General features: G+C 39.2%; 2 protein-coding genes across 4 annotated transcripts in view; both read left to right on the top strand.

Annotated features, from left to right (window-relative positions):
• SPART (spartin) overlaps positions 1 to 33,945 on the top strand; it is a 42,166-nt gene extending 8,221 nt beyond the window's left edge. For both annotated transcript variants that reach the window (XM_081214727.1, XM_081214726.1), the window contains exons 2-9: positions 2,449 to 3,260; positions 6,683 to 6,880; positions 9,110 to 9,265; positions 11,738 to 11,861; positions 18,952 to 19,146; positions 20,409 to 20,567; positions 20,645 to 20,735; positions 33,355 to 33,945. In XM_081214727.1, coding sequence (XP_081070853.1) covers positions 2,451 to 3,260; positions 6,683 to 6,880; positions 9,110 to 9,265; positions 11,738 to 11,861; positions 18,952 to 19,146; positions 20,409 to 20,567; positions 20,645 to 20,735; positions 33,355 to 33,628 — 2,007 coding nt within the window. In that variant the 5' untranslated portion in view covers positions 2,449 to 2,450 and the 3' untranslated portion in view covers positions 33,629 to 33,945. The remainder of the gene's footprint in view (positions 1 to 2,448; positions 3,261 to 6,682; positions 6,881 to 9,109; positions 9,266 to 11,737; positions 11,862 to 18,951; positions 19,147 to 20,408; positions 20,568 to 20,644; positions 20,736 to 33,354) is intronic.
• Positions 33,946 to 55,047: 21,102 nt separating this feature from the next.
• LOC308605065 (spermatogenesis- and oogenesis-specific basic helix-loop-helix-containing protein 2-like) lies at positions 55,048 to 132,769 on the top strand (the record flags this gene model as incomplete). Of its 2 annotated transcripts, XM_081214729.1 has the most annotated exons (14): positions 55,048 to 55,152; positions 55,235 to 55,275; positions 68,609 to 68,707; positions 68,928 to 68,981; positions 101,635 to 101,849; positions 109,498 to 109,559; positions 109,640 to 109,744; positions 111,303 to 111,402; positions 112,972 to 113,082; positions 124,611 to 124,758; positions 124,933 to 125,024; positions 126,008 to 126,129; positions 130,045 to 130,301; positions 131,753 to 132,769. In XM_081214729.1, 14 exons carry the CDS (start codon positions 55,125 to 55,127, stop codon positions 131,771 to 131,773), a joined length of 1,455 nt encoding a protein of 484 aa, XP_081070855.1. In that variant the 3' UTR covers positions 131,774 to 132,769. The 2 variants fall into 2 exon arrangements, with proteins under 2 accessions (XP_081070855.1, XP_081070854.1); XM_081214728.1 differs by lacking the exons at positions 55,048 to 55,152; positions 55,235 to 55,275; positions 68,609 to 68,707; positions 68,928 to 68,981 and adding an exon at positions 91,834 to 91,881.
• Positions 132,770 to 144,179: the final 11,410 nt, after the last annotated feature.

Genomic DNA, 144,179 nt, shown 5'->3' with positions numbered 1-144,179 from the left:
AGAAAAGATTGAAGGTGTCAGTATTCAGTATCTAATTTTTCATCGTCCTGCTTTTGATATTTACCCTTAATCATGTCTGATAGTTCCCTGTCCTGAGACATTTTATTTTATGCTCTTTTGAATTAAAATATCCAATCTTCTTTCAGGGCTGGAGAGCAATAGTGTTTTGGGGTGCTTGGTATAGGCGAGATCTAAAGGTCTACTTTGTAAATTAGCTTTGAATCAGTCCTTTTTTCAGCTCTACCTCTACTACCTCTTCCAGAGGAAGATTGAATCCCATCAGTTCCTGTGCCTTTCGGAGGTTCTGTGATGAGATATAAATGGGGCTGTTTCTCTGGTTTCCCGATTGACAGTGTAGGCATCAGCTTTCTCAAATCTGTTTTGTGAGTTACTACTTGTCTTCCTCCTTTTTCAGAAACAAAGCCCTGTTGACTCTTCATCCTCCCTCTTTGTGAGTTACGGCTTTGTTATTTGTTTTATTAAAGGATATAATAAGGTGCAATATAGTGCACTAATCTTAGATTTACAGATTTTTTTAATGTATGTATACACCCATGTAATCACCACTCAGATCAAAATAGAGAGCATTTTCATATGCTGTAAGGTCCCCTCGTGTCCCTTCCGAGTCTATACCAACACCTGTAATCATTATTTTTGTTTCTATCATAATAGACTAGTTTTGCTTGTTCCTCAACTTTACCTGTAAAATCATATAGTATAGTGTAGTAGTCTCAATATGAAGTCTTTTGTATGTGGCTTCTTTTGTGCAATTGGTGAGATTCATCAGTGTTACAGGCATCAATTTTTAAAAAAAAAATTCCTGCGTATTACTGCATAATATAAATATGCCACTATTTATCCCTTCTCCTGTGGGTGGGCATTTGGGTTGTTTCGATTTTTTGGCTTTTGTGAATAAAGCTGCTATGAATATGATTGTACATGTTTTTGGTGTGTGTATTCATTCATTTCTCTTGGTTATATACCTCTAAATGGAATTGCTGGGTCATAGAGTGGGTGAATGTAGCTTTGGTAGAAATGCCAAATTTCCATACTGGCTGTAGCATTTTTCACTTCCACCGGCAAAGTATATGAGAGTTCCAGTTGCCATCTTCTCTAACGCTCGTCAGCCTTCAGTTTCAGCTTCCTGACAAGTATATATAGCTGACCCTTGAACAACAGGGGATAAGGGGCGCCAGTCCCCACACGATCAGAGGTGCCTCTGCTGCTGTCTCTGCCTCAAACACAAAGGAATCGATACATGATTCATCCAAGGGCAGGAAGCCGAAACAATTTGGATAGAATCAGGATGCAGACCCCAGTTCTTTTGATTCCACGTAATGTGATCTCCAATCAAACACACTTTCCCCCATACTTAGTTAATTTAAAGAGCTGTAAAATGAAAATACAGTACCGTATTTACTGAAAAAAATCCTTGTATAAGTGGATCCCCTACTGTTCAAGGGTCAGCTGTAGTCATATTATGGATTTTAGTTTCATTTCCCTGAGGGAATCATGTGTTGAACACCTTTTCACATGTCATTTAAATATCCTGTTTTGTGAAGTACCTGTTCATGCCTTTTTCTCATTGAAAAGAATGGTTATGCTTTTTTAATAATCTTGTAAGCCATTTTAATGGAGTTTTGGGAGGGAGAAGGGCTAACTGCATGTGAGTAACCTGCTAACTTTAAGTGGAAGTTGGGTACTTTAAAGCTTCACTCAGATCATTTTTTTTCTCATTTCTGTCCTCTCCAATGCACGATTCAACCTCATTTTTAATTAGCTACTATAATCTGGAATTATAATGAATTTTAGAGTGAGACTTTTTTGTTCCGACCTTAAAGGTACAGGAAACTTTTATTTCTTGTAAGAAACTGGAACAAGAAAATTATTCAACAGATGTGTTCCGGCTTATTCTCTTATGTTTTTTAATTAAAAAGTTATTCATCAGAAACTAACACACCATTGTAAAGCAATTATACTCCAATAAAGATGTTAAAAAAAAGATATTTAGGACCAAGAGTATTATTTATTTATCCATTCAACAAATACATATTGAGGGCTTCCCTGGTGGCGCAGTGGTTGGGAGTCCACCTGCCGATGCAGGGGACACGGGTTCGTGCCCCAGTCTGGGAGGATCCCACATGCCGCAGAGCGGCTGGGCCCGTGAGCCATGACCACTGAGTCTGCGCATCCGGAGCCTGTGCTCCGCAGCGGGAGAGGCCGCAACAGTGAGAGGCCCGTGTACCGCAAAAAGAAAAAAAAAAAAAATACATATTGAGTGCTTTCTCTATGTCAGATCTAATAATAGGCTTAGGGAATACATCAGTGAACAGGACGGACAAGCAAGGCTCCAATCCTCTGAAATATATTCAGCTAGGAGAAACTGATAATAAATAAGTAAACAAAAAGCTAAATAAGGTAATTAAAAATATATTTCCTGTTTTGCAGAAATGGAACAAGAGCCACAAGATGGAGAACCTGCTGAAATTAAGATCATCAAGGAAGCATACAAGAAGGCCTTTTTATTTGTTAATAAAGGACTGAATACAGATGAATTAGGTCAGAAAGAAGAAGCAAAGAACTACTATAAGCAAGGAATAGGGCACTTGCTCAGAGGAATCAGCATTTCGTCAGCAGATCCCGAACACATAGGTCCTGGGTGGGAATCTGCTAGACAGATGCAACAGAAAATGAAAGAAACACTACAGAACGTACGTACCAGGTTGGAAATTCTAGAGAAGGGTCTTGCCACTTCTCTACAGAATGATCTTCAGGAGGTGCCCAAGTTACATCCAGAATTTCCACCTAAAGATATGTCCGAAAAGTCACTGGAGCCTGAGTCCTTTAATTCACTTCCTCAGCACAATGAAGTAAATGGAAACACTCCAACTACAAGTACAGAACCAGTTTCTACACCTAGTACTTTCTCCTTACCATCTCAAAGTCATCCATCAGAAGCACCTCCTGCTTATACTCCTCAGGCTGCTGAGGGTCACTACACTGTATCCTATGGAACAGAATCTGGAGAGTTCTCATCAGTTGGGGAAAACTTTTATAGGAATCATTCTCAGCCACCTCCTCTTGAGACCTTAGGGCTAGATGCAGATGAGTTGATTTTGATACCAAATGGAGTACAGATTTTTTTTGTAAATCCTGCAGGGGAGGTTAGTGCACCTTCATATCCTGGGTACCTTCGAATCGTGAGGTTCTTGGATAATTCTCTTGATACAGTTCTAAACCGTCCTCCTGGGTTTCTTCAGGTAAGCCAAAGAAAAATGTAAACATAATTTGAAATATGTGTAGAATATATTATTTTTATTTGTAAATATTTATAATGTGTCCAAGACAGTAAGTGCAAGAAGATTATTATAAATTCTAGTTCCTTTTTAAATATATTTCATGAAATTTATGAGCCATGAGCCTCTATGTGTTTGATAGCCTTTCTTTTTCCTTTTCTTTAGATGTAAACTCTTGTTTTAGTACTAAATTTGTGAATACAGGACCTGAGGGAAATCAGAATATTCATCCTTAACTTGTAATTTTTTATCTGAAGAAGAAACGTAATAACTTTGATTTCAAAAGGGATTTATGTAACTCGTGTGAATGTATAACTGTAAGCCTCAGCTGAGGGGCTGAACTGGGCTAGATCCAGTGTCTGGAATAGTGGTTCTCAACTAGTAGGAATACCCCCCACCCCCAGTCTCCCCACTGTGGGATATTTTGGCAGTAGTTGGGGACATTTTTGGTCGTCACAACTGGCACTGGGGATTGTGCTACTGCTACTGGCATATATGGTGGGTAGGGGCCAGGTGTACTGCTAAACATCTGAACAGGATAGCTCTCATCAATAAAAAAATTAACTGAAAATTTCAGTCATGCCAAGGTTGAGAAACCCTGGTCTACAAGTAGAGACTGTGACAATCATCTAAGATGCAGTTCTAACTTTCCAAGCACATAAATTTACCAGGATGCCCTTGGTCCAAGAACAAAGACTGGTGCTAAATAAAGGTTGTTAGGAAACTGTTGTGGAATTTGTAAGGTATTCTGAAGGTGATGGTCGAATATCAATCTGTTTTTAAAAGAGTGGACATTGGTACAGGGAGATGGGGTTGTAGAAGTACAGATTCAGTATACATCGGGTATAACAAAAGGGTTTGCATGTAAGGGAGATGACTATTTGAGCGAGGCAGGTGCTTTTATCCAGAGTCCAGATGATGTGGTTTAGTTACAGTACTAGTTATCCAGATTTATTTTCTCTCTTGGTATATTCTATTTTCAGTTCTTATGCAGCTTGTACATGGAGTCAACTTGAAGGTTGTTTAAAGATAGTTGGAGACTTACTAGGGATGTATGAAGGAGATATTTGGGGGCATTGTTGAAAGGAAAACTTCATTAATGGACAGGAAGAATAGTGTGGATCCCATAAGTTACTTTTAAAAAGAAACCTTGAGGTTAAAAAGAGTAGGCTTTTTGATTGGGATTGGGAGGGGGCTGATAAAAGATATAATACTTTCTGCTGATCTGGTAATAGAGTAAAAGTGGAATTTAAAAAACCTTTGGGGCCTGGGCTACTGGAGGTGCGGGGAATGAACATCAGAAACATTCTACTACATGTAGAATGAGCTCATGAGCTCAACCATTAAAATGACTTGTTCTCTAGTAAAAATTTGTTCTGTCTTAGTTCTTTTAATTTTGTGCTTAACCTTTCCAACATCTCCTATTTTGAGTCCTAAATAAAAAGTAAAATTGTACCCAAAGTTTGAGTCTTTTTAAGGGGCTCTCACTTACATGTATTCGGATATTTGTAGCAGTGTCCTTAAAGAGAGTTAGGTGTTTACTGAATTTTTTTGTTCTAAAAAACAAACATTGAAACAACTAAGTATTAGAAGTTAGATGTAATTTTTTTTACGCTGCAAAAAAATCACTATTGCTTTATTTAGGAAATTAGAAATTAATTTGGTTTTAAATAGGCAGACTAGAATTCTGTGGCTTCTAAAAACGATTTTTCTCTTGACTTTAGTTTTAATATACTTTTTAAACCTGTTAAATTTATAGTCAGTTCATAGGGAACTTGGACATGAGATTGCCCTCTGAAAGTGAAACTGGGAGAAGTCAGCCTATGGTGGATGAGCTCACCAATCTGTAATAATCTAGCCTGAGAAAGGTCTATAAAGTTTTATTTGAGAAGATTTGAGGATACTCCATTTCAGTCAAGGTGAACAGAATGTAGTTAATCTTAGAGAAATCATGGCAAAGTAAAAGAAACCCTTCCCAATCTTTAGTCATTTAAGTATAACCATTATGATTTTTTTTGTTAAATCCAACACTTGTTACTCATATTTTTATTTAAATGTCTCATTTGTTAATTTTTTCCTAAACAATAACGACTGTGAAATTGAGGGAAAGATACCGTATTTTTCCCTAATACATGTTAAAATATGTTGCTACTCCAGTTTGTATATTACTTGAAGTCATTTCATATACCACAGATGGTTATATATCATACTTTGGAAAATACAGTAATCAGTTTTATTGTAACTTGCCTGAAATTTGACTTTTATAAAAGTTGGAGAGTGGCTTTTGAGATGACTAAAAAAAGAGAGAATCCATTAAAAAAAAGAATTTGAAAATGTTTGTTAAGCACTTTCTAGGAAAGAGTCAGACTTGAGTGCTTGATCCCTGCACATTCGTATTCTGTTGGTCAGAGATGATGCTAGTATACCAGGGTTTTCCATCATTTATATGAAATATTTAATCCCATTGACTCATGTTTATCGCACAGTATTTTGATAATCTATTCTCCCAAGTTTCTTAATATTACGAAGAGAGTGTCCTGGGTGAGGGGTGAAGTTATATTCTGGTCACTCAAAGAATAGTGGAAATGAATAATTTGGGTATCCTGATTTAAACTTAGTTTCTTCTGAATTTAGATCTCTAGGAGGTGAGCTTAATTAAGTCTTACTGTGATAATCTGACGTCGCCAGATGACGTTGCAGGGCAGCTTTGTGTCGTTTTGATTTAACTTCACAATAGATAGTGAACCCGTAAATGTAACTTAATCTTCTTGCTCTGTCAGATCAGGTTGGGTTTAGTTAAAAGAAAATTCAACATTTTGAATGCTGGGTTTCTAATTAAAATAATTGTTTAGTTTCTCCAGTGGCAGATAGCATGTGCTTAAACCCTAGCCCCACTTTTTGGTTGTTGACTCTGAGCAACTTAACCCCTCTGTGCCTCAGTTTTCTTGTAGTTAAAATGACAACACCAACCAAGAGGATTAAATCAGTAAATACATTTGGAGTACTTGGAAACAGTTTGATTTCATTGTTTTCCACAAAGGGATGTCTAATTTGAATAATAAAGAAAACCTTAATTTACTTTGACCATTTATTTAAAGCTAGACTCATTATTGGTTAACAGTGGGCTGTTTAAGGGCACCAGTTTTAAGACTATATAATTAGTGGAGCAATAACATTTTTAGCACAGTTCCTGTGAGTGTTTTGCAGGGAGATCAGACTAGCAAATGGCTGATTTTTATTGGGGGTTTGTCGATGCTGATGGTTCTAGAAAGCCTTGTAAAATGCATTTCAAACTTTAAAATGTGTGTTTGCTAGTATAACAATATTTAAAACCTCGGTGAAAACCTAGTTCTATTAATTGATTTGTTTTAAATTAACCTTTTCAGGTTTGTGACTGGCTGTATCCTCTAGTTCCTGATAGATCTCCAGTTCTTAAATGTACTGTAGGAGCCTACATGTTTCCTGATACAATGTTACAAGCATCAGGATGCTTTGTGGGGGTCGTCTTGTCTTCTGAATTACCAGAAGATGATAGAGAACTCTTTGAGGATCTATTAAGACAAATGTCTGACCTTCGGCTCCAGGTAACTTGTGCGATCACCTTCAGGATGCAAACCTACTGTAACATAAGCACTTCTGCTTTTAAAGAAACTGTAATAAGCTCTAATGTGATCAGAGTTAGGAAACTGAGAGTATATAATTTGCTTGCGTATTCACAAATACAAGTTGGGAATTGGCTGTAAATAGTGATTAAGATTGTGGTCTCTGGAGTCAGATTACCTCTGTTTGAATTTGAACTCCTCTGCTTAATGCCTTTTAACTCAAGCTGTTGATCTTCTCTATAGTTTAGTTTCTTTATCATAAAGTCAGGATAATGATAACATCCACTTCATTGTGCTGTGATGAAGATTAAAAGTTAATACATTAAGACACTTAAATCAGTGCTAGCAAGTAGTAATGTTCTTTGAATATTTGCTTTTGTTATGACCACTGTCTTACTTCTCAGTTGGGAAAGTGGGCCAATGGGACTAAATGGTGAAGTGACGGTAATTTCAGCATTAGCATCTGGATAATATTGGACATTTTAGGGGTATGACTTGAGGAACAGGTTTTGTTTGAGGGAATTGTCTTTGTTCTCATGATGAACAAAAGCAAAATAAAATGTGATTTAAAATACGGTTGGTCATCCTGTGAACTTGCCTTATTTAGCCCAGTTCCTCTGCCCACATGCTGATCTGTTATAGGGAGTTGAAATAGAGTATAATGGAGATATTTTCTTTAAGTGTTCTTGCCCATCCTAACGTAGGACAAGAGGGGGAAAATATGTTTGATTGTGAATACTGACAGTTATCTGAGGTTGAAGGAGATTGACAGCATGGTAGTGTAATCTTTTATTTTCTCTTTCAGTCAGCAGATACTTAGAATTCATTATTTAACCTGGTTCTATGTTAAATGATGGGGTGGGAAGAAAGAACAGAGGAGGCTATAAAGATACATATATAACAGCTCCCATTCTTGAGCACCTTACAGTCTGTTGAATAACCACAGTACAGTATGATAGGTGATGGAAAAAAAAGTGAAAGGAGGTCTGGAAGGATTTCACAAAATGGTTTCCTTTGAGTTCAGTCATGAAAGATTTGTTCCTTTTTTCTGAGGAGCTAGAATACACTGTTAATCCATACCTGTATTAAAAAGTTAAGATCAAAGGTGGTGGGAGGAGATCACCAGCTAAGTGAAAGGTCGGAGGGTCATCTCAGCATTACGTTGTAAGAACTGTGTGTGAGAGTGACCTGGTGATCAACATGTTCTTAAATACTAGATATTTAAGCTGTGTTAACAAAACCCATGACCCCCATACAGAAGTGTGTGCAGCCTCGATGTGCTTAGGAGAGGAGTTTACAAAGGCAGCAACATCGTCAGATGGATATGGGTTTAAGTCTAATAAGCTTTGCTGTTTACTAGCTGAATGAAGTGACATTCCTTAAGTATCCCAGACCTTTTATGGAGCTGTTTCTCCCTTTACCCCTACATTCATTTGGCCTATATTACTGGGCTCTAGGAAGGAAATTAAACTGACCTTTAGGTTATATGTTTACTTCCTCTGTTTAGTTTTATTTTTTTGGTTGAATGTTATTTTTAGTTTTCTGTATTGTCCTAGAACTCCAACAGGAAACAAAAGCTAGTTACTAGCTATACTTTTGATTTGCCTTTACTCTTAAGCATTCATTCAGCAAAGTGTATGCAAGCAGATTACCTTTAGTGTTGAGTGCAAAAATGGAAAAACAAAATCAGCCTTCCAACAATGCAGAGTAGTTAAACTGGACATGAGGTTTGTTAATTGCCTTTATTTATTTATTTATTTTTGAAAATTTGAATTGAATTTATTTTTTTATACAGCAGGTTCTTATTAGTTATCCATTTTATACATGTTAGTATATATATATGTCAATCCCAGTCTCCCAGTTGTTAATTGCCTTTAAATTCATTTAGTCTTGTATGTGTTTCCTAAAACTTATAATTTATTATTTAACTAAATTCAAATGTAGCTGCATCTGATTTAACGATCACTTGTACCAACTACTGCTATAAGTTTATCTCTTATACTTTGTTTTTCTGAAATTTGCTTTAGGCCATGTCCTGTGAGCCAAAGAACTCAAAGGTTTGAGGTTTGGTGATGAGATAAAAGTATAGAGAAAGACCAGTAAAAGTAGTTGTACAACACTGTCATTTGAATAGGTATATTATTGGAGCATGGTGTACCATAGCTTAGAGGAAATGTGAATTTGAGCTGAGCTTAGGCCTTTACTCCCTAGGCCAACTGGGACCGGGCAGAAGGAGTAAATGAATTCCAAATCCCTGGAAGACCAAGATGCCCCTCTAACCAACTGAAGGAAGCCAGTGGCACTGATGGGAGACAGTTGGACCCAGGCAGTAAGGATGTGCGTCATAAGGGGAAACGGGGGAAAAAGGTTAGTAGAGGAAGTGCAAGATGAGCAAGGTATGCGTGTGTGTTCTGTTCTAATGGTGCCTTTCACCAGTTTAAATTATGTGTAAGATCCCCATTTACTGAAGCAGAGCACCTTGCAGATGTACCAAGTGGTCACTGGTAAAATGATGATAAGCAGCTGTAATATCTCCCTTTCCAAGTAGTTGTCATTTAAACTGTTTTAAAAGATAATCTATGTTTGGGGGGATAGTTTTTTGCAACTATTTGAAAGATTTTTATCATTATGTTAATGATGTGTATGTTTTTTTGTTTTGTGTTACTCTCCACCTTCCTATATACACCAAGATCTTGGGGCTAGGTGTGCTTTTCCTTACACTACCATTTTTATTCAGTTCCTTATTTCTTCATGAATAGTCAGCAGAACAGAGAAAATGGGCTTTTAAAAAATACATTTAGTCGTTCTTTCATTTCTCAGATTTTGTGATATGTTCCAAATGGTAAATTTGGATTAGAGTTTAGGAAATAGTTATTGAGTGCTAGAAAGATGAGCATAGTGGGAAAAATGTTTAATTTCTCATCTCAAAATATTTCCCATCTAGTGGGGAGGACAGATTAGCAAAGAGATAATTTCTACCCAATGTGATCATTAGATGAAAGTACATAAGTTGTATAGAACGCTAGGTTGTACCTTCCACATAGATGAGTGGTGTGGAAGCAGTTAAGGAGGCTCCTCCTGGAAGGCACTATGGCTAAGATGAGTCCCGAAGGTGAACTAAGCAAACCTGTGGTGAAAGAAAGTAACATTGTGTGAGTATTGAATTATAAACAGTTTCCTACTGTTCTTTGTTGTATTCCATATTATAAGTGCTCAGTAATTGTCTTTGGAATTAATGAATATCACATGAATATTCTACTTTTACTTGCCAACTGTCACTGTGGGTTATGTTGAGCATATTAGACCAGCTTTATGAGGACACTGGGAGTCCAAAATGGAAGTTAGAACTTCATTTTTAAAAATTTAATTCCTTGGTTTAAAAAAATCTAATTATATTAAAATATATATATATATCTTTGGAAAGCTTTACTCCCACCTTTGTCCCTGTCTACACCATTCCTCCTGCCACTGTCGGTAATTACTTTTATTAGGATCTTGTGTTTCTTTCCTGGGTTTTTTGAGACAGATAAAAGCAAACAAAATCTGTAATTATTTCACTTCCTTTCTTATACATAAGGGAACATATAGAGTGTCCTATATATATATTTTTTTTTTTTGATAATAAAGTCTGGGGTAAATAAAGAACTTCCTCAGTCTTTTTTACCTTATATTTCATTGTATGAACATATCATAGTTTCTTTAATCAGTCTCTTATTGAGGGGTGTTTGGTGTGATTGTTTGGTATTACAAGCAGTGCTTCAATGAATGACTTGGTAGAGCCATTGATTCATACATCTGCAGGTAATTCATCAAATAAATTCTTAGAGATGGGGTTACTGTGTCAACAGGTAAATGCATTTGTAATTTTGATAGATTTTGCTACATTGCCCTCCCTAAGGAGTATACTGTTCAGCACTGCACCAGTAGTTGTTGGAGCATACCTATCTCCCCACAGCCTGCTCAACAGAGTGGGTGGTCTATTTTTTGGCAATCCGATGATGAGAGAAATATATTGGAATATATTAATTTGCATCGATTTTATTATGAGTGAAGTTGAGCAAATGCATAGGGGTAACTTGAATTTTGTTTTCTGTGTGATGTCTAGTTATGTCCTTTGTCCATTTTTATTACTGGGTTGTTAGTCCTTTTCTTCACAATTTCTAGGAGCTCTTCATATATTAGAGACATTGGCACATTGTCAAAGATAGAAGTTGCAAATTATAATGAGGTCTGAGTTAGCCTACTCCTAAGTTTTTAGAATGAAAACAAATTTAGCTTTGAGATTTTGAATGTTGGCCCTAGCTGTTAAATTAGCAAAGTACAAGTATTTCTGTGTTTCCCATTTCCATTCGAATGGAATGGTAGATTCTGTGTTTATATACTTTTATTTGCTTTTACTTCATTTCTGTCAAAACCAGTTTATTTGGATACATTCTTCCTTACTGACTGAGTCATTTAACAGAAATCTTTTAACCTTACTGAGTACTGTATGCATACATACCAATATCTAGGGGGTGATAGCTCTATGAAGGAACTCAGAGTGGTCAAAGAAAGAAAAAAATTAATCAATTTAAATATAATTTGATAAATGCTGTATTGGAGGTATGTTGGTATTTAAATCTTACTTACCAATGGTACCTAACGTAAGACAAGAACAGTTTTCACCTTCACGGTGGTTATGGTATTGCACTTTATGTAATAAAATGTACTTATAACTAGGTTGCCTGGAAATATTTTCATTAATTAGTATTTGTTGGCTTAATATTTTATTATAGAATACTTACGATTTTTCCTCCTCTTAGTATTTATTTCACATTTTGAAATATTTTTACTGTTTAGACCAAAGGTACTTCAAGTGAAGAAGTTAATCTGAGTCACATTGTACCTTATGAGCCAGTTTCAGAAGAAAAAGCAAAGGAAATACCTGAATGGAGTGAGAAAGTGGCTCAAAACATTTTGTCAGGTATTATAGTAATGTTAACTTTTTTGCCTGCATAATGTGAAACCTTTGAATCCCATTAGAGAATACTTGGAAAGATACTATTTTATGTTTTGGTTTTAAATGATCAGTTTATAAATATTTAAAAATAGAAGGAACTAGTCTCTTTGAATGTCACATATTGTCATATTGATATAAGTTCTTCTTGGTCTTTTATTCTCTGTTTTACTCTTGGGAAAATTGATAGTGAAAAGCTTCAAGAATCTCCAAAGTTTCAGAATAGCTCTGGACATAAAATTATTTTCCTTTCCCCTTTGAAATTCCCCCTTAATCTTTTTTTCTCCCCTCTCCTTCCTCCTTCTCCACCAAAAAAATGACATTCATCCGTCTTTGGAAGCAAAGTAGCACTCCCCTAACCTTATGGCAATACAGGCATGAGGAGACCTGAGAATTATAGCCAAGCTGTTTGGGAAGTAGACCCTACTATTTAATTATGGTTAGAAAGGGCTTCAGATCATTTATTTTAAAAACAAAATAATCATTACTGACACATGTGTTTATACTTTAATTGGTTAACAATTTAACTACAGTAGCTCTCAGATTGAGACCTTATATTTTTTTTTTTTTTTTTTTTTTTTTTTTTTTTAAGTTTATTTATTCATTTTTTTAATTAGTTTCTGCTTTATAACAAAGTGAATCAGTCATACATATACATCTGTTCCCACATCCCTTCCCTCATGCATCTCCCTCCCTCCCACCCTCCCCATCCCACCCCTCCAGGCGGTCACAAAGCACCGAGCTGATCTCCCTGTGCTCTGCGGCTGCTTCCCACTATCTATCTACCTGACGTTTGGTAGTGTATACACGTCCATGCCTCTCTTTCGCCTTGTCACAGCCCACCCTTCCCCCTCCCCATATCCTCAAGTCCATTCTCAAGTAGGTCTGCGTCTTCATTCCCGTTTTGCCCCTAGGTTCTTCATGACATTTTTTTTTTAAATTCCGTATATATGTGTTAGCATACGGTATTTGTCTTTCTCTTTCTGACTAACTTCACTCTGTATGACAGACTCTAGGTCTATCCACCTCATTACAAATAGCTCAGTTTCGTTTCTTTTTATGGCTGAGTAATATTCCATTGTATATATGTGCCACATCTTCTTTATCCATTCATCCGATGATGGACACTTAGGTTGTTTCCAGCTCCGGGCTATTGTGAATAGAGCTGCAATGAACATTTTGGTACATGTCTCTTTTGGAATTATGGTTTTCTCAGGGTATATGCCCAGTAGTGGGATTGCTGGGTCATATGGTAGTTCTATTTGTAGTTTTTTAAGGAACCTCCATACCGTTCTCCATAGTGGCTGTACCAATTCACATTCCCACCAGCAGTGCAAGAGTGTTCCCTTTTCTCCACACCCTCTCCAGCATTTATTGTTTCTAGATTTCTCTTTTTTTTTTTTTTTAATTAGTTTCTGCTTTATAACAAAGTGAATCAGTCATACATATACATCTGTTCCCACATCCCTTCCCTCATGCATCTCCCTCCCTCCCACCCTTCCCATCCCACCCCTCCAGGCGGTCACAAAGCACCGAGCTGATCTCCCTGTGCTCTGCGGCTGCTTCCCACTATCTATCTACCTTACGTTTGGTAGTGTATATATGTCCATGCCTCTCTTTTGCTTTGTCACAGCTTACCCTTCCCCCTCCCCATATCCTCAAGTCCATTCTCAAGTAGGTCTGTGTCTTTATTCTCGTTTTGCCCCTAGGTTCTTCATGACATTTTTTTTTTAAATTCCGTATATATGTGTTAGCATACGGTATTTGTCTTTCTCTTTCTGACTAACTTCACTCTGTATGACAGACTCTAGGTCTATCCACCTCATTACAAATAGCTCAGTTTCGTTTCTTTTTATGGCTGAGTAATATTCCATTGTATATATGTGCCACATCTTCTTTATCCATTCATCCGATGATGGACACTTAGGTTGTTTCCAGCTCCGGGCTATTGTGAATAGAGCTGCAATGAACATTTTGGTACATGTCTCTTTTGGAATTATGGTTTTCTCAGGGTATATGCCCAGTAGTGGGATTGCTGGGTCATATGGTAGTTCTATTTGTAGTTTTTTAAGGAACCTCCATACCGTTCTCCATAGTGGCTGTACCAATTCACATTCCCACCAGCAGTGCAAGAGTGTTCCCTTTTCTCCACACCCTCTCCAGCATTTATTGTTTCTAGATTCCTTGATGATGGCCATTCTGACTGGTGTGAGATGATATCTCATTGTAGTTTTGATTTGCATTTCTCTAATGATTAATGATGTTGAACATTCTTTCATGTGTTTGTTGGCAGTCTGTATATCTTCTTTGGAGAAATGCCTATTTAAGTCTTCTGCCCATTTTTGGATTGGGTTGTCTGTTTTTTTGCTATTGAGCTGCATGAGCTGTTTATAAATTTTGGAGATTAATCCTTTGTCAGTTGCTTCATTTGCAAATATTTTCTCCCATTCTGAGGGTTGTCTTTTGGTCTTCTTTATGGTTTCCTTTGCTGTGCAAAAGCTTTGAAGTTTCATTAGGTCCCATTTGTTTATCTTTGTTTTTATTTCCATTTCTCTAGGAGGTGGGTCCAAAAGGATCTTGCTGTGATTTATGTCATAGAGTGTTCTACCTATGTTTTCCTCTAAGAGTTTGATAGTTTCTGGCCTTACATTTAAGTCTTTAATCCATTTTGAGCTTATTTTTGTGTATGGTGCTAGGGAATGATCTAATCTCAAACTTTTACATGTCCCTGTCCAGTTTTCCCAGCACCACTTATTGAAGAGGCTGTCCTTTCTCCACTGTACATTCCTGCCTCCTTTATCAAAGATAAGTTGGCCATATGTGCGTGGGTTTATCTCTGGGCTTTCTATCCTGATCCACTGATCTATCTTTCTGTTTTTATGCCAGTACCAGACTGTCTTAATTACTGTAGCTTTGTAGTATAGTCTGAAGTCAGGGAGCCTGATTCCTCCAGCTCCGTTTTTCGTTCTCAAGATTGCTTTAGCTATTCGGGGCCTTTTGTTTTTCCAAACATTATATTTTGTTTTTTAAAAAACATTGCCAGTCATTATTATTCAGTAAGTCAAATTCATGACCCAGTAAGGGGATCTTGACTAGTTATTTAATAGACTATCAATAAAGGTTTCCATCTCTGGTTTATAGGTTTAAACTCATTAAAATAATGGAGGTGTCTAAAGCAGAGGAAGTCTTTAACATGAAAAACGAACAAACTAAAATAAGTGAAAAATGATTAAGTAGCTAGGAGCAAACAAAATATTTTGCCCAGTGTCAAAGAGCTGCTTGAGACAAGAAGAAAAGATAAAGCCAAATTTTCAAATATATGTGTAACAGTTAAAATTTGTCCTTGAAAGAGATTTTTATAGAAGTTGTAAAGGGACTTCCCTGGTGGTCCAGTGGTTAAGACTTTGCCTTCCAATGCAGGGGGTGCAGGTTCAGTCCCTGGTTGGAGAGCTAAGATCCCACATGCCTCCCGGCCAAAAAATGTAAAACAGAAGCAATATTGTAACAAATTCAATAAAGACTTTAAAAATGGTGCACATCCAAAAAAAAAAAGTTGTAAAGAAAAACCTTCACTCTTACTACCTTGCAGCCTAACTTTACAGGCTGCTAAGTTGTTTATTAGGTCAGTGTTCAGAAAATTAGCCCTTATCCACACACATGTAGGTAACTAAATTCAAAGGTAATTAAGTTTTTGAGTGTATACTGCTATAAGACTGTATAGTATCCATGTGTAACAAACCATCCCAAACTTAATGATGTGAAACAACAATTTATTTACGCTTAGGAATTCTGTGGGCCAGGTATTCCAAAAGGTCATATCAGGGATGGCTTCCATCTGCTTCATGATGTCAGGGCCTCAGCTAGGAAGACTCAAAGGCCGACTAGTGACTCAGTAGCTGGGAGCTGGAATCATCTGAAGGCTCCTTCAGTCACACTGAAGTTGGCATCTGGGTTAGGAGAGCTCAAGATCTAGGACTGCCTACACATGACCTCTCCATGCCTCTTGACTTCCTCACAGCATAGCAGCCTTAAGCTCATCTGGCATCTGCATAGTAGCTCAGGGTTCAAGTGTGAATGGTCCACCAAACAGGCAGAAGCTGCACTACCATTTTTGACATACTCTTGGAAATTTCCAGCATCATTAGTTATAAGCAAGTAACAAGCCTGCCCAGATTCAAGGGAATGCGACATAGACCCCACTTCTCAATGGGAAGAATGTCAAGGTCATGTTGAAAGAATATGTGGAATAGGAGATACTGTTTTTGACCATCTTTGGAAAATACCACGGGCCACAAAATCTTAGGACTCCTAGATACCATACAGATTCCACACACTGGTTCTATTTGAAGAAGTAGATCATCCGGAGAGCCAGCTAACGCTGAGGAGAGATCTCTTCAGAGATCTCAAAAGAACTGTTAGCAGTGCATCATTTGAAAATGAGCCAAAACTACCTTCTGGTAACACTTAGAGACCTTCTTTACTACTGGGACCTTAGTGTCTTCAGGCTTGCAACTCTCTTCCTTTTCATCCTGTATCCTCAGGGCTAGAGTTCTAGCAATAGCCCTAATAGTAACATTAAAACTATTTAACTGCCAATCAGAATACCTGTCTCCTTATATGCTTTTTAATAGGTAGCATGAAAAACAACTAGCTCACTGCATACTTAAGGTACAAGCTATGTAGAGAAAGGTGTAAGAAATATCCAAGATGTACTGCAGAAAAAATTATCTGATCTGTCAAGAAACTATTTCTACCTGACTCATGTAGGTTCTGTACAAAGATGAGTAACCAGGGATCTAAATTGAGCTCATTCACCTTAGCCCAATGATGAGTAAAGATCAGTAAAAGCTATAGTCTTATACTTTATGAATGTAAGAGGTGAAAAAAAAAACTGCTTAAAATTTACACATGTAGAAAATTGGTTTGAGAAGCTTAGACTTACACTTTTAAGAAGGCAGCTGTAGGGCCTCCCTGGTGGCGCAGTGGTTGAGAGTCCGCCCGCCGATGCAGGGGACGCGGGTTCGTGCCCCGGTCTGGGAGGATCCCATATGCCGCGGAGCAGCTGGGCCCGTGAGCCATGGCCGCTGGGCCTGCGCATCCGGAGCCTGTGCTCCGCAACGGGAGAGGCCACAACAGTGAGAGGCCCGCATACCGCAAAAAGAAAAAAAAAAAAAAAAAGAAGGCAGCTGCCACACATTGTAGATGGAGTGGAGTCTAATGAGCTAATTTGGGAGGAGGTACAAGATTGGTGGCAGTGGACTGAATAGCGCCCCCACTGGGTTAGGTTTGAATTAGGTCATTTTATGTCATCTGCCAACCTCGTATTTATTCAGCATTCATTCACTGCCTGCTGTATCTCAGCATTAACTGGATGTGTAGGACGCAGACATGGATAGAATAAATCTATATCTGGCATTACACATGCCGTTTAAAAGATCTTAATAGCTACCAATGAAATACTGTATTTCCATATCTTCTATTACAGCCTCTACAGTTTTAATTATCTCTTCCATGGTGATATCTTGTTTTTAATTAACATCTAGTTTTTCTCTTTATTAGTCCTGTGACTTTTCATTTATCTCACTTCCACTTATTTTTCTGAAAGTCATCGATGGACTCCATCCCCCTTGTTTGATATAGTTTCTTTGTAAGATTATAGTCTACTTGAGCTCTCCTTTGTTCATTGTCATTTATTTTATGATTAGTTTTCCTTAACTTCAAGTTCAGCTGTTTTTCACCTAACACTTTTCAATCTATCAGTTAACTCTAAAAACACATAATTTTTTTCTTGACTAGACATCTTCAGTCCCTTTATTGTTATGTGAACTCCTGGCTGGAACCTGTTTGCCTGGGTTTGAGCCCTGATCCTCCGCCAAGGGTAGGACAGTGGGGATAGGGTTGGAGCCGGAAGTGGACATGTTGTCTGAAACAGGAAGAGAAACACATCAATTTTTCCAATCAGTTACTACTAGGTACTTTTCATTCGCATTTTTAAATAAATGGGTATGGTTTTCACATCACTGGATGCCTGCTTACTAATGGGCTGAAGTAATTATAGAAAAACCATGGCACAGATCTTGGAAAACATACTTAAGTATTTTTAAAAGCTCATTGTTTCAGGGTATAGCCAAAAAGGAGGAGATATTTAAAATTGTAACTCTCCCCAGGAGAGGGTAACACTTTCCTCCCCCTCTTAGGGAAAACTGTTCTCCTTGTGTTTGTTTTCTTGGTTCTCCCATCTCCTTCCCACTTCTCCTTTTCCCACATGCTGTCTCTGGCTCAAGGCCTTTTCTTTTCACTAGAGAGGTCTCTGTCACCCTGCTTTCTCTCTGACAATCTCTGCTTCTTTCATTCTTGGTGCAAGAAGCATGAGCAAAGCAAAAAGCTAGGGCCTAGTCTCATGAGAAATAGCTAGAAATAGCTCTCAATCTTCTTTTCTTTTAGAGTTTTTCTTCTCCTGAACTTTTTGGGAGTTCTCATGTTCAGGTTTAAAGTGCAAATTAAAAGGTGCTGAGATCAAGGGATTTGGGATTGAGGAAGGAGCAGAACCCCCTGCCTTATGTCTTTAGCCCCAAGGAAACAAGCAAAAGTTCTGCCTTGGTGTTTGAGATACAGGTTGTTGGTGTATCTGTCAGCTTCAAGGCTTTGTGGGGGAAAAGTGGTGCCTGGACTAAGGCAGAAAGAACAAGGATACTGGGTCTTCTAGCCAAATACCATCGTAATGGCACCAAAACCCAAAATTAGTCCCTAACGGTAGTATACTGTGGTAAGTAATATATAGAGATGCCTACAAGTTGTAGTGACAGCATAGAGTAATACAGAACTGTTGTTGAGTGATATATGACCTAAGTATTGAAAGACAAATTTACTTAGAAAAGGTACGTATTACAGGCAGAACACTACAAGTACAAAGTTGGCTTGAAAATTTATGGCATGTTTGGGATTTGAATATTGAACTCCTTGGGTTTTTTTTTTCCTGTTGATCAGTTATTTGTTAAAGGGCTTAAAGGTACAATCAGTCCTAATTTTGTGCAATTCAAAATTTTCCTTTAAAAAGGTGCTTCCTGGGTGAGTTGGGGTTTGGTTAAAGGTGCTGAGTTTACTGGCAAAGCCATCCAGAAAGGCGCTTCTAAACTGCGAGAACGGATTCAACCAGAAGAAAAACCAGTAGAAGTTAGTCCAGCTGTGACCAAGGGACTTCATATAGCAAAGCAGGCTACCGGAGGAGCAGCGAAAGTCAGTCAGTTCCTGGGTAAAGTAACTTTAGATTCCTTTACTTTTTTTCAGTTAAATAAAAATAATCTCTTAGTCCAGGTTAATCTAAATCTCATTTAAATGTTTTAAATTTAAGAGTAAAGAATTAGGACAAAGCAGTTTTGCCTTTCTACTCATGGTAGAATCAGTAATCCAGCAACATCAACCTGAGAGCCTTAGAAATATTTCAGGCACTTGACACACCTACTGATTCAATATCTCCATTTTTATAAGATCTCTAGGTGATTCTTATTTGCATATTAAAGTCTGAGAAACACTGGTTAAGGGTTGTTTTGTTGTGTTGGAGAGGGGAGTGTCTGTGCATTTGAAAAGGAATGTATTTGCTATCCTTGAATATGACACATTGTTTTAAGGACAACTCACTGCATAAGCAGTTGAGAGTCAAGAGTGAGGGATGTATTGTCTTGAATAAAGCTGACTTAGTGATTCTGGTGTCAGCCTTCCCTAGTAATATGCCTCTAAACCCCTCTCCTTTGAGGATAACAGCTCTAAAGTTTGGTATTTTAAGATGGATAGATAGCTCCTTAGAGGATTGTCATAAAATTTAGTAAGACTATCTTTTTGGTATTTGATATTCTTTGGAGTCCGATTTTTGGTTTGTTTACTTTTACATAGACGTAAATACTTTATTACTATTTCAGTGAGTATTTGCTGATAGGGAGAAAAAGTATGAATACGGTTAGCTGGAAAACATGATAGTTGGACCTACCGGTCTTGCATTGCAGATAGAAAAGGTGGATGGTTCTCTTCTAAGCAAATTGCCAAAAAGAACATTATATTTAAGAGTCAATAATCTCTGCAAACACATCCTTAAACTAAGCAATGACCTTTGTTTAAAAAGTAACCAGCCCGGGCTTCCCTGGTGGCGCAGTGGTTGAGAGTCCGCCTGCCGATGCAGGGGACACGGGTTCGTGCCCCCGTCTGGGAAGATCCCACATGCCGCGGAGTGGCTGGGTCCGTGAGCCATGGCCGCTGAGCCTGCGCGTCTGGAGCCTGTGCTCAGCAACGGGAGAGGCCACAACAGTGAGAGGCCCGCGTACCGCAAAAAAAAAAAAAAAAAAAAAAAAAAAAGTAAACAGCCCTGTTTTCATTCTTTTTTAAATAGGAATGGTAACATTATACAGTAAAACAACTTTAGATGCTCATGGAAGAATTTTGCTAAGTGAGAGTGGTAAAATTAAGGGAAAAATACATTTTTTGCTAAGTGTTTTTGTTTTTGTTTTTTTATGGTTATATTAGTTGACGGAGTTTGTACTGTAGCAAATTGTGTTGGAAAGGAATTAGCTCCACATGTCAAGAAGCATGGAAGCAAACTTGTTCCAGAATCTCTTAAAAAAGACAAAAATGGGAAGTCTCCCCTGGATGGTGCTATGGTTGTAGCAGCAAGCAGTGTTCAAGGTAACATAAAGGTCTAAAACTTTAGGAAGATCTTTTTGCTGAGGGCTGGTTTTACTTACTTTTAAATGTATTTGCAGGATTTTCAACTGTCTGGCAAGGATTGGAATGTGCAGCTAAATGCATTGTTAATAATGTTTCAGTAGAAACTGTACAAACTGTCAGATACAAGTAAGTTGAATTTTATCATTTTAATGATGAAATCTCTTGTAGCATTTGTAAAACTCTAGGACAGTTAAAATGATTGTGTAGTTATTTTTATTAAGTATCTGATAAAAGTTTTTTTCACTTGCTGTTTTTGAGTAGGGAGAAGAATAAAGTTTTAGCAAATTAATAGTATTACTGTGACTTTGCCTTATATTACTGTTATAAATACTTGTTCATCATTAATGGAAAGAATAGGTTTAAGTTTTTTTTTTTAATGCCTGGAATTTCTGTATGCCTTATTAACTGCATGTTCTTGATGGGTGATGTTTGCCTATAGTTTGACGGGGAAAACTTGAATTATAATTAAACTATTGTACTTTGTTAATACTAGCCCCTTCTATATACAAAGAATGTTAAATTTTCACACCTTATGAATCTACCACTGTGCATCTGTATTGGAATAGACAGATGGTATGAGAAGACATACCATTAAGAAATAGACAAACATAGAAATGAATGATTTATTCAAGCTTATCTGATAAGTGGTATTAAAGATAAGACTTGAGAACAGGATTTTCTGATTTTAGCTCTTTATTCTGTCTTTATAAGTACTAGAGGGCTAAACTTAAATTTAGTATGAAGGACCTGAGTTGCTTTCTTAGCTTTGAATTAGTTTAGATCTTAATATTTAATTTTATTTAGAAGAAAAAAAATAATGGTGTTCTCAACTCTTGGTTATTTGTATTAATTATTTACTCACTGACAGCATTTGAGTTCATACTTATATAAGACACTGTGTTCAGTGCTTTCCATGTGTATTATTTAATCTTTAACACTATTATCTCCATTTTACAGATGAAGAAACCAAAAGCATAGAGCCTTAAATACTTGTTAAGAATTGTACCCCTAGTAAGTGGTAGAGCTGGGATGTAAGCCAGGTCCCTCTGTCATGCAGTGTCAGAGAACAGTGCTGGGCCAACACTGCCCTTAATGGGATATCTGTGCAAGTTTAGTATCTAGAGTTATTTTCTAACACTACCTAGCATGTGTTTAGACTCCCTCCCACCACAATAAATTACCTTTGGTTTAGGAAATACTAACTTAATTTCCAGCCTGAGTTGATTTTATCTGCTCAGTCTGGGGCATGCATACCTTAGAATCAAAGCAACACAGCCATATCATCTTGGAGTGCCGATTTTACCAAAGGATTTGGAAAAGAAAATGCAGAGTAGATCTGAAATTTTGGTGGAGATGTAAAACTCAAGTCTCCCAGCTCACTTCCTGCTACTTGTGGCATTGACCTCTAACACTCTTTTTGTTATGCCTTTCAGGTTACATTGATGGATGAGTCCTAATTAGGAAAATAGTTTCTTCTTTTGTTGCAGGAGAAAGTCAGAAGTGTCTTTTAGACCAAAAGTGGGTTATTTGCAGATTATCATATGTTAGCACAGATAAATAGGCAGTCATATGATTAAGTAGGAAGGGCTTTATTGGGTTTGTCCATTTCCTACTTTAATGAAAAGAAAAAATGCTTACCTAAGTACAGTTAAGTGGAGCCCTGTTAAAAGGTTTGAGTTTCACATAATGAGGAAGTACAGGTTTTGGTGCAGATTTTGTATTTCTTGTCCTTAGTGAGGAGAACTTAATATGATAAATAGGGTATTTTAACAGTGGTTCTGAGCTAATTGATTTCTGTTATGGTGTACATTGCTAGTTTTATCCTTTCCTCCAAAGATTCATGGAGTGAAAAAAAGCAGGTGAGAATTTAGTTAAGTAGGTTTGTATTTCCAGTTATAAGGGTACTTTAGTCTTATCAGTAACTTAATTAGAAAACTTGGAAAGATGGGAGGGACAGTGGGGAATAACAGGTTTTGTCCAAGTAATACTGTTTTCTCACTTATGAATAATCTGGCTCAGAAGTAGAAATTGCTTTTTTAGGGGAAGAAACTGCAAGTATTAAACCAGTAATAATCAGTGATATTTATTACTCAAGAATTGGAAAAGCTAGTTGTTCTTTCATTTAATTTAGTTCTAAATAATTTACATAAATTTATATTTATTTACATTTATGAATTTACATTTATTTACACTGTGAAAATTACTTGATAGAGTGAGCATTTGTGTTTTTCTGCTCTCATCCAACTGATGGTTGTATAGTAAAGAAAACATTATTTTTGGAAAATGTGTATTCTTATTGTCTGTGAGAAATTATTCCCCCAAGTAGTCATGTAACATTTTATGGAAAAACTCAAACGAACTTTTTGGCCAACCCAATATTATATAAACTTCTTTATCTGATTTCTGGTAGTATAAGCCAATACAGAGGATTATTTTTTTAATCTAGGCTATTTAAAGGCAGTTTGTATTAGAGAAGTATATTCTCCATGCCTTTTATGGTTTTGATTATGATTCAGGACTGTGTTCATTGATTATGAATGATTTACCTAAAGATCTATATAATTAATTACTCTCCTAAATTTTTAAGGTAAATGTATAAGAAATATTTATTAAGACTTTAATTTTTTTGTTACATTAATACTTTTGTCCTATTTTAGATTCAGGAACATGAAGACCTACAGGAACAATGAAAAGCAATTAAGTAACTTTAAACCTGCTATATTTAATTGCAGTATAGTATCTATTAAATAATTCATCACTCTTCTACATAGCTTCTAAAGTTCACCTTTAAGCTCCTTTTTTTCCACTTTAAATTGTTTAGAGGAAAATAATATAATGTCAGTAAGTTAGGTGCGTTTTTCTTTTCCCCTCAGTAATATTTTATCTTAGAACACATTTGTGAAGAATAAGCTTAGTAAAAATATTTTCCTATAAGAATTTACTCTTATAAGGTATAGTATTTTATTGGTTTATTTAATGAATTTTAATTAAAATTCCCCTTAAATTTGCACTGGGTGAAGCGGCAAATTCAAATCCATTTGAGGGTATCTCCTTTGGCAGATGTCACGTTACCCAAAATGAATTCTATATAACATCTACTCAGGAGTTATATAGGATCAGTCTTCTCTTTTCAATATGGTAACTATACAAATACTTGAACACAATCATTATATCTTCGCTTATTTTTTCTTCTCTACTAAATACTCCCAGTTTAACAATTCCATATATAGTTTGAATTCCAGATCCTTCCTTCATCAGTGTTGTTCTCAAAATATGGAACCCAGAATTGAATCTAATATTCCAAAGGTCTTGTGACCAGATTAAATACAGTAGGGTTGCCTCTCTTGTTTTGGTCATATTTAGCATATGATAAACGTGGCACGAAGACAAAGAGTATATCTTTATAGTAGCTGTTACTTTATTGGCCCATATCAAACTTGGGTTTTTTTTTTCTTTTTTTTTTTTTTACTTTTATTTATTTTTATACAGCAGGTTCTTATTAGTTATCCATTTTATACATATTAGTATATACATGTCAATCCCAATCGCCTAATTCATCACACCACCACCACCACCACCCGTGGCTTGCCCCCCTTGGTGTCCATATGTTTGTTCTCTACATCTGTATCTCAATTTCTGTCCTGCAAACCGGTTCACCTGTACCATTTTTCTAGGTTCCACATATATGCGTTAATATATGATATTTGTTTTTCTCTTTCTGGCTTACTTCACTCTGTATGACAGTCTCTAGATCCATCCATGTCTCAAAGAATGACCCTATTTCGTTCCTTTTTGTGGCTGAGTAATATTCCATTGTATATATGTACCACATCTTCTTTATCCATTCATCTGTCTATGGGCATTTAGGTTGCTTCCATGACCTGGCTATTGTAAATAGTGCTGCAGTGAACATTGGGGTACATGTGTCTTTTTGAATTATGGTTTTCTCTGGGTATATTCCCAGTAGTGGGATTTCTGGGTCATATGGTAATTCTATTTTTAGTTTTCTAAGGAACCTCCATACTGTTCTCCATAGTGGCTGTATCAATTTACATTCCCACCAACAGTGCAAGAGGGTTCCCTTTTCTCCACACCCTCTCCAACATTTGTTGTTTGTAGATTTTCTGATGATGCCCATTCTGACTTGTGTGAGGTGATACCTCATTGTAGTTTTGATTTGCATTTCTCTAATAATTAGTGATGTTGAGCAGCTTTTCATGTGCTTCTTGGCCATCTGTATGTCTTCTTTGCAGAAATGTCTATTTAGGTCTTCTGCCCATTTTTGGATTGGGTTGTTTGTTTGTTTTTTACTGTTGAGCTGCATGAGCTGTTTATATATTTTGGAGATTAATCCTTTGTCCATTGATTCGTTTGCAAATATTTTCTCCCATTCTGAGGGTTGTCTTTTCGTGTTGTTTATGGTTTCCTTTGCTGTGAAAAGGCTTTGAAGTTTCATTAGGTCCCATTTGTTTATTTTTGGTTTTATTCCATTACTCTAGGAGGTGGATCAAAAAAGATCTTGCTGTGATTTATGTCAAAGAGTGTTCTTCCTATGTTTTCCTCTAAGAGTTTTATAGTGTCTGGTCTTATATTTAGTCCTTTAATCCATTTTGAGTTTATTTTTGTGTATGGTGTTAGGGAGTGTTCTAATTTCATTCTTTTACATGTAGCTATCCAGTTTTCCCAGCACCACTTAGTGAAGAGACTGTCTTTTCTCCATTTTATATCCTTGCCTCCTTTGTCATAGATTAGTTGACCATAGGTGCATGGGTTTATCTCTGGGCTTTCTATCCTATTCCATTGATCTGTATTTCTGTTTTTGTGCCAGTACCATATTGTCTTGATTTCTGTAGCTTTGTAGTATAGTCTGAAGTCAGGTAGTCTGATTCCTCCAGCTCCGTTTTTTTCCCTCAAAACTGCTTTGTGTATTCGGGGTCTTTTGTGTCTCCATGCAAATTTAAAGATTTTTTGTTCTAGTTTTGTGAAAAATGCCAGTGGTAATTTGATAGGGATTGCATTGAATCTGTAGATTGCTTTGGGTAGTCCAGTCATTTTCACAATATTGATTCTTCGAATCCAAGAACATGGTATGTCTCTCCCTCTGTTTTTACCATCTTTAATTTCATTCATCAGTGTCTTACAGTTTTCTGCATACAGGTCTTTTGTCTCCTTAGGTAGGTTTATTCCTAGGTATTTTATTCTTTTTGTTGCAGTGGTAAATGGGAGTGTTTCCTTAATTTCTCTTTCAGATTTTTCATCATTAGTGCATAGGAATGCAAGAGATTTCTGTGCATTAATTTTGTATCCTGCAACTTTACCAGATTCATTGATTAGCTCTAGTAGTTTTCTGGTGGCATCTTTAGGATTCTCTATGTATAGTATCATGTCATTTGCAAACAGTGACAGTTTTACTTCTTCTTTTCCAATCTGTATTCCTTTTATTTCTTTTTCTTCTCTGATTGCTGTGGCTAGGTCTTCCAAAACTATGTTGAATAATAGTGGTGAGAGTAGGCATCCTTGTCTTGTTCCTGATCTTAGAAGAAATGCTTTCAGTTTTTCACCATTGAGAATGATGTTTGCTGTGGGTTTGTCGTATATGGCCCTTGTTATGGTGAGGTAGGTTCCCTCTATGCCCACTTTCTGCAGAGTTTTTATCATAAATGGGTGTTGAATTTTGTCAGAAGTTTTTTCTGCATCTATTGAGAAGATGATATGGTTTTTATTCTTCAATTTGTTAATATGGTGTATCACATTGATTGATGTGCATATATTGAAGAATCCTTGCATCCCTGGGATACATCCCACTTGATCATGGTGTATGATCCTTTTAATGTGTTGTTGGATTCTGTTTGCTAGTATTTTGTTGAGGATTTTTGCATCTATATTCATCAGTGATATTGGTCTGTAATTTTCTTTTTTTGTAGTATCTTTGTCTGGTTTTTGTATCAGGGTGATGGTGGCCTCATAGAATGAGTTTGGGAGTGTTCCTTCCTCTGCAATTTTTTGGAAGAGTTTGAGAAGGATAGGTGTTAGCTCTTCTCTAAATGTTTGATAGAATTCACCTGTGAAGCCATCTGGTCCTGGACTTTTGTTTGTTGGAAGATTTTTAATCACAGTTTCCATTTCATTACTTGTGATTGGTCTGTTCATATTTTCTATTTCTTCCTGGTTCAGTTTTAGAAGGTTATACCTTCCTAAGAATTTGTCCATTCTTCCAGGTTGTCCATTTTATTGGCATAGAGTTGCTTGTAGTAGTCTCTTAGGATGCTTTGTATTTCTGTGGTGTCTGTTGTATCCTCTCCTTTTTCATTTCTAATTTTATTGATTTGAGTCCTCTCTTGATGAGTCTGGCTAATGGTTTGTCAGTTTTGTTTATCTTCTCAAAGAACCAGCTTTTAGTTTATTTGATCTTTGCTATTGTTTTCTTTGTTTCTATTTCATTTATTTCTGCTCTGATCTTTATGATTTCTTTCCTTCTGCTATCATTGGGTTTTGTTTGTTATTCTTCCTCTAGTTCCTTTAGGTTGTTTATTTGAGATTTTTCTTGTTTCTTGAGGTAGGCTTGTATAGCTATAAACTTCTCTCTTAGAAGTGCTTTTGCTGCATCCTGTAGGTTTTGGGTCATCGTGTTTTCATTGTCATTTGTCTCTAGGTATTTTTTGACTTCCTCTTTGATTTCTTAAATGATCTCTTGGTTATTTAGTAACGTATTGTTTAGCCTCCATGTGTTTGTGTTTTTTATGGTTTTTTCCCTGTAATTCATTTCTAATCTCATAGCGTTGTGGTCAGAAACGATGCTTGATATAATTTCAATTTTCTTAAATTTACTGAGACTTGATTTGTGACCCGAGATGTGATCTATCCTGGAGAATATTCACCGTGCGCACTTGAGAAGAAAGTGTAATCTGCTGTTTTTGTATGGAATGTCCTGTAAATGCCAATTAAATCTATCTGGTCTATTGTGTCATTTAAAGCTTCTGTTTCCTTATTTATTTTCATTTTGGATTATCTGTCCATTGGTGTAAGTGAGGTGTTAAAGTCCCCCGCTATTATTGTGTCACTGTCAATTTCCTCTTTTATAGCTGTTAACAGTTGCCTTATGTATTGAGGTGCTCTGTGTTGGGTGCATATATATTTATAATTGTTATATCTTCTTGGATTGATCCCTTGATCATTATGTAGTGTCCCTCCTTGTCTTTTGTAACATTCTTTATTTTAAAGTCTATTTCATCTGATATGAGTATTGCTGCTCCAGCTTTCTTTTGATTTCCATTTGCATGGAGTATCTTTTTCCATCTCCTCACTTTCAGTCTGTATGTGTCCCTATGTCTGAAGTGGGTCTCTTGTAGACAGCATATATATGGGTCTTGTTTTTGTATTCATTCAGCAAGCCTGTGTCTTTTGGTTGGCGCGTTTAATCCATTCATGTTTAAGGTAATTATCGATATGTATGTTCCTATGACCAGTTTCTTAATTGTTTGGGGTTTGTTTTTGTAGGTCCTTTTCTTCTCTTGTGTTTCCCACTTAGAGAAGTTCCTTTAGCATTTGTTGTAGAGCTGGTTTGGTGGTGCTGAATTCTCTTAGCTTTTCTTTTCTGTAAAGCTTTTGATTTCTCCATCAAATCTGAATGAGATCCTTGCCGAGTAGAGTAATCTTGGTTGTAGCTTCTTCCCTTTCATCACTTTAAGTATATCATGCCACTCCCTTCTGGCTTGTACAGCTTGTACAGTTTCTGCTGAGAAATCAGCTGTTAACCTTATGGGAGTTCCCTTGTATATTATTTGTCATTTTTCTCTTGCTGCTTTCAATAATTTTTTTTTTAATTTTTGCCAATTTGATTACTATGTGTCTCGGCGTGTTTCTCCTTAGGTTTATCCTGTATGGGACTCTCTGTGCTTCCTAGACTTTCCTTTCCCATGTTAGGGAAGTTTTTGACCATAATCTCTTCAAATATTTTCTCAGGTCCTTTCTCTCTTCTTCTGGGACCCCTATAATGCGAATGTTGTTGTGTTTAATGTTGACCCAGAGGTCTCTTAGGCTGTTTTCATTTCTTTTCATTTTTTTTTCTTTATTCTGTTCCACGGCAGTGAATCCACCATTCTGTCTTCCAGGTCACTTATCCGTTCTTCTGCCTCAGTTATTCTGCTATTGATTCCTTCTAGTCTAGTTTTCGTTTCAGTTATTGTATTGTTCATCTCTGTTTGTTTGTTCTTTAATTCTTCTAGGTCTTTGTTAAACATTTCTTACATCTTCTCAATCTTTGCCTCCATTCTTTTTCCGAGGTCCTGGATCATCTTCACTATCATTATTCTGAATTATTTTTCTGGAAGGTTGCCTATCTCCACTTCATTTAGTTGTTTTTCTGGGGTTTTATCATGTTCCTTCATCTGGTACATAGCCCTCTGCCGTTTCATCTTGTGTATCTTTCTGTGAATGTGTTTTTTGTTCCACAGGCTGCAGGATTGTAGTTCTTCTTGCTTCTGCTGTCTGCCCTCTGGTGGATGAGGCTATCTTAGAGGCTTGTGCAAGTTTCCTGATGGGAGGGACTGGTGGTGGGTAGAGCTGACAGTTTCTCTGGTGGGCAGAGCTCAGTAAAACTTTAATCCGATTGACTGCTGATGGGTGGGGCTGGGTTCCCTCCCTGTTGGTTGTTTGGCCTGAGGCAACCCAGCGCTGGAACCTACCTGGGCTCTTTGGTGAGGCTAATGGCAGACTCTGGGAGGGTTCATGCCAAGGAATACTTCCCAGAACTTCTGCTGCCAGTATCCTTGTCCCCACGGTGAAACAGAGCCAGCCCCCGCCTCTGCAGGAGACCCTCCAACACTAGCAGGTGGGTCTGGTTCAGTCTCCCCTGGGGTCACTGTTCCTTCCCCTGGGTCCCGATGTGCACAGTACTTTGTGTGTGCCCTCCAAGAGTGGAGTCTCTGTTTCCCCCAGTCCGGTGGAAGCCCTGCAATCAAATCCCACTAGCCTTTGAAGTCTGATTCTCTAGGAATTCCTCCTCCCTTTGCTGGACTCCCAGGTTGGGAAGCCTGATGTGAGGCTCAGAACCTTCACTCCAGTGGGTGGACTTCTGTGGTATAATTGTTCTCCAGTCTGTGAGTCACCCACCCAGCAGTTATGGGATTTGATTTTACTGTGATTGCGCTTCTCCTACCATCTCACTGTGGCTTCTCCTTTGTCTTTGGATGTGGGGTATCTTTTTTGGTGAGTTCCAGTGTCTTCCTGTTGCTGATTGTCCAGCAGCTAGTTGTGATTCTGGTGTTCTTACGAGAGGGAGTGAGAGCATGTCCTTCTATTCCACCATCTTGGTTCAGGACCTCTGTCCAAACTTGGATTTTTTTAAAATGAACCTTTTATTTAAAATCTGGACCTTTGTCTTATTTTTGGACAATTGATATTTGTACCTAAATAAAAAGTTTACATTTATTCTTAATTGCACTTTGTTGATTTTGACCCATCATTATAATTTTGGCTTCAGATTTTTTTTTTTTTTTTTTTTTTGTGGTACACGGGCCTCTCACTGTTGTGGCCTCTCCCGTTGCGGAGCACAGGCTCCAGACGCGCAGGCTCAGCGGCCATGGCTCACGGGCCCAGCCGCTCCGCGGCATGTGGGATCCTCCCAGACCGGGGCGCGAACCCGTGTCCCCTGCATCGGCAGGCGGACTCTCAACCACTGCGCCACCAGGGAAGCCCTTGGCTTCAGATTTTGATGTGTGTCATATTAGCTTTCCATTTTGTGTTACCTGTAGATTTGAAAGACATGTCTTCTTTACATCTTAGATATTTTCCACAATTTTTTGTGGATAAAATCTGTTCACATGCTTACTGTAGCCTTTCCTCCTGACTCATCTTTCTCCAAGACCTAATGCTTAGTGAGATTGGTGGGTCAGCTGTCTACAAATCTCCTAACAGTATTGTCATTTCTCATCTTTCAGTTTTGTCTTATTAGATACTTCTTAACGTGGTTGTCTTCCACCCCCATTCATTAAATATTGCTTCTGTCTAAGGTTTTACTCTGTCCTCCCTTTTCTGCTCTTTGTGGATTTCATCTATATCTGTGGCTACAATTACCACCTGTATTTCAGCAACTCTCAAATCTATGTTTCCTCTTAACTTTTAATCTTCAGGCTCATACATCCCAACTACATACCACTATAGCCATTCAGTCCCTGAGTCTTGTTGTTTTTTATATTCATCCCTTTCGCTTCAGCCTCATTAGCACTACCTTAGAATAGATTTTCATCGTTTTTCATCCAGTTCACAGTGCAACCTGTATTAGATCTTTCTAAAACATAAATTTGGTCATGCCATTCCCATTGATTTCAAGATAAAGTTTAAACTCCTCAGCTTCACCTACAAGGTCCTTCATAACCCATCTGCCTTTGATGGATAGACTAATAAGAAGCTATGTCTATTTTAAATATTTAAGGTTAATATTTCTAAGAATAGTTTTGAAGGTTGCATGTAAATTGAATTTTAGGCAGATTTATTAGAAAGTTGTGATTGAAATTTTGCTATAATTAGTGAAATCTGGAATCACTGCCAGTATGCTGTTTTGCTATACATTACTGAATGCACTGGAGAAATTTCAGAAAAGTCTCATTCAAATTGAAAATTGAATTCCATTGACTTATTTAGAGCATTCTTTATATTCGTTTTTTATCCTTAAATTGGTAGTGTTACTCAGTATATAAAATTTAATTTAATAAGCTGTAATTATAGTTAACTTTTGAAAAAATAAGAATAAAAAATAAGCTTTATTTTTTTAAATTTTTGCTAGAGATAGGCTTTCTAGGAGTCTTTAACTGTGTAGTTTGAATAAAGAAAGGAACTGAACAGTTATTTATCAAGCAGGAGAAGAGAGTAGGTACCTGCCAGGAATCCTGGTTTTAGGGCATATTGGGAAGCAGAGGTAATAAGTGAGGATATACTTAAAAAAATAAACACAACTGCTGAGAAACATAAGGTTTGACAGATTGTAGGCTCTGCTGTGCCCTGGCTCTGATTAACATTAGGCAAAGGACAGAATGAGATATCATTCAGAAGCATAATAAGATGATTTCATATTTCTACACTGAAGTTGAAAAAAAGGACAAGCATGAATAAGCCAATAGAATCACAAGCCACTGTTTTAGGCCAGGCTAATAGTAATAGAGTACTTGTTAATTCAGAGGACAGATCCAGTGTTAGAAAAGATGTCCAGATATTGGGTCTCAGTGCATCTAGGAAACTTCAATGTGTCCTGGAGAAAATTGTAAAATTTTGCCTCTTTGTTCTTGTATACATTGCTTAATCAATCCTCTACTTGGGGAAATGTATGGACAAGAAAAGCTTTAAAAGCCTGGTACTTGGGCTTCCCTGGTGGCGCAGTGGTTGAGAGTCCGCCTGCCGATGCAGGGGAGACGGGTTCGTGCCCCGGTCTGGGAGGATCCCAGATGCTGCGGAGCGGCTGGGCCCGTGAGCCATGGCCACTGAGCCTGCGCATCCGGAGCCTGTGCTCCGCAACGGGAGAGGCCACAACAGTGAGAGGCCCGCATACCGCAAAAAATAATAAATAAATAAATAAATAAATAAAAGCCTGGTACTTAAAAAAAGGTAAAGAGTAAAACAAGAAATAGGATAAGTTTTAGTGTCCTTGTATAAGACCTCAAGTTGTATTATTTTCTTATGGAAATGGTATTAAACACCATCAGTGGTATTGATTATGGTCAGGAATAGCTGCTTTTGTGTAATGCTTTGTAATTTCCCAAGCCCTTTGCTATACATATGAACTCAAGAAACTCTTAGATGGATAGGGCAGGACTTCCTCATTTAATTCATTCAACAAATATTAGATGTCGGGCACTGTTCTAAGTACTTAATATACATTAATGAACAAAGTAAAGAGATCTTTCTCTAATGGGGTTTATAACCTACAGTAAGGCAAACAAAAAATATTCTAGTGAGACGAACAGTAAGCAAAACAAAAACAATGGGTGTAAAAAAATTCTATAGTATGTAGCAGACTAAGTTATAGAAGAAAGAGAAGTTTAAGGGGGAGATTGATTGGCAGTGGTGTAGGGCATGTGAGATAAGGCAATTAAAATAGGTTAAATGCTGAGAGGATAATAGCTGACTTGAAGAAGGTGAAGCAGTTAGCCACATGCATATCTGGGGTGAGAGTAGTCTAGGCAGATACCAGCCAGTACGAAGTTCATAAGGCGGCGCATGTGTGCTTGGTGGATTCAAAGAACAGCAAGAAGGCCAGTGAGTCTGCAGTGGGGTGGAGTGGAGTGCGGAAGAGTGTTGTAGAATCGCTGCTTAGAGACAAACTCAGATTCCAGTAGTTTGAAAGACTTAACCAAAGTCTAGTTAAGGTAGAACTCAAAACCATTTATAGTGACCTACAGTTGTTTCAGTTAGAATTCTCTTATATTTCCAGAAGAAGATAAAAAAGGAAATATTGACTGATTAACAACCTTTATTATAATTTACATTTTATTCTTCAGCATAAACAGTCTTTATTACATTAATCTCAGCCTCACTTTATTTTCACAGTGTTTTTGCTAAAGGAGAAAATAACAGCCTTGGCACAGTGTGATTTTATTCTTTACTGTGTTTTAAGTTATTAATTAAATTGAAACCTAACTTTTGATTTTGCTTTTGGATAACATGCTAATCATGTCACCTATTTAATACTAATTCAGAAGATCTTAATTTATATTTGTAATTTCATTGTATTTCTCTAATCTTTCTTTTAAAGATATGGGCATACCGCAGGAGAAGCTACACACAATGCAGTAGATTCTGCCATCAACGTTGGTGTAACTGCCTATAATATTGACAACGTTGGCATCAAAGCAATGGTGAAGAAAACTGCAAAACAAACGGGACACACGCTGCTTGAGGACTATAAAATTGTTGATGATTCTAAGGGGGAAAATCAAGGAGGAGGAGCAAGTGTAAACATGAGAGGGGAGAAAGATGAACAGGGAGAGGCACTAGAGAAGGATAGGGCAAAGAAGAAAGATAAATGATAGAAGTGCTGTGAATTGTCTATACCAAAGCCTTACAGATGGATGCAATTTTGTTAAATGGCAAATGTGGAGTTCCCCACAGATTAACCAGGATTTTTTAAATGTATTCATTCCTACAGAGTGACTGTTCCATAAGCTTTATGGCATGTATTCTACTTCTAAGGAAAAGAATCAGTATTCTTGCATCTGGCCTTTAGAAATACAGTTACATTCTCTGTGAGTTGATTTTTTTCTAAATGTGGCTAAAATATTTTTGCAGTTAAAATAAGACTAATAATAGATGTGCTATAAATCTCATTAAACCTAACGTTAAACTATTTTTGTATTTGCTGTCTTTCAGAAAGCAAAGTAGGAAATTATATATTTATGTAAAATTTGGCATTTAGTAACCTTAGTTATGTTTGTACTGGGAAGGAATGCTTTAAACATTGTTTCCTCTTTTTGCACTAATTGTGGATTTTTTTTTTAGGTGCTTGTGAGAATTTTCAGTGTGTAAGCTAAACAAAAACTGTAACCCTAAATGAAAAGAATTCTTGTATAACATTTAAAAGATTTTTTTCAAAACAAGGAGTAGACTAATCATGAAAAATAAAATGAGGTTCTATAAAATCCTTTGGTAGCTTATCTCTTTGTTAGGAAATGGAATGGTCTTTTTGATTTTAAATGAATACAAATAGATTTTTTTTTTTTTTTGCATTACGCGGGCCTCTCACTGCTGTGGCCTCTCCCGTTGTGGAGCACAGGCTCCGGACGCGCAGGCTCAGCGGCCACGGCTCACGGGCCCAGCCGCTCCACAGCACGTGGGATCCTCCCGGACCAGGGCACGAACCTGTGTCCCCTGCATCGGCAGGCGAACTCCCAACCACTGCGCCACCAGGGAAGCCCACAAATAGATTTTTAAGTCTTCGAGATTTAGACTGTTATTGATTTGTTAGGAGCCTAGGAAATTTGGGGGTATGGTTGGTATTGTATCAAAATTCGAAGTGATTATTATCAGCTTAATTGGACAGAAATGTAATCACTTTTACCGTGTCTACTTCTGTAAGTTTTGCCAAAAGGCTGAAATTTAGTAAAAACTAAAATATAAACAGTTGAGTTTATGTATGATAAATAATTTTTATTTTGGGATTCAGTCATTGGAATTTTATCTATTAAAAAGCCAATAAATTATTAGAAAGGTTTTACTCATAATTAAGGTAAAGAATGTGAAGACTTTAGGTTTTAATCCATGGTGGCTAGGCATAACAGTGTCCACTTTGGCAGAAGACAGGATATTCACAGACCTATAAGCTACAAATATGTAAGTAAAATAGCTAATGGCATTTTATTTTATTTAATAATTTTAAAAGATTGGTATTGGTTTTCTTAGTATAGTCCATTTTAGCATTTCTGAAACTCCAATTGCTATTTAGTTTATTAGGCTTTATTTGAAACTATATAAAGAATGCACTTTGTGAATAAACTGTCTTTGATTTACTTGGCCTTATTCATGGGTTTGTATTTCAGGGACACAGAATTGGTGGAGCCTTTCCCTAGGGCCAAGGATAATGTACTCGTTAAAATGGAAATAAAATTGAATTGGTAAATAGCTTCCAGTCAGTCTCTGCCTTATTTAAGTTTAAGAAATGGAATGGCACATAGTGGAGCCTAAAGTTTAAAAATTACCTTAGAGCAGAGGTCAGCAAAATTGGACTTGTCCGGCTTCCCTGGTGGCGCAGTGGTTGAGAGTCTGCCTGCCGATGTAGGGGACATGGGTTCGTGCCCTGGTCCGGGAAGATCCCACATGCCGTGGAGCGGCTGGGCCCGTGAGCCATGGCCACTGAGCCTGCGCATTCGGAGCCTGTGCTCTGCAATGGGAGAGGCCACAACAGTGAGAGGCCCGTGTACTGCAAAAAAAAAAAAAAATTGGACTTGTCAGCGGGAACCTAGTTGTCCATTTCACTTCACTCTACTCTGTTCACTTGTTTGTGGGTTGCTTTTTCAGATCAATAGCTAGACAAAATTTTGGTAAGTATTGCTTCTGTATTCCAGTTCTCCAGAGAAACAGAACCAATATGTATTATAAGGAATTGGCTCGTGCAACTATGGAGGCTGAGAAGCCCCAGATCTGCAGTCAGTGAGCTGGGTACCCAGGAGAGTTGATGTGCTGTATCAGTCCAAGTCTGAAATCCTGAGAATCGGGAGCACCAATGGTGTATATTCCAGTCTGAAAGCTGGTAGGCAGGCCTGAGACCCTAAAGTGCTCATGTTTTAGTCTGAGTCTGAAGGCCAGAAAAGACCAATATACTAATGAAAGCAGTCAAACAGGAAGAGTTGCCTCTTTTTCAGCCCTTTTGTTCTATTCAGGTCTTCAACTGATTGGGTGATGTCCACCCATCTTTTAAGGAGGGCAATCTGCTTTACTCAGTCTACCGATTGAAATGTTAATCTCACCCAGAAACACCCTCACAGACACACCCCGAATGATATTTGGCCAAATGTCTGGACACCCCGTTGCCCAGTTAAGCTGACAATAAAATTAACCATCACAGCTTCTTAGCCTGGTTTTCATTTTCTAGAGGTCTTTCTCCTAGGTTTTCTTGGCTTTTTGAGATGCAACAGATCTAGTGTCTGACAAACAGTTCTCAGTATCTACTGCTACCAGGGTTCTTCCTCACTTTGCCTCTACAGACTCATTCCCCCATGCTGTACTGGGTAGTTTTCTGGCATTGCCTCTAGGAATCTACTAGCTATAAAAATAATGATAGCTAATGTTTAGGTAGTGTTAAAATGTTGTAAGTGCTGTTACAGAGACTAACTCATTTTAACCTCACAATATTCTTATGAGGTGTATACCATTACAACCTTCATTTTACAGAATAGGACACTGAGGTATAGAGAGGTGAAGTAACCTTCCCAAGATGTAAGGGAACAGTATGAAAGAAGAGGTCACACACATGCTTCAAAAAGGAGGGCCTGTTAGGCCAGGCATCTTGTCTTTCTTAAACAGAGGTAGATGGGGAAAGACAAATGGTCTTATTTCCTCTGATTCCAGCTGCTTATCAAATTAATTTTTTTATTATAATTCCATTGGCTTAATAGTTGGTAGAAAATTTCTTGAGATACTAGCAAAATAGATCATCAGCCCTAGATTAGCAAAATAGATCATCACTACCTAGCTGATAGTGTGAGTTTTGTCTTTTTTCTCTGTCTTCATAGGTATTTTAGGGTAAGCTAAGAAAAACCAGACTTACCAGTTAAGTCTATAATGCTGTGCTCAAACAGAAATTGGTTCTCTGGTCTGTTCTTGCCAGAATCAAGACTAGGTGTTTTTAAACAGACTTCCTAATGGATTTTGCTATTTTGTGTTTACTTTAGCAACAGAATTGCTTAAAAGAGAATGAATATTTTGTTGATTTCTGAATAGCTTTTCTTCAAAAACATTTTTTCTATTTACAGTATATTTTAAAGATCCAGGAAGATGAATAAAACATTTTTTTAAGAACACAGGTCAGATGAAAAATAGAAACCCGAAATAATGTCTTTAAATGTATTCTATGCAAAAAGTTGTCATATGTGAAGAAACAGTTTGATCAACCTGGAGGCTGTTCATTGGAGGAAAAAATGACTAGTGGGGGAAAGTGTTCTCTCTCCAACCCACATCCCACCCAATCTGTTCTGTTCAAATTTACTTAGCCAGCTGAAAAGCAACTTGCTAGAGTGCTACCAAGAAGCAAGATTACTGAGATAAGGGATAGGATCCCAGCATTTGCATGTTCAAGAAGCCCCACAGGGGCTTCTCTGGTGGCGCAATGGTTGAGAGTCCACCTGCCGATGCAGGGGAAGCGGTTCGTGCCCCAGTCCGGGAAGATCCCACATGCCGTGGAGCGGCTGGGCCCGTGAGCCATGGCCGCTGAGCCTGCACGTCTGGAGCCTGTGCTCCGCGACGGGAGAGGCCACAACAGTGAGAGGCCCGCGTACCGCAAAAAAAAAAAAAAAAAAAAAAAAGCCCCACAGATAACGTCTCTAGTTAAAACATTGCTATTTAGGGAGTAACAGCTGGGAGCAGAAAAAGACGCTTTGGTATATACAGCAGTTTTAAATTTTAAGGCTTTTGAACTAAAGCCACACTGATGACAGGGTTCAGCATATCGCTCTGGACGTGGAGTGGAAATAAAGTGATGAGAGGTGCAAACTGAAGGGCGAGGTTGTAGACAAGACCTATGGTGGAAAAACTACTTTTTTTGTCCAAGTCAGTAGACAGGTTGTGACTATTAAGTCTCTGGGTGAAGCAAGGAGAAGTAGATGGTGTCACACCCAGATGGCATAAGGAGTGAGTATTTACTGGAGGACGTAAGAGTAGAGATCCTGGAAGCAGCATTAGAGGTGGAGAGGATTCCTGACCCTCCTGACCCAAAGGAGCAGGGGTTCTACAGAGAAACTAGAGAACAAAACCATCAGTTGTTAGCTTTTGATATTTCAAAAGCTATGGTTTAGGTGTGAACCAGAAAGATTTGGGAGAATATGAAATGCATGACTATCTCTCTGCCATGCAGGTCCCTCTCATCCCCACCTCCCCAGTCAGAGAATTAGGAACGCTGGCTGAGGACGAAGGAAGGGAGCCACCAAGACAGAATAGACACCGGTGAGTGTCTAAGGGGAGACCAGCACCTTGCTCCCCACAGCTTGCCTCAGGCTGGGCACAAAAGTTGGGAGTACAAGATTTGCCACACCACGTGACTACTGACGTACTGACAAGAGATCTCCTTCACTTTTCAGTTAAACCGTAGGTTCTTTGAAAGCAGTGAACATACTTAGCATCTCTTACACATCACTCTGTACCCTCGATTGCTATTAATTGAACTTATTCCTTAAAATGCTTCACATCATCTCTTGCCCACAAATTTGGCTGGTTCTTTTGGACATTAGTCTGTCGGTGTAACGTGATACTACATTACTTTCTAGTTAATTCAATTCCAAACTTCCTAGCACAGAGCCCTCTTCCTGTGTGAGCGGCCCTGGGCGGCCCAGCCTGGCCCCGACCCCGGGCGCCGCCCTGTGGCGTCACCGGAAGGCGCCAGGCCGCGACCGTAAGGCAGTTAGCCCCGACTATGGTTGACGGTGCCTACCCACTCCCGGCTGCTGGTAGTCCCCTCAGGTCTCGTGTTCTAAGCCGTGTGAGGGAAGGGCGTGGGTGCCCTCTGATCTGACACGGTGGAGGAAGGAAGAGGCGACACCTTCGACGGTCTGAGCACCGACCGCCTTAAACTGGAGTTACTGGAAAAAGGCACCTGAAGTGAGTCGGAGGGCGGCGCGCGCCCCGCCGGGTGTGGGGTTCACGTCGGCGCCGCCACGCCGAGGGCCTGCGCCTGTGGGAGCCCCGCGGCTGAAAGCCGAAGCCCCTGAGGCCGAGGTGACTCCTGCAGTGTCATTAATCCCCGGGCAGAACTGGTGACATCTGAAAACAGTGTTTTCTAGGAGAGATTCATTTAGCTCTTGCGTTTGGTATTATAAATAGGCAGGTTTTGAGGTTCTGCCTTCAGGAGCGAGTCCGGTGGAGTGTACTGTGTGCACAGACTATAATGCTGAAACGTGTTTGCTTGTGATGTTCCACTAAGCTCAGGGTTTCTGTTTCAAATTCCAAAGGTTTCGTTTAGTTATGCTTCTCTTTCATCCCTTTAGAAGAGCTTAAGAATTGGTGACACTGGTAAAAATGAAACCCCTACTATATATACTTCTTAAAGTACTTAATATCAGTACTTGTTACTAAGTCTTTGGAACATTTTAATTATCTTTTTAGATACACTGCCCCCACCCCCACCCGCAGGCCACAGGAGGGCTAGACTCTCCTGGGTGTCCCTGTAGCTTCCTGTGCTTTCCTCTGTCGTAGCTCCAACCACACTCTTTTAATTGCTCAGTTATTTCTTGGTCTGGTACTAAGCTGTAAGCACTCTGAGGACAGGTTCTGTATTTCCTGAAGCAGTAGAGTGGAGGAGCCAGTCCTTTAGAGGAATCCTGCACAAATTCAAATCCCAGCTCATCACTTACTCAGCAAGTACATGATCCTGGGCAAGTTAATGAACCTCTGAAGCCTCAGTTTTCTCAAGTCTAAGACTGGCGTAGAAATCCATATCTCACACATCATGTGGTTGGTACCAGGACTGAATGAAATGTATGTAAAGCACTTAGCGTTGGCTTGTAATAAACATTCAGTGGAAGTTAGCTGCTGCAGTTGCTGTTCTGTTCACTTACCGTAGTATCTTCAGCACTTAGCACAATGCCTTTAACATAATAGGCATTCAGAAATATAAATGATTCTGTCATCGTATTTTGATAACTACTATGCCACTTGCTGATGTCCTAAATAGATAATCTCTGGAATGCTATGTGTGTGTGTGTGTATTTTTTTTTATTAGTGTTTCTTTTTTTTCCTTTTTATTTCATGTTGTCAGTTGTTACCTGTTGCCCTAGCTGTTCCTTTCTATAGTAATTTGCAGCTCCTTTGCTGGACTTTGAGAAACCAGGTAACCAAAATTGTCAGACTTCTTGAGGCCAACTTTAAGAAAAAAGGGTTTTAAGTGGTTACATGGGGAGCTTTGAGCTTTAGTGCATTTTATTGTCCTTCTGGACCCAGGTAATCCGAAGCCTGCATTTGCCTGCTTACTAATTCTCAACCAGGCCTTCAATAAGTGATGTTTCATAATAGGTTGTTCCTGAAGTAGTGGTAGGTTACTGTGTATTATTTTTCTCATGTTATTTTTAATTAAATCATAATTAACGCAATGTGTTTAATAATAGGGATATAGTGCAACTCTCAGTGCTTGAAATAAGACACAAGATAGCGGAACTGGAAGCCAAACTCAATACTGACGATGAAGGTATATAAGTAAATATTTTTATTTATGACTCCTGTATAGCTATTGTTCATTTTACCAAGATACCTATAGTACATTAAATTACATATTTGGAATAATAATGTCAAGATTTCCATATTGCTTTTTGGCAGCATTAATAGTAATTTAATATAGAGGCTTTAAAAACATATTTCAGAGTGTCAAACCTGTTACTTTATAATTATTTGTCTACTTACGAGTTCAAAATGTTCATTCTTCAATTAGCAAAACCTTTGTTATGTGAGATAAATACATTATTTCCTTAGTAATAAAATATCACACGTTTTCTGTATAACTCAAGTAATAACCTTTATATCTTAACTGCTAGATTTGGGATATAACCTTAAAATCCTTATCTAGGTTTTGGCTATTTGTTTGTGTTGAAAGAATGGGGGAGGGGCAGGCGAGTGTTGCACACACACTCATCACACACACCTACACACAGGAACATACTCATATATCCTTAAAATTTATAATGTCTGTAAGATGTTAATTTGTTACACAAATATTGATTGAGATCCTGTCATATGTCAACACTTTGAATGGAAGACCTTTCTTTTCCCTTTTCTAAAGAGTTTCACTGACTATTGGGAGGAAGTGTCAAACTAAAATATGAGCAGAAGTAATATAAGTTCTGCATGAGGAGAAATGGCAACTCAGGTAAGGGGAACCCATCACACCTTGCATGAGGGCAGAGGAGGCAGTGTTGAACTGACTACTAAAGAACAGTAGGAGTTTATTAGGGTTATGGGGGTGGGCTTTGCTTCTTAAACCCATTCATACTTTTCTTCTATTGGGGAAGCCATGAACAAAATGGATTAGTAGCCATATGACAAATATAATGCTACTTTTCATAATACCCAATGCTATATTAAAGCTTGCTTGGAGAACACTGCTTTGTCCCAAGGCCGAAGTAGCTTCCTACATCTCCATGTCTATATCCTTAATAAACTGGTTCTGTGGAGGTAGACTGTGAGAACACTTACCAAGTAGTTGCATTGGCAAGGCTGGCTGGAATTTCCTCATCCATCTAACTACAGACGAAACACGTCATGCTCATAGGTAAACACACAATGCAGTAACTATGCCCACAAGTAAAATGTAAGCCCAGCAAGTCATATTATCAACAGCTCTTCTCACAGGGAGGAGCTGGAATATGGGTATAAAGAGATAAGGTAAAATGGTAGGCGAGAAAGTTTTTCCTCAGTGGGCCAAGCTCAAACCTAAGGTGAAGAGCAGAAACCTTTATCCCTTCTTCAAAATCAACTAACTCCAGGAACTGTGTCAGGTGAGGTGGTTATTATTATTCCCATTTATGGAAAAATGAAGTTCATGAATTTAAGTAACTTGCTAAGATCACAGAGCCGGGGGTGGCAGAGCCATGATTTTAGCCTAAATCACCTGTCTACCACCACCACTACTACCATGACAACTGCTGCACACAGCAGCAGTCTCCCCACATCGGCACTCAGTAGTTCTGCTTATCTACTGCTGCATAGCCAACCAGCCTATCGTTTAGGGTTCTAAATAACATGTCTCTCACAAGTCTGTGGATTGACTGGGTTCATCTGGGAAGTTGCTCATTGGGGTCTCTCATGTGATTGCAGTCAGATGTAGTCTGGCACTCAGTCATCTGAAGGTTCAACTGGGCTGGACATTTCAAGATGACTCACCAACGTGGCTGGTAACTCATCCTGGGTGTTGGCTGGGAGCCCAGCTGGGACCACCCATCAGAAGTACCTACACATGGCTTTGTAGCTTTTGCTTCTCACAACATGGTGCTTGGGTTCCAAGAGGCTGTATCCCAAGAGCAAGCATTCCAAAAGGCACCGTGACAGAAACTGCCAGTCCAGTTAAGGGCTACTCCCAGAACTGGCAGCGTCATTTCCATTATATTCTATTGGTCAAAACAGTCACAGATTTGAAGGAATGGAGAAAATCTACTTGTCAAGGTCACAATGCAGAAGAACATGTGGAATGGGATGGATTCTTGCAGTCATCTTTGGCAAATAGTCTGCCACAGGGAGTATTAAACATAATGCCTCTTGAGGAGAACTCTTAAGTAACTGATAAGGGTGGAACATAGATTGTAACGAGAATGTGACAGGAGATGAGATAAAAGTTTATGAAGAAGACAAAGAATAGTCTTTAATATGATGCTGATGAGCTTGTATTTATCCTGAAGGCAATGGGGTAATATTAAAGGAGTTTTTAAAATAAATTTATTATTGTTTAACATTATAAAAGAGATAAATGCACAAGTGATAACCATGGATACATCTGTTTAGGTAATTCTTTCACACTTTCCACTCTCTACTTAAATCTCGCTACCCCTCTCTCCATTCTCACTCTCAGCGAATGAGCTTACCTTCCTCTTTCAAGGAGAACCAAGAAGCAATCAGAAGAGGATTTCCACGTTTCTACCAAGAAAGCTACCCACCTACATACGTGCATCTTTGCACATCCTCTTACTTCCCTCTTGTTCCTCTGCATGTTCTTTGTTACTCTTACTTAATGTCAATCCCTCCACTTGTACAACAGATGCCATTACTCTCACCTCCTCCAGGATATCATTCCAGCTATTGATTGTCCTCTCTCTTTTCTGCACCGTCTTCCCTGCTCCACTGAATTATCCCCAACAGCACACAAACATGCCGAGTTTATTTTATCTAAAAAACAGATAGCAACCCTTCTTTGGCCCCGTATTTCCCCTTCTACCATTATCCCCTTTCACCTTTCACTGCTCTGTGTACAGCAAAACATTTCAATAGAATCATTTTTTTTATTTGCACTCTTACCTGTTTATTCGTATTTAATCTACCTGTTTTGTAACAGGATTAATTTTTAGGCAAAGCAGCAAGCAGAACAAACTTCAAAGGGCTTCACATTTGCATAGTGGCCTTTTGAAGCCCTTTAGGATTCGTAGGAAACTATATTCAAAAAGAGTGGTTTATGTGTTAAGTAAATCTGAATTTCACCATCTTAAAGCTTGGCCACAAGACAAAGAACAGGAAAGAAAATGTCCGGGAGACTTAAAAAAGTGAGAAGTCAGTATTGGTGTAGGGGTTTAAGTGCATTTCAAAAAATTGAAACCTCACCACTACCCTTTGAAAACAGTATCACCTAATTTTATAGATGAAAAACTGAGATTCAGGAATTCTAAATGTCTTTCTCAAGGCTATAGAGGTGGGGAGGGATAGATCTGGAATTGGGATCCAGGTATTTTGCCATCAGATCCCAAACTCAGCCTCTATTTCTTTCCACTTAAGTTTCTTAAGTTTGCTTCTGAAGTTTTTTCATCTGGAGAAGAGAGCCTTGATTTACTGAGGCTCTGGGACATTGCTCATCTAGGCATAGAAATGGGCTGGATTTGCCCAGCACAAACACGATTGTCTTATTCTCTCTTGGACTCACTCTAATCACAAGTTTCTCCTCTGATCAACTGAAACTGCTCTTATCAAGGTCACCAGTGACTTTCAATTTGCAAAATCCAGTGTCATCTCTCAGTACTCATCTTGACATTAGCAGCACTGCCAGAACTGATCACCTTCATCATTGAAACCTGTTGCTCACTTGGCTTCTGGGACACCATGCTGTCTTGTTTTTTTTCATACCTACTGGCCACTCCTCACTTCTCTTCATCTTCATGAGTTCTAAAAACTTGGAGTGCCTCAGGGCTAAGTCCTCTGACTTTTCTTTGATACATGCACCCACTACTTAGGAGATCCCCTCTGTTCATATGGTATGAAATGCCATCTGTATACTGACAACATACAGATTTACATCTCCATCCCAGACCTCTCCTTTCAGCTCCCTTTGAGTCTTCATTTATAGGCTGGCTTCTAGTTTAAAACTCTTTGGCTATTAAGTAATGTATTACTAGATCAAATAGTTTTTTAAAACTCATCTCAGTAAATTCTAAAAAGTTTTGATAAAATTCAATTTTTCTTATTAAAAAATTATATTTCTATTTATCTTGAACTGGCATAACACTTAATGATGAAACATTAGAGGCATTCCCATTCCTGGAAAAAAGCAAAGATGCCTCCAGCCACCATTAAAATTTAATACTGTTTTGAAGGTTCAAGTCAAGCAATAAAATATGAAACAGAAATAAGCATTATAGCTATTAGGAAGAGATAAAATTATTATATTTTTTAACTTTTACAATTTGATATCCAGAACTTTCCAGAGGATCAACTGAAAAACTAGTAGATTAGTTTATATATATATAATATATATATTATATATATATTATATATTAGTTTATATATATAATATATATATAATATACGAAAAAATTAGAAAATGGTTGGATGCAGAAGTGGAAGAAATTTTTATTAAAAAAAAAAACCACGGCTTCCCTGCTGGCACAGTGGTTGAGAGTCCGCCTGCCGATGCAGGGGACGTGGGTTCGTGCCCCGGTCTGGGAGAATCCCACATGCCGCGGAGCAGGTGGGCCCGTGAGCCATGGCCACTGGGCCTGCGCGTCCGGAGCCTGTGCTCCGCAACGGGAGAGGCCACAGCAGTGAGAGGCCCGCGTACCACAAAAAAAAAAAAAAAAAATTAAAAACAACAAGGGAAAAATGACAACACACAAGGGAATCGCCATAAGGTGAACAGCTGATCTTTCAGCAGAAACTCTGCAAGCCGGAAGGGAGTGGCAGGACATATTTAAAGTGATGAAGGGGAAAAACCTACAACCAAGATTACCCAGCAAGGATCTCATTCAGATTTCATGGAGAAATTAAAACCTTTATAGAAAAGCAAAAGCTAAGAGAATTCAGCACCACCAAACCAGCTTTACAACAAATGCTAAAGGAACTTCTCTAGGCAGGAAACACAAGAGAAGGAAAAGACCTACAATAACAAACCCAAAACAGTTAAGAAAATGGTAATAGGAAAATACATATCGATAATTACCTTAAATGTAAATGGATTAAATGCTCCAACCAAAAGACATACACTGGCTGAATGGATACAAAAAAAAAAGACCAGTATATATGCTGTCTACAAGAGACCCACTTCAGACCTATGGACACATACAGACTGAAAGTGAGGGGTTGGAAAAAGATATTCCATGCAAATGGAAATCAAAAGAAAGCTGGAGTAGCAATTCTCATATCAGACAAAATAGACTTTAAAACAGAGACAAAGAAGGACACTACAGAATGATCAAGGCATCAATGCAAGAAGATATAACAATTGTAAATATTTATGCACCCAACATAGCACCTCAATACATAAGGCAAATACTAACAGCCATAAAAGGGTAAATCGACAGTAACACAATCATAGTAGGGGACTTTAACACCCCACTTTCACCAATGGACAGATCATGGAAAATGAAAATAAGGAAACAAGTTTTAAATGATACATTAAACAAGATGGACTTAATTGATATTTATAGGACATTCCATCCAAAAACAACAGAATACACATTCTTCTCAAGTGCTCATGGAACATTCTCCAGGATAGATGATATCTTGGGTCACAAATCAAGCCTTGGTAAATTTAAGAAAATTGAAATCATATCAAGTATCTTTTCTGACCACAGCGCTATGAGACTAGGAATCAATTACAGGAAAAAATCTGTAAAAAATACAAACACATGGAGGCTAAACAATACACTACTTAATAACCAAGAGATCACTGAAGAAATCAAAGAGGAAATCAAAAAATACCTAGAAACAAATGACAATGAAAACACAACAACCCAAAACCTATGGGATGCAGCAAAAGCAGTTCTAAGAGGGAAGTTTATAGCAATACAATCCTACCTTAAGAAAGAAGAAACATCTCAAATAAACAACCTAACCTTACACCTAAAGCAATTAGAGAAAGAGCAAAAACCCCCCAAAGTTAGCAGAAGGGAAGAAATCATAAAGATCAGATTAGAAATAAATGAAAAAGAAATGAAGGAAATGATAGCAAAGATCAATAAAACTAAAAGCTGGTTCTTTGAGAAGATAAACAAAATTGATAAACCATTAGCCAGACTCATCAAGAAAAAAAGGGAGAAGACTCAAATCAGTAGAATAAAAAATGAAAAAGGAGAAGTAACAACTGACACTGCAGAAATACAAAGGATCATGAGAGATTACTACAAGCAATTATATGCCAATAAAATGGACAACCTGGAAGAAATGGACAAATTCTTAGAAATGCACAACCTGCCAAGACTGAATCAGGAAGAAATAGAAAATATGAGCAGACCAATCACAAGCACTGAAATGGAAACTGTGATTAAAAACCTTCCAACAAGCAAAAGTCCAGGACCAGATGGTGCTTCACAGGCGAATTCTATCAAACATTTAGAGAGGAGCTAACAGCTATCCTTCTCAAACTCTTCCAAAATATAGGAGAGGGAGGAACACTCCCGAACTCATCCTATGAGGCCGCCATCACCCTGATACCAAAACCAGACGAAGATGTGACAAAGAAAACTACAGGTCAATATCACTGATGAACATAGATGCAAAAATCCTCAACAAAATAATAGCAAACAGAATCCAACAGCACATTAAAAGGATCATACACCATGATCAAGTGGGGTTTATCCCAGGAATGCAAGGATTCTTCAATATACGCAAATCAATCAACAGAATACCCCATATTAACAAATTGAAGAATCAAAACCTTATGATCATCTCAATAGATGCAGAGAAAGCTTTCGACAAAATTCAACACACATTTATGATAAAAACTATCCAGAGAGTAGGCATAGAGGGAACTTACCTCAACATAGTAAAGGCCATATATGACAAACCCACAGCCAACATTGTCCTCAATGGTGAAAAACTGAAACCATTTCCACTAAGATCAGGAACAAGACAATGTTTCCCACTCTCACCACTATTGTTCAACATAGTTTTGGAAGTTTTAGCCACAGCAATCAGAGAAGAAAAAGAAGTAAAAGGAATCCAAATTGGAAAAGGAGAAGTAAACTGTCACTGTTTGCAGATGACCTGGTACTATACATAAAGAATCCTAAAGATGCTACCAGAAAACTACTAGAGCTAATCAATGAATTTGGTAAAGTAGCAGTATACAAAATTAATGCACAGAAATCTTTTGCATTCTTATACACTAATGATGAAAAATCTGGAAGAGAAATTAAGGAAACACTCCCATTTACCATTGCATCAAAAAAATAAAATACCTAGGAATAAACCTACCTAAGGAGACAAAAGACCTGTATGCAGGAAATTATAAGACACTGATGAAAGAAATTAAAGATGATACAAATAGATGGAGAGATATACAATGTTCTTGGATTGGAAGCATCAGCACTGTGAAAATGACTATACTACCCAAAACAATCTACAGACTCAGTGCAATCCCTATCAAACTACCACTGGCATTCTTCACAGAACTAGAACAAAAAATTTCACAATATGTATGGAAACACCAAAGACCCCGAATACCCAAAGCAATCTTGAGAAAGAAAAACGGAGCTGGAATAATCAGGCTCCCTGACTTCAGGCTATACTACAAAGGTACAGTAATCAAGACAGTATGGTACTGGCACAAAAACAGAAATATAGATCAATGGAACAGGATAGAAAGCCCAGAGATAAACCCATGCACATATGGTCACATTATCTTTGATAAAGGAGGCAAGAATATACAGTGGAGAGAAGACAGCCTCTTCAATAAGTGGTGCTGGGAAAACTGGACAACTACATGTAAAAGAATGAAATTAGAACACTCCCTAACACCATACACAAAAATAAACTGAAAATGGATTAAAGACCTAAATGTAAGGCCAAACACTATCAAACTCTTCGAGGAAAACATAGGCAGAACACTCTATGACATAAATCACAGCAAGATCCTTTTTGACCCACCTCCTAGAGAAATAGAAATAAAAACAAAAATAAACAAATGGGACCTAATGAAACTTCAAAGCTTTTGCACAGCAAAGGAAACCATAACCAAGATGAAAAGACAACCCTCAGAATGGGAGAAAATATTTGCAAATGAAGCAACTAACAAAGGATTAATCTCCAAAATTTACAAGCAGCTCATGCAGCTCTATATCAAAAAAAACAAACAACCCAATCCAAAAATGGGCAGAAGATCTACACAGGCATTTCTCCCAAGAAGATACACAGATTGCCAACAAACACATTAAAGAATGCTCAACATCATTAATCATTAGAGAAATGCAAATCAAAACTACAATGAGATATCATCTCACACCGGTCAGAATGCCCATCATCAAAAAATCTACAAACAATAAATGCTGGAGAGGGTGTGGAGAAAAGGGAACCCTCTTGCACTGTTGGTGGGAATGTAAATTGATACAGCCACTATGGAGAACAGTATGGAGGTTCCTTAAAATACTAAAAATAGAACTACCATACGACCCAGCAATCCCACTCCTGGGCATATACCCTGAGAAAACCATAATTCAAAAAGAGTCATGTACCACAATGTTCATTGCAGCTCTATTTACAATAGCCAGGACGTGGAAGCAACCTAAGTGTCCATCAACAGATGAATGGATAAAGAAGATGTAGCACATATATGCAATGGAATATTTCTCAGTCATAAAAAGAAATGAAATTGAGTTATTTGTAGTGAGGTGGATGGACCTAGAGTCTGTCATACAGAGTGAAGTAAGTCAGAAAGAGAAAAAGAAATACCGTATGCTAACACATATATATGGAATGTAAAAAAAAAAAAAAAAGGTCATGAATAACCTAGGAGCAAGATGGGAATAAAGACGCAGACCTACAAGAGAATGGACTTGAGGATATGGGGAGGGGGAAGGGTAAGGTGGGACGAAGTGAGAGAGTGGCATGGACATATATACACTACCAAATGTAAAATGGATAGCTAGTGGGAAGCAGCCACATAGCACAGGGAGAGATCAGCTCGGTGCTTTGTGACCACCTAGAGCGGTGGGATAGGGAGGGTGGGAGGGAGGGAGACGCAAGGGGGAAGCGATATGGGGATATATGTGTATATATACTGATTCACTTTGTTATAAAACAGAAACTAACATACCAGTGTAAAGCAATTATACTCCAATAAAGATGTTTAAAAAAAAGAATTCTCACCTCGTTCAACATAAGGGATTTCATACTGGAGAGAAACCCTAAAGTGAAATGAAATTGGGAAATTTATTATTAAGGTTTTATAAGGGGGACATAGACTTTTCCTGTATAGGAGAATTGGGTGTTATAAATATGCTCATTCTTTTCAAATTAATTTATTGATACGTAATTCTTGTTAAAACACAGAGCTGTTTTTTCTTAACTTCAATAACTGACTCTAAAGTTAACTAGATGAATAAGTAGACAGGGATAACTGATAAGAAATTTTGGGGGGTTGACACAACTCCTACAATATATAATAAAGCTATAATCATTAAAACAGAAAACAAATCAATAAAACAATAGATAGTATATTAGTTTGCTAGAGCTTCCATAGCAGTGTACCACAGACAGGCTGAGTTGAACCACAGGAACTTAGTTTCTCACAATTCTGGAGACTACAAGTCCAAGAGCGTGATGTTCGCAGGGTTGGTTTCTTCTGAGGGCTTGCTTTCTGTGTCTTCACATGGTCTTCCCTCTGTACCTGTTTGTGTCCTTATCTCTTCTTCTTATAATGAAATCAGTCATATTGGATTAGGGCTAACCATATGACCTCATTTAACCTTAATGAGCTCTTTAAATGTCCTTTCTCTAAATACAGTCACATCTGAGTACTGGGAGCGTAGGACTTCAACATACGAATTTGGGGGGAGGAAGCAGACACAATTCAGCCTATAACAGAAAGATTCTAATTTATTAAAACATTGTACTACTGTGAAATTCAGGGCCAGGTTACTAAGTTAATTAAAAAATTGTTTTCAGTTATCTATGAAAAAAAGGAGAAAACCATTTTCATTTATGAGATTTGTGGGAAATAGATTATTACAAAAACTGCACCAGACATTGAAATAGGAAAGTACCAAATGATCATTGTTTTAGTCTGCTCGGGTTGTCATAACAAAGTACCACAGAAATTTATTTTCTTATAGTTCTAGATCCTGGAAGTCCAAGATCAAGGTGCCAGCCGATTTGGTTTCTAGTGCGGACCCACTTCCTGCCTTGCAGATGACCACCTTCTCATTGTGTTCTCACATGGCAGACAGAACAAGCTGTGGTGCCTCTTCCTTTTTTTATAAGAGCAGCAGCCCTGGGCTTCCCTGGTGGCGCAGTGGTTGAGAGTCCGCCTGCCGATGCAGGGGACATGAGTTCGTGTCCTGGTCCGGGAAGATCCCACATGCCGCGGAGCGGCTGGGCCCGTGAGCCATGGCTGCTGAGCCTGTGCGTCCGGAGCCTGTGCTCCGCAACGGGAGAGGCCACAACAGTGAGAGGCCCACGTACAGCAAAAAAAAAAAAAAAAAAAAAAAAAAGAGCAGCAGCCCTATTGGATTATGGCCCCACCCTTATGATCTCATTTAATTTTTATCACTTTCTCACAGACCCCACCTCCAACTAAAGTCACATGGGGTTAGGGCTTCAACATACGAATTTTAGAGGGACACAAACATTCCGTAAAAATCATGAAGCTATCACTTTCTAATTGCTGTCTTCCCCTTCCCACCGTCAAGAAAGAACAACTTTAGCCTGCCTGCCCAAGTTTGGGAAAGGGCTTCTGGGCAGAGAACTGGAACCAAAGAGCCAATTACCAGTAATGTTTTATTGGAATTTGTGTCACCACACAGAGCTTTAAAAGAGCTAAAAGAGGGACTTCCCTGGCCGTCCAGTGGTTGAGACTCCATGCTTCCAATGCAGGGGGCACGGGTTTGATCCCTGGTCAGGGAACTAGGATTCCGCATGCTGCATGGCACTGCCAAAAAAAAGAAAAAAAAAAAAAAAGAGCTTCTTTTAAAGTGACGAATTATTCATAAATTCCACTTGGAAAATTGATATAATATTTAGGAAAATAATCCCTTTAGATCTTCACTGTATACTTAATTCTCAAAACTTCTGGGGGGACTTCCCTGGCGGTCCAGTGGCTAAGACTCCGTGCTCCTAATGCAGGGCGCCTGGGTTCCATCCCTGGTCAGGGCACCAGAGCCCACGTGCTGCAGCTAAGAGTTCGCATGCCACAACTATGACCCAGGGCAGCCAAATAAATAAAAATTACTCTCAAATAAAATAAAACCTTCCAGATGGATTTAATCTTTAAATATTTAAAATTATTAAATATTTAAAATTTAAAGATTTAAATATTTTAAAATGAAACGAAAATATAGATGAATGTATATTTGTTTATGGATAAAGAAGGCCTTTCTTAAAGAGCAATAAATCACTGAGGAAAACATGTTTAGGTTAGACTTCAGAGAAAATAGCTTCCCTTGATTTAAAGGAAAAAAGACCAATATGAGAAGTCAAACAGTAATCTGGGAAAGACACTGGTAGCCAAAATGATGGACAAAAGGTCTATATTTTCACCACATCTATGTCCTCTGCAATTCAGTTAGAAAACACTAAGTTCCCAGTAGATAAATATGAGTAGGACATAGAGACAACTCGTGAATATGGGAAAATATCCAACTTGTTTTTAAGTCAAAGAAATTTGTTGGCTATAAAAGAAGTAGAGATTTTTTTTATAAGTGAAATAGGAACTTTATACATTACTGATAGCAGTGTAGTACTACCCTTTGGAGAAACAATTTTGCAGTAAATTTCCTGTGATGATAAAAATGATAATAACAACAAAAACAACTAACTTTTATGGCAATTTCTGTGTGCCCTGCACTGCTTTAAGCACTTCACATGTTTTAATTAATCCTGTCAATATCCTATAGTGTAGGAACTTTAATTATCCTTATTTTACAATTGAGAAATTGAGGCACAGGAAATGTAACTTGCTCAGGATCACAGAAATAAACTGGTGGAGACATAGCTCAAACCCACGAGTCCTACTTTGGGGATGTTTTTCCTCATGGAGTCTTCTGAAAATTTGCTGGGGAGCAACTTTACTCAAAGAGATAGTCTTTGCACCGTGCCCCCTTTTTGTACATGTTGGTATTTTTGTTCATGCAGTTCTTGCTGTTTGAATATTCTTTCTCACCCTCTCTGGCTTAGAACAGGTGTCATTCCCCCCAAGAAGCATTTCCTGTCCCTCTTCAATCTTGACCTTCCCATTTCTGATTCCCTTCTGCCACCTTCCAGATTGGATATCTTTCTTTGTGTACCATTACAACCAATTAACCAAAAGTTTCTTAAATGTTCTGGCTATATGTTTCTGTACTCCCCACCCCTCCCAACTTCTCCTACTGCTGATTGACCGCAGGGATTGTGTCTATTTTATTTTTGAATCCCTAGTGCCTCGTACAGTGCCACACAGTAGGCTCTTTCCTTTCCTTGTTAACATTTTCTTATTTTACAAAGTCTTTTCAAGTTAGTATAACTCCATCACTGTAATCATAAATATAGTGAACAACACAAACATGAATGTCCATGTAGGGTCAAGTTTCAATCAGTTCATCTGTGTTGTTCTTAACAATTTAAAAATTATTATTTGGCATTGTTGTTTAGTTGGGCTTTGTTTTGTTTTGTTTTTGTTAACGTGCTATCTCTCTTTGGGAAAAAAATGTCCATATCTGAAAGATAAGCCTCCACCTAATATTCTCTTGCTTTATGAACTTCCTCTTTTAAGGTTAATTTTGACCATGAATCAAATTTCTAGAATTTTTCAATTTTTGGTTTGATTTTGCTTTTCACTGTAGTGATTCTAGCCAAGATCCCTCTTTGAGACTGCAAAGCAATTTAATTTTTCCCTTCAAAGGTACAGTGCTTGTTTTTTGTTTTTAGAATTACTGCAAAAGCAGTGGTTTTATGGAGTTACCGCTCAGGGTATTTTTTCTCCCAAGAGACACAAATGTTTCTGCTAAATTTTTATCCTCACAATCTGTATTTTGATAATTAAGTACATCTTAGGCCTTGATAGGTTGGCTGCTGTGGTGCTCAGGGTCAAGGATCATCTTTTTTAGGGTCACATTTATTGTGACCATCTAATGAGAGCACCACATCTCTTACCTGGGCTGGTTTTAGATGGCTCTGAACATTCCTTAGTATCAAGATTATTCCAGAAACTTGCTATTTTGAATTGCTAACTTTATTCCCAGTTGAAAGCATAATTTAAACATTATTGCATTTTAAAGACAGATGAAAAACTATTTTTCAAAAATTTTGTAAAAATTACAAACCTCAGTATGAAATCAGTACTTCTGGCTTATCACAGAACAAAGTGTGGCAGGGAAAGTCAAACTCAGTGTGGTCCTTTTTCAGAAAAAGAAAACAGTTGACAGCAGGAAGCTGACCAAATTTGGGGGCGGGGGCAATGCTGGTATGTGAAAAGGAAGCAAAAATTTTATCAATCTCCAGTTTTGTGGGTCTCCATCCACTTGTTAAGCATTTGGATTCATGACTTTGGACTTCGGTTTGGAAGGGCGTTCCTGCCCCTCTCTTTGGTAGACCACATCTGATTAGAAATGAGAGTGAGGGCAGGGTTGTGTTGAGGTTGCAGAGGTTGGCAGTGGTGTGAGCTAGTAAGTGTTTCTGCTTAGACTCCTCCATCAGCCATTATGTAGCAGAAGTTGCCCCATATATGCAAAGAGCATTTAAAGTTTAGAAACGCCATTTTTTCTCTCTACAAAGTGTGACTTTCAAGACTCAAAAAAAAAAAAAAAAAAATTAGCTTTGGGCCTTGGAGCCGAAAAGGAGGTTTTAATTCTAGGCTGCATCCTCCTCCTCCTCCCAGAGTGAGAAGACAAATGTTTTGGCCTCAGTAGCCAAAGGGATTTAGTGAAAGAAAACTGCTTACGGATAAGAGAAGATACCTGAATAGGTAGCCGAAGATAAACAGTGTTACCATAGCACAGCGGTTAAGAGGACACACTTTCAAGTCAGAACTAACTGGTTGAAACCCCAGTTCCCCATTTATTACTTTGTCATCTTAATACTGTTATTTGACATCTTTGAACCTTGTTTTCCTCATCTGTAAAACGGGTAACTAAGTTTTTGTAAATGAGGATTAAATTAGTTTATATATGTAAGGTATTGTGTGCTTTTAACATAGCAAGCACATAATTGGTAGTTGTTGAACGGACTTCAGAATTCTTTTGCAAAGGAAAAAAATGATTATGACATTGGACAGGAGGCTAGTACTCCTTAGGCTGTAATTATGGATATTTCAAGTTCCAAGGAAAGAAACATGTTCCTTATACTTCCTCTAATAGAATTCCTTATAAGGATACACAGGGAACTAAAGACAAAAGGGGGTGGAGAGTAAGAAGACCAGGAATCACAATAGTGACAGTGAGGCCGGCTGGGTGAGAATAGGTGAGTCTGGTGTCTGCACAGATCCTGTGTAATGGAGAACGCACGCTTAGACATGAGTTCCCTCCAGTGCATCTGTGTTACTAATAAAGTCCAGTATAGTAATGGAGTAGGACTGAGCTAATTAATGTTGTTTTAATGAATAAATGAGAGGTGGTGAGGTGATCTTGACCATCCCCACCTCTTCACTCAGGTGGTGAATGGAAAACTTGTTATGAGACACAACTTGAATTGAATGACCAACTAGAAAAGCAGATTGTTTCTCTCAAAGAGAAAATGGAAAAAATCTGTGGAAATCCTTCAGGTACAGAAGCACCTATATATATGTTTTATAAGTTGAGTTAAAATTGATAAAACATCAGTTGCTCATATTTGCTTTATTGTAGACAGACTGTCTTCTATTCGTGTCTATGAATGGATGCCAGTGGTGAGTAAAAGATGTTTAAACAAAAGGAATAATTGAAGGAAATTATGTGTATTTTTCCCCAGACAGATTTCAAACAAAAGTTTAAAGACTGTGACAAGGTCCAAATAAAATATTTTGTTCAGTGGAGCTTTCCTGTGATGTAAAGAATCCTATAAACAAGGCCTTCAGCTTGGTCTCTCCCGTAAAAAGCTGGGCAGGGATCCTGTTGCAGGTACAAACAAAATGGAAGTGAAAGGATCTCAGTGGTCAGGCTGGGGGGAAACCTGAGTGTGTCTATTCCTTACAACCTGAAAGAGCCTGTTTAACTCAGAAATACCTCTCTCATACCCATCTAAAACAGTTCCATTCTAGTTCCTCTGGAACACACACACACACACACACACACACACACACACACACACTCTATGTATAAAATCTAACAACTGAGAACCCATAAATTACCCTATAACCTCACTGGGCTGATTCACCTACTTTTTCTTTTGGTTGCCCTAGTAACATCTTTCTTCTTTTGAGAGGTAATTTTAATCTCCGATAAATGAATTTATGTTTTCTACTTTACAAAGAGTATTCGTTTGTTTTTCATTCATTCAAATATTTGTTAATATTTCTTTTTAATGTAGAGGAGGCCCAAAGCATGACTTACGTTGAACTCTTGGTGAATTTTTATTTCAAGAATACTCAGAAAAACATGGAAATCTTGTAAATAAATCAAGGGTACTTTGCATGAAAATGAAACTACAATACTCAGCTAAATTGGCAGGACTTAATATTACACTAATAATTATAATAACTTGTCCTAAATTAAACATACGTACTATGCAAATTAACTTACGTACATTATTTCAGTCTTGCAACAAACCCCATGACATAAAATTTTATATTGTTATTTTAATACATGTGATTCTAAGCTTAAAGAGATTGAATGACTTACTCAGTTTCACACAGTCTGGAAATGTGGCGTCAGAGTCTCTCCCTCTTAAACCTCTGCCATTTACCTCTGCTGTACCAACAGCCCTTCGATACTGCTGGTCAGAAATAACGTGTTTCTTAGTCGCTGCAGGTAGAGCACTGAGCTGCCTGCTGTATCCACAGGAGTCCTGGGCGTTGATGGAGAGCGCATTTCGAATAACTGCAAACCTTTAGTGAAAGACCTAGAAAAATCTTGTATTCTTGTTAATGAATGGAGGGAGAAATTAACTGTTTTGCAGACCTCTCTGTTATTTACAACCCAGAAATACCCTTACGTCTGTGTGTTGGAAAGTCAGGAAAATAACGTGTGTTTTTTTGTTGTTGGAAAAGCGGTGAAGTTTTTTCCTCTGCCATGGAGTCATATCTCCATCTTGTGGTATTTAGAAATTGCTGCAAGGGCTGTTTTAAGCTTAGTGTTTCTTAACTGTAGGTAGAATTTTATTACTACCTACAGAATATAAAATACCAAGTTCTACCTACAGAATATAATATATTCTGGCTTCCTGCTTCTTGACAGCCTACCCCCAGTCATAGCTCAAGAAACGGGGTATCTAGCCTCCTGGAGGGTAGCAACAAGTGCTGGTATGACATGGGAGAAGACTCTGTAGCATATCTAAGAAGCATTTAATCAGTTTTCTCATTGCTACCTCAGACTCTGTAATTTATTCATGTTCACAAAAATACACTTATTTCCCTTGATGAATTTGTGTTATTCTTGAAGAAAATGTCTTTCTCTAAGAGGTTTAGATCTGGAGGCAGAGAATTACATTTCTCTTCAGTAAAGAACAAAAGAAATGTTAGAAGAACCAAGAGTGGGGCCACATACTAAGCAGAAAGGAGAGAGGATGAAAGTTCAGGCTCTTAAGGAGCTGGTCCTCTCTATTCTCTGGGCAGATGCCCTGAGTACCTGGGTTTTCTTACACAGTGGAATCCAGGGGGCGTTTCTCTGAAGAGCAGGGATTAGGAATCTAACCAGGGAGTTGGTGATGGAACTTTACCACCTGGCCACCCATGTTTGCAAGGAAGGCTGAGATTTGTAGTGTTTTAACTGAGCATAGTAGGACAAAGGGGAAGATGGACATTGGGTGTGCAGTCAGTTCCATCTGCCATGTACAAGCTCTATCACCACATTTCATTTTAAGGAATATGTATTTATTTAATATTATTTGGAAAATAAAAGAGAAGAAAAGTATTAAGTTAAACACATCTACTGTTGTCTTCTTAGTAATTTTTGGTATGTTAATATATAGATTAAAAGGAACAACTCAATAGATAAGACAACCAAAAGGGGGAAAAAGGAATAAAAAAAAGGACTGCACTTTAAAAAAAATATGTAATTGTAACCTTACTTCATGGACAATTTTGTATTCTTTTGCTATGTTCACCATGGACAATTAAATCAATTATTTCTTATGTTTTCTTCATGTACATTTTTAAGGGCTACATTATATTCCATTGCATTGGATTATTAATGTTCAATTACTTTCCCCTATAGTTCAATAGTTTAGGGTATTTCTGGCTTCAATTTTAAATACAACAAAACCCACAGAGGACAGTATGGCAAAAAATATATTGTAGTATTTGCAAATCTTTGGATTTTTGTCACTTTTTGACCTCAGCTTTTTTAATGAAAATACTTTATAGAGTCGAGGCAAGATGATCTTGGATTTGGTATATGCCATTCCAGTTTATTTTAAAATACCTTTCTACATATATTGTGTCTAAACAATCATATAAAAAAATATCATGCTGTATGTGGCATTCTTCTATTTGTTTTTTTTTCATTCTATCCATGTTAATACATAAAGATCTAGTAAATTTTATCTGCTGTATAGTATTCCATTAGATGTATATATCCTGATTTATGTATTCATCTATTTCAGTACATTGAAGACTTTTCAAAATCTCACTATGACAAACATTGCCAAGGTGAACATCCTTATAAATGTCTCCGAGTACAGAGTGTTCCTCTGGACTTTGCTAACTTTTCTGCAAAGGCTAGAGCGTAAATATTTTCAGCTTTATAGGTCACCCCATCTCCCTTGCAACTACACATTTCCACTGCTGTGTTCTAACACATCTTCCTTTACAAAAACAGGCCGCAGCCAGATTTGGTGTCCAGGCTGTAATTTGCTGGCCCTTGCTTTAGGGTAGTGGTCCTCAAACTTCCATAGTAACAGAATCACCTGGAGAACTTCATAAAAATATAAAGTTCAGCCCCATTCTTTATCCAGCTTGCTACCTCTGCAGTCTTTAATAGTTCTCCATCTAACTCAAATACACACCAAAGTTTGAGAACCGCTGCTCTAGCACACTTATAGCGGAGTTTTTAGATCACGAGATATGCACATATTCAAATTTTCAAATAAAGGTAACGTCTCTCTGGATCGATCTATCTAAAGACACCCCAGGTCTACAGTTAGCTCAGTATGTCAGGAATAAATAAGAGAGGTGATGGGAGATGAGCTTGGAAATACATGCAAGGACTACATAATAAAGGATTTTGTATCCATGTTAGGGAGTGTGAACTTTTTATATGTGATGGGAAGCTACTGAAGTATTTTGTATACAGTTTTTTGTTTGTTTGTTTTTGTTTTTTTATTCTTAATACACTGTGTTCTCTGGCTTTTCTTCTGGGAAACATTAGTGGAACACCCTAGTATCTGCCCTTGCAAATTCTTGAGGCTATCTTTTTTTTTTTTTTTTTTAAATGTTGTTGGTAGGAGTTTATTAATTAATTAATTTATTTTTGCTGTGTTGGGTCTTCGTTTCTGTGCGAGGGCTTTCTCTAGTTGTGGCAAGTGGGGGCCACTCTTCATCGCGGTGCGCAGGCCTCTCACTATTGCGGCCTCTCTTGTTGCAGGAGCACAGGCTCCAGACGCACAGGCTCAGTAGTTGTGGCTCACGGGCCTAGTTGCTCCGCGGCATGTGGGATCCTCCCAGACCAGGGCTCGAACCCGTGTCCCCTGCATTAGCAGGCAGATTCTCAACCACTGCGCCACCAGGGAAGCCCTGTATACAGTTTTAAAGTCATCTCCTACCCCACCCCCCCAGGATTCCCCAGGGATGGGTGAGACTTGAAAGCAGGAAAACTAGTTAGGATGCTCTTGTAATAATCTAAGTAAGGGAAGGTGTTTTTCAGCTTGGACAGTAGTATATGGGGATGGAGCAGAGGTGGCAGATTGAAGAGATGTTGAGGAATGTGGACTTTATAAGTATCTGGATGCTGGGGTGAGAGTGGGAGAGGATGTGAGGATGGTTAAGCTTGAATAACTTCGTGGATTAAAATGAGCAGGGCTCTAGAAATCAGAACTAGGGAGATAATAGGAAATGACTTAGGTTTGTGTGTATTACACAGATACCAGTGGTCAGTCAGCAACTGGAAATAGTTTTAGACTGCAGAACGTTGTCTCTCTGAAAATAGAGGCCGTGGAGTCATCAGTGTCACCTGAAGTCATGAAAGTTTAAGAGATTGCTCAGGCAAAAATATGTAGTCTGACAAATAGGATTGAGGATTGAACCCTGGGAAATACTAGCATTTAAGTGAAGATCAATGAGAAGGAAAAATATTGAAAAAGGATGAGGGGGAGAAGTGGGCAAGAGTGGCATCCCAGAAGCCAAGGGAGGAGAAGGTTTATGAACAATCAGCAGAAGGATGTTCTCCAGAAAACTTCTGGTGCAGGGTAGGATAAAGCGCATGGGCCACAGTTTGGGCAAACTATTCAGAGGCGAAGGATGTAAGCAAGTGCTAACCAGAAGAGAGGATATTGGGGGGAAAAAAGTGGTATAGAGGAAAGTAGCGGTGAGAAAATGGAGCGAGTGTAAGCCATGGAAACATGGCTTCTGGAATTAAACTGTTCTGGTTCAAATTCAAACTATGGGACACTAAGGAAGTTATTTCATCTCTCTGAGGCTTAATTTCCTCATCTGTAAAATAGAGTTAATTAAACTCTCTTGCAAGGTTGTCATGCAGACTACTAGAGATACGTAAAGCCAAAAGCATAGAGGCTGACAGAGTGAGCAGCATGTTAGCCCTCTTCCTTCCTTCCCTTGATGAAGGAGAAGTAAAATTGCATTAAAACAAGTCTGTTGTGAGATTAACCTTAATCTATTTGGAAGGTATAAGGGCAAGGGTAAGGCCCAGAGATGTGCAATCTGTTTGACTTATTCAGCTCTGCTGTTACACAGTTGTGAATCTTCTGGTACCTTCTTAAAGCCCTCGCAGAATTTTGTGGTTCTTTGTACCTGCCCAGAAAGCAGGGGCTTCTGCAGGGAGTTAAAGCCTCTAATAAAAAGCACAGAACCTTTACTTCCCTTGGGGTAGCTGGGTGTACATTTTCTAGCCCCTTCTGTTTGTGTCTACCAGAAAAAGAATGTAGAGCCTCCCTAATGTTTCAGGAATTTCCAGGTGTGTCCTGCAAAGATCTGTAGCCTTTCTGGAAGGCTAGAATCTGTTTTAAGCATACCAAATAACTAAAAGTTAAGGCTAATCCGGCTGTTTCACCTCTGATGAGCAATAGCTATTTCTCAGCTTCTGACCTGGCCCTCCAGGCCTCTTCATTAATCTCTAGTTAGGTAGTTAGGTTACAGAGCTAAGGATGCACTGCACTCTTTATCAGAGCTTGATGGCTCACACCATGCAGCCCCGCAGAGGGTTCCCCAGCAATAAATTGAGTAATCTTTCAGTGCTTTACTGTCACTACTAACATTTGGCAGTGCATGTCTTGTTTCCTAGATTAGCTTGTTCAGGCCAAGTCAAGCTTAGTACCTCTGATACTGTGCCACAAACAGGAAGGAGAGTTGGCTCCTCTACTGCCCAGCTTCCCTTTACTGCCCAGCACTGCTGCATCCTTAGCTGCTGGTCAGCCTTTCGAGTAGTGGTTCTTTAATTTTCAAACTCTATAAGAATCACATGGGTAATTTATTAAAAGTATACATTCTGGGCATTACTCCCAGAGATCCTCATTTCATAGGTCTAGGGTAAGCCCTGAACACTGGTCTTTTTAGCAGGCATTTCAATAGGTTCTATTACAGAGCACAATTTGGGAAAAAGAAACAAACCAATTTAAGGAATTTATATCCCTCAGAGAAAGATGTGCAAGACAGCATGTCTTGCGACAAGAGTTACTATAAAGTCTTTCTCACCAACTTCCACCATTTCCCTGTGGTCACCTCTATGACAGCGGAAGTCTTGGTCCTTGACTCATCTGGAATCAAAATCAATGACACCTTATCTCAGTCTGTTTGGGCTGCTAAAAAAAAATACCACAGACTGGGTGGTTTATAAGCAACAGAAATTTATTAGTCACAGTTCTGGAGGCTGAGAAGTCCAGGATTAAGACACCAGCGGATTCAGTGCTTGGTAAGGGCTCGCTTTCTGGTTCATAGACAACGCCTTCTTGCTGTGTCTTCACATGGTGGAAGGGGTAAGGGAGCTCTGGGGGATCTATTTTATAAGAGCATGAATCCTATTCATGAGGGCTTAAACCTCATAACCTAAGCATCTCCCATGATACCACCACATCAGGCGTTGGGATTTTAGTATGTGAATTTGGTGTGTGGGGGGCACAAACATTCAGACCATAGCACCCTATTTCTCTCTGCTTCTAATTTTTCCATCAGTGTACTCTCCTTTGTTTTCCACTACATCCAGACAACTTGGACCCTTCAAGGAAACCTCTTACCAGCACACATGCTCTGTCAATCAGATGGTTAGAGCACAGGAGATCCCGCTCCTAAAGCCAACAAAATGGCCTGGTGGGGGGAGGCACAAGGGAGGGAAGATATTTAGTCTCACCTCAAATGTTCTCTGCAGGACTCTTGGTCAATTTGTAGAAAATCAATTGCTAGAAAGCCAATTTGCCGAAATTCAAATCCTTACCACGTCCTTATAATCTTAAGGCATTTAAAGAAAGGTTCAATTAGCTAAAAACTAAGTCTGTAGAGTCAATATGAGGTATTATGTTATAGGCATCACCAGATTCGTGTTCTCCCCAAAGGTCAGAGTGGTTAATTTGGAGACAAGTGTAGCCTCAAATCAGAGAAAAGTTACAGATTTTATATATAAATCTAATAACAATGTTGTCCACCAGGGGACGCCTGTCATTTAAGCATGCAGAACGCCGTGCTCATTCTTTGTTGCAATTGCTTTCACTAAGAGGTACAGCTATCTAGGAGTTGTGATTAATTGTATCCTCAGGTTTTTCTCTTGTAAGCATTCAATAGAGTGATTTTTTAAACTTGTAGTTTTTATGTGTTCCTCATTATAGTAATTGCAATTGTTTTAAAAAAAATAAGTGGCTAATAGAGCTTTTTTTCCACTTGGTATAGATGAAAGGGACTTTAAAAAAATCTAAGTATATTTGATTTCAGGTATGTGAATAGTATCTTGAAATTTCTTATTCTTTCCCTGTTGTTTCAACCTCCTGTTGGAAGGTGACTTTTTACAAGCAAATTAAGACATGAATATAGGTGAAGTATGATACTGTTCGGAGTGCTAAGATCTGTTTAGTTTCAAAAACAAAACAGAACAGCTTTTCCATGATAGTAGAATAATTAATTTTGTGTGTGCGTGATTTGGGGTGGGGTGGGTAGTTTCTAGTTGTGTCTTCAATTTAGCTGTAGCTTTAGGATGTCTTTTTAGGCTGCAGTTTTCTAGTACATGATGACTCATTATATAATCAGATAAAGAACTTTAAGTTGTGGGTCTTCTAATGAACTGGAAGTGATGGGATGAGAGACTATGTGCCTATGATAAAATCGTTTTTAAATACTAGTTTATTTTGAAGTAAGTAAAATAAAGAATCAAAATCTAGAATGAACCTTAAGGTTATTATAGTATGATTTTAAAATTTTTAAAGGATTTCTGATGTGTATAATAATTTTATAATTGGAATCACAAATGTATTGCTTTTAATGATTCAAGGTACTTAATGACTAATGTAGTTCTGCAAAATCCAAAATGTGTTCTCATTTTCTCTCTAGGCAATTTTTAAAATTATTTACTTACATAACACTTTATTTTTTAGAGCAGTTTTAGGTTCACAACAAAATTGGGAGGAAGGTATGGAGATTTCCCGTATACCCTTTACCCCACACATGCATGGTCGTTCCCCTTATCAACATCACTCATCAAAATGAAGCTAAATTGACCCATCATAATCACCCGCAGTCCATAGTTTACCCTAGGGTTTACTTTTGGTGTTGTACATTCTATGCGTTTGGACAAATGTATTAACAAATTTTGGAAGACCCTCAGTTGGAGGAATAGTCATTGACTTAGAGTTGGAAGCAACAGCAAAGTGCCTGCCGAGAGGAATATCAGTGAAATTAGAGCAGTCACTCTTCAGACCCACTTGGTGCCTTAGAACTTGGCAGCAGCAGGTGCTGAAGAAGGTGGAGGTGAGGATGGAGCTGGAAACTGAGAGATTAATTGAACATATATACGTACATGGAGCAGTTAGTTACTGGGATCCCTCTGCCACCCCATGTGCCAGGATACTCTCCTTCAGTCAATCATCTATTTTCTGGAAAAAAATTAAGCTGCAGTAGCTTTGGACTTTGGGCCTTCAGGCACAGATGAGGGTGAGAGTGAGATACAGGTCTAAAATGATGGAATTAAACGAAAATACGTGATCTGGATAATGGAACTCTCAGCTCTCCCCACCTTGCCCTACTCCCAGAAAACCAGCAGCTAGGATTAACCCTCAAAGAGTAGGAGATTGGAGGATTCTTCATTTGAAAAACTGAAATGCCCTTAAGGAAAGCAGTCAGTCTGTCCACCCAGAGAATGCACCTCACAGACTTCCCAGGACAGGAAGTTTAACTGACTGAGGACCCTTGGTGTTGAGCTCGAAATCCATCACTGCTTTTCATCAAGACCACACCTCCCACAGGCTGTTCCAGGTCCATGATCAGGTGCAGTGGGGATACCAAGGCAGACCTATTCCTAGGAAACATGGGACCCCACTGTCAGTGACTTTGGCTTAAGGATTCCCTGCTGGCTTTGCCAGACTTTCCTTAGGCTGCATGCCAGCCTGGGATGCTTCCACTTCCAGGACCTTCTCTCCCTCTCCCCTTCACTGGGGGTCATACTTGCATTACAGTTGACTACTTTCCCAGCCCTCTCCTGTTCCTTGCCTGTTTCCTTTCACACAGACATCTCTAATAATAGAATCTTTTCACATTTAACCCCATCTTGTTATCTGCTTCTCAGAAGACCACATCTACAGCTAGAGGCACTGGGAGTGATGTGAGAAAACAGGAGGTTAGATGGGATTTGGCACTGGCTCCCTATGTAGCAGGCAGTAGGGGCTGTCCTGATTAGCAGATGTGGCACCAGTAGATCCTGGCTCAGTGTGGCCGTTCAGTTGCTAAAGATTTCACTGATGGTGACCTTGGAAAATGTTCTCATGGAGGGAAATACTGTGGAAGAAGCCATGATGCAGGCATTTGGAAAATATGGGATTATTGCCAAATTGTATTGTCATCCTTCATAAGGATAATGAGAGGCTGAGAATAGTTATCAAGCACTTAATACCTAAGAGTGAAAAGCAGAGAGCCTTGGTGGTAGCCTCTAAAGAGGCCGTCTATACCAGGAGTGAAAGGGCAGCCACAATAGAACAGCGAGGCTGAAGACCCCATTGTGAGGGTTGCAGAGCTCCAGAGGCATTTGAATGCCCAGTCCAAGCAGGCCTGTTATGTGCAGGGCGGGGCCCTGATGGGGGTCACCAGGGGTCCTAAAACTGTGACAGGACAGCTAGATGGGTGCTCGTGATGATGTCAACTCTACAGCTCCACCTGGACCCTCTGGATGGGCAGAGGTGGCCCACCTCTAGCTCTAGTGAGGGCTAGAGAGCACTCCCTGTCCTGGAAGCTGCTCACAGGCGTCTCTCCAGCAAGGCAACCAGTCCCCACCCCACCCCACCCCCGCCTCAGGAGCTGCCCCACCTCCAATCCTGGCTGCCAAGCCAAGTCATGATGGTGCTGTTCAACAGCTATAATTTAAAAAAATTAAGAATGGAGGAGCAGAGGCTGAGGACAGTTATCCCAATAGAAAACATAGTTGTTTGCTCATTTCCCAGACCTGAACCAATTTTCAGATCCAGAAATCACTGACCAAAGAAGTGGCTGGGTTCCTAAAAGGAAGGACCCCACAACATCAGTCCAAGTACATATCATGACAATATCTCCAGTCTTCCCCTGAAGAGACCTCTGACCACTTTTACAGGTGACTGTACACTGTGGGAAAGGAAATAGCCAGACATTTCGAGGTCTGAGTTGACACTGATCCTCAGAATGGCAATCTGTGCTTGAAGTCCAAATCACACTGGACCCAATGTGCCCACGGACTCCCCTACTCCCACAGTGATAATTTTTCCAGTCCCTGAGTAATTGAAGTAGATATACTTGGCAGTTGAAGTTAACCCCCCATGGGGCCCTCATCTCTGAAGTAAAAGCTATCATGGTGCAGAAAACCTAATGGAAATGTGAGAAATTGTGGCTTCCCCACCCAGGGCCAAAATTGTAAAACAAGAACAATTTGTTATCCCAAGGAAGAGGGCCTAACATAGCTCTGTTTAATTTGCCAGTCTGACCCCTGTAAAAACTAGGTATATCTTGGAGAAAGACTGTAGGCTACTGCAGACTTAACCAATTAGTAGCACCAACTGTTTTACCAGATGTGGTATCACTGCTAGAGCAGACTAACAAGTCTTCAATATAAGGGTATGCAGCCGCTGATGTGGAGAATGCACTCTTTCCATTCCAATTAGAAAAGAGGATCAAGAAGTTTGTGACTTCTGGTTTCAGCTCCAATATGTATAGTGCTTGGGAGTCATCAATCTTGTCATAACAACAGAAAAAGGTGGATAACCTGAAAATCAGTGACTCTTCTTGACTCCTTAGAAATCTGAATTTGCAGGAAAAATTCCCACCCCAAAATCTGTATGAATAGACAAATCCAGACAGTCACCGAGATCTGCTTAACCTGGAACAGAAGCTGCTGCAAACACAAACTGATAGGAACACTTATATGGTAAATGTGATGAATTACTGGAGGAAGAATAGGCAAATCCATTATTAAAGTTGGAGACGTAACACCTCCTGTCAGCAACTGATAGATTAAGAAGGCAGAAAAATCAATGAAGATATAGCTGACCTGAACATCACTATCAATCAACTCAATCTGTTGACAGTTATAGAACATTCCGTCCAACAACAGCAGAATACAGATTCTTCTCAAGCTTACATGTAACATTCACCAATGTAAACCACATTGGTGGTTTAATAGGCACCCTATTAGACTCTGAGCTTCATGCGGATGGGGCCTGGGTTTGTAATTCTCACTGTGGTATCCCTACCACGATGCCTGACACATAGGAGGTGCTTGATGAATATTTTTTAATAAATAAATGAATTGTAAAATTAGGAGACAAGACAAGGAATCCAGTCTGCATGGGAATAGCAGCAAGATATATTCTAACACAGAGAAAGCATATTAAAAATGCTTAAACCTCAAAGGTTAAAACTGCAAATCCACACCAACAAGTAACAGAAATTTGTCATAGAAACTGCCACTCGATTAATATTCCTAAACCTCTGCTTTCATCATGGTCACCTCTTTAATAACTTTCAATAGCTCCCAGTGTGTAGACTCCTGAAACTAATACACACCAAGCCTTCGCTAACCAAGGCCTTCCCTAGTTATCTTACCTTGCCTCTTATTTATTGTTCAAATACTTTGCTTCAGCTCTTGAATTTGTGTCTTTCCTATCTACATTTCTTGTATGAGCTTCTAGAGTTTTGGACCATATCTCATTCAGTTTTGGACCATATTTCATTAATATAAAAATAATTTTATTCCAGTTGTTTATTTGTAAATTAATTCCTTTTAGAATTTGGAGTGCATTTTCCCATTGACTCAATATTAAAAATGATTAGATCCTATTTTACATCTCTAAAAATGTATTTAACAAATGATGTAAGTGAAGCATATTACTATGGAAGGCTAAGCTTGGAATCCTTGGAGAAAGGGTCTCTGCAGCAAAATTTTGAACTATATCCACCACTCCCTGATTGTCCCTTCAAAAACTGTCATCCTCGAGCATTGGTTTATTTCATAAGGGTTTGATTTTCTATAGCGAACTCAGTCGGTTTATCCTCTTGTATTTACAGGGCTTTCATTGATTTTCTTCTGGAGCAAGTTTGTGTTTAAGGGAGGGGGATTGAAAACCATTCAGGATGCCAGTGCATAATTTTTGAAGACAAACAATGCCTGCCTGAGAAATATCACTGATCACGTTTTAACAGGGATGTTAAGCACATAGGCATAGTGGAGAATTGTCACTTCCAAAGGATTTGTTTGATCACTGCTGTTATTTTTAGAGACTAGAAATTGCCCTGTTTCAGCTGACCTAATTATTCCTATTAATACAATTTTTACACTTCTAATAGTTATTAACAAGTATCTAAGAGAGAATAAGCAAATTTTTTCAAGAATGAGCTGTGTTTCAGGAGAAGGGTATGCGCTCTAAAATAGCTTGCAGTTTGCTCTGTGGAGATTTAAATCGGCAGCTTCCATTTTTATTTGAATGTTTCTTTTAATAAATTCGGTGACCTAGATCATGACCAACGAGAGTTGTGTAGAATTTGACTTGGCGATGTTAAAATCTAATATGTAAGAATATGGGAAATAATTGGAGTTACTGGAAAAGATCAGTTATTAGTTTAGGAATTAAAATTTTAAACCAAATCAGTGTAGTGCATTATTCCTCTGGCACTTGGCTAACCTTCTTCTCTACTTGGCTTCAGCTATTTGTGATGAGGGGTATTTGTGATGGATTGATGTCTTAGATTCCAGAACTGTCCTACTCTACAATATTTTCACAGTTCCCCTCATTATCAACCGTATCGCCTGTTCTAACACTCTGCTTTTGTTACCCTGGTAACAATCTTATGAATACACATACAATAATTGTTAGTGTGTGTTGTCTTTGGAGTCAGATTACCTGGATTCTAATTCCAGCTCTACCATTTATTAGCTCTGTGCCTTTGGGCAAGCTATTTAACCTCTAGCAGTTTTCTCAACAATAAAATGGAAATAAATATATTAGCCATCTCCATGGCTATAATAAGAATTAAATGAAATAATCTATGGAAAGCACTTAGCACATGGCATATTGCTAGGGTTCAATGAATATTGTAATTATTACTATCACTGTTACTAAAAAGGTACATATTAAAGACTTCTGAAACCACAGACTGATACAGAGTAGAGGGAATTTGCCAATGAAGAAATTGGTGGTCGTATTTATTGTTATTTAGAAATTGAGCACATGTAAAAATTTACTGTTTATACTTTCAGGAAGCCTTAAATACATTGCTTAAACAACTAGAGAAAGGAAAAAGGAGTCTTGAAAATCAAGTGAAAGACTCTGCACTGAGACTGGAACAAGAGTCAAAGGTTTGTTTTTATTCTATATTAAGACATCCCTTTGGAACTGCCATGATTTTTAGTATGTTATCTACAAACCTACTATATAATTCTCACAATATACTTACAAAACTATTTTGTACACTACTTTAAAAAAGCATAGCGACATAAACTTAGCTTAGCAGTCATCTCGCTAGTATTGTAAATCTTCTCTGTTGCTGGATTCTTTACTTCTGTATCTTTCATCTAGGGTTACCACAAGACCAGCCGTGAGCGCTGTACATACTTTGCCGAAAGGTCTCAGGTAACTTTTGTTTTTTTTACTTCCAAGTTCTAAGAGTTTCCTCTTACTGTAAATTATGTTTTTCACTATTCTAGGTTTTTGATTGGTTTGGCTTGGTAGGGAAACAGCTGTTGGAATTATGGGAAACAAAGTTACCAAGTTTCTGTATATGGAGGGTGAAAAGGAAAATATATAACTTTTATAAAAAGGTAAAAATGAGATATGTTCCCCATATTAAGAGTGTATTTTGCATATTTGCTTCCTTAGTTGTTCTTTTAGTTTGATTTGTAATTGCTAGAATTCAAACAAATAAGTGGTTATCCCTCTGCTGTCATGAAACTTAAGGCATTTTACCTCATAGTTATGCATGGTGAAGTCTAAGATAGACCCAGCATTGCTATTGCTAGAAAGTGTGTACTTATAAATGATAGGACAGGAAAGTGATCAGTGAATTATGAAAGACATTGCACATAATTTCCAGTTTTTCATTTGGTTTTTCATTTTATTTATGATGTTGTTGGTATATAGAGTTTGTTTTGATGTTGTCAGACCTATCTTTTATTTATGGCTTCTTATGCCATAGTTTAAAAGACTGTCTTCACCTCAGTGTTTCATAACATTCATCACATCTCTTTAGTACTTATATGGCTTAATATTTGACGTTTAAATATTTAATGTTTATTAACTTTATTTTGGTATATGTTTTAAGTTTAGGATATGAATTCAGTTTTCAGTGTGCATTGTCCAAATGGAAGTGTCCAAAGCGCAACTGGATATATGAAGCTCAGAAAAAAAAAATCAGGATTGAAGATATGGATTTAGAACTTATTAGCACAGAGATGGTAAATGACACCATGTGAATGAATGAAATGCATCAGGGAGAATACACAGGGTGAAAAGAAGAGATAGTCTAAGATATAACTCTGAAGAGTTTCAACAGCGATAGTCAAGGGAAGAAGAGCCAGAAAGAGGGCTGGAGTCGTCAGGACATAGCTACATGAGGCAAGGAGGTAGAGGACCTTGAGGGCTGGTTTTGCCTTAAAGGTAATTGGCTAATCACTGATGTGGAGTCTCCAGAGGTCAATGAAAGGACTGAGAGGAAGGGAATTATCACTGGGGATTGGAGCTGACAAGGGGATGCATAGAACAACTTGAGAATGAGAGTCAGGGCAATAGGGGATAAAGGGAGGCTTGGACTTCTAGTGCCAATGAAGGTAAGCAGGAAATTGAGACAAAATAGCATCACTCACAGTAGTCTCTTATCCATAAAATGGACAATCACTTCAGACTTTATGGTTCTGGATGCTTGGCTGGAGGCCCTGCAGCACTGGCACCCACATTCCTTTCCTCAGACCATGTTCTCTACTTGGAGTACGTTGTTTCTCTTACACTCCAGTTCTGCCTCCTTCGAGGTGTAGCAAAATGCCACCTCCCGTATGAGGTTGTGATATGATGAAAGACCACGGACTCTGGAGTCACTGCAAGTTTGGATTTGAATATCAGATTTGTACCTAACTGTGGTTCAATCTTTTGGGACCTCAATTTCTTTCTTCCTCTGTAGAAGGGAAGCAGTGGTACTGTAGTTATCTTGCAGGGGATTTGTGAGGGTTTAGAGATATAATGTAAGTAAAGTGCTGAGTGAAATGCTTGGCACATAATTGGTTCTACATTCCAGTAAGTGGTGAACACTATTTTCCTGTGTTCTTTCCCGATCTCCCCAGCCCCTCTCCCTGCGACGGGGGCATCAGAATTCCTACTTGCCTCAGCCATCCTCCTTTAGCTTTGTTTATCTGAAAAAATCATTTGGGTGGAATAGTTCCTAGTTTGATTGTACAGGATCACTGAACATACAATCAAAGCCTATTTTAACAGCTTCCCAGGAAGATGTTAATCCTGTTTCCCTGTATAAATGTTAATAAGGATTTTCACTCTAGAGTGAATTGTTAATCTTTATAGTCAAAATGGTTCTGACCGTGTGGATACTATGGTGACTGGAAAGGTCAATGCATGATTTGCAGCTCTTCCCATGCTGAATACATAAATAATTGATTCTTTAGTAGATAACTAGAGCTTTTTGCTGAGTCTGCTGTTTATATTTCTGCTGGCTTCACTGTTTTGACTGAAACTGAGTTTCCACATCTCAGGATTCTTCTAAGTTACACCGTGTATAAGACATTGCTTTTTAAGAATATACAAGCAATATAGCCAATATTTTATAATAACTATAAATGGAGTATAACCTTTAAAAATTGTCAATCTCTATATTATATGCCTGTAACTTACAGAATATTGTACATCAATTATATTTCAGTTTTTAAAAATGAAAGATTAAAAACAGTATATACAGACATACCTCAGAGATATTGCAGGTTTGATTCCAGACCACCACTATAAAATAAATATTACAGTAAAGCAAGTCACGGGAATTTTTTGGTTTCCAGTGCATATTAAATTTATGTTTACACTATACTGTAGTGCAAGAGCATTATGTCTAAAAAACAATATCCGTACCTTAATTTTAAAATACTTTATTGCTAAAAAAATGCTAACTGTCATCTGAGCCTCCAGCAGGTCAGACTCTTTTTGCTGGTGGAGGGTCTTGCCTCGATGTTGATGGCTGCTGACCGATCAGGGTGGTGGGTGCTGAAGGTGGGGTGGCTGTGACAGTTTCTTGAAATACGACCACAGTGAAGTTTGTCACAGGGATTGACACTGCCTTTCACGAACAATTTCTCTGTGGAATGCAACGGTGTTTGATAGCATTTTTTTTTTTTTTTTTTTTTTTTTTTTTGCGGTACGTGGGCCTCTCACTGTTGTGGCCTCTCCCATTGCGGAGCACAGGCTCCGGACGCGCAGGCTCAGTGGCCATGGCTCACGGGCCCAGCTGCTCCCCGGCATGTGGGATCTTCCCGGACCAAGGCACGAACCCATGTCCCCTGCATCGGCAGGCGGACTCTCTACCACTGCGCCACAAGGGAAGTCCTGTTTGATAGCATTTTACCCACAGTAGAACCTCTTTCAAAATCGGACTCAATCCTCTCAGTCCCTGACACTGTTATCAACTAAATCTATGTACTATTCTAAATCCTTTGTTGTCATTTCAGCAGTCTTCCCAGTGTCTTCACCAGGAGTAGATGCTATCTCAAGAAACCACTTTTCTTTGCTCATCTACATGAAGCAACTCCTTATCTGTGAAAGTTTTATTATGAGATTGTAGCAATTCAGTCACATGTTCAGGCTCCACTTCTAATTCTAGTTCTCTCATTACTTCCATCAGATGGAAGTTACTTCCTTTACTGAAGTCTCGAACCTGTCAAAGTCATGCACGAGGATTGGAATTAGCTTCTTCCAAACTCCTCTTAATGTTGATATTTTGACCTTTTCCCATGAATCATGAATGTTCTTAATGGTATCTAAATGGTGAATCCTTTCCGGAAGGTTTTCCATTTACTTTACCTAAATCCACGAAAGGAATCACTATCTATGGCAGCCCATAGCCTTACAAAATGCATTTCTTAAGTAGTAAGAGTTGAAAGTCAAAATAACTCCTTGACCCATGGGCTGCAGAATGGAGGTTTTGTTAGTAGACATGAAAACCAATCGTTGTCTACCTCCATGGGAGCTCTGGGGTGACCAGGTGCATTGTCAATGAGCAGTAATATTTTGAAGGGAATCTTTTCTCAGATTATATAGTAATAATAATGAAAAAGTTTGAAACATTTTTCAAGAATTACCAAAATGCGACACAGAGACATGAAGTGAGCAAGTGCTATTGGAAAAATGGTGCAGATAGACTTGCTCAGTGCTGGGTTGCCACAAAACCTCGAATTTGTAGAAAAATTTCTACAGATTTATTTGCGAAGTGCGATAAAGCAAGGTGCAGTAAAGCGAGGTATGCCTATAAACTTAACTTCTATTCCCACAAACAGAGAATTCTAGCAATGCATCTGTGACTTGTTGAATATAATGCTTTGGTTTCCAGATAAGGCACCTGACACAGCTCTGTTTGATTGTAAGGCAATTCTAATTTTTAGGCTTGTTAAAGCATCAACTCCTTATTTTTCTTCCTTGAAACTTCTGTTCCTTCTTCTTTTTCTTTGAGACTTCCTTAAAACCCATTGCTTTTAGTTCCATCCTCTGAAGAGGAAGTCTACACTCTTTCTATATGACAGCTTTTCAAAGATTTTTTTTTTCTTTTCAAAGATTTGAAAACAGCTCTCCATCTTCTCATAGCTTTTTTAACCCCCTGAGCTAAAATATTAAGTTACATTAGCCATTCCTCATGACATAGGTTCTAGACTAACCAGCTGTTTCGTTGCCTTTTTGGACAACTCTGTCTTGTTATTGTTCATTTGAAAATAGAGCTCCCAGATTTAAATGTAGACTTGAGGTATAATCTCAACAGCATAGCTGTTAGTCTTGTCCTCACCATACTCATTTTTCTTCTCTGCTCTCTGAGCAATCATTCTAAAATACAGGTGAAGTGTTGTTCCTGGTATAAAACTTCAGTGACTTTTCATTGTCCAAAGGATCTCAGCAAAGCTGCTCAGTGTGTTTTACAAGGTCCTGTATGACACGCAGTGCCTGCCTCTCCAGCTATGTCCTTACTTACGCCCTGTACTGCAGCCAGACCAATGATATATGTGATTCCTGTGTCTATCATCTGCTTTATACCTTGACGCCTGTGCTGCTTCCTCTGTCTGGAATGTCCTTTCCCTAGTTCTTAACTGGCTGCTATTCCATGTGGATCCCCCTAAAGCCAGAACTAGTTGCGTCTGTTGTATGCTTACAAAGCACCTATGCAAACCTCTGCTAAGACAGCAAATTGTACAATCTATTTATTTTGCTGTTTCCCCAATAGATTGTAAGAACCACAATTTGTCCTTGTACCCCAGTGCCTAATGTAGTGGTGGCACATAGAAGGTGCTCAATAACATCTGCTGAGTGAATAAATGAACGAATTCCATCTTCTGGTCCAAAGTTGTCACTTTTAGAAAATTAGTTAACATTTTGCTTCACAAAGCAAAGAGTTCATCAGATGTGAAATCCAACTGTCTTCCCTTTTGCCTTCAAATGTATTCACATCTTTATCCATCTTTCCTGTTCCTCCTTCTGCCTTAAAGAAAAAGGATCCCATACTTCTTCCCAAGTTATCTGCTGCCTCTAGGACTCATTTCATAATTATTTTCTCATATTACCAATCTCTCTTCCACTGACTGTGGTGTGTCCTTTGTCTGCAGCATGCTCATCTCTTCCACCAAAATACAACAAAAACAAACTTCTGTTTTGCCCTATCCTCATAAAACGACTACCTCAGCTTTCTTTTTCTCAGCTAAACTTCATGAAAGAGTGGATACACTCACTGCCTTTGCTGTTAACTCCTCGGCCTCTTTCAGCTGCCTTCTGCCCCCACCACTGGGTTCTGACACAGTTTATCTCTCAATAGCCAAATACAATACAATGACTCCTTTTCAAGCCTCCAGGTAGCAGACATGTCTGACGCATTTCATACTGCTAACTGTGCTCACTTTTTAAAACTATCACCCACCCCCCTTGACTTCCATGCCAGTATATTTTCCTGGGTTTTCCGGTTGTTTAAATGATGTCCCTATCTTTAGTGTTTCTCCTGTCCCTTAAAAGTTGCTTTTCCAAGTGTATATCACCAACTCTCTTACCTCTCTGTGTGCTCTTAACAAACGATCTCATTTACTCATGGCTTCAGTTACCATCTCTAAGGTCATCAGCCTCAATTTTTCCTGAATTGCAGATTATATTTACAACTGCCCACAAGGTGTGTCCACTTTTGTATCTTGGAGGAATTTAAAAATAGACAATAAATGAAAATCTGATCTTGTCTTTCCATTTCAAGCTACCTACAGCTCCTATTGTCTTATCAACCCTAACGGCAGAGTACATGTATTATTTATATTTAGTGTCTGTAAAAACTTTTAATGGTCTTTACCAAATGGATGGTATGATTTTCATAATTTACTCTATATTTATTTTTAAAATTGCATGGACTATGGGGTTGAGATAGAGGGGTTTCCAGAATCTTTAGAAGCCTGATAATACTGGAGAAGGCCAGAATTTCTCATTATTCTTCAGCTTCTCTTAGTCATGCTACAAAAGGACCTGGCTAGGAAAGAGTTAATTGGGAATTGACCATTCCTCTTATCTCTGAAAGCAGTCATGAAATAAGAGGATAAATGCTCAACTATTTGTATTTCAGGTCTCTGGCTCATACCACGTTTCTAAAAGGCAACAGATGAGACGCAAGAGGGAGGAGATACGGGGATAGATGTATATGTATAGCTGATTCACTTTGTTATACAGCAGAAACTAACACACCATTGTAAAGCAATTATACTCCAATAAAGATGTTAAAAAAAAATAAGGCGTTCCTGGGGTATTGATAATGTACTACTTCTTAATCTGGATGCTACTTACATGGAAGTGTTGAGTTTATGAAAATTTAACAAGCTGTACATTTATTATATGTGTACGTTTGTGTTTGTAGACTATACTTCAATTAAATTCTTTTTAATCCCTTAAAAAATAAATAAAAGGCAACAGATGTATCAACTGCCTAAAATGAAAGAGAATCTAGTGAAAACTTAAGTCTAACTATATCTTTCCTTTCTAATTAATTATATTCACGTGTGAATGGTACTCACAAAACAGGTGTCCATTGTATTTTGGAAGTTGAACGTCCAGATTTTATAGCAACGATGTAAAATAGCAGATGATAAGAGAACTTAAAGAAGTTTGTTCCCTCCATTCACTATTTATATATATTTTGTAGGTTCCAGGAATACTTTTCATCCTCAAACATGATAAGATCTTGTTTTGCAAGCTAGAATAATACTGTTCCCAAGTAGAGCATACAACTACACCATTAACAATGATATAAATCCAATTAAATTATCAGCCTTAACCTTTTTAGTGAGGAAATATGGACACTGAAATAAATGTAGATGCCAGTGCAGTTTAAACTATGTTTCTCTATGTGAACAAAAACAATTAAGAATGAATAAAGAACAGAGGAATATTTTATGAGTTTAGGAGGTTATATCTACACATGATTTTTCCTGGTCCTGTACTAAGTACAGAAGAATTACTCAGGCAATCCTTGTCTTTTATAACTTTACCTCACATAGGGAAGATATTCATATATAACTTAACAATATAAAAATTGTAAATGAAGATATAAATTAGCTATAGATCAGAATCCTTTTCAAATACAGGCATTCAAGATGCATGCAATATAGCAAGTTCCTTTGGTGAAAATTCATGGGAAAGCAACATTTTGTTCTATATTTGGCTAGATAAGTATTCTTCCTTGCGTAGTCATAAATACTTTAAATTATAATTCATTATCTTTGTACATTTTCATCAGTGGAAATACAGTGTAGTTAAAACATTAAAGTAAATTCTGGGAAAGGACGTTCCTCTGGAAACTACTATACTTCTCTGTTGGGAGGGCCCCAAGACCACTCCTGTGCATGATTTTCTAGAACAACTCACAGGACTCAGCATCTATGTGCCCACGCAACTAAGATTTATTATAGCAAAAGGATACAAAGCAAAATCATCAAAGGAAAAGGGTGTATGAGGTGAAGTTTGGAGGAAACCAGGCACAAGCGTGTAAAAGTCCCCCAGTGGAGTCATATAGGAACAGACTTAAGTTCCTCCAGCAATGAGTTGTGACAACATGTCAAGTTTTGTATTCCAGAGACCCTCGTTAGAAACTTAGTGCCCATGCATTTGCTGGCCATTTGTATATTATCTTTGGAGAAATATCTGTTCAAGTCCTTTGCCCATTTTTCAGTTACTGATAAGTTGTTTGTCTTAATTTTGTCGTGTTGTAAGAGTTCTTTATATTTTCTGGTTACTAGACCTTATCAGATATATGATTTGCAAATAATTTCTCCAATTTTGGGTTTTTTTTTCTTTCTTGATGATGTTCTTTGAAGACAAAGTTTTGATGATGATGAAGTCCAATTGATACTGGCTTCCTAGGATCAGTTTAGTGGTTGCTTGTGCTTTAGGTATCATATCTAAGAAATCATTGCCTAATTCAAGAACATAAGGATTTATACAGGTTTCCTTCCAAGAGTTTGATAGTTTTAGCTCCTTTTTGATCCACTTTGAGTTAATTTTTATATATGGTGTGAAACAAGGGTCCAATTTCAGTCTTTTGCATGTGTCTATTCAGTTGTCCTAGCACCATTTGCTGAAAAGACTATTCTTCTTCAGTTGAATTGCCCTGGCACCCTTTTAAAAAATTAACCATAAACATATGTTTATTTATAGACTCTCAGTTCTATTCCATTGATCTATAAGTCTGTCCTTACGCCAGTACCATGCTGTCTTGATGACTCTAGCTTTTCAGAAAGTTTTGAAATCAGTGAGTCTGAGTCCTTCAAATTTATTCTTCTTTTTCAAGATTGTTTTGGTTGTTCGGAGTCCCTTTATTTTCCATATGAATTTTAGGATTAGTTTGTCAATTTCTTCACAGCAATACCACAGAGCTGAGGAAAGCAGGGTAGGGCAAGTTAACATATTACAATGCTCAGTGTTCTTGCAGAGTTTCAGTTGTGTGTGTGTGTGTGTGTGTGTGTGTGTGTGTGTGTGTATGTTTATTAAGTTCTCCAGGATTGCTGCAAGCCTTTGGTTAATTTTTAGACTTCTGAAAAAGTTGCTTCTGACCACTTTTGCCAATTTTCTCATTGCTTTTATGGAGGAAATAATTTTTGGAGGTCTCTATTCTGTCATTTTTGCTGACATCACTCCCTGAGAAAAATATTTTTTAAAGCACCTTGCAGGGAATTGAAGCTGGCTCTTACTACATCAAGTGAGCATACGGGGAAGTTGGCTTTATAAAGATATATAAGTCAGTAAGGGAAAGATGATGCCATGGAAATCTAAGAACAGGAATTACAATATAACTGGGCCCACAGATATTAGAATTAGAATTCAGGGGAGCTTTAAAGACCTTAGCAGATGTTCATGGATCATCACCTTAGTGATTTGCCATATAGAATGGAAATTAAAGGCACAGACTTTGAACTCTGACTTCCTGAATTCAAATTACAGATCTACTTACTAACTATATAGCTTTGTTTCTTTCTTCTATCTAACAGGGCTAATGATAGTGTCTACACCATAGGGATTTTGTGAAGTTGATAGGAGTAAATAAATAAATAAATAAATAAAATGTAGAACAGTCCCTGACATAGATTATGTGCTATAAAAATGGTGTTATTACTATTTGTAGTATAGTAGACCCCTAGTTTATTCTCTACTTCATTTTTCTTCTCATTACCAACTGCTATCTTCACTTTCTATATCACTTTTATATCATAGACCTTGGTATATATCATAGTTTCAATTTTATTGTAATTTTAGGTCACATATCTTTGGTTTACTCATGGATCCTTATTTCCATCTTGTCCCTGCTGTACTTCATGGCCTCTCTCTATGTATTTTCCTAGCTTTAATTTACATTTCCGGAGGCAAGTATCAGAATGGTCCATCTCATCCCTCTTTGGACAAAGCTCTCCACATTAGGCCACCTCATGGGCTGCTTCCAAGCCTTTGGATTATCTGCTCTTGAGCTAGTTGCCTCTCTAGCTTGACGAGATGATATGGTGTAACATGTAGCTGTTTAGGATTATACAGTAAGCAGAAAATCTGCATAGGGAAATTTCTTTATGAAGGACTGTGAGCTGGGTCAACTAGGTGAAATATACAGTCCTCCCCACGTGACATACAATGTTTTTGTTGTACACACGGCGACTGAAAAGTCACGATTAACACTTATTTTATTTCAGGGGAATATGTAATTCAGTTAATCAGAAGACAATGAATGCCATGAGAGGACCAGTAAAAAAGATTTCAAGATCAAACCATCTTCCAAAACGCAATCTGTGATTCCAGAACTGTGTGGTTTACTATTTCTTCCCTTTTTTCATCTGTAATCTTCAACTTGTGAAGTTAATGTTCCACACACTTCAGGGATTGGAATAGATAAGAAAGAGCTATCGAACTTCTCTTTAGCTCTTCTTCCAGAAGTTTCTTCCTTTGCCTGTATGAAAGCAACTTTCTCAAGTGACCCTATACCATCTAATAGCATTCTTATGATTTTAAAAATATCCTAGAAGGCCTTAAGGTTGACATCATTACACTTGCTTTTAATAATATACCCATGATCTGCTCTGATAGTAACATTGCTATTTCATTTGGATTCTAGTTGGCTGTTAGCTAAAAATGTGCGTTCATCAAAACTTTTTGCTATTTTACGCTATATCGTGCTCAGCTCTTTAAAACTCAAGGTTTAAACAAAGCTGCAAATCAGATGCATTTTAAACTTTGATTTGAACTATCATGGTATTGTGGAAACAGGAATCAGCTTGGGTATAGTTCCCACCCTGCTGTGAACTTAGGACATTTGGGGCAAGTTCTTTCACCTCATCTTCATTTCCCACATCTGTAAAATGACTGAGGCAAACTATACAATTGCTAAGGTTTCCTACTATTCTAGAAAACCAATACTTACTCAACTGCAAGGTCCTGCCACTTAGCACATGGTAATTTAAGTCATTTTATGATGTTTATTAATTTATAGTGATGGCCTAGTGATGTTTATTAATTTATAGCAATGGCCCTTTGGACCAAACTTTAATTTATGTTAATTAATTTATAGTGATGGCCCTTTGGACCAAACTTTGCCAAGTGTTCATGATACTTAAGTCTAGAGTGGAAATAGAATGAGGGTACAAGAAGTGTTCTTTTAAGGTATTAAAAATTTTATTCAGGGCCTCCCTGGTGGCGCAGTGGTTGAGAGTCCGCCTGCCGATGCAGGGGATACGGGTTCGTGCCCCGGTCTGGGAGGATCCCATATGCCGCGGAGCGGCTGGGCCCGTGAGCCAGGGCCGCTGGGCCTGCGCATCCGGAGCCTGTGCTCCGCAACGGGAGAGGCCACAACAGTGAGAGGCCCGCATACCGCAAAAAAAAAAAAAAAAAAAAAAAAAAAAAAAATTTTATTCAATTCTCCTATTTGTGTTTAGATTGTTTTGTTGTCACCTAGGTCTGGAAGATACATATGATTTTTTGCCCTAACTTAATAAGTGAAATTATTAGACCTTAACTTTACAGAAATCACTCAGAGGTAAGTATAGTTTCTGGCACCAAAACCTAAATTCTATTCAGTATCACCAGTAATGGATGCCAAATGTATTTCTATAACTACTTATAGATACTCACTTTTTTTCTTTAAGGAAGAATGCATGCATTTCATACAGACAAATAATTCTTTTATGTGACTTTAAAAAGTAATGCAGAGAAATATAAAGTAACTTTCTATAAATTATTCCAAATGGAAACTGGAAATATTTTCCCCTGTTCTTTTTTTTTTTTTTTTAATATTTATTTATTTATTTATTTTGGCTGCGCCAGGTCTTAGTTGCAGCATGCAGGACCTTCGTTGCCGTGTGCAGGATCTTTAGTTGCAGCATATGGACTTCCTGGTTGCAGCATGCATGCAGGATCTAGTTCCCTAACCAGGGATTGAACCCCCCAGGCCTCCTGCATTGGGAGCGTGGAGTCTTACCCACTGCACCGCCAGGGAAGTCCCTCTCCTCCATTCTTTTTTTTTTTGCGGCAAGCGGGCCTCTCCCTGTTGTGGCCTCTCCCGTTGCGGAGCACTGGCTCCAGACGCGCAGGCCCAGCGGCCATGGCTCACGGGCCCAGCCGCTCCGCGGCACGTGGGATCTTCGCGGACCGGGGCACGAACCTGTGCCCCCTGCATCGGCAGGCAGACTCTCAACCACGGCGCCACCAGGGAAGCCCCCTCTCCCCCATTCTTTTTTTTTTTTTTGGTGGTACGCGGGCCTCTCACTGTTGTGGCCTCTCCCGTTGTGTAGCACAGGCTCCGGACGCGCAGGCTCAGCGGCCATGGCTCACGGGCCCCGCGGCATGTGGGATCTTCCTGGTCCGGGGCAGGAACCCGTGTCCCCTGCATCGGCAGGTGGACTCTCAGCCACTGCACCACCAGAGAAGCCCTCCCCCATTCTTAAGCTAACTATAGATACCAGGTACCGTGACTCATTTTATTAAATAATTACTAGATACTACATATGTATTTGTTTACTTTTTTATACCCTATTTTCTCTCTAAAAAGGATTGTTTTACCTTTTACTAAATATAGATATAAAAACAAGACTCATAAGGTAAAAGATAAAAATAAAAGTTAAAGTTTTGCAAGATTCCCAACTAAGAAAAAGCTCTATCTTTAAGCTTTCTAGTAATCAGCACAAAGAAAGAGTGAGTTACACAGCTCTCATTTTTTTGTATAAGGAAATATACAAGTGGATAAAAAGCTGTACCTAATACTAAGCTCTGAAGGTAATTTGTCATGTAAAGCTTTATGAGGACTTGCAATTATTTATTGAAATAATCAGTGCAAAAATGATAGTTTGGGGTCTCTGTTTTAATACTGAAATATGTATCAATATCAGTATTTGGCTTTTTTGAAGAGTTCAGAATTCATAAAGCAAAATATCAATAAACAGTATTTAATATATTAAAACAATTTTAATGTCTAAATATATTACAACATATTAAAAAGTACCATTTATAAAAACAGATGTTGTGATAATAAAAAAGACAGATATTAATGAATAATAATGATGATGTGGAGAAATTGGAGCCCTCTTACACTGCTGGTGGGGTTGTAAAATAGCACCATCACTCTGAAAACAGTCTGTTGGTTCCTCAAAAGGTTGTGACCCAGCAATTCCATTCCTCTGTGTACAGCCCTAAGAAATGAAAACCTATGTGCACATAAAAATGTGTGTACAAATGTTTAGGGCAACATTATTCATAATAGCTAAAAAGTGGAAACAACCCAAATGTCCATCAACTGATGAATGGGTAAACAATTGTGGTATATCCAAACAATGGAATATTATTCAGCAGTAAAAAGGAATGAAGGACTGATGACATATGCTACAACATGGATGGACCTTGAAAACATTATCCTGAGTGAAAGAAGCCAGTCACAAGAGATCACATATTGTATGATTCCATTTATATGAAATGTCGAGAATAGACAAATCCATATGGACAGAAAATAGGTTAATAGTAGTAGCCGAAGGCTGGCAGGGCTGGGGGAAGGGTGGGTGATGGAGAATGACTGCTAACGTGTATAGGGTTTCTTGGGGGGGTGATGAAAATGTTCTAAAATTAATCATGGTGATAGTTGTACAACTTCATGAATGAACCAAAAAACATGGAAAGCACCTTAACATGGGTTAATTGCATGTTGTATGATTTATACCTCAATAAAGCTGTTATAAAAAAATGTTAAACATATGTTAACCTTTTAATATAAACTAGCAGATAAATTTTAATGGAATATTATTTGATCTTAGAAAATATGATCTTAAACATCAAAATGCATTGTCATTAGTGCCATTGTTGAGTCAAGAGTATATTATTAGCATAATTTTCCACCTAAGAAGCTGTTTCAGATACTACGCTAGTCAAAAGAACAATGATGCTTATTTGCTACTTCCCAGTATTTCCTTGACTTCTTTTGAATAATCCCATCTCTTGTTTAATAACCTTGTAGAGATATTTATAAAGCACCTTTTGACCTTTGACTAGGATTAGGGTTTTTTTCCTAATTTATAGAGAGCTATATAGTTTTTGTTTCAAAAATTTTTTCTAGTTTTCATCATCTTCATTAGTTTTATCATGTATAGCTGGAGATCACAGTGCAGAGTTACTTATATCAATTTTAGTACTTTGAAAATCATATTCTACTGGACCAGAAACTTTATTTTGGACTAAGAATTATTTCTTGCAATAATTGGTTTCTTTTTGCTGTGTGCCCAAGTGAGAGCCTGTCTAGACCACATATTATATGTGATTTTTTAAAGTAAATTGAGTAATTGAATTATGGTTATTTCAAGTGTAAATAATTTAGATTTTTTATTTTTTTAATACCAGAATAACAGAATTATGACAACAGTGATGCTAGGATTTTTGGCATTTAAAGAGAGGTAAGCATACCAGAATACTAAAAACTGCTATTAAAATCACTAAATGTGATTGAAGTATGAAAGTATCTTTAAAACAATAAAGCACTATTTAAATGCAAGATCATATTTTGACAGTAGGGCACTATTTTCAAAACAAGTGAACATCGGATTAATCTGACCTATGAATTAGAAAAATCTTGAATTTATAGAGCATCCTTTTAACTTTATAAAGCAATTTCATATTTCTATCTCAGTTACAGAGAGAGTATTATCATCCAGAGAACTACCCAACAGTGAGATTATCATCATCGGCATTGTTCAAGCAGTGGCTAGGTGTCCCTTTGTCAGGGATGTTATAGAAAGGACTCCTGCAGTGGGTGGAAGTTGGATTCAATGACTGCCAATATCCCTTCTGATGCTAAGATACTGTGATTCCCTGCCCGTTTATCAGATAGGGAAACTAGAGCCAAAAATAACTCCCTAAAATATATGTTGGTTGCATCATATAGGCTGTGTATGTGTAGACTGTAAATATGAACTTTCAAAACTGGGCTGCTTTACCACTAGCCAAAACTAACAAAATCAGGTGTAATAGTATTAATGTCCATTTGTTAAATGTAAACTGAAATTAGATACCATTTTTCACCTATAAAATAAACAGTGGTCTTCAAAAAGATAATTTTCAGTGCTAATAGATCTGAAGTTAAGAAGTTCTAATATACTGCATGTGGGAGTACAAATTCATATAATTCTTTTGGAAGACAATTTTATTCTTGAATAGCCTTAATGTTAATATGTTGACTTAATATTTGTACTTCTAGTAATCTATTCTAATGAAAAATCCTGCATATAGAAAACATACAAGGACAATCACTTTATCAGTATTATTTATAATACCCAAAAATGGATACTCTCTCGATGCACAATTATAGGGAGATGCTTAAGTGGACTGTAACTCATCCACATGGTTAAACATTATGCAGCAGTTAACATCTGCTATCTTATACTAAAATTCTTTCTTCTCATGTATTTCTTGCATTCTGAAGTACTTCAGTGTAATTTATCTCCAGCAGTTTAATGTAATGAACACTCTTATTCATCATTTGTCACCAGCTAGTTTAGTACCTAGTATAAGACAGGCACTTAATACATTTTGTTTAACTTAAATGGATGTTTGCAAAAGAGTTTATAGGATCGTGGGAGGACTTAATGTTAGAACGTTAACACAATGTACAATGTCACACATAAAATATGATTTTAACGATTTAAAAATATAGGAGAGGCTACAAAAAGAGGGCTTTAGTCTACTGATAGTGCCAAAAATGTGTTCTGTTACACAAATTTCCTGTCCAGCTCTACAGGGGAAGCTGAGGTAGGCTCCAAGTGATGATTCACAGATAGGTGGAGAGGGAGGGAGGAAACTTGTGGAGTACTAGAAGGGAACATGTTTTAACAAGCTAATAATTTAGGGGTGTTTACTTAACTTTCCTGTCTTAAGTTTCTACTCTGTAGAATGAAGATAGAACTAGTTGATTTCAAAGGTACCTTTATGTGTAGGTGATGGGGAAGGGGAGGGGGCTGGAAAACCCTTTTATTTGAAACAATTCTGATATCTTTTTTTAAAAAAACGTTTATTTGCTTTTTAAAAAAAATTTTTACTGGAGTACAGTTGATTTACAATGTTGTGTTAGTTTCAGGTGTACAGCAAAGTGAATCAGTTATATATACACATATATACACTCTTTTTTAGATTCTTTTCCCACATAGGTCATTACAGAGTATTGAGTAGAGTTCCCTGTGCTATACAGTAGGTCCTTATTAGTTATCTATTTTATATACAGCAGTGTGTATATGTCAATCCTAATCTACTCCCAGTTTATCCCTCTCCGCCCTTACCCCCTGGTAACCATGTTTGTTTTCAATTCTGATATCTTAATGTGACAAAAATAAGTACTAAAATCACATATAGCAAATCCATTTCTCTTACCTTGCTAACCCTCATTTGATCGTGGTGTATGTGAAAAGTAAATCCTTTTTGTGAGTGTGTGTGTGTGTGTGTGTGTGTTAAGTTACTGAGATCTGGACTTTACTTGTTGAAGCAGCCTATGCTCACTAATATAGTATTAAACAATATTTTTAGTAAAGCTTACAAGTCTTTGGATATTGTTTTCAGTAGATAATGGTATCTTTCTTTGCAACTACATAGAGATAAATTCAGCCATTCATTGATAGCGATGGCCCCTGGCCTGCCTGCATCATTGAGTCAGAATCTAGAATTTCAATTGATATTTTTAAAGTGATTCTAACTCAGTGTATTTTCCAGTCTGCTGAACATAACCAGAATAATTTTTTTTTTTTTTTTTTTTTTTTTACTAAATAGAATCTCTTGCTCTTTCATCAATTTGTTTCTAGGATACTGCTCTTTAAAGCCTTGTACAAATGCTGCACAGTCTAAGCCAAATAGAGGCTGGGCCCAAACAACCGTGTAATGTACCAATCCATGTCTGAGGGGAAGATACCCTTAATCACTTTCACTCAGAAAAGGAAGAATGCACAGCATCACTGATCCATAGCGTTTATGGAATCCTGGGCAGACATGGTGAAAGCCCTCTTCCCTGGGAATGGGGTGGCTTCCTTGATCAGGCTCTGATTCTGCTTCCTGGTAGGAATGTTCTTCTCCATTTTTCTTAATGACCTCTAACTCTACTCCTTGGGGGTTTCTTTCATTTCAGTCTTCTTGTTCATATTTGAAGTAGGCAGTGGAGGTTAGACCCTCATTTAGAGATGCACAGCTTTTAGAGCTCATTTTCTGTTAGAACAAACTTGGATTCCCATGGGTGGTGGCATCATAGTTCAAGTAGTCAAAAGCTTTTCAGTCTAAGTTTATGGTTTCTTGGATAATATAGCTCCATCAAAATAGTAGTCAATTCCATGTATAATAATGATAATTTTAGAGCATGATTTGTTTCTTTGGCCTCTCTCTCTACGTAATGGCAGCTACCTTGCAGCTATTTGAAATAATAGGTTAGGATATAAAGTTAACACCCGTAATCTGATCTTTGCCACAGGCTGTCTTAGTGGCCTCTTGTTGCTCAAAACCCTTCTCGGTCTTATCTCGTGCTTTTTGGCTCTCAGAGTTTTGGCCTTTCCAGCCCCTTATGCCCTTTGATGCCCCAAATTTCTAGATTCTCCCTGAGACTCTCTCTATTCCCTTTTCCTTGCAAAGTGGCTGATTATATCCCAAGCTCATTTTTTTCTTCTGCCTTGTCAAAGGCAGCCAGTAACATCAAGCACACATCATCTTCATCATCATCATCATTATTATTAAGCACTTGTTCTGCTGTGACATAATAGGGACTTCCAGGCTTCCATCGTCACATTGTGTCCCTGCCTCCCACTGCAGACCTGCTAAGTTAACACCATGCCACTTGTTTTAGTATTTTGTTAATGCAGCACCTAAATTCAAGTTATCAATATCTGCATTATGACTATAAGAAACAACTATAGGGCTTCCCTGGTGGCGCAGTGGTTGAGAGTCCGCCTGCCGATGCAGGGGACACGGGTTCGTGCCCCAGTCTGGGGGGATCCCGCGTGCCGCGGAGCGGCTGGGCCCGTGAGCCATGGCCGCTGGGCCTGCGCGTCCGGAGCCTGTGCTCCGCAACGGGAGAGGCCACAACAGTGAGAGGCCCGCATACCACAAAAAACAAAACAAAACAAAACAAGAAACAACTATAAGAAACAACAGACCTCAGAGGCTTCACACAGAGGTTTATTCTCTCTCACAATACAATCCATTCAGGTTTCAGCAGTTAAAAGAAAAGGATAAATAATCTTTATACCTTGAAAGAGAAAGGAGACTGGGAATGGGAGAGGAAAAGATTTCAAAATGATTGATAGTGTCTTAGGCTGGGTGATAGGTATATATACACTCATACTTCATAGTGTACATGTTTCATATATGTACTCTTGGATATGTATGAAATCTTTCATAATAAAAAAATAAAAATTCCTCCAGCTGACTTTAAATCATGTTAGTATACATGTAAGTATTTACAAGGAAAGTGTGAACATCATTTTTTTTCCTTCACCTCATCCCCACCTTCACATACCACAGACTTCTCTCCTTTAAGATTGTCTGGCTTGTTTGTGATGTAGAAATTCCACAGGACTTCAAGTCAGCAGTCTCTGTGGCTAAAGGAGAATGACTGACTTTGTAACTACTGATCTCCTCAGGCAATAGAGCCGTAGTAACCAATGACTTCAGGGGAGCTGCTTCTAATGGTTCTGTTGTGTGGTTACCTGGGAGGATGTCTAGAAGATTAATCAACGTGGCAGTGCCTAGCCTCACTCTGGACCTTGAGTGACACAGCCTCCCTCATCCATAGTTATAATGTCACTTTGGTTTAGCTCCACATTTCCTAGTAAAGACTTTTGGTTAAAATGAGGCAGATCTGCCTCATCTTAATTCAGTAGAACTAAACCCTGTTGAAAGTGAATTGGTATATTGGATGATGAGAAAACTGTCCCACCTTAGTGTAATCGGCTGCAGGGCATCATTAGGAGTTGGTGCTATTCTTTGACCTTCATCACTGCCTAAGGGCAATGGTTCCTAACTCACTGGGAAAACATATATTTACTGATCACCCTCTATGTCCTGGCCACTAGGATACAAGGTGTAGTAAAATAATCCCTGCCTTATCACGCTACTTAAAATGAATTCTGATTGTTGAAGCAGAGATGTGAGATGGAGTTGGGAATGCCTTGGGAATTTTCCTGTTGTCTTCTCAAATTAACCACAAAAGGAAAGTGCATGGCAGAGGGTAGTGTGGGAGAGACCCCAAGCCAGGATGAAGGAGAGTGTTCAGGGGTGAGTGTGCTAAACCTTACACCACGCAGTCACCAGAGCTGAACGTTCAGCTTAGGAGAACTGACCCAGAGTCAGAAAGGAGGCATGCGAACAGGAGGGGTCCTAGCCTCTTTGATACAGGGATAACAGGGAAAGTTTTTAGGTTGAAATCGGATCCAAAGAAGACCAAGGGATAAATGAGTTAGCAGCTGGGGAGGAGCAGAGGAAATATCTGGGGCAGTTCCCAAATCAGTGAACTGTGCTCACAGGGGGCAGCTGGCCAATGCTGTCTTATCCTTTGCAGGTAGTTCAGGGCTTCTCCTGGGTTCAGGTGATTCATCCCTTCAGCACTGTGGTCTCAAGAAAGAGGTTACTCTGTCTGGTTGGGGGGATCTTACACTGGGGAGAATGCCAGGACACTATCCGGGAATCTTGTTGACTTGATGTAGTTCAATCTAGTTGACTTGATTAAAAGCTGAACCTAGAAAGCCAGATAAGGGCAAGATAATGTGGGCCCTACCGCCACACTGAGGACTGAGAACCTAATTTGATAAGCAGAGGAGCCTTGCACGTGTTAAATGGGGAAGGGATGAGATTAAAACCGTCCTTTCCATCTTTCCTGTGTCCCCCCCCCCAACATAGTGGACACTATTACAACTGTGAGATACCAAGCTTGTCATTTTGGTGCCTGCAATATTTTTTCCTTTCCTCCAAACCTCTTTTTCTTTCCATGGTGAAATGATGGCATTATGAAATAAAGGACAGAATGTAGACTTGGAGGCAGAAAGACCAGAATCCCAAATCTGCATACAGCAATCAGCTACTGAAATGACTTTCACTCATTCATTCAAATATTTTAGTGCCTGCTACGAGCCAGGCACTTTTCTAGGCCAAGGTGGTAGTAGTGGATAATACAGACAAATTTTCTCTTCTAGAGAGGGGAGAAAGACAAATAAAAACAAATACATATGCTGTATAACATTAGAAAAATGATGTAAAGAAAAAGAGAGTGAGGGGTTAGATTCTGATAGGAGTATCCAAGGAAGTGACATAACAAATCTACATGAAATGGAGAAATCTGGGGAAGAGCATTCCAAGCAGAAGGAGGAACAAGGGCAAAGTATTCTAGCTTTGTACTTACCTGGTATTTTAGGAAGAAGAGGCAGTGTGACGAGAGGTCACAAAAGGTCATAACAATGGCGAGAGGTAAAGTTGATGAAGTCAGATGGTATAAAGCCTTGTTAGACATGGAAAAGAATTTGGATTTTTTTCTGACAGGAGGGTTTTGAGAAAGTTAATAGTCTGACATATTTTAAAAGATTATTCTGGTTATTCTATGATGAATTGCCTGAAAAGAGATTGGGGAAGATGGCAAAAGTGGAAGCAAAAATCACCTTCCTCAGTTAACTTTATGAAAATATCTTTGTTTATAATTGTATAATGGAACTTAATGGTTAGTCAAGTTATGGTAGACTCTTGGATTTAATACTCCAAAAATATTGCAAGCATAGTGTTTGAAAGTATATGCATTTTAAAGTGAGTTCAGTGCATTAGTAAATGTAATAAATTATTAGTAAAAATGGTTGAATTTAGTTAATTCTCTGGCTTTCAACGTCCGTAGTTACAGTCCTACCTACTTATGAGAACATTATTTGGGCCTCAGCATCTTTGCAAGGAAAGGACAATTAAGAAATCTCTAGGTTCTTATTGAGTTCTAAATTTCTGTGATTCTGAGAACAAGCCAGGTAAACAACAATACTGAACATAGCTTATATAGAACAGTTCCTATAAAATAGCTGGATGGAAAATTTCCAAACATTTTAAGCATAGGTTCTTCATGAGTTCATCTGAAGAGACCATGTGTACTGTATTACTTACAAATCTATTTGTAATTTGCATATTGTGAAAAATATACAATTATAATTTAGTTTTGGGGGAAATAATGTAATGCATATGCTATGAATGCTAATAATTTTAAGTGATTGGAAAACCATTTTCTAAGAGGCAGTTTGAATTGTTAATTTTGAATGCAAATTTTTAAATATATTTCTCTATGTAGAATTATTATTGTTATATTTTATGATTCTTGGTATTCAGTTTTCCATCAAGACTATAAGTAGCATATTGTTACTCTAGGGAAGCACAGAAAGAGTCCATCTACCCATTTGTCTCCAATAATAAAAATGAGTATGATTCAAGAATGTTAAATGTGATAAAGAAATTAAATGGTTTATAATTCTATGCTGTAATTCAGAAGGTTTATAGTAGAGTCTCTCAACCTCAGTGCTAATGACATTTGGGGCCAGATAATTAATTCTCTGTTCTGGGAGGCTGTCCTGTGCATTGTGTGATGTTTAGCAGCATCCTTGGCCTCTACCCACTAGATGCCTGTTGTGACAATGAAAAAATGTCCCTTGGGAGACAAAAATCGCCCCCAGTGAGAGTCATTGTTTTATGATGTAGATGCCTGCTCATTTACAAAGTAAGCTTCTTTTTCTTTCTTTTAAGAGATTGGAAACTATTCAAATCTCTAATCTGGTTCTTATGGAGCTTGGATCTTATATTCTTGATACTGAATATTATACTTGATATTATCTTTTTGCTTCCTCCAACACAGGAATGATTACTTCCTCTCACATAAGCTTAGGGGCATCGTCCACTCAAATTTAAAAGCAATGAGTCTGTGTCAGTTTCCACAATGTCTTTGTCACTTTTAGCATCAGACTTGCTAAGCTAGACCTTTAGGTCAAGGCAAAACTGATTGCCAGACTGGGGGAAGTGCTCAGAGCTGCCTCAGTTCACCCCTACACCAATGCCTGGGCATGATTTCACCTCTGCTGATATTGTTGGGCAAACTAACTGCTTCACAGATGTTTAGCTAGACACTCTCAGTTCCTGATTAGGTGGAAAAGCAATCAAGAACCAAAATTCGTATCTATTAAAATGTGTACATTTACTTCCAAAAACAGTGCAGAATGATCCCAGCAGAAATGTATCTGCACTTTTCTTCCCATGAAAATCGTAGACAACCACTATATTTTTGCATGCTGTCATGATCTAAATCAGAACACACCGCCACCTGCTCAGGAAACAGGAGGCTTACCCAGAGATCAGAGATGGTGGTTCAGGTAGAGCCTGTGCATATTACATGTTCAAGTAAGGTCAAGAGTCTAGGCAAATCCAGAGTGACAAACACCGTAAGATACCATCACCCCCTCACCCCCACCGACTTTTAGCAATGGGAACAGTAGTAAAGACAAGAGGAAGGATCCCCTACAGGTCCTGGCACTCCATGGATCTCAGTAAAATGTCTAGCAAGGCCGAACAAAGCGGATTACATAGCAGCCGCCACCTGGAGATTTCTCACTTGAGAAAATGAGGACAATATTTGTTGACTCACAGGACAACATGAAATGCTTCTAAAATTTTTAGGTTCTTAGTAGTTTGGAAAGAAAGCACCATTAACAGTCCTCAACCTTCCCTGTCCTCTCATATGTTTGTCTTGGAAAAAGAAAAAAATCCAGTTTGCTAATTCCTAATATTTAAACTTGAAAGCGTTCCCATAAGACACTCTGAAGACTTTTAGACAAGCCCTTGCGCCCCTCCACCCGCCCCAAGGCGGGGAGTGGCAGTTCCTCCTGAGGCCTGAGCTGTGTGACGTCCCGGGGGCACGTGGAATGGAACTTTGGGTGGGCAGCGCTCCAGTGACGGGGTCTCCTTAGGACCTGCAGGGCACCTTGGGGCCGCCCATCCCCATATCCCGGGTACCCCACCCCCGGAAGCACTCCCCCGGCCCCGGTCCGGCCGTGACCCTCGGAGCAGCGGCGGGAGGCAGGGCCACTTTAAGGGCGGGCCGGGGGCGGGCGTCCCGCAGCTTCGGGCACGAAGCCATTGGTGCGCGGCTGGCGGCGGACGCGACGGGCTGGCTGCGAGCTCCTACCGTGGCGAGGCTGCCCCAGGACCCGCACGTGGGCAACGGGCCATGGCGGACTCAATTATCCGCCCGGAGCTCGGCCAAACCTGTGAGCAGGTAGGAGGCGGAGGAGGAGGAAGGGGAGGCAGCTGCGTTTAAAACCGCGCGCGGGCCGGCGCGGCGACCCAGTGGGGCGGCACAGCCACGCCGGGCGCAGGCCAATACGTCTGGGGACGGCCCGGGGGCCGCTGCGGGGCGCGAGCCATTCCCGGCCGCTTCCCCGGGCGTCCCGTCTCGCTCCTGGGGCCCGACGGCGGGCGCCTGCCCACCTCGAGGACGGAGCGGAGGCCCGAGGAGGGAGGGCGACAGGACTGTGTCACAGAGTCACCCCCTCGAGCTCTTGACTCTCGCCAACCCAAACCCGTCTTCCGGTCCCAGACCGTTGGTGGGGCGACGCGGGAGCAAGACGTCGTAGAGTAGATATTCGGGCTGGTGGCCGGATAAAAACGGGAGTGACAACTTTGGTTTCAGCCTGAATATAGGAAAATTGATTTCACACTTTTCAGTTTGAGTGTAGGAAAGTTTATTCAACATATTGAATATGGAAAAGTTGATCTTCAGCTATCTTGTATGCACAGCTCTAAGTGCCTTTTTTCGCTGTGCTCACTGCCGTGGCGTCCAGAGTGTCCTTGTACTGCCCTCTCCGCGCTGACCCTCAAACAGGCAGACGTGTGTAGAGACCGTGCCGTTGGCGGGAAGACGCGTCTGCCCTCTTCACACATTCGCCCACCCTCCCTGGAAGTCAAAAGGCCCCTTGGCCTCTTTTGGACGCACCTTATTTATCATCCCCTCGGCAGACGCACAGAATCATTTTGGTGACTGTTTTCGATAAAAATGAAAGCAGCCCACTAGAAAGGAAGCATAAACAAAACCCCACCGACCCCAGAAAGCAAGGTGACCTGGTGTTGGCTTTCTTCTGAGTATTTCACGTCTTGATAAATGTGAGAGGGAAACCTTTTGCGCTGCTTAAGTTTCGTTACCCCTGAGAATGTTCTGCATACTTAAATCTCCTCCTTAAGAACAAGCGTTCTGAACCGAATCCCTACCACTTCGAGTGGGCCGAGCTTGAGAGGTTTTTTCTTAATTATTTAAAAATGGAGGCACCTATTTAAACTCAGAGGAAAAACAGTATTTTGGGGCTGCAGGATTAGGCAAAGCTGCACAAAATGGAAATCTGAATAAAATATTATCGAGTAGTACATAAATAACTGTGGCTTCCCACCCTTAAGAGTCTGAAGCCCCAACTGAACCTTTTGTTTGGGAGAGCTCACTCAGTTTCTCCAGATAGAGCTGCTTAAATCCCTTGACTCCTGGGGAAACTGGAGGCCAACAATTGCCCCGTGAGGGCATCAGCCCTGCAGCTGCTGCTAGTTGTCAGTGCTGCACCCAGTGATAAGAGTGACATAAATAACAGCTCACTAAAATGTAGGAGTGATTTGCTTTAAGCACTTCAGCACCTGCTGTTACTAATTAAGGGTTTAGCCTGCCACAGATTGCAAATGGAAATTCATTGTTTTAAAAATGGCAGAGACTGGAGTGCCCGGCGTCTTCCCCTGATCTCAGAAATCAGAGTGGATGAAGAGCACTGGTGACAATGATGTCGCATTGTAAAAACTGCCCACACTTAACAGATCTACAACAAGATGTAGTCGTGTTTATCCCTGAGTGCTGGACTTCGATGCTTTTTATTTTCTCTTTAGACTGTTTTGAATTTTCCAACCTTCCACAATGAATATGTATTGCTTTTGTTAAAAGAGGGCAGTAAGCAATTCAAATAGGAAAAAAAATTCCACCAAAGGAGGGCTAGCATTGGTTCAAATCACGATGCTCACAGGTGAAAATCTTAAGAGTACTAAAAGCAGTTTTCCTGAGCCTAATGTACTAGAACGTTTTATTCATTTTCCTTTTATTCTTATCTGTGGATCCTTCTCATCACCTGTGCTCATATTACACCATCAACAAGATATTTTTAATATTTATATTTAATATAAATATTCCAATTGAAGTTGATTAGAAGCTATTCAGTTAATTTGAATTACCTGGGGATAGTGGACCAGGGCCGTGTTCTGAATTGTCTGATTAGGAACATTCCTAGTGTGACGGTTTTGTGGGGCGGGGACGGAAGCCTGGGGCAGGAGAGCACATCAGTTCTTTCCAGAGCTGCTTTATTCCCTGCCCCTCTGTGTCCTGCTGCCAGGCACTGCCAAACCTTTGATTCCGGCACAGAAGGACCGGTGAGTGATACTTGGCTTTCTCATCCCTTTCCGGATCTCTTTCCCCCTCTCCTCAGTTTCTCCCCAGTACCTGGGTTCTGCCCTTCAAAGCTCGCTCTAGACTTCTCTCCACAAGACTGGCTGAGTGATTCTGGAGAATTTGGGAACTGGGCCTCTGAGGGGAATGTGGTCAGAAGCGCTACATGCTATCCAGGAAAGGGCTCAAGTGAGCAACTGATGCCTGTTGTTCAAAACTTACCTTTGCTTCTCAGTTGGCCCTGTGTCCCGAGCCCTGTGGCTCAGGTAATGCAGAGAGCAGTTTGGTTTTAGGGCTGTTTTCACTGCCTGACACAGATACATTTTCCTTTTACTTCTATCTCGCCATCTCCCCTTCCCCATCAGGTTGATTTGATGGGTTTTGTGCTGGGGTTTGGTATTACCTGAGAACACATGGCAATAACTACCACCTACAGGGCATTGTACAAACATTACTCCTTGTAACAGTCTTGTGATGTAAGTATTATTGCCCCCCAGATGAGGATCACATTAGTATCTTACTCAGCGCCGCTAGTTAGTGGCTGGACAGGCGGCAGACGCCGTTCTGCACACCTCGAAAGCCTTTGCCTTCTTCCCACTGCATCAGACTGTTAAAAAAGGATCAGTAATAGCTTTGGTAGAACTGGGCACATCCACTGTTTTCCCTGTGGAAAAGGACTGAAAGCCAGACTTTCTTATCATCGGAAAAAAAAAAAAAAAAGCCTCCTGGAATGTAAGCCCCATGAGGGCAGAGAGCTTGTCTGTTCACCTTGAATTCCCAGCACAGCATCTGCCCTGTTGTAGGGGCTTAATAAATATCTGTGGCAAGACTACATAGACATCAAACGTATTTATGCAGATGCATAAAAGTGGCAGGAGGTTCTAAAGGAAAAAGAAAATAAACTTTTCTAATAGAAAGGTTTACAAGTGATTCATAGCCTGGGATATCCTGGTTTATATGGGTTTTTTTTTTTAGTGTAATTATTAATAGCACCCCCTTTCTCAAGTGTCTCAGTTTGGAAGGTAAATTAAATGGTCACCCCATCTGTAGAAGGAGGTTATTTTCGGACATGCATAGGTTGCTTCAGTTAACCTGGTTAAGTAAAAAACAAAAAGATAATCACTCCCTTTATGACCACTCATTAATGACTGTTTCAATGCTTGGCATTTGCTTCAAAGGCAGTGTAATTGTCTAGAAGAAATCCTGTGCCATAGCAGAGATTCACAAACACTCTTCACTCAAAAGCGTCACAGCAGCTTAGAGTCCCCCCTTTCTCCAAGTGCCACTGGGAATGAGGAATGTTTATAAAATGAAAAGGAAACACTCTAGAAGGTTCCTGATACTCTCTAATGCAGAAATTCCAAATTTCAAAGGTCATTTGAAAGTGTTATGCTGTCTTCTTAGAATGTAGAAGGACATGAGGCTGGTGACATGGATTGATGTTAGGCTATGAAAGGCCACGCTAAGGAGTTTGAATTTTTGTTCTGTTTAAAATAGGGTTGGGTGGGTGAGTGGGATTGGCAGGCAACGATGAATTGAGTACACCTATCAACGTTCCAGCCACCCCAGTCTCCCTGGCAGGAGATACTTAACAGTATGTCCATACCTTCAGCAAGTAAATATCATTGAAAGGAAAAAAAAAAGTGAGGGGCATTCTAAATTAAAAGTCCCAGGAGGGGGCTTCCCTGGTGACGCAGTGGTTGGGAGTCCGCCTGCCGATGCAGGGGACACGGGTTCGTGCCCTGGTCCGGGAGGATCCCACATGCCGCGGAGCGGCTGGGCCTGTGAACCATGGCTGTGGAGCCTGTGCGTCCGGAGCCTGTGCTCCGCAGCGGGAGAGGCCACAACAGTGAGAGACCCGTGTACCGCAAAAAAAAAAAAAAAAAAAAGTCCCAGGAGGGCTTCCCTGGTGGCGCAGTGGTTGAGAGTCCGCCTGCTGATATAGGGGACATGGGTTCGTGCCCCGGTCTGGGAAGATCCCATATGCCGCAGAGCGGCTGGGCCCGTGAGCCATGGCCGCTGAGCCTGCGCGTCCGGAGCCTATGCTCCGCAACGGGAGAGGCCACAGCAGTGAGAGGCCCGCATACCGCAAAAAAAAAAAAAAAAAAAAGTCCCAGGAGACATAGCAACCATGTGCAACTCATAGTCCTTAATGGGATCTTGGTTTGAGCAAAATAGCTCTCTCTGAACATTAAAAAAAAAAAAAAAAAAATCCACAGGAAAGCTTGAAATTTAGAAAGCAGATGGGATCAAATTGCTACCAAAACAAAAGTGGAAAAAGAAAAACAAAACACAGCATAAAAGACATAGAGAAGAAATGCCCCAGTAAAACAATTCTAGTGATAGTGCAGGCAGAATGTTAGCAGAAGCAAAGATGAAATGGGCCTGAGGGTGCTTCCCTGGTAAAGGATTAGCTGTGGGCAGAACCCCTGGGCCGGCTGGGGCCCTGGATTTCTTCACCCCTGGGCTGTACCCCTTCACTCCTGCTACAGCCAGAGCAACGGGACTTTTAACCAGAGAATCAAACCCAGGCACTGCTCCTTCTAAAGAAAATGAACTCTACGTGGGACACGGGCTCCTGGTATTGGTCGTTTCCAGACCTCTACAACTGACAAGGGTGAAAGGAAAGGCAGCTCTGCCCAGGAGAGAAATAAGCCAAAGTCGTTGGTTTTCAGAGTAAAGCCTGCCTATATTTTGACAAATAGCTGGTCCCAGCCACTTTGCTCTCCAGCCTTTCTTCCATCATCCCTACCATTCACACCAAACCCACAGTTTAGAAGAAACAGTGACTGGGGAAGCAGACCACCCCAGCTGCAGGGGAAACTGCTCATACATGTCAGCTGAGTCCTTGAGTCATATTTACGTTTGGATAACCAAGGATCACCAGACAACTATTCCAGAGGCAGATTATAAAGGGGATAGAAAAAACTTAAAATTTCTAATTTGTATGTTCACAGGGGATATCATGTCCTAAAAATAGCAGGTTATGATAAATTATCAAAAGAGAGAAAAAAGTCTTAGAAATGAGCAATTCATGTTAAATTAACTGAAATTGTAAAAGTCTTTAGAAGGACTAAAGCCTGAGCTGGTGATATGAACAATAAACTTAAGAAAGTCTTGCAGAAGTTGAGACTTGAAGGATCAATTTAGGATGTCCAGCATCTAATAGAAGGTTTCCAAGGATAGACAAAGGCAACGGAGGAGGAAATAATCAAAGAAATAATAGAAGGAAATTTCCAGAGCCAAAGATCCACTGAATGCCAAGTGGGCTGAGGGTGAGTAAGGTCCGTCCCCAGACACATCCTAGGAAATGATCAGAATCCACAGCATAAGAGAAAAGCACTGAAAGAAAAACAAGGCAGCTTTTTCTTTTCATCACCAACTCTGGTTGTGAGAAGAAAATGTCCCAGTATCTTCAAAGGTCAGAGACAAACAGATTTTGACTTGTAGGAGTATTTTGACTATAAAGCTAGCACTGAATTGTGAGCCCTAATGCCACTTAAAGAACATAAATAAGGAGTTTAACTCCCAAAGTATTGTAGGAGCAGCAGGAGGGAAAAAGGACAATCTGATCAGCCTAACAGGAAGCATGGGAAAAAAAAATTACAGTAAGTGGGAAACTTGAAATAACAAATGAAGGGAATAAGACCATTTCATGTTAAGTTATGAATGTTTCACAATTAATTACATTACATTGATTACCTTAGTTAACGTTCATTAGCTAGTGTCATTAATGTAAGTAATTACTTATTTAAAACTTATTAATTACTTAAAAACTGAAATCTCAGATTGGAAAAAACCTAAAAAAGTCAAATATATTTTATTTTAAAAATTCATACAAAATCAAAATGATACAGAAAACCTCAAAATAAAGGTATAAAAAACTAAGTGCTGTATATCACAAAAAAATAAAATTTCAGGTGAAAAGCATTAAAAAGGACAAAGATATATTTTATATATAGTTTTTTCTCTATAATTATATGATATTTATATGTTAATACATACTACATAAACATTGTAGATCATTATATAGTATAAAGTATTATTATATATTTATATGAATATATAAAATTGTTATGAACCTTTATGTACCTAATGCATAGTTTATTTATAGAGTCTATAGTTAGAGAAATTGATAAATTGACAAACCGTAATTAGCAAGGGCAGGTTTTATACATCTACCTCATAAACTGAAAGACCAAGTAGAACTAAAATAAGAAAGCAACGAGCAAGTTCAGTCTGAAAGCTATGTAGAGGCTGCATGCCTAACAGAAAATACACATTGTTTTCAAGTATCCATGGAACATTAAAAATTGTGTATTAAGTCACAGAGAAAATATCAACCAATTCTAAAAAGTAGAAGTCATATAGTGTGCATCCACTGTTGACAATGCACTGAAATAAGAAATGAGTCAGTAGCCAAATAAATTTTTAAAAACCAAAACACTATCCACTTGAAAATTAACATCTTTATATAGGAGTTTAAGATAACTCTTAGGTTAAAATGGGAATATAAACTGAAATTATATAAACTAGCAATGAATGAACATGACCACAATATATCAGAATTTGTAGGGTACAACAAAGTGCCACTTGAATGACGGCGTCATTCAATAGAACTTTCTGCAATGATGAAACTATTCTATAACTATGCTGAAATGGTAGTCACTTGCCATATGTGGATACTGAGCACTTGAAATGTGGCTAGTGTAACTGAACTGATTTCACACTTTAATTGTAATTAACATAAAATAACCACATATTGAACCACATAGTTCTAGTCTCTAATAAAGCATTACCAGAAAAAGAAGATAGAAAAAATTTAATTATATATTAATCTCTAGTTGGAGCTTCCCTGGTGGTGCAGTGGTTAAGGATCTGTCTGCCAATGCAGGGGACACAGGTTCGAGCCCTGGTCCGGGAAGATCCCACATGCCACGGAGCAACTAAGCCCATGTGCCACAACTACTGAGCTTGCGCTCTAGAGCCTGCAGGCCACACTACTGAAGCCCACGTGCCTAGAGCCCGTGCTCCGCAACAAGAGAAGCCGCCGCAATGAGAAGCCCGTGCACGGCAACAAAGAGTAGACCCCGCTCACTGCAACTAGAGAAGGCCCCCCGCACGGAGCAACAAAGACCCAATGCAGCTAAAAATAAATAAATAATATAAATAAATATAATTTCTAGTTGGAAAGCAAGCAAGATGAACTCAACGCAAGTAATAAATGTTGTATAAATTTAAAAATTAATACATTTGAAAAGAAATGAAATGGATTTTTAAAAATATATGTGAATAAAATTCACTTAAGAAAGGCAGAACACTTATTTTACTAGTAAGCATTAAGGAACTGTAGAAGGTAGTCTAAAACCTACCTTTATAAATGACTTCAGGCTCAGATTTCACAGACAAGTTTTACCTAAACTTCAAGAAGCCAATAATTTATATGTTTTATAAAATATTCAAGACTGTAGAATAATTTTGAAGCTTTCTATTGCTTCAAGGCTGGCATGACCTTGACGCCTAAACCAGATAAGTCAGTACAATAAAACAAAATTTTATCCAGTTTTACTTATGAACATAGATGCAAAAATCTAAAATAATATGAATGAACTGAATCTATTTGCAATAAGTATGGGTTTATCCCAGTAATGCAATGATGGCTTGACATTAGGAAATCTATTAATGTAATTCACTACCTAACGGATGAAAGGAGAAAAAAAAATGTGATCATGTTGATACAGAAAAAGCATTTGGTAAATTTTAACACCCATTTCTGATTTAAAATTCTTAGCCTCCAAATAGAAAGAAACTTCTTTAACTTGATAAAGGGTATTGAACTTCATTATCATGTAGTAGTAAAAACATTTGAAATATTCCCACTAAAGTCAGGAACAAGGCAAGAATGCCCACTTCACTCCTGCTGTTTACCATTGTTTTGAATGTCCTAGCCAGTGCTTTAAGGTTAATAAGTAAAAGGCATAAATAAATTCTGGAGACAGGGACAAAAATGTCATTTTTGAAAACCATATGATTACCTATCTAGGAAACTCAGAAGAATCAACTAAAAAGTACTGGAACTAAATGGAGAGTACCAAAAAGTACTTTCAGCAAATTCCTTATACAGAAATCAGTACATTTTCTCTATGTCAGCTATAATCAATCAGAAAATGTAGTGAGAAACTATATCCCCTTCACAATGACTCTGAAATCTTGAAAAATCTAGGAATCAATGTGTGAAGACACTTGCAAAATCTATGTGCAAGTAACTATAAAACTGAAGGAGAAGGCTTCCCTGGTGGCGCAGTGGTTGAGGGTCCGCCTGCTGATGCAGGGGGCGCGGGTTCGTGCCCCAGTCCGGGAGGATCCCACATGCCGCTGAGCGGCTGGGCCCATGAGCCATGGCCGCTGGGCCTGGTCGTCCGGAGCCTGTGCTCCGCAACGGGAGAGGCCACAGCAGTGAGAGGCCCGCGTACCACACACACACACACAAAAAACAACTGAAGGAGATAAGATCTGATTTCTCTGAGTCATACTTCCTAAATAGGGAGACGTAATACATAATGATATTCCCTAATTTTTAAAATAAATGCAACTGTAATCAAAATTTTAACAGGGTTCCTTATGGAACCTGACAAGCTGTTGATAAAATTCTGTGGGAAGAGACATTGTGGGAAAATATCTAAGAACCAAACTGAAAAATAACAAGGAGGGAACCATATGCTCTAGCAAATATAAAACATAAAGAGCTAGCAATTAGACTGTGTGCTGTTAACCACGAATAGACAAATAAATCAATGGATCAGAATGAAGCTCCCCAAAACTTATATACATACATACATATATACATATATATGACATTTGAAACTACTAAGAGAAGTTTGGCATATTCAGTAATGCTGTTCTTTGTCATTTTAAGTGGATTGTGTTTAATATCTGTACAGAATAAAACATGGAGAAATAAAAGATGAAGATAGAAATTATATTTTTTCTAATCGAACGTGCTTGAAAATATCCCCAAAATGGAAATAAAGAGCCTCTTCGGTTCCTAATGTTCAGATTTGAATAGCATGTATATTCCATTCAAAGAAAGGACTTGATTTGAGTATTTCTTAAGTTCAGGGAATTTAAATCTTTCTCTGTTCTCCGGAATGTGTTTCATCAAAATAAATCATGTGGGAGAGTCACCAGCTTGGTTCTCTCATTAGTAAACAGGTTTTCCAGCAGGATGGGCGATTGGGAAACTGGGCCTGTAGAAAGAATCCTATCTATCGTTAATAGGATGAGAAAGAAACTTGTAGGAAAACCACAGTAGAATAGTATTTGTAGGCAAAACTTTAAAAAATAGTATGACTTTCAGATCCATTCACTACCCTAGGTTCTAAGGACATGAAATGAATAGTTCCTGCCCTTGAGGTATGCTTATAGTTGACCATTCAGTATAGCTGAGTAGTCAGACATTGGCTAGTTGTAGCCTTTATTTATCTTCTCATACATGACGGCATGTTCTCTATGCCCAGACATTAATTGTGTGATGCTTCTGCTTTTTTCCTTCTCTTTCAGGCAAAAATAGACCTCTTATTAGTTGGCGATGTCACTGTTCAGTACCTGGATGATATTGTACAGAAATTCTTTTCAAATTTAGCAAAAGTCACCGTCACCATTAGTGATGTGAAGAAGGCAGCAGCACTTGTGGATTATTGCATGTTCAACATGGTTTTCCTGAAGTTCACTTCTTTACCAACTGCCGAGGAGCTGGAAGCTGTCAGATTAATTAGGTAAACTCCAAAATCTTGACTCTATTATCTTTAGAATAGTTTTTTTCTTTTTAAGATTTTTTTTGATGTGGATCATTTTTAAGTCTTTGTTACAATATTGCTTCTGTTTTCTGTTTTGGTTTTTTGGCCGTGAGGCATAGGGGACCCTAGCTCCCCAACCAGGGCCTGCACCTGCACCCTCTTCATTGGAGGGCGAAGTCTTAACCACTGGACCGCCAGGGAAGTCCCTGGAGTAGTTTTTATTAAAACCTGCTTCTATAAAAATTCTGAAAAGGTGATACAATTCTACTTTAATTTGTAAGATGAGGGATATTTTCAAGGGCAGAATCTCTATAAATGTTTTTGTTCTTAACTGCCAGTTTGACCTACTATGATAAGAATTAACATTTTAAATTAAAAGTAATAGGTGTGGGTGAGGTATAAGAATTAATTGGTCATAGACATTTATTTGGGGTATAATGCCTCCCTTAATTCAGTAGGTACTCCTTTTTAATAACTATGTCATTAACATGGCATATTGTTTCAGAGTTCATTAATTCTTATAGTAGACACTAGAGCAGGTGAGCACTTGTATCTCTGGGTCCTGATAGCTCTGGGCTGAAGGTGTCTCTTTCAAGGGATGTCCTCATGTGAAAGAGCCACGAAGCTCTCTGGATCCGCTGAGTCCAGGTCAATACCACGTCCATTATCCTTTTCTTTTCTTTTTTTTTTTAATTTAATTAAATTAATTTATTTATTTTTGGCTGCATTGGGTCTTCATTGCCACGCACAGGCTTTCTGTAATTGCAGTGAGCAGGGGCTTCTCTTGTTGCAGAGCACGGGCTCTAGGCGCATAGGCTTCAGTGGTTGTGGCTCACGGGCTCAGCAGTTGTGGCTCACGGGCTGTAGTGCGCAGACTCAGTAGTTGTGGCACACGGGCTTAGTTGCTCCGTGGCATGTGGGATCTTCCCAGACTAGGGCTCGAACCCATGTCCCCTGCATTGGCAGGCGGATTCTTAACCACTGCACCACCAGGGAAGCCCACATGCATTATTCTTGTTTCACCTGGTAGTTCCATAGAAGTTATGCTGCTGTTTGACCCACTCAACTCTGGAGATCTGGAGTCTAGAGGTGAAAGATTTTGGGTCTTCCGTGCCTGTTTACATAGGATTTTGAGCCATTTAGGATGTTTTTAAACAGGGTTAGCTGAGATTGAATGTGTTTCCCTTCTGTGAGACTTGATGAAGTGTAATTGTAGATACTATTGGAATACATAAGGACTTCTCATAATTAGAGGAGAGGACTTTCTAGACCAAAGGAGAAAGTTCAGAGAAATATTGTGATTCCAGAATAAAAAGGACCAAGCATATTATGTTAGGGGAAAAGACAGGTGGGACTGGGAAGAAGCCAGAGACACTGGGTTACTTGTTAAAGACAGACAGAAAGACACTGCTCCTGGGGTTTCTTAGAACGGTTGGTCTTCTGCATTTCTTTGGCCTTCTACTGGGAATATGAGCTCTAGACAAACCAGGCAAATTACCTCAAAGAGGATTTCACTTCCAAACATGTTGTTGTGAACGATCTTCCTTCTGAAGATACGCCTATTTTATTAATACACCTTTTAAAAAAATCTATTGATAGAGTACCTCTGATTGGAGGCCTATAGTAATATCTCATTTGTATAGTATTAATATTTTTAAAAAATTTACAACACCTTTATGAGGGAGGTAAGGCAGGGCTTCATCATTCCTACTTGGCAGATTAGAAACCTGAGGCTGAAGTGACTTGCCTGAGACCACATGGCTTGTTTTCACAAAAGTCAGACAGGAACTCTTCACTCTTCCCTTCATGTTCTTTCTAAAAGTCTGTAATTATTTGGCTTCTGTATTGAAGCCCCTTTTACAATTCGGACATGCCATAAATGCCACACTTACTTTAACCTAAGCGTATCATTTTGGAGGAGCAGTGGACAAGCTGCTGTGGCTGACCTCTCTCCATTCTAGCCGCAGGAGTCCAGCTGTGCCTCCCCAGATGTGGTAAAGGCTTTGTGTTTGCTCATGATTGAGACTACATTTTGAACAGGATAAGATTAAAGTTCTGTTTAAGAACAAGCTTAATGTCTAGTCACAGTTGTTAGCAGCTGGGAGGGTAGAGGAGAGAACCTCTGTCTGATACTCCCCTCTGTGGATTCTCCCCACGGCTGCTTTCTTTGTCTGAATAACATAGCTTAAGATGCGTTAGCAGAGAGAAGAAGGTAGATGAAGGAAATAAATGTACAGACAGGCATATGGTAATTCTGTTGTTTTGCTGTAAAAGCATTTCTTTGAAAAGAAAAAGAGAATAATTTGTGGAATACACCTGGTTTTCTTTTTTGGTCTCATTATGCTAGTCCCAATATCCGGTATACGTCTTGACTAATAGCAGGTATTCAGTGCTTTGCTCTAGGTGTGGGTGGGCAACCATGCTGTTCTAGGGCAGACCATGAGTTCTAGCTTTTGCGTTCCTCTCTGAAAAAGGGACAGAGCTTTCTTTGTGGAAGCTTTGCCTTTCCTGATACTGGACTTAGAGCCTAGAAGTGTCTCTGAAATTCCCTTTCTTGCCCTCAGAATTGTTATGAGTTGATGACTTATGAATTATTTAAACCCCTATGGAGCATATTTATATTTTGAGGCTATAGTTTTTCTTAGGATAATGAGTCTCATGAACATCTTGCCCTATTTATAAGGCATTTAAACCTTTATCTTTCCTACAGCACTCTATCTTTTGAGTTTTGGCTAATATTTAATGACTAAGCCAATATGAAGAGTTTTGGCTTAGCTTTTTAATGCTGTATTTTAGATTTTTTTCCCCCTTAGAGCTTTGTTGTTGTTTTGTTATATCTCAGAATCTGGATAGGTTCAGGAAAATATACAAGCATTTACCTTAATCCTCTCTGGGCCCTTTTTATGCCCTGCCAGTGAGTGAAGAACTCACTATAGAATAAGAGTGGTCCACGTTGATTTTCAGTATCAGAGCACATGATCACAAATCTATATGTATATCTGTAAGACATACGGATTTTTACTGAAACTAAGAATGAAGTATAGTGTGTCAGCTATCATACTAAGCTTCTTTTAGGATAAAATGCAAGCAGGCTCCTTAAAAAGATTTTAAGATTTGTTCTTATAGAAGAACTGTGGTTTTAGCCTGGAGCTAATCATTAATCACTTTTAATCATTTGTAAAAATAATGGTACTTTATAGCCTGACATCCTCAAGAATTAACGGCACATCTCACTTATAGGTTGACATTCCTGGTAGTACTCCCTAATTTGATTTCATTTCATGAACACATTTTTATTGAGCCAGATGAACTCAGACACCACCCAGTGGTAAAATATTTTAAGATGGTCTCAGGATTCATGTGCTTGGTTCCAGAATTTCAGGAGTATTTGACCCTTCTTTCGGGCCAGTTCTCAAAACTGAACCACATTCAAAGTGTAGATACTTGGTAATTCAGATGCATCCTGGCACTACCTTACAAAGGCCAGTACAGAACATTAGCGTATGTTTCAAACTCATCCACAGTGTATGGATCCTGTTTGCCATTGCGATTTTCTGGTCCATGAACTGTCTCTGCAGTTCCTCAAACCCTGTGATTCTCGTGAGCTCAGAGCAGTGCAGTGATAGGAAAGGAACGCAGAACGTGGTTCCATCTGCTCAGTCGGCAAATCAAGTTTGAATCTGACTTTATTTTTTCCCACGTAGATTCGGTTGTCTGATCAGTTAACTTATTACGTCACCAAGAAAACCCAATCTTGTGAGCCGCAAGGGTCTAACAAGTTGTCCTGCTGTGTCCCCAAATCCAGAACATCCTTGACTTGACAGTGCTACTCAGTAAAGCTGATCAGCCAGTTTGCATGACCTGAATACTTGACATAAACACTGTAACAACAGAACATCTAAGTAGTTTTACTAAGAACATTATTCTATAAATAGGAACCGAGGAATAGTCTAGATGTTTATTGTTTCTAGCATCATGTCATGTGGTGAACCTGACTTAGAAGGGTCACAGCAGAAACTCTCCTGACAAAAAGCATAGGGGGGATGGGGGACACCAACCTTCACTATTGACCAGAATCAACTCAGAACTTCACTGCATTTTATCACAGGTGCCCTGTTAGTAGCAAGTGAACTTGGTGTTTTCATATTTACAGTAAAACTCTTAATTTTCTCACAGAAAATGGTTGTTTTAATTCATTAAGTAATTAATAAAGGATATTATTTGTTACAAGTCCCAAATAGACCACACCAAGTTAATCTGGCTGCTTTGGGCCCACAGGTTGCACAATGGATAACCGTACTCAAGAAGGATGCAACCCAAAAATGACACTGGCTTTTGTCCTTTGACGTCCCTGTGGCTATAAAGGAAGTGCCTTTAGAGATTTCCCCCGGCTTCATAGGGACTTATAAGAATATTTTTGTCCTCCTATTAGATGACAGATCTCAGCGGCCAGCCAGATCTTTCCTGAGGTTCTTTGATCATCAGAGTGTACAATTCAGTTTAAAACACTTTTATATGATTTTTTTTCCCAGCTACCGGACTTAGGGATGGGGACAAGGCTGGGAATGGCCACTGCTGCAGTTTGAGCTTATGGCAGCCTCCAGTTCCAGAGAGTACTGGGCATAGGCTAGGAGTGGACACTAGAACATCAATATCCAATCTTGTATGTGGAGTGTAGTCTCAGGATCCATCATGTCATGTCATGTCATTTATTTATTTATTTTTAAACATCTTTATTGGAGTATAATTGCTTTACAATGGTGTGTTAGTTTCTGCTTTATAACAAAGTGAATCAGTTATACATATACATATCCCCATATCTCTTCCCTCTTGCGTCTCCCTCCCTCCCACCCTCCCTATCCCACACCCCCAGATGGTCACAAAGCACCGAGCTGATCTCCCTGTGCTATGCCGCTGCTTCCCGCTAGCTATCTACCTTACGTTTGGTAGTGTATATATGTCCACCATCATGTCATTTAAACAGTGTATGCCGTGAAACAGGAGGATAAATAAATTGCCCCCCAGCAAACTGCAGATTTTTAAAACTCTGGAGACCTCAATTGAGAAGGTGCTTCTAAGGCCTCAGAACCTGCAATTTAGTTTTGGTATATGAAAGAAGTGGTATTAGTTGGGGTGGAGAAAGGAGATTTTTGTTGTGTTTTGGTGTTGCTTAGTTTTAAGGAACATTCATTCATTGGAAAGAGGACCTTTTTTGGTCATCCTGGAAACTGGAAACTCTGTTAGCTTATTAATTTGTACAGAAGGTGAATGAGAAGCTGAGCTCTGGACCAGAGTGTTGGATTCTGGGAACTCTATTGATTGCTGGGGTTCCTGCACAATTAGGGCTTCACTGACAGAGGAAGTGTTTGGGTTGGTAATCGATTCTGTGCTAATGACAAAAGTCCAGGAATTCCAACTCTGTCTGATGTGAAGCTTGAAATTTGAAAGTCATCGGGGTATAAAAATCTATATATCCAAATCTAACCTATTTTCCTGTCAGTAAGATCAATTAAAAAAAAATAGACACAGGATTATTTCCAAAAGCAAAGAATCTGTTTTTTTTAAAACATTCTCTAATTCTAGAATATTTTAACTTACGATAACTTGTTGTTTTTGTGAATCCACAAAGTATTTTTTATTTCAAAAGCTGGACTGAACTACCCAATATGTTTCTATCTGTTCAGTCTGTTTGTCCCTCCCACCTCATCCCATTATTCATACCCCTGTTATACCCCACGCTTTTTCATCCTTTACAAAATAGATGGGAAAGGTTCACACTGTGGACACTGTGGCACACAGGCGGCATTCTCTCCTCCGCACTTGCACGGTCCACACCCCACCGTGTGCTAAGGGGCCTTCCTTACTGCCACTTCAGTCTGCCTGTCGGATCCCATCCCGCCTCCTGCTCGTGCCTGTTTTGACGGCAGTGTTTCTGCCTGAGCTTCTCATTTCCTCATAGAGACCGTGTTCTTTCCTCTCTTCTCTTCTAGCCCAAATTCTCTTTCAGAATTCATAGAACACAAGCCTGAAGAGAGCTCAGTTGGGTGATTGTCCCATTTTAGCAATATCCTATTGATACTTGTTTGACATAATTAACTTAGGAAATATTCTGAGTTATATATATATATTTTTAAATAAATAAATTTATTTATTTGTTTGTTTGTTTATTTATTTATGGCTCCATTGGGTCTTCATTGCTGCGCACGGGCTTTCTCTAGTTGCGGCCAGCGGGGGCTACTCTTCGTTGCAGTGCGCGGGCTTCTCATTGCAGAGGCTTCTCATGATGCAGAGCACGGGCTCTAGGCGTGAGGGCTTAAGTAGTTGTGGTACATGGGCTCAGTAGTCGTGGCTCGCGGGCTCTAGAGCGCAGGCTCAGTAGTTGTGACACACGGTCTTGGTTGCTCCGCGGCATGTGGGATCTTCCCAGACCAGGGCTCGAACCCGTGTCCCCTTCATTGGCGGGTGGATTCTTAACCACTGTGCCACCAGGGAAGCCCGGGTCATTTGTTTTATAAAATTTCCCACATTCTGATTTCATCCCCATAGCATTTAAAAAAAATATTTATCTTTTCCTTAAATTTCTTGAAACTGGTGGTTAGATCAAGAATCTGGATAAGATTTTGGCTCATTTAAAGCAAGAACAAAAGTGGTCCGTCTTACATTCTACGTAATACCTGAGCAGTATTCTCAAAACTGTCAAGATCATCAGAAACAAAGTCAGCAAAAGTGTCACAATGTAGAGTAGCCTAAGGGAGATATAATGACTGAATGTAATGTAGGATCCTGGATTGGATCCTGGCATAGAAAAATAAAGTACATTAAGAAAAACTAAGGAAATCAGAATAAAGAATGAACTTAAATTAATAATAATGTATCAATATTGGCTCATTAATTTGGAATATTTGGAAGTATTCCAAACTAATGTAAGATGTTAGCAGTACGGGAAATTGTGTTTGGGATATATGGGAACTCTACTATGTTCATATTTTTCCTGTAGATACAAAATTATTCTAAAGTTAAAGTTTATTTTTAAAAAATCACTTATTCTCTCACTTACCCCTTCCCCAGTTGTGGAGAGCCAGGCATTTGTGGTTGCCATAGAAATGAACCATAAAAAGACTGTTCTTATTAACAGACTGCACTCCTGCTCAGAGAAGCCAGGGGTATGTTTGACTGAAGACTCAAATTTTGGATTTTCTTGCCCATTAAAAGGAAATAGAGAAGCTAAAGCATCTATTATAAATAAAGCTTCAAACAGGGCAAGCGTCAGTTTCTGGAGAATGTTCCCCTCCCTCGTATTTTTCAAATCATCTGTAATTGTACTGTCCACCCCAGCCACGCACATCAGAAGCCTCTTCGTGCAACTGCAAGAAATAAAAACACGATCTCTTCTTTTATGAACTGTAAAAAAAAAAAAAAAAAAAAAAAAAAAGTCCGTCTTTTCCCTCACTGATTTGAGATGGTACTGTCACTAAACTTCCATATTAATGCCACCATTTTAAATTCTAATGAAATAAAGAAAGTCACTCTAGTGTAGTTCGTTCCTAATGAGCTAAAATAAATGTTTGAATCCCAATTTTTTGAACGATGATTTTGCTTCATTTTAAACTTTTTTTTTCCCTTTCAGATCTGGCAAGAAAAAAAATACACATTTGCTCTTTGTTTTCATAATCCCTGAGAACTTGAAAGGTATGTGCATGTTGGATATATTATCTGCTTTTTCCCCAAATAGAAATCATGAGGTCAATATTTAATACAAAGATTCTTAGGTTGTATTTCAGGTCACGGAGCTGATATTACTTTAACTGAACCACTGACAGTGGAAAAAATGAGTGTTGTGATAAAATACTGGAAAACATGTTTCTCAAATACTGGTGAGTAAAAAGCAGGTTTCCAAGGGTTAGAAAAATTCTAACTAAGATTCTACAAAAATTGTATTTATACATTTTTAAGTTGGTTTTCCACTTATGCCTTTTATTTGTTAAGGATTAACTGTATGCTGTATAATATAAGAAACGTAATCCTTGTTAAACATAGTCTGAAGAAAACAAGTGTGAATAAAATAAAGGGAAACATACGTTCTATACCTGTGAAGAAAAAGCTTGTTCTCAAAGGTTTAAAATGTGCACAAGGGACAAATGCAGTGTTGTGGTTAAGCACAGGTTTTTTTTGTTTTTTGGGGTTTTTTTTTTGGTAGCCTAGCTTCTTAGTCATTTGAATGGAATTATTCATGCTTTGTGCTGTGTGATTGTCTAAGAGCCAGAGCCATTAACCTTGAGTCTTCGTGCTTTGCAAAACACTTGCGTATAAATTATTTCACTTCTTTAAGTTAACAGAGTGGTTATCCTTTCTATTTTAGATTTTTAGACACAGATAATTAGTGTTAGTGCTTCAGTGAGACCTCGCATTTCTAAACTCTTCACCTGTATTGTATTATGTGTATTGCCAGCATCTAAACACTTAAGATAATTAAATTGCTTCAGTTTGGTTTGTAAAAGGACAGACTCCAATTTCTGAAATTAAATTCTACTGGAATCATTGTTTGTCAGTGACTATTTATGATTTTTCTAGACCCGGGTTACTAGTAGGAAATCTTTTAAAATGAACGTATTTTTCTTAAAATGGACCTGAAAGACGCTTTCAGGATTATCATGGATAAGCTCATACTCCAGATGATACAAGATCAGTACACCCCTCCTTTTTTTTGAATGTTCTTCTTCAGTGTCTAAGCAAGATGAGTGAGTCTGTTTTGTAACATTCCAATGGCTCCCATCCCCTGCAGGTGTCAGAGTTCTTCCTGGAAATGAAATGTGTAACTGTCCGGGACCAGAGTCCTTTTGCAGCCTCTTCTCATTTTGTTTCTCAGTGGAAATAGAGCAGCCGCTCATCACCACCTGTCTAGCACCCTTCTTATTGGGCCTAACCATGTCTCATCCAGTCATCTCAGCTCTGCTTTTAGGATGAGCAGCTGCAAAACAAACAAACAAAAACAACAACAACAACAAAAAGCAAAAAAACCCCGAAAAAACCCCAAACCAAAAAACAACACAACCATCAGATGCTTTGACAATGCAGCTACTTACTGAAGACTCATACGCATTTTCTGTCTCTGACATTTACCTGTAAATAATAAGTAAACTCAGTTGAATGCATTTTTAAGCACACCTAGCACAAAGTTAGTAGAATCTGGTTGAAAGAGGATGCCGTGGAGTAACCTGTATGTAGTGTTTCAATTTTGCTTTCTCACCTGGGTAGTTTCATGCTTCACAGATTGAAATCTATAAAAATTGCTTTTTATTTTAAAAATACTGCTTTGTAAAATGTATTGAGTGAAACATGACAGCTATTTTTTATTAGGGTTTATATGTGTGATAAACATCATCCCCACCAGTGATTTTATAATTGAAATGGCTCCTCTTTTAAAACTTGCAGTTAAGAATGAAATTTCTGTGAAGCCTGAAGAACCTGAATTGCCCCTGCAGAAGTCCTGCAGTGAACACCTGAGATGTTTTTCTACTGATCTATTTGCTTGGTTAGTTTTTTTCACTTTTTCTTAGTAGCAATTTTTACTGTGTACATTTCATTAAAAAACATTTCTGGAGGACTTATTGATTGTGCCACAGCAGCTTAAGTGCTGGGGGTGATGCAAAAGAAAGTAGCTATTTTGTGGAAGAGGGATGCAACCTGTACTATATTTCAGAATCCTGAGCTGGCACTGTGGGGACACGTTAGAGAAGTATCCAACTAAATATAAGGAAGCACTTCATAACCACAGGGGAGCAGGTTGAATTGTAAGGTAGTAAGTTACCCATCACTGGGCATGTTAAAGTAGAGACTGGGTTAAATAAAAGCAGTGATGTTCAAACTTTTAAAACAATGGAATCCTTAGCTGTTATCCATCTGCCAATAAGCTTCTCCCTAATGTCTTTTTTGAACTCATGAACCTACCCCACCAATTACTGAAAATAACCCTTAAAGATGGTCTCTCTGTCTCTGTCTCTTTGAGTTATTAGAACTAGCATTTAAACCTGCATTGAACTGGGGGTCATTCAAACCCTTTCAATTCTAACACTGTATGCTTATAAAGATTCTATTTTAGTGAATTTCTTTGTTTCACTTGAAGCTGATTTCCAAGGAGATTTTAAATAGAGCATAGGGCTATAAAGAATGCACAGAAGTGTTGAGAACATGGATGATGATGGTGAGAATTTTGAGTTAGTCACTTCCAGAATTTGTAGAATGTGACCGTCAACTATTTTGAACAGGGAAGAGACTTGGCAACCAATAAGCATGGTTAAACCAAAGATGTACTTACTTAAGTAGTACAGAGATAGCAACAGCTTTCTTTATCTTATTTAGCATTTCAACCTCAAAGAAATTTACTGTATTAAACTTTTTTCTGGGATATGGGGTTGGGAAGGGTTTTGGAAGGCCTTGTGATTTTCTTGTATTACTTACAACTGCTTTTTGAGCCCTACTCATCTTGTATCTTTGCTCTTCCTCAGAATCCTACTACTATAAATAAAAGTCAATTTTCAAATCAAGTTATATCCCTTGTGATAAAGGAGATAATATTGGTTTGTAAGTTTTTTAGGGAAAATTTTTTTTTTAAATCAAATCAGTGAAAATGCCTGGAGAAGTTCTAGAAAAATGGTAGAGCCAGAAAATGTCCATTAAATGACAATTTTTTTACATGGAGGGAACCTGCCGGTTGCTGATCAAGCTGCAGTAGTGTATCTTGGCCCTCTAATCCTTCGTGCTTTTCCTGTAATGTACCTTTAGATACAGTCATGTAATTTGGAATACTCATACTCAGTGAGGTTAGAATATTTTAGTCCTGCTTGTATCTGTTATTCTTTATCAGTATATTTTAGAATCTTGACCAGTCATTGAATTTATGATGACCTTGACAATAAATTCTTTTGAAATAAACTATTCTGTGCCAAATACATAAGGTAAAATGCTTTGATATTTACTGCACCTTTGTATAAAGCTAGGGACTTAGAGAAGCATCCTTTGATTAGTGTATTGGTGCTTATTGTTTACGATTGCCTGACAATTTTCCTCTTAAATATATGGTATGATTTTCTCTTGTTTCTAGCTCCGAATCTCTAAGAAATGACATTGGGCTTGAATTAAAGGCTCCGTTGTCAAATTTTGAGAAAAACAGAAAGATTTATCTTCCTCACTCAAGCAAGGAAAAACTGAGAAGGTGAATTTTGATACAGCCCCCTTTTTAGCATCGTTCCTTTGTAGGAAGAAATTGCTTCCATGAATTTCATAATTTTTTATAATACTGTCAAAAGTCGGTGTGAAACTAGTAAATCTGGCAGCTGGGGAAGATCTGGAACTGGTCCCTGTGATACACGCTACTCATCATTCATTTAGTCATTCAGCAAGTAGCTGTGAGTGTCTAATATGCCAGAATATGATTCGAGAACTGAGGTAAAAAATAAATGGTTGCCTTCAAGGAGGTCTTAGTCTAGTGCTTAGACAGACTTCTAAATAGGCTCTTAAATAGGAAATAATGTTTTAATAAATATCATGATAGAAAAGAACACACAGTAGGACACTAGGAAAGTTACCTAAGACAGAATGAGGAGGCAGAAAGGCTTTCTTGAGAAGACGATAGCTAAATTGAGCTTTAAACAAAAATTGGTTTAGTTTGGTTTAGAAATCAGTGAAGGATGTTTCATATGGCAGGAGTAGCAGGTACAGAGGCCGGCAGTGTAAGAAAGTACAGTGAGTTTGTGGAACTGCAGGTATTTTCATAGAGTTGGCCATAAGGGTGCGAGTGGGAAGGGGCAAGAGATGAGGGGTAGTAGGTAAGGGCTGGGTGTGTCCTGTTAAGGAATTTGAATTTCATCCTGACCTGTTCATCCTGCACTAAAGGATTTTAGCAAAGGTGTGATATGATAAGATCTGTACCTTAGAATGAACACTTGAGCAGGATGTTAGGGGGTGAATTGAATCTGGAGGCCAGGGGAGTCTGTAATAAGAAATGATGAAATCCTGAACTGTGGTGTTAGAAATGGGATAGTGAGAAGTGAGCCAATTCTAAGTATATGAAAGAGGTAGAATCAGCGTGAATGTGGCTGAAGGAGAAGTCAGGTGTAACTTCCAAGTTGGTGGTGGAGCCATCGACTGACTGGGAGGTACAGTGGAATGCAGGCTGGGAGTGGGAGGTGAGTTTTGCTCTTGCTGAGTTTATGTGGAGCTTCCCAGTAAGGGATTGGCCCTTAGGTTCTAGAGAAGGTCCAGGCTAGAAACAGGGATTTGAGAGCTATCAGGATACAGCATCTATTTGAAGCGGTGGATGCAGGATGGATATAATGACTTTGAAAAGCGTGTAGGGAAGAGACGAGTGGGGAAGAGGACCTTGGGGAAAACCTCAATATTTAAGGTCCAGGCAGCCGAGAAGAGATCAGGGGAAAAAGAGTTTCTAGGAGGATAAGAAGAAGACCAGGAGGGAGTGGTATTGAGGAGCATAGGGGAGGAGAGAGTTTCCTAAAGGAGTGAGTGTTCAGGAATATCGCATGACACAAAGATTAAGTAAGGGAAGAACAGACAGTTGACTGTGTTTAGCAAAACCTACATGTCACTGACCTTAATTCCCTGGGCATGGTTAGGGAAGAAGTGCCATCGCAGAAAGATGGAGAGTGACAGGTGGGAATGCAGATGAAAGGAAGGAGAAAAGGAGGGTGTGTGGTCTATAAAAGGGAATTTAGGGGAAAATGAGAAATTCTGATAAGGCTGGGCCAGACTTGAATATGTTCATATGTATCTTCCAAAAGAAGACAGCTGGAAGACAGACAGGGGTCTTAAAGATACTCATGTTTTGGTTATCTGTGGCTGCTTAAAAAATGAAACTGAAGTTTATTGGCTTGATACATGGTTTTATGGGTTAGCACTTTGAGCAGGACTCAGCTAGGCAATTCTTCTGCCTATGTGACATTAACTGGGGTTACTTGGTAGCATTCAGCTGGAGGATGGTCTAGTCAGGAGGGTCGGGGACCTTTGCAGGGATGGCTGGAAGGCCGAACGCAGCCGGGGCTCCCCAGCCTGCTAGTCTCAGGGTTGTCAGACTTCTTCCATGGCAGCCCAGGGCTCCTAGAGAGAGTATTCCAGGGGGCAGGAAGAAGAAGCTGCGCTCTCACACGGCCTGGGACCAGAAACTGGCCCAGTGCCACTTCTACCATGTGCTCTTGGTCAGAGCAGTCACAGAGCCTACCCGGGCCTAAGGGAAGGGTATATAGACCCCACCTCTCAATGGGAGGAACGTCAAAGAATTTTAGTTCCCTTCAGGCAGTGAGGGGCCCTGGCGATGGATTTACATCCCTGAGGAGGCAGAAGGCTTTGGCATCCAGAACCAGGTGGGAGAGCACCTCTTCTACTGAAACTGGAGAGATGGGGTTAAAGCTAAGTGTGGACAGAGATGAGTCTTTTTGTTTGTTTGTTTTTCTCGTGCCCTGTGTTCTCTGCCTTCCCCAGCCGCCCCCTTCTGGAGTGTTTGTGTTCTCCCAGCTGGTGCCTGGCCTGGACGTTTTTTTTGTTTTTTTTTTTTAACATCTTTATTGGAGTATAATTGCTTTACAATGGTGTGTTAGTTTCTGCTTTATAACAAAGTGAATCAGCCATACCTATACATATATGATGCAAGAGGGAAAAGATGAGTCTTTTGATGGGGCCAGAAAGGAGGAGGAAGTTGATCAAGTTCTGCCAAATGGCCTCCATCGTCTGCTGCAGATTAGTGGGAAAGTGGTGTGGTTTTGGGCTTGATGAGATGGGCTGGTAGATGGGCTAGTCTGGTCCAAAAGGCCTTCACTCATGTCTGCTGCTTTAGCCAAGAGGAGACTTAGGGCCTGCTGGCCAGGCTATCCTATAGAGTTCACTAATCTGCAGTGAAGTGAGAAAAATACAGTGCAATGAGTATTTTTAAAGCTATATTTTATATAACATATTCTAAGATTGTGTTTTCCATACTTTATTTGATGTTAAAATCATGGTGATATTAGTAAATGGTTACAACAAAATGTTATTGGGAGATGGTACCTTTCTTTCATTATTTTTCACGTCTGAATCGAATGTTGGCAATCCTTTATTGGTCCCCCAAAGTTCTGTGTTGTTTTTCTTTTTTAATTTTAGTGGTTGATGAAAACTAAAATCTGACAACCACTAGTCTAGAGGACTACAAAGATGGTTCGGGGGGTGTCCTCCCCTGTTGCATTATTTAAAGGGCTAGAAATCTTTGTTTCCCAGAAAGAAAAGCTGTAACCAGGAACTGATCCCTCCACTTAGAGATTTGCTTGGGAGATACCAGAAAGTAACAATCCGTCCCTTATTACTTTATACCATTTCCTCTTCTTAACCCTTCTGATTATGCCTGTGAATCATAAAATAGATGCTTCTAGTCTACTTCTCTTCCTTTTTCTCCTCCTCCTCCCAATCAGCTGCTTTACTTATGGTTTTGCCTTTTTTGCTTTGTTTTGCTCTTTTTTGTTTTTAAGCAGCATAGGTAACATATTTGCTAATGTTGAGGAAATAATGATCCCAGCTGATAGTTTTGAATATTTGCATTTGGGAATTTCTTTTTAAAACAACTCTACCATCTCTGTTTTTTTTATTAGAACAGATTAATAAAAATTGGCTAATTCTAATATTCTTGATGAAATCCCTTTCATTACACATGTTTTAAATATATAAATATGTCTTTATCTTGGTAAGGTGTATACTTTGCAGTGAGATACCCTCATTTTGTTTGTGTATCTGTGAGTCCAAAATCGTGGTGGTTTAATCATTTTCAGGATGTCACTCACTTGAAGTGAAAGTGAGTTTTGCTGTAGTTTCTCACAAATGAAGGCTTTTCCAGAGCTGGTCAAGTCTTAGAAATTTAAGGAAGGTAGAATAGGAAGTTCTCAGAGGGTCTTAAGTCATATGTGGCCAAGAGACCTCTCTCTGTGAGTTCTTGATTGCTTGAGACACATTTGTACAGAGGAGAGACCAAGGATGTAGTTTGGACCAAGACCTTTGGCTTTAAATGCCATTCAGCCTCTTAGAATCACTTTTAGCTGGTTCTTTCCCTGATTTATTTGGACTGGGTCATAACCAAGCTGGCTTCTATGGTAGATGACAAAAACAAAACACATTTTTGCCTGTTGTTGCCTATTGCTGCTTCCATACACAAAGGAAAAAGAAAACAGCAGGACCCTGTGGGGCCCCTGAGCTGGGTATCCTACTTTTCTGAGCCAACATTAACATCCTTCAAAAAGGTTCTCTAACACCGTATACAAAAATAAACTCAAAACGGTTTAAAGGCCTAAATGTAAGACTGGATATTACAAAACTCCTAGAGGAGAACATAGGCCGAACACTCTTTGTAAATCACATAAATCACAGCATTAGTTTTTAGTAAATCACATAAATCACAGCATTAGTTTTTTGGGATCCGTCTCCTAGAGTAATGGAAATAAAAACAAAAATAAACAAATGGGACCTAATTAAACTTAAAAGCTTTTGCACAGCAAAGGAAACCATATACAAAATGAATAGACCACCTATGGACTGAGAGAAAATATTTGCAAATGATGCTACTGACAAGGGGTTTCCAAAATATACAAACAGCTCATACAGCTTAATATCAAAAAAACAAACAACCCAATCAAAAACTGGACAGAAGATCTAAATAGACATTTCTCCAAAGAAGACATAACAGATGGCCAGCGGGCACATGAAAAGATGCTCAACATCCCTAATTATTAGAGAAACGCAGATCAAAACTACAATGAGGTATCACCTCACACCAGTCAGAGTGGCCGTCATTAAAAAGTTTATAAACAATAAATGCTGGAGAGGGCGTGGTGAAAAAAGAAACCCTCTTACACTGTCGGTGAGAATGTAAGTTGGTGCAGCCACTATGGAGAACAGTGTGGAGGTTCCAGCAATCCCATTCCTGGGCATATATCTGGAGAAAACTCTACTCTGAAAATATACATGCACACCAGTGTTCGTAGCAGCACTATATACAATAGCCAAGACATACAAGCAACCTAAATTTCCATAATATAATTCACCACATTAAACACAATAAAGATGAATGGATAAAGAAGATGTGGTGTGTGTGGGGGTGTGTGTGTGTGTATGTGTGTGTGTATGGTGGAATATTACTCAGCTATAAAAAAGAGTGAAATAATGCCATTTGCAGCAGCATGGATGGTCCTAGAGATTATCATATAAAGTGAAGTAAATCAGATAAAGACAGATATGATATTACTTATATGTGGAATCTAAAATAATGATACAAATGAACTTATTTACAAATCAGAAATAGACTCACAGGCTTAGAAAACAAACTTATGGTTACCAAAGGGGATAGTGGAGAGGGGGAGAGATAACTTAGGAGTTTGGGATTAACGAACTGTGTCTTCTTTTAGTCTAAAATTAGATGATAATATCAGATTAAAATATCTGTAACTGTTGGTTCTTTTAACTCAAATTTTAGGGTTTTTTTTTGGAGGTGGAGTAAAACAGGCTCTTCACTGTCTACAAAGTTATTTATGAGTTGCAAAAATTCTCTATGTTTTTCTCTGTATTACCATGTTTTTCTCCTGTACTCTTCCATTCATCTTGACTGCCACAGTCAGACAGAAAGTACAAGAACACTTTGCTTTTGCACCTGTAGTGAAAACCTTAGCAGCAGACATAATCATTCCAGGCCTGTCAGATAAATACATACTTTTGGTATTTAAAATGTTCAACTTATCAGAATGATATAATAATCACAAGTAGCGAGTGATTATGTATTTGAAGCAAAAATTCACAAAATTAAAGGGACAGATATTGTATTTGAAGCAAATATTCACAAAATTAAAGGGACATATTGACAAGCATTGTTGGAGATTTCACATCCCTCTCTCAGCAATTGATACAACAGCTGGACACCAAAAATCCGTCAGATATAGAAGGTGTGAGCCCTGTTAACCAGCTTGATCTGGTAGATGTTTGTAACACACCATACCCAGCAGGGCAGCGGAATACCCATTCTTTTCAAAGGCCTATGGTACATTCACTTAGATAAACTGTATGTCGGGGGGTATAGTACATTTCAATACGTTTAAAAAAGTTGAATTCACAAGGAGTATGTTCCTTGACTACAATTAAGTTAAATTAGAAGCCAATAAGAATTTGATATAAAGAAAACCCTCAAATATCTGGAAATTTAAGAACACAGTCCTAAATAATCCATGGGTAAAAGAAAATAATCACAAGAAAAATTAGAAAATATTGCAAATTGAATGATTATGATAATAGAATATTTCAAAATCTGTGAGATGCAGTTAAAGCAAAGCTTATGGCAAACATTAATGGCTTTATTTTTTTAAAGTCTTTATTGATTTTGTTACAATATTGCTTCTGTCTTATGTTTGGTTTTTCGGCTGTAAGGCATGTGGGGTCTTAGTTCCCCGACCAGGGATTGAACCCGCACCCCTGCTTTGGGAGTCAAAGTCTTAACCACTGGACTGCCAGGGATGTCCCAACACTAGGGCTTTAAATGCTTATATTAGGAAAGGCAAAAGATCTAAAAATCAATGACCTAAGGGTCCATTTTAAGGGGCTAGAAAAAGTAAAATGAAGTAAATCCAAAGTAAACAGAAAGGGGAGGGAGGCGGGCAGGTGAGGAGAGAGAGGAAACAGTTTACCAATATCATGAATGAAAGAGGAATTACCTCTACATATCCAATAAACATATAATATAAAAGGGTATATTTTAAATAATTTTATGCCAATAAGTTCAACAACTTAGGTGAAATGGACAAATTTTTGAAAAACACAATTTACCAAAATTGATACTAGATGAAGCAGAAGACCTGAATAGCCCTCTATGTTAAAGAACTTGAACTTAACTAAAAAACAGAAAAGTACCAAAGAGAAGACGCCAAACTCAGATGGTTTTACTGATGAATTCTGTGAAAAATCTAAAGAAGAGGTAATACCAGTTTTAATTTTACAGAAAATGGAGGGAGAACAGTTCCTAACCCATTTCATGATGCCAACATAACCCTAAACCTGATAAAGATATTATAAAAAAAGAAAATTACAGACCAGTATCTCTCATGAACAGAGACATAAAAATACTTAACATAATTTTAACAAATTGAATGAAGTAATAGATAAAGATATAATGTGTCGTGACCACACTGGGTTTATCCTAGAAAAGCAAAGCTGATGTAAATTCAAAAATCAATCGATATAATTCACCACATTAAACACAATGAAGGAGAAAACAATAGATTAACAGATTCTGAAAACTTATTTGACAACATAAGATTAAAAGACAAATAAAAAACCAACCTTCCAGCAAAACAGGTATGGAAGAGAATTTCCTGAATCTGTTAAAGGGCATCTATGAAAAACCTATAGCTAACATTGTACTTAATGATGAGATTTTGACCATTTGTTCCTTAAAAAGATCTGGAACAAAGTAAGGTTGCCTATTCTTAGAAAGAAAGAAACAAAACTCTCTTATTTATAGATGGCATGATTGTTTATGTATAAAGTCCTAAGATACCTACAAAATAACTACTAGAACCAAAAGATGAATATAGCAAGGTCATAGGATGTAAGGTCAGTGTACAAAAATCAATTGTATTTTTCTATATTAGCAGTGAACAATTGGAAAATGAAAAATAATAATTATATTGAAAATAGAGTTAAAAAGCCTTAGAATACTTAGGAACAAAAATATATAAAAGACATAATATCTGTACAGTGGTCACTCAAAATATTGCAGTGATAAACTAAAGAAAAACTAAATCATGCATTATACATAATTATGAATTAAAAGATTTATATTATTAAGATGTCAGTTCTTGGGAATTCCCTGGTGGCGCAGTGGTTAAGAATCTGCCTGACAATGCATGGGACAGGTCTGATCTCTGGTCCAGGGAGATCCTGCATGCCGTGGAGCAACTAAGCCCGTGCACCACAACTACTGAGCCTGTGCTGTAGAGGCCGCGAGCCACAACTACTGAGCCTGTGCTGTAGAGCCCGCGAGCCACAGCTACTGAGCCTGCAGGCCTAGAGCCCATGCTCCACAGCAAGGGAAGCCACCACAATGAGAAGCACGTGCATGGCAACAAAGATTAGCCCCTGTTTGCCGAAACTAGAGAAAGCCTGTGTGCAGCAAAGGCCCAATGCAGCCAAAAAATAAATAAAATAATTAAATTTACTGAAAAAAAAGAAAAAAGATGTCAGCTCTCGCTAAATTGAAATATAACTTTATTTAAATCTAAACAATAATTCAAATAGACTTCTTTGGCTAAAAATTGACAGTCTAATTCAAAACTGTGGAAAGGACTGTGAATATAAAAGGACTTAGAATAAAGCAATCCTGAAAAAGTACAACAAAGTTGGAGCACTTAAGCTATCTGACTTCAGGATTTAGCATACAGCTACATTAATCAGCATTTTACTAACATGAAGGTTGACCAGTAGATAATAAAACACAATAGCCCACACATTACAGTCACTTGATTTTCAACAAATCACCAGGGCAAACAACTTGGGAAACAAAAGTCTTTTCTATAAATGGTGCTGGAACAACAGGATACCCATATGAAAAAATGAAACTTGACCCCTTCCTCATACCATATAAAAATTAATTCAACATGAAGTATAGACAGGGCTATCATATAAAGCTAAAACTATAAAGCTTCTAGAATAGGACTGTTCAGTAGAACTTTCTGCAGTGTTAGAAATGGCCTATATCTGCTGTCCAGTAAGGTAGCTGCTAGTCATATTATTGAGTATTTGAAATGTGGGTATTGCGACTTAGGAAATGAATTGAAATTTTTGTTTAATTTTTAATTCATATTTAAATAGACTCATGGCTTATGGCTACTGTACTGAACACTACAGTTCTAGAAGAAAGCATAGGAGAATGTTTTCGCTAGCTGAGGGTAGGCGGCTGTACCTTATGACTCAGAAAGCAATAACTATAACAGAAAGAGTAGATGAATTAGACTCATCAAAATTTACAGCTTTTTCTTTCATAAGACACCACTAAGAAAATAAATAGGCAAACTACAGACTGGGAGAAAATATTTGCAAAACAAATATATTGACAAAATACTGATATTAGGATATACAAAGAACTCTTAAAGTTCAATAATAGAGAGAACTACAGTCCAATTAAAATGGAGGTAAAGTATTCAAACAGACACTTCACAAAGGAAAGTAATACACAAGCCCAATAAGCAGCAGAAAAAATGCTCAACATACTTTGTTGTCATGGAAATGCAAATTAAAGCATGAGATACTACCACATATACCGCTGAAAGGCCAATATTTTAAAATTAAAACTGACAGTATTAAATGCTATCCAAGATGTGGAACAACAGGAATTCTCATACATTGATGGTGGGAGGGTAAATTGGTACTCTTTGGGGGAAAGTTCTGCTAGTTTCTTCTAAATTTGTAAAATAACCCTTCAATTCTATTCCTAGACATTTACCTAAGAGAAATAAAAACATACGTTCACAAAAAGATGTACAGAAGATCTTGCAGTTTTATTCATAATGATAAAAATAAGAAACAGCCGAAGTGCAGATCGATAAGAGAATAGATAAATAAGCTGTGGCATATTTATACTACGGAATACTATTACTCAATAAAAAGGAAAAAAGCAGCCCCATGGATAAATCTCAAAAACATTATGCAAGTGAAAGAAACCTTACATAAAAGGACACGTGCTGTGAGATTTGATTTATACGTAGTTTAAGGAGAGACGAGTAATGTGAGATAGAAAAATATCAGAAATGTGGTTGCCTCTTATGGGGGATGAGACTGACCAAGATGGAACATAAGGAACTTTCTGGGGTTATGAGAATGTTGATTAGGTAGTTTATGTCACATAGTTTCGTACGTTTGTCAAAACTCATAGAATGGTACCCTTAAGATTGGTGCATTTTATTTTTTGTAACTTTTACCCGAAAATAAAATAATTTGAACTGTAGCTATATATTTAGGGGTTTAGTGTACTGAAGTCTACAACTTACTTTGAAATGCTTCAGTGCAATAAAATAGGTTGATGTATATGGCCAGTGGGATGATTCATATATGACAAAGCATAGACAGTAAGTGTTCACCATAGACTCTAGGTAGTGGGTATATAAGTGTTCCCTGTACAAATTCTTAATTCTTTCAACTTTTCAGAATTATGAAATCTTAATTCTGTCGATCTTCCTGTATGTTTGAACATTTTCCTAATGAATGTTGGAAAACTGTTTAATATGATCTTTCATTATAAAAATGATATATGCCCCACAAAGATATTTGGAAAATGTAGAAAATTAAAGGAAGAAATAATATTTTCTATAGCCCAACTATCCAGATTACTTCACGCTTTTGCTTTGTCTTTTTTTTTTTTGCCTTATTTTTTCCTTAATGGCTATGATCATATTTTACATGCTGTCCTATATCTTATACTTGTCTCCTATAGAAATATCCTATTTTTTCCCCAGTAAGCTTTATAACATATTTCCACTGCCAGATAGTATTCTACTGAGCTTACTTAAGCATCCACTTATTTTGTGTGTTTAAATTGTTTTTCCTGTTTTACTGATAGACTAATGGATGTCATTTTACAGGAAGTTTGTTCTGTGTTTGAGATCCTTGTAAGTGAAAGTACCATGTGGAAGGGTATATGAAGTTTCAGAGCCCATCATACACATGTCAAATTGTTGACTCTTCTATCCCTTTTACAGAGTGATGCCTGAGACATCTCCACAGAATCCCCAAAGCTCCTCAAAGCCCAATTAAAATACCACCCACTGATCTGGAGTATTTGAGTTATTCACTGGCTATGTGACAAAGTGGATTTTTAAAAATCCATTTATTTTTGTCATTCTAAGGTTCAGAGAGGTTTAGTAACTTGCCAGAGGTCCCAGCTAGTAATGGGCAGAGCCACCCTTTGAGCCCATACATGTAAAGGCAGTATTCAGAGCAAAACATGCTTAAGAATGCTTATTAACTGAACACACGGATAACTGAAGGTCACAAAGGCTGAGATGAATTTAGAGTTACATTTCCTATGTATTTCCCTTCAGAACTGTGAAAGACTTAGGTTAGTTTCTTTCTGATATGAGCCTGGATGACGTTCTCATTTGCATATTGGTTTATTTGTTCTGTCCATCTACCTACCTCATGTAAAGGAAGCAGCCTTCTGCTTTTCCTTTGGCTCAGAACACAGGTGAAGCCCATGTATTCTAAGTTGCTAATTGTGTATTATTGGAAATGTGGTCCAGGTCAGAGTGACATGAATATCCTGAGGACTGTTTGCCTTCCAAGCTTCTAGTGTGAATCACAAAAGGATTTATGTGTATGGTGTGTGATCCTCTCCTCTGAGGGATGCGTGCCTGTAGGTTTCCATAGGCAGCAGGGGTGTTCTCTGGCGTCCTCAGTGTCTGTCTGGGCCTCCTGCACACTCACGGGGAAGAGTGAGCTGGGCTGCCATCAGCACAGACACTGTACTCGACAGCAGTGTGAGCCGTGCCCCAGAAAGCTGTGATTCCAGGGGCTGTGGAGACTGCTGGCTTGTGGGGACTTGGGCCTCCTCTAAAACGGAGACTAGAAAGGCAGGGGCCGGTTCCTTTATAAACAAACCGAGAGGAGGGATTGGTTGTCCTTGTGCACAAGGAAGAAAACAGACTAATTTTTCCTTATTTATTACACTTCTCTGCTCAGAGAACGAATCAAGTATTGCTGTGAGCAGCTGCGTACCCTGTTGCCGTATGTGAAGGGGAGAAAGAATGATGCAGCTTCCATTCTCGAGGCAACAGTTGACTACATGAAGTATGTCCGGGACAGAATCCCTCTAGCCGTCATGGGCCAGGTAGTCGACTCTCAAGTCCTTGAATTTTATTCTCGCAGACAGTGCTTTAATGCTACAGTTTTATTTCTTTTATTTTTTATAGTTAGAAATGTGTGTGTGTGTGTATATACGAAAAAAATCTATAGCTAGAGCTATCTAAGTGGATCTCAATCTCTTTCTCTCTTCATTTCTTAGATTACAGAATTACTTCAGAGCAATAGCAGGTTTTGTAAGATACAACAAATGCCCATCCAGCTATCCGCCCCAGGCACGATTATGGCAGAAAGGTATGATCATCTGAATCTTGTGAATCTGAGGTGGCCTTGTTATTTTCCACTGGTACTAATGCTAGAAATGAGACAGGCACTGAACCCACCCATAATGAGAACTAAATGGTACTGATGAACCTAGTTGCAGGGCAGGAATAAAGAGGTAGACATAGAGAATGGACTTGATGACGTGGGCTGGGAGGGCGAAGCTGGGGCAAAGTGAGAGTAGCATCGACGTATATACACACTGAATGTAAAATAGTTGGCTGGTGGGAAGCAGCTGCATAGCACAGGGAGATCAGCTCGGTGCTTTGTGATGACCTAGAGGGGTGGGATAGGGAGGGTGGGAGGGAGGCTCAAGAGGGAGGGGTTATGGGGACATGTGTATGCACATGGCTGATTCACTTTGTTGTGCAACAGAAACTAACACGGTATTGTGAAGCAATTATATTCCAATAAAGATCTATTAAAAAAAAAGAATCAGTAAACTTTTCCCATTGCTGATGTGTATCATTTAATTACAGTGATAAAATATGTAATATTCTCAGGCCCATGATCCTTTCATCGTTTGACCCACTCTTTCTTCTTTTGTTGTTTCCTAAAATGGGGCTTTACGAGTAGTGCCTGTGGTGACTGACAATGCAGTCAGGATGCAATAGATTCTAGCATTCCTCTGTCACCAGGGCAGTCCAGCCCCATTTTCAGGTGGGAGTCCTTAAAGACATTTCTAGTATAACAGGTGACGTGCCAAATGAATGCTTCCTTATTTAAATTGATTAGAATGTGTACACCAAGAAAAACTCTAAAGGAAAAGTAAACCATTCCTCCATATCCTAAAGAACCATCGTGAGTCCTCTTCTACAGTTTGTTCTTACATTTAATCCAGAGCATAGGCTCTGTCTGTGCTTTTTAGAACTTGAATGTAAGAAGAGCAGTTCAACTCAGCAATGTTCATATCATCTTCCCTGAGAAATGCCTAAAGAATGTTTTGTTTCTTTAAGAGAAAACAGTGTGTTGACAAGCACTTATTCACCTGTGAGAGGGATCAGATTCCTGGCTAATAAGCGCTTGAACATGTACTCTGTTCCTGCCTCCGGGGCTCCCTTGGATGAAGCTGTGAGAGGTGAGCTCCGCCCACCGCCCTGTGCGCCGGCTGTAGTGTGCAAGGGCCTGCCTGTGTGTCCTGCTCACCCTGGGCCTTCTGTGCAGGCACTGCCGTAACCAGGGGATGGGGCATAGCTGGAAGATCACACCCTGAATCCTTTGGTGCTGTCTGCTTGAAAGACACGGCTGGCCACTGGCAGTTAAATAGTGTTACCCCAGAAAGTGGGCTGAAATTGGACTCTCATTACCAGAAATCTCATCTTAATGATAGATGATGAGCACACTGATGACTGTGTATTATTGAACAGAATCTAAAGGGAGGGAAGTATTCATATTAATTCAGTGCTAACAGTGTACAGGCAGACCTCAGAAATATTGTGAGTCCTGTTCCAGACCACTGCAATAAAGCGAATATCGCAATAGAGTCACACATATTTTGGTTTCTCAGTGCATATAAAAGTTATGTTTACACTCTATCGTAGTCTACTAAGTGTGCAATACATATGTCTCAAATATTAATGTCCATGCCTTGATTTTAAAATATGTTATTGCTTTAAAATGCTAGCCGTCATCTGAGCCTCCAGCAAGTAGTAGTTGTGACATCAAAGATCACTGATCACAGATCACCGTAACAAATACGCTGATAATGAAAAGGTTTAAGATGTTGTGGGAATTAGCAACATGTGACACAGAGACATTAAGGGAGCAAATGCTGTTGGAAAAACGGCACCAATAGACTTACTTGATGTAGGGTTGCCACACACCTTCAACTTGTAAAAAACAGAGTGTCTGCAAAGTGCAATAAAACAAGGTCTGCCTGTACTGAGCATTTAACGTATTAATTGATTTACCTCCTTTGTGTCTTTGCTTAATTGTCACCTTCTCAGTGAGTCTTTCTCAACCACCCAGTTAAAACCGCACGCTCCTTCCCAGCATCACATAATACGTGGGACTCCTTATCCACTCTCTCTGCTATATTTTTCTTCATAGCACTGTTCTCCTTCTAATATTCTTTTCTTGCCTATTTTTTTATTGCCTGTCTTCTGCCACTAGAATATCAACTCCACGAGGACAGGGATTTTTTTTTTTTTTTTGGCCTCTTTTGTTCATTGCTGTATTTCTAGTACCTAGAACAATGACCAGCTCACAGTAGGTGATCAAGAAACATTCATTATGTGAATATTCCATTGTGAATATTCAGTGTTTACCCACTGGGAGGCATTTTTGTTATTTGTATTATAAAGTCTAGGCATGCCCATGTGCTTGTACAAATAAGAAGATGGAAAAAAAGCAGAGCCAGAGTAAAAGAACACAGCTGCCAGTTTGTGACTTTTAGTACATATTCCCAAAGGTTATTCTTCACTGAGAAGCCAGTAAGTTATGGAGCATGTAACCTGCGTGTTAGGTGCTGATGACCAGAGGCCCTCCCATCTCCTCCCCCTGCCTGAGTCTGAGGTCACCTTTCTACTGGTTTCCTCGAAGGGATTCCACTGCCTCATGTCAGCACCTCCCTGTGCTGGGAATGCCCTTTCCCACGCTCTGCGTGGCTCACCCCCAGTCATCGCTTAGTTCTCAGCTTAAATGTTTCTGCCTCAAAGATGGGGACACGAGGACAGACAAGGTGCAGTTCTTGTTCTTAGGGAGCTTGCAAATTAGCAGCAGACAGGGTCATAAAGCAAAATATGATTCGTGTGTTACTTTTAAGTGCTGTCGTCGAGGTACCATGCACATTATGAGGACACAGTGGAAACAACGGGAACAAACGAGGTTACAGGGGATGGTGTCTAAAGTCAGAAGAGAAAGGGTTGGGCTTCCCTGGTGGCGCAGTGGTTGAGAGCCCGCCTGCCGATGCAGGGGACACGGGTTCGTGCCCCGGTCCGGGAAGATCCCACATGCCGCAGAGCGGCTGGGCCCGTGAGCCATGGTCGCTGAGCCTGTGCGTCCGGAGGCTGTCTTCCGCAACGGGAGAGGCCACAACAGTGAGAGGCCCGCGTACCGCAAAAAAAAAAAAAAAAAGAGAGAGAGAAAGGGTCTCCAAATAGGACATTGCCCTCCTTGTTCATGTAATCAACCTCAGGGTATTTATTCGTCAATTTAGACTTTTTTCCTGACTTAGGGGAGAGGGAAGGAGAATAGAAAAAAAGTAGCCATGAGCCATGGTTAATCTACTTAAAGTAGCTATGGCTGAATGTCACAAAGTGATTAAATCAACCCAGATTAAATCAGATAGGGGTTGGGCCACAGGTGTATGCCTGTCAGTGTTACTTGTACACACAGTACTTCTGCATTTTCACTATTCATATCCTGCAGAAACTCTGAAACACTCTTGTGATGGTAGTAATTTCAGGCCTTTCTGTGCCCCAGGATCTCTTGGTTTTGCATCACCTAAAATGACTGTTCTTGGGAAGAAACAAATCCACTAGGACCATAGGCTTATGTCAGGTTCAGACTGGACAAGACCTTGAAGGTCACTGAGTCAAAACCCCTACTTCGATTTTATTTATATACATTTTTCCATTTGAAAAGCAGTATTAGTCCTTTACTAAAACCCAGCTGAGATAATAACTGTATTCATTTTTAAACATATTCCCTTCAAGTCTTTTTCTATATATTTTTTTCTATGGTAACACTACAGTAGTAATCATATTGGATCTCCAATTTTGTCTCTGGCTTTTTTACTTAACATTGTGTCCTGTACACTTGAATTTTGTATTATGCAGCCCTCAGCACCATTGTAATGGTTTTAGTAATTTATCAAACGATTTATAGAATAGTTTTCGTAGTCGGCCTCCTGTGGCTACATTTAGTGTTTGCAGTTTTGTGGAGAGAGTGATTTTATGCATAATATGATAGTAAATATTTCCCTATACATTTTTCTATATTTTGGACTTTTCCTTGGCCTGGATACCTGGAAGTGAGTGACGAGTGAGTTAGGGAACGTGAGCACATGCACAGTTGGTCATGCATGTTGCCAAATGGTTTTTGAAAGAGGACTGGAATAGTTGAAATCAGTTAAGTCTTTCAGATTTCACTTTCACCACCTAGACCAGTAAATTGAAGGCTGGAGAAGTTAAGTGGCCACCTGAAGTCCCCTGGTTTCTGTGCTAAATCTGACCTGTAACCCAGAAGTGCTGATATCGGTCAACATTAGACTTCATCAGGCTGCCTTTACTTGTCCTTTTTCACAGGTCTCTGTACAGTTTTGCCGAAATGATTTTTCACAAATATTCCAGATACATTTGTATTTAAAGTAGACATAAAGTTATGTTCCTTTACCTTTATTACTATCAGTATCCAGAAGAAAATAAATAGGTGTTCAGGGAATTTGCTGGCAGTCCAGTGGTTTGGACTCCATGCTTCTACTGCAGGGGGCATGAGCTTGATCCCTGGTCAGGGAGATCCCTCAAGCCACACAGTGCGGCCAGAAAATTTAAAAACAAAAAAAGCTATTCCCAATATTGAGATTACATTGTTAACATTCATTATATATTAAAAACTTTTTTCTGCCTTCTAGTTACTGCACAGAATATAGCTATATAACAATATAACCCACTTCACTGATAGAAAATCAGTGACCAAACTTTATTTGTGGCTGAATGGAGTTCTTCTTTCCAGCATTCTCCCTTGCTTCATAGGGATGGTCACAGTTTTCATAATGGCGAGACATGCGCACGCACACACAGTGGCATAGAGGTATGATGCTTCTCTAAAATCTGTCTTTTAATGACATGTGAACCCTAATTTATAGTGTGTGTATCGCACTAAATGCCACTACCAGAAAGTTCACTTTGTTTTTACATCAGCATTTGACTATAGCAGTAGTCTAAGTTTGTACCATGAGGAAATGAAATAGACGGCAATGTATTTCAAATATAGTAGTTCAGGGTTACTGATTTGCATCTACTGATGGATATTTGCTTTCTTTTTATTAAAGGTCAGTCGAGCTCTGCGTCAGAGAACACTATTGGTGCCGTGTATAAAACCCGAATCCCCAGCACAGCTCTCTCTCTTAATTCCTTCCATGCTGTCAGATACTATTCTAAAGTCGTCCCTTCCTATGATGCCGCTGCCGTAACAAATCAGAACATTTCGGTACATTTTCCAACAGCTGTGCCCAAAGTCTCGAAGTTTCTTCCTCAGCACTGCAATTCTGTGTTGGGCCAGGCGTGCACAGCACACCCCAACTGTCTGGTAAGTCTTCTGGGGTCTGTGGGTCAGGCCGGGCTCCTTCATCCCAGCCAGCAGGGGCCCCTGGCCTGCGTTTTGTTGTTCATGCTCTGGTTAGAAACCTCATCGCCTGGCACCCAGGGGAGTCAGCCCAGGCTCTGGCTCCCCGTGCCGCCCCACTGCTCTCTCCATGTCCAGAGTTGGTGAATCTGGACGTGGCTCCTCTGCTATGACTGGAAGTGACCAGGCGGAACCTAATCTCCTCTAGAGCCCCTCCTCGCTCCCCCAGCCCGACCCCGCTTTCTACGATGCCACCTCCCATTCCACCAGCCGCACCCTCCACTGGCCCCGTGGCTCGCTGCTGATTTATCTCTTAGGCCGGCACCAGTCACTCACACTCTATGACAGCCTGTTCTTGTAACACCAACCAGGCCGATTTCAGATCCCAGGTGTCCTCATAGCACAGATACTTACTGAGCACCCACTGTGTTCTAGCATTGTGCTAACCACCGGGAACGTAGTATCTAAAGATAGACCACAATCCCTGCCCTCATGAAGTCTGAGTCTCACAGGGGAGCGGGCATAGAAGCAAGCAGTCGTGCTGCGCATTAGAGCGCACAGGAGGAGACCCTCATGTCTATAGGGTAATACGGGTGTGGGCAAGGATTGGGACTGCTTACCCCTGGAGGAAGTACTGTGTAAGCTGAGATCCAAAGAGTAAGAATTAGCTCAGTGGAGAGGTTAGGAGTTGGGAGTGAGGAAAGGAAAAGCATTCCAGGCGGATGGATCAGCATATAGAAACAGTGGTATCTTCATTTTTGGGAAGAATTGTCAAATTCTAGAGGAAGACCTGAACTTGACTGGCCTGCTTAAAATGGACTCTGATAGCCTTAATATAATTATTGATACTTTTGCATATTAATAATAGTTACCATGTTTTGAGCACTCAATAAGTAATGTGCCAGATACCCTATGTACTTAATGTGGGTGATCTAATGAATCTTTGACACAGTCATTGAGGTAGGGACCGTTATTTCCATATGACATCTATAAAGTGGGAATAATAGTGACTTTCCCAAAAAACATTTATGAGAAAAATGTTTGAAAGAGCATTAGAAAGAAATTTTAAAATATGAAGTATCTACAGATACAATACTGTTACTAATGGTCATTAGTATACCAGCAGGAAAACCAGAGTAAATGAAAAAAAAAAAAAGATTGCAATATTATTTTTTTAATTGTGACCTACCCTTACTCTATATAGTTTTTTTGGAGAATTGTTACAACCATATATAATTACTTTTAGTAACTATGAATAATACCTATTTTAAACCCTGTAGTGTATTCACCCGAAGAGTTCATGGTTTTACAAATCATTTCCTATTGCTTGAGGACATAGAAAATGTATTTGTGGCATTATGAGTAAGAACAGGCTAGGATTCAATTAATGTGTTTTTTTTTTTTCACCTTTGCAGCAACAGTTTTGGGCGTATTAATAGCACATGTTTGAAATTCACACTCTAGACCACCTATTGGGTGCCGTTTGACAATACGGGAAGAATGGAACAAAGAGTGATCTTGAAAGCTACACCCAGAGACCTAATATCAAAAAGGTTTACATTGTATGGCTTCTGATAAATGTGCTAAAAGCTTCTGCAGTCAGAAAGACAGGCAGCAAAAGTGCTAGCCATAGGTTTTTACTTATCTTCACACATACTTGGATCTCCCCCAACCCAGGTGCTACAAGAACAAATGGCCTAGGTGACCTAGACTCTTTTTTTTTTTTTTTTCCTCAAAAAATATTCCACAATTTATGCAAAAGGTACATGATAAAGAAGATCCACGTAGACTCGGTAAAGTGCATTGGTGTCACTAAGTACAGGTATTGCAACTTGATTCTTATTTTTAGTATCACTGTGAATTACTGTCACTTATTTCTAGGTGGTATCGTTTCCACATTTGACATTTTAGAGAGCTTCCTTCGTTATTCACTATTCAAACTCAGATACCATAGTTCGAGAGAGGCGTTTACCTCCTCACTTGACTACTAATGAATAAATTGACATGTTTGTTTTTGCATTTCACCATCCCTTGAGTGAAATGATAGCTAATAGGTAAATTTTTCTTTCTGGCTCCTTAGTTACAGACCTCCAGGTCTTTCTTTGTTTTTCATCTCCTTCTCCCTATGGGTATCAGAAAAGATTGTTGAAAATAAGGGGAGAAAAATGTTTGTTTTATATTTCACTAAAGTGTTCTTATGCATAATATAAGTATTATTGTTAAACAAAATATTCAGTTCTGACCCTCAAAATGGTAACCCATTTTTGTTCTGTTTAATAAATATGTGTTCCCTCTTTTAGTAGTACTGTGTAGGGACTTTAATTTTACTAGATTTTTGAGGAGTTGGAAAATTACTTTCAGCATAGCCAAATTTTCATGTTAAATTGTATAACTTTTCTTTGAGGATGGCATGGCGATGGAATTTGTAGATGTTTGACAAACTTGATAAAGGAACTAGAAGTTTCCAACTAAGGTTCTATGCTTATTATTATAAATGTGTGCTCGACTCTTGCCTTTGGGGGTAGTAACGGCTTTGACATTGTAGGAGAACCTGTTGAGGTATTTTTGAGTATTTTGGGATGACTTCATATGTTCGCAGCTGGTCTTAATTTCTACTGGGACTTTTTCTTTGCGTCAGCGTTTTCCTAAATTCACACGTGGACCATGAGACACAGCCTGTGGCTGGGAATTCTACCTAGAGAGGTGACCCACAGATCCTGTCTACCTGCTGGTATCAATCCCCTTTTTCCTTTCAACATGAAGAGGAGACGACCAGATCCGTCTTTTTTTTCAATGCTGGTTCCCATGATCCTGAACTTCATGCAAATGTCCAAATTCATTTTTAATACCAGAATTTTAGTTTTAATAAATTATGCTCTTCCAAGTAAGTTCAACTCTCAGCCGGGGAGGAAAGGTTAGTTGGGCCTCAGCCTGTAAAGAAGAACACACTTTTCCTTTGTAAAATCAGGTTGACCGGTCACGAGACAGTTGCAGTGTTGTTTTCACAATGAAAAGGTGCAAAGAGTCTGTCTTGAAAAGTTGGCAGCTCGCAGGTTTCACATTGGTGGTTATAGCAGTTCCTGTCCCTATCCAGACAGGGAGTAGGGGCAGAAGCAGATATTTATTGAGCCCGTTCTGTGGTTTTAGGCAAATTATGAGACATAGCCTTGAGGGAGAGGGACTTGGCCTTACTTGTTTCTAGACCCTCATTGTCAGCCGTCTTGCTGGCTGGCTGGCTGGATGTACACGTGCTTGGATGGGTACCTGGGGGAATGAGGACCCAAAAGGAGGGAGGCGTCTGGACCTGGGTGATGATTATGAGAAGGGAAAGAGGGGGACGTGGTCAAGCCCTTAGGGACCCGTTTGAGGTCAAGAGGGAAGGAGGAGTGGAAGTGGATATTTGGCTATTCGTCACGGTGGTTTTTATTGAGAGTGTATCACTAGTCTGTTTACACTTATTTCCTACCCCTCACCATACTTTTCTAATATGTGAGTTGTATGGTCTCCCAGCGTAGCAGAAATGGCAGTCATTGGTCGTGTTTATAAACAAACTGTTGTGTGTCCAGTGGAGAACATGCAAATGTTGAACACCTCAAAAATCATTCAGTTATTTATTAACTTGTTCAGTAACTATTTGGCAGGCATTGTCTTAAATGCTGGGAAAACAACTATATATATGACATCGTCTTTTTTACTTTTTTTGTCTAGGAGCTTAAAGTTTACTGGGAGAGACAGGTAGGCTGGAACTGCAGTAGAGTTTGGTGAGTGCTATGCGGGGGGAGACTATGAAATACTCAAAAGCAACACCCACACCATTCTGGGGATTCACGGGAGGTTTTAGGGGTAGTGACGTCTGCGCTATCCTCATTTCTGAAACTGGTGGTAACAGTACCTGCCTCTTCAGGTTGTTGTGAAGATTAAAAGAGATAATAATATATGTGAAAGCTCTTAGAACAGCGTCTGGCGCATAGGAAGCATTTAATACACGTCATTATCATTATCATCGCCACCACAATTATAACAATGATTAAGCTGAGATTTTAAGGACCGGAAGGCATAAACTAAGCCAAGAGGTGGAGATTTGGGGACTGGTTAGGGAGATAAGTTTTCAGGCAGAGAGAACTGTATTTGCAAAGGAACGAACGAAAGGGCAGCATGACACGTTTGAAGTGAAGGTAATTCCACGTGGCTGTGCAGAGAGCTCAGGTGTGGGATGGAGGAGGGATGGAGCAGGGAGACAGGCGGGAGCGGAGAGAGACAGGCAAGGGCCACATGACACTGCCCTCTTGGAACTTTGAACAGTTCTTTCGTTGCTGACATGGTATTGACATCATCAGATACGCGTTTTAGGGTGAGCACTCTGGCTTTGGTGAGTTAAAGGCAGAACGAATCGAAGGGGGCTTAAAGCACCTCGGGGGAAGGAGTGGCCATTCCAGTAATTCAGACAAGAGATGGCCCGCAATACGTCGTTGGCTGTGGGGATGAAGAGAAGAGGCAAATCTGGTTGATATTAAGGAGGCAGAGTTAGCAAGAGTAGGTAGCTGATCCCATACAGGGGTGGTGAATAAGGGCAAAGTGGTAAGGACAACACCCGGGTTTCTGGCTTCGGTTGCTGGACAGATCACATAGACGCTCGCTGGGGGAGCACAAGGAAAAGAGCGTTTGGAGGGATGGCGCTGGATGATGACAGTGTCACCTGGGAACATGCTGCATAGGGTGCGTGGGGGGTAGCCTAGTGGAAGCAGCTAGAACACACGCGGATCCGTGCAGCACAGGCGGGGGCTCTGGGTGAGAGAGGACGCAGTTTAGGGCGCCGTCAGCCAGGGGTGGGGGAATGTTGAAGTGGGGGATTCAGTCATTAAGTGCTGGGACGATCCACAAGGGCCTTCTGACCCTGCAATTCTATTGTCATTCATCATAAGAAGTCACTGGGTCAGGCCCCCAATGTCACATGATACTGTAAGTTACCAGAGATTTGAGACACGTGGGTAGAGCCCTCTAAGGCAGAGGGTACAACTTGCCCATGGCAGCTGTGTTTGTTTACTGTGGTTTTTTTAAAATTTATTTTTCCTTCCAGTTTTATTGAGGTATAATTGACATACAGCACTGTATAGGTTTAAGGTGTGCAGCATCATGGCTTGACTTACGTACATCATGGAACGATGACCACAGGAAGTTTAGTGAATGCTCATCAACTCATATAGATACAAAATCAAAGAAAAAATATCCTTCCTTGTGATGACAACTCTTAGGATTTGCTCTTTTAACAACTTTCATACATAACGTACACCAGGGTTAATTATATTAATCATGCTGTGCATTATATCCCTAGTATTATAACCAGAAGTTTGTACTTTTGGAAACCACCTTCATCTAATTCCCCCTCTCCCCAACGCTTGTGAGAAATTAAATTTCTCTGAATTTCTAGCTTCTGAAAAATTCAAAACATCAGCAATACTGGCTCTATTTCTACTTTGGCGAAATAGCAACACATTGCTCAGGTAAGTAGTACCTAGCCCTGTGTATGGGGTGTCAGGTTCCCTCTGGTCACATCCCACCCAGCTTGCCTCCTTCATTGCAATGACTTGCCTGGTCCCTATAGGTATTCCAGTTTGTCCCCTGCAAAGAGAATCGCTTGGGGGCTGGAGAGTGGCAGCACGTTAAAATGCACATTCCCAGGCCGTGGCCCACAGGGTCAGATGGGTAGGTTTGGCTGAGCTGGTACCTGGGGATCCACGTTTTAACAAACACTGCCCGAGGTGTTGCAGGCATCTGATTATCCTCCTTAAAAACCCCCAGTGCACATAAATGGATGCAGATATCCAGAGGAGACACGAAAACAGAATAGATGCAAACTAAAACCGTATGTCATTGACTTCCAAACCTGAAGCCCTTGTAGATTTATGAAAACCATGCATTTGGGAGCTCCTGTCTCAGAGATTCTGATTCTATAATTCTAGAATGGGTCCCAGTAATCTGCATAGGGTGATTCTGATGTGCAGCCAGGTTTTGGAGCCACTGTTAGTTTCGTAACATGCTAATCCCGTGTGTGTTGAGAGCGGATGTCAGGAGATGAAGCAGGGGGAGCATATGCTCCCAAATCTCCGCAGGTCACAGGACAGGATCATTGCTGCCCCACTGGGCGACGGAGAAAGGTTTTGCTGAGGAGGTGAGTTTCAGAAACTGCTTTGGTAAGTTAGATGATTGGGTAAAAACACTGCACACCCAGAGTATGGCTGTGGGGAAATTCAAAGGTGGGAAAGGACCCAGGGAGTTTTCAGCAGGAATAACTGGAAAGAGTGAAAACCGTGAAAATGAGGTCTGTCTCACTCACTCTCTTTTGTCTAGATGGCAGTAAAAACTTGTATGAAGGGAGTTGCTTTCTCACGTTTATTAAATTTTCATGTTTGTAAAATTACAGGGGTTGTTAAAAGCAGAAAGCCACTTTTGCAATATAACAAACTACAGAAAACATGTCATTTCTCTGAATACTTGGCATTGACCTATCATCACAAAATTCCTGAGACCAAACCTAAGCCTCCCACACGTTTCTTTCTGACTTTCTGGCCTGCTGTCGGTTGCCTCTTTCCCTTTGCCTGTCTCCCCATTACATGGAATGAGGAAGCAGGAAGCCCAGGGATCACCTTGGTTAATCAGGTATCAAGAGCTGCTTTCATCACCATGGAAACATGACACCCCTATGGAAGACAGAGAAACCCCTCATCTCTCTAGTTTTCCAGGTGGATTTAACATCCCAGAATAACATCCTTTCTGAAAACAAGAAAACAGGAAGATGCAAACACACGCACACAATTACATTGCATAGTATGCTGGATGCTGCTGAATTTTACTCATCTGACCCTAGAAAAAAGTAGTTTTCATTTTTGCTCAAAGCACACATTTCTAGAAGTCAGATTGTAAACTAGGTGGGCTTGAGTACGGCCAGGAAATAGGCTTCTAAAGTGCACAAACTTGGTCTGAAACGGAGTCTGCTAAACCGTCTTTGCAGACAGATATTCCTTTCCACTTCTTTCTTCCCCAGATCGGCTATGTGAGGGTGCTGGGAGTGGTGTATTTTCTAAAACACTGAATTCCTCCTCCTGTATCCTGTCTCAGGCTATTTTCTCGTGTTCTTCAAAATAATAGCCAAATTTTAAAAAGTTCTGTGACTTAGGACTTACAAGACTCCACGCCATTTTTAAACCCCCGATAACAGGTGTCAACTTTGCAAACACTGTGAAAACTCCTTCCAGGTTATTTTCCCCATAGACCTAAAGTGCATCTCAGTGTTGAACTGCAAACTATTGGGAAGTGGAAAATCTCTCTCATGCTCATGTGTATGTTAGGATAGGTGCACAGAAACAAGTGTAAACTCGTTTTTTCCCCTACTGCTGTGGACTAATACTAGTTCTCTCATGTTGTGGTGTTCTAATACCCCTGAATCTGCTGTTTTTAAAGCATTCAGTTAAGAGTGTGGAGAAACCCATCAGATTCACTTCCCTTTGGGATTACTTGTTTTCTTTAGTATCTTTAGATTTTATTTACTATCATAAAAAAGGAGGCCATGGTGGTTGAAGCATTGATTTTTGTCTCCTATTGGAGCACTATTATTGGACTACCCTTTATGACATTTAACTAGTAAAATAATGATTTAAAATATCTTGCTAAAGGAGACACTCCAGACTTTTTTTCCAGTGTAACAAGAAGTTAAACTCTTCAATTGGGTTAGTGAGTCAGGACCTGGATGAAAATGCCTCTAAGCCTTTGATGGAGTTAAGGGAAAGGTAAAGAGGTGAGATATCAATTAAGTAATCTTTTTTCTTTAGAAGCAAAAAATAGAGTTTTGAAAAACTTGAATATGAATGTATTGTCTAGGCATAAAAAGACTTTAAAGGGTTAATCCTAATCTTAGGCAACCGAGAAACTACTGCAGGATTTACTCTGAGCTCCTGATACTCCCCTGCTTTCTCCAGACATGTGAGAAGAATTGTATATGGGGAGGGGAATTCCTTTCTTGACCATCAGTGCCCTCACCCTGTGAAGCAAGAGCTGAGTTTCAATATAAATGTTATTGCTGGCCAGGTCCTTTTTAAAAACCTAGCCACAGAATCTGACTGGCAGAGAATGTGTTTATTCTTAGTCTCGCTATCAATTCTCCCTAAAATGGAAAACGTACAACAAAGGATGCAGTAAAATGCTGCTTTCAGGGGCGTGATCGTGTCAGCCCAAGAGGCAGTTCCAGGGAAATCATGTGAAGGGATTTGCGCTTACACCCTTGGCCCTGGTCCAGCCAAGGCTGGGAAAAGACTCCCACTTCTCCAGCCCAGCAGCCAATGATGTAAATTAACTCTACAAGGAGCCACATCCTCTGGACTGGTTTCGGGGAGGTGAATGCGAGGGTGATTGCATAAATGGTTTGCTTATTGCACAAAATAGTTTGCAAAAAGGAGATGCTTAACTGCCTTAGAGAGATTGGGTTAAAATGTTAACTATCAGCTACTAGGATTGGCTTTGTGTCATTTGGGTATTTCCGTCAAATGCTAATGAAAGTTCAAGAATACTAATCAGATCCCATTGGCCAGGCCAAGCCAGGCACAGCAGGCTTCCAGCTGAAAATTATTTTTCACTGTCTACACATGGATATTCTGGTCCCACTTAAACAAAGGCAAGGCAGAGCCCTGGGTGATTGCAGTCTTCCTGTGGCCCATTCAGGCCTCCTGCAACACGGCCCTAACGCTGCTCGCTCTCTGCCATCTCCCTGGCCCTTACCTCCTCTTCCTCCATGCCTGATGCTCGGGGCACTGAGTACCTTGCACGTGGGCCCCTAAGCCACCCAGAGAGGCAGCCCGGTGTCTTGGAGAGAGCATGAGGTTAGTCCGGATGGCGCGGTCTTAGCTCAGTTCCGCCTCTCATTAGCTGCACGTGTTTACATAAGTTATTTATCTCCTTACACCTGTCTCCTCTTCCCTATAATGGAGGTAACAATATTCCTGTACTTACTGAGGTTCTGAGGCTTGAAGGTAATGTTTACAAGGGTCCTGGCCCACTGTAGAGCTCCCCAAAGGTAGCTGCTGTTACCTTGCCGCTGGCCCTCGCTGTAGCCTCCGCTCACCAGGATGCCACGCACAGGAGGAGAGAGAACCTCCGTTCTCCTTGTCATCTCAGGGCACTCCTCCCAGCTGTGGAGGATCCCAAACAGTGAGGGTGCTGGGCTGCCGGTGAGCTGCTGGGATTCTTTAGCCCCTGACGGTGACGTGAAGTCCTGGCACTCCACGTGGCAGGACCGTGAGCCTCCTCTTCCCACCAGCCTCAGGCGAAGCTTTTTTGGAGCAGGGAGGGAATAAGAGTTTGTGTGGCTTCTCCACATGCTGCCAGGGTCGCTTAGGGGCCTACTCCCCGGTTGGTGACCTCCAGACCCGGGTATCCATCCCTTCTGCCACCACACCCCGGCTGGAGGGGCTCAGCTGTGTGAAAGGCAGCAGTCGATTTGAACCCCGCACCGATGCTTCTGGGCTTTACTCGGGGCTCTTGAGAAATAAAACCAGTTTCTCTGAGCCTCATTTTTCTCGTGTAAGGAGCTAATACCTAACTAGCAAATTTGTTCTGAGGATTCAAGAAAATGCACACGACCTGTCATTAAGGAGAGCACCTTTCCTATGGTAGGAGTACGTGAAACATATTGCTCATCATCCTTGCTTATTCTCTGTGCACAAGCTTTACTCTGTCCCGGCTTTGCTGAAAGCACGCAGCGTCCCACTGTTCATCTTTCCCCCCTAATTTTTGCTTTCCCGACTCTTCCACAGACACCACCAACAAACATTAATCATTGGTATCTTTTGAAAGATATTTTAATTTGGAATATAAAAGTAATATGGCCTTATAAAATTTAAACAAAACCTGTATAAAATAGAGTAAAAATCTCGCTCCCTTCCCTTGAAATCCTGCTGTTTTGTGGTAACCACTCTTAACAAATTGAGTGAGTTTCCTTCTAGGTTTATGCATATAAGAACATAAGCTATGCACATGGAGAGACATTTAGATTTCTTACAAGATGGGGATCGTATTCTCTTGTTCTGCACTCATTTCCCGCCCCCCCGGCCCTTAACTCATTTGTGGATATTTTCTATATCTGGATGTCAAGACTTTCATCCTTTTTAATTAATTTATTAATTTATTAATTTATTTTTTAACATCTTTATTGGAGTATAATTGCTTTACAATGGTGTGTTAGTTTCTGCTTTACAACAAAGTGAATCAGCTATACATATACATATGTCCCCATATCTCCTCCCTCTTGCGTCTCCCTCCCACCCTCCCTATCCTACCCCTCTAGGTGGTCACAAAGCACCAAGCTGATCTCCCTGTGCTATGCGGCCTCTTCCCACTAGCTAACTATTTTACGTTTGGTAGTGTATATATGTCCATGCCGCTCTTTCACTTCGTCCCAGCTTCCCCTTCCCCTTGCCTGTGTCCTCAAGTCCATTCTCTAGTAGGTCTGCGTCTTTATTCCTGTCTTGCCCCAGGTTCTTCGTGACCTTTTTTTTTAGATTCCATATATATGTGTTAGCATAAGGTATTTGTTTTTCTGACTTACTTCACTCTATGACAGACTCTAGGTCCATCTACCTCACTACAAACAACTCAATTTCATTTCTTTCTTTTTTTTTTCTTTTTTTTTTTTGTGGTACACGGGCCTCTCACAGTTGTGGCCTCTCCCGTTGCAGAGCACAGGCTCTGGACGTGCAGGCTCAGCGGCCATGGCTCACAGGCCCAGCCGCTCCGTGGCACGTGGGATCTTCCCAGACCGGGGTACGAACCCATGTCCCCTGCATCAGCAGGCGGACTCTCAACCACTGCGCCACCAGGGAAGCCCTCATTTCTTTTTATGCCTGAGTAATGTTCCATTGTATATAGGTGCCACATCTTTTTTATCCATTCATCTGTCGATGGACACTTAGGTTGCTTCCACGTCCTGGCTATTGTAAATAGAGCTGCAGTGAACATTGTGGTACATGACTCTTTTTGAATTATGGTTTTCTCAGGGTATATGCCCAGGAGTGGGATTGCTGGGTCGTATGGTAGTTCTATTTTTAGTTTTTTAAGTACCCTCCATACTGTTCTCCATAGTGGCTGTATCAATTTACATTCCCACCAACAGTGCAAGAGGGTTCCCTTTTCTCCACACCCTCTCCAGCATTTATTGTTTGTAGATTTTTTGATGATGGGCATTCTGACCAATGTGAGATGATATCTCACTGTAGTTTTGATTTGCATTTCTCTAATGATTAATGATTAATGATGTTGAGCATTCTTTCATGTGTTTGTTGGCAATCTGTATATCTTCTTTGGAGAAATGCCTGTGTAGATCTTCTGCCCATTTTTGGATTGGGTTGTTTGTTTTTTTGACATTGAGCTGCATGAGCTGCTTGTAAATTTTGGAGATTAATCCTTTGTTAGTTGCTTCATTTGCAAATATTTTCTCCCGTTCTGAGTGTTGTCTTTTCGTCTTGTTTATGGTTTCCTTTCCTTTGAAGTTTCATTAGGTCCCATTTGTTTATTTTTGTTTTTATTTCCATTTCTCTAGGAGGTGGGCCAAAAAGGATCTTGCTGTGATTTATGTCATAGAGTGTTCTGCCTATGTTTTCCTCTAAGAGTTTGATAGTGTCTGGCCTTACATTTAGGTCTTTTATCCATTTTCAGTTTATTTTTGTGTATGGTGTTAGGGAGTGTTCTAATTTCATTCTTTTACATGTAGCTGTCCAGTTTTCCCAGCACCACTTATTGAAGAGGCTGTCTTTTCTCCATTGTATATTCTTGCATCCTTTATCAAAGTTAAGGTGACCATATGTGCATGGGTTTATCTCTCTGGACTTTCTATCCTGTTCCATTGATCTATATTTCTGTTTTTTTGCCAGTACCATACTGTCTTTTTTTTTTTTTTTTTTTACCATACTGTCTTGATTACTGTAGCTTTGTAGTATAGCCTGAGGTCAGGGAGCCTGATTCCTCCAGCTCCGTTTTTCTTTCTCAAGATTGCTTTGGCTATTCGGGGACTTTTTGTTTCCATACAAATTGTGAAACTTCTTGTTCTAGTTCGGTGAAAAATGCCAGTGGTAGTTTGATAGGGATTGCATTGAATCTATAGATTGCTTTGGGTAGTAGAGTCATTTTCACAATGTTAATTCTTCCAATCCAAGAACATGGTATATCTCTCCATCTATTTGTATCATCTTTAATTTCTTTCATCAGTGTCTTATAATTTTCTGCATACAGGTCTTTTGTCTCCTTAGGTAGGTTTATTCCTAGGTATTTTATTCTTTTTGTTGCAATGGTAAATGGGAGTGTTTTCTTTTTTTGTGTGTGGTACGCGGGCCTCTCACTGTTGTGTCCTCTCCCGTTGCGGAGCACAGGCTCTGGACGCGCAGGCTCAGCGGCCATGGCTCATGGGCCCAGCCGCTCAGCGGCATGTGGGATCTTCCCAGACCGGGGCATGAACCCGTGTCCCCTGCATCGGCAGGCGGACTCTCAACCACTGCGGCCACCAGGGGAGCCCGGGAGTGTTTTCTTAATCTCGCTTTCAGATTTTTCGTCATTAGTGTATAGGAATGCAAGAGATTTCTGTGCATTAATTTTGTATCCTGCTACTTTACCAAATTCATTGATTAGCTCTAGTAGTTTTCTGGTAGCATCTTTAGGATTCTCTATGTATAGTATCGTGTCATCTGCAGACAGTGACAGCTTTACTTCTTCTTCTTTTCTGATTTGGATTCCTTTTATTTCTTTTTCTTCTCTGATTGCTGTGGCTAAAACTTCCAAAACTATATTGAATAATAGTGATGAGAGTGGGCAAACTTGTCTTGTTCCTGATCTTGGTGGAAATGGTTTCAGTTTTTCATCCTTTTTTTTTTTTTTAATAACTGATATTGTGTTCTATTTTAAGACTGTCTCAAAATATATTTGACTAATTTCCCAATGACAGGGATTTAGGGTTTTTTTCCTCCATGTTTATTTTTTTGTTTTTATAAACAATATTACAGTAAATGTCAATTGTGTCTGCAGAATTATGAAATATATCTGCATGATACATTCAGCCAACAAATATTTATTGAGTACCCTCTATGTGACAGACAGTGTTCTAGCAAACTCCCTAACTTCAAGGAGCTTAGGTTCTAGGGGTGCGGGGGCGGAACTACGTAAAATAAATAAATATAAAATGCTATGTCAGCTAGCCATGAGCTGTGATAAATACCTGAAGGAAGGAAGGAAGCAGGGGCAGGGTAGAGTTAGGATGCTATTTTAGGCAGGGAGGTCAGGGGAGTTTCTCTGAGAAGTTGGCATTTGGAAGAAACTTAACTAAAATGAGAGCAAGCCATTTGGTGATCTGGGAAGAGACTGTTCCAGGTAAAAAGCACAAGGACTGCAAAGGCTCTGGGTGGGAATGAGCTTGGTGTATGTGAAGAGCACAAGGAGGTCAGTGAGGCTGGCATGGATTGGAGGAGGAGAGGATGGGGAGCAACACGATGTTGATCCTCAAAAGCCACTGTTAGGACTTCGGTTTCTTCCCCATGGAAGAGAGAGCAGAGGAGGTACGGGACCTGATGTGGATTTTGAAAGGACCAGCCTGAGTGCCGTTGGGCAGAGCGGAGACTGGGAACAAGAGCAGAAGATGGGAGAAGATGGAGCGACAGCAAGAACAGACAGCTCTTGTTGGAGTTGTGCTCCACAGGGTGGGTTGAGGGCTGGAGCAGTTGTGGGGGCATGTGGAGTTAGAATAGGATGTTTTTAAGACGGGGGAAACTTCTGCATGACTGTATGCTGATAACAATGATCCTGTAAAGGAGG

The sequence above is a fragment of the Mesoplodon bidens genome, assembly GCF_964165515.1.
Source record: "Mesoplodon bidens genome assembly, chromosome: 17".
NCBI classification, from domain to species: Eukaryota; Metazoa; Chordata; class Mammalia; order Artiodactyla; family Ziphiidae; genus Mesoplodon; species Mesoplodon bidens.
The sequence above is the reverse complement of the archived record's forward strand: the minus strand, read 5'-3'. Positions and strand labels throughout refer to the sequence as shown.